We start from the raw sequence: 144,179 nt of genomic DNA, 5'->3' as shown, positions 1-144,179 counted from the left end.
CTTCTTTGCCAATTATGGGTATTTTCCACATCAATATCATCGAAGCAAAAATCTGAAGAATTATGTCGTTATGAAGCCTCCCAAGGGAATCCTTCACTCTGCTGTTGAGGTTTGGCCCCGGGTTGCTCAGTGTTGGAAGTCCTTTTCTTCATTTGCAGGTCTTTGTGCATCCAAGCTGAATTTCCCCTAGGAAGACATAGAAGCCCTGGCTCAAAGCAATGCAAAGTTCTTTGTAGAAAGACCCCTTCGCCCCCCCAAAAAAAAAACAATGGCACCATCTACTTCTTCAGAGTGTCAACCTGCCACACCCTCACCCTGGAGCAAGCATTTCAAACCATTGCTTTATTCCTAGGTTGACCACGATCATTCATCCTCAGATTATTAATACATCTGATTGTCACGGAGCTGGAATGTCCTTCCAGGAATTTATCAGCCAAGCAAGCATCCTTCCAGTAGGGAGAAGTATTTGGTTCTAGAAAGAAAACAAACCCCATTTCCTGGTGAGGAAGCAAAAGGGTGCAGAACTGAGCCATCCACCAAGACCTCAAGTTGTCTTAATGCAAGGCACCACCCAGGCTTGTTGTAGCCTACCCAATAGCTCTCCCTAGCACCCCCACACTTTAGCTGCCCAAGCTGATCTGCAATATCTAACCAAGTGAGTAACCCCCTTCTTAAAGAGGTAAGTTCTCCCCATATGTTTCCCAGTCTATCCTTGAACTCTTCACTCAAACATCTTCTCTTGTCTTAGTCTCCCGAGTAGCTAGGACTACATCCAAGAACCATGACACCACGCTGAAATAAGCTCATTCCTGTAACCCCACACTTGGGAGACTGAGGCAGGGGGATGACCATGTACTTGAGGTCAGCCTGGGCTGCATAGTAAGATCCTGCCTCAAAAAATTAAAAAATAAAATAAAATGCATGCTCTAAGTTGATAACTTCCCTGGCAGTTTCTTGTTAGGGGACTGAGACACAAGGATTCACATGGTCATCTGTCATAGGCCTAGAGTCAGTTATCTGATTATGTGACCTGTTCCCAGCTACGAGCAGTCCAACATCTCTTCAGCCTAAGACTCGAGATGCTCACACAATAGAGATGTATATTATGTCAAATATAATGAAAAAGGGTCAGCAAGATGCCTCAGTGGGTAAAGGTACTTCCTGCTAAGTCTCATGACTTGGGTTTGATTCCCAGGACCTACATGACAGAAGGGGAGAATTGATTCCCCAAAGTTGTCCTCTGAATTTCACTCGTGCAACGTGGTACCCACACATATACAAATAAATAAATACAATGTAATGTGATAATAGGTTTCTCTGACAACACAGTAAGCCAGATCAAGCCAAAATAAAAAAAGTAAAAGAACAGGTTTATTTTGAGCAAAGCAACTCCCAGGTGAGTTCTCCAGCCCCCAGAGATCTAAGCAGGAGAAGTCACATAGCAGAACTAAAGCAGGCAACTTAAATACCCTGTAAGCGAGGATTAACGATGGGTCCTCCATAAGCTGGGTTTGTGCCCAAGTATGGTATGCTTTTAGGCAGGCTCTTGACAGCTGGCAACTTCAGAAGAGGAGCCTTGGCACCCGTTAAGAATTCGGAACATGGCTTTTGGTGCCTTTTTTTGACAGGGTGGGGTTGGAAGGGGGAGAGAGAGTGGGAGAGGGAGAGAGGCAGGGGAGAGAGAGAGAGAGAGAGAGAGAGAGAGAGAGAGAGAGAGAGAGAGAGAACATTCTGGATCAAGCAGGAGGCAAAAGATGAATTAGTGAATTCGTTTCTACAAGAAATGATGTGTGTAGGGGCTGAGGACTTCAAAGTTAAGTAGAGCTGTGGCCGTAACCAGTGAAAATCATTAAGCTTTAGTTTTAGGGCATACGAAGCTGACTAAGAAATGGTGATATGCAATCAGTAAATTAGCTATGAGAGCAAGCACCTAGGTAGAGGAATAGAGACATCTTGCTTTTTATTTTTAAAAGATGGGTGATTCGAAGATGGAATATTAAATAAACAATGCGGGGGTGATTTATTAATCACTTGGAAAATCATAAATTAGAGCCTCCTGATGCCTGTAAGGGGCCAAGATCAGTTCTGTAAAAAAAGTCTGTGATAAATATAAAAGTAAATCAGAAAAAAAAAAAAAAAACAGCTGAGAAAAGTCAATGATGGGGGTCGTCTCAAAATGGAGAAGCTTAAAAGTGAGAAGACCTGCGAGATGGCTCCGTGGGTAAAGGGGTTGCCACCAAGCCTGGCAACTCAAGTTTAATCCCCAGGGCCCGGGTTTGGGAAGGGATGAATGGGGAAGAAAGGTGGAAAGGAAGAAAAGAAACTTTGCTAAATAAATAAAACGTTCCAGCTTATCATGCACGATCAAAGGCAAATATCAAACCAGGAAAACAAAGTGAGTGATACAGCACTGATACTGACCCGAGGGGCAGCAAGAGAACGAGGTATCAGATGCTAGCCATGGGAGGATGGAGCATAGCATCATTACACCCACTGAAGAACGCCCCGCTCCGTGTGCCTGAGATAAACTCCCAGCAGTCAGAGCCATCACCCCTGATCCAGTGTCCGACTGTAGGAAAGAATCAGAGATCTGCCGAAAGCTGCGCGCACACCAGAATACTGCAAACTTCTGAAACTGAAAAATATCCCAAACTGAAAACGTGAGCAATAAATATGAAGCCATTCAGACAAGTACCTTAAAGGACCGTACCAAAAAGGAAAATGGTCATGGGCTCTAACTGTGAGAGCGGGTGATGTGGCTCTAGCTTGTGAGAAAGTGACTGCAGTTTATAAAGCAGAGAACACATTTGCAAACACTGCCTACACTTGGATAGAGAAGTACGTTTTTATGAGTTTGTGTTTAAATTTTATTTTATTTCATGTGTATGCATGTATGGTTGAGTGTGTGCATGTGTCCTGAATTTATCTGTGAGTCCAATGGCATCAAAAGAAGGTGTCAGGTCCCCTGGAACTGGAATTAGAGGTGGTTGCTGGCTGCCATGTGGGTGCTAGGAACCCAACTCAGGTCTTCTGCAGGATGTTCAATGTTCTTAACCACTAAACCATCACGCCAGCCCCCTTAATTACTGGTTTTGAGATAAAGTCTCCATATGTAACCCAGGCCAGCATCTACCATCATGCCCATTTTATGAAAGTTTGTAAATTTACTTCCCAAACTTTCTAAATATATGTTCTCTCTCGTTCTCTATATATATCTCTTTTTCTCTCTCTCCCTCTTCTCCTTCTCTCTCACACACACATGAAAATTAAAACTATGCACATATATACTCTCTATATGGGTATACATATGTACCCATAAATGTAGATTTGCAAAATGTAAAGCCCAATAAAGAGCATTCTAGGTATCTTCCCATCACACACACACACACACAAGCATACACACATATATGTATGTTAAAAACATCTTCTTGGAACCCAAAAAGGACTATAAAAATGGGGTCTGCACAGGTGGGGTACTAGCTAAGGTCTCTTAATGAGAAATTGGGAAGAAGTGAATAACAAGTTTGATGAAATAATTTCTTCATAAATATCACAGAAGACAGAGGGGTACATAAACGGCTGTGAGGTCGAAGGCTCTGTGGGACAAGCTCACCAGGAGGGAAGAGAAAATTTATGGACCGAATTCTTTCTCTAAAGCCAGTTTCCTTCAAGTGTCCAGTTTAACGACTGTTTAAATTATATCTGCAATTTTCCGAATGGTTCGCCTACTTTTCAAGTTTGTAAACCTACACATCAACAATTCTCAGTCAATGGGAGAACATCTCTCCTGAGAACTATTAATAGATCTTGCATCTTAAAGGTAATAAAAAGCATGGCTACACATGCCTCTGCTTTTCATAACACAGAAGTACCACATCTGGTCATTAAAAAACTGCACTACACAGAGTTGTATAGATGCCAGATACTTATTACAGAGAGCTGTTTTATCCATTTAGCCCAATTTCCCAGATGTTTTATTACTTGGAGACAGGAGAATTGTTGAAACTGGTGATTGAAGCCCACTTACTTTAAGGGGGCTCGTCTGTGAGCCATAGGAAGCTTTTGGGAGATGAGTAACTCACAACAGGCCACAAGGCAATGCTTGAGGATAGCTGTCATCTCACTGGGTCACAAATAATCCCAACAAAGAACAAAGCATCCTATATACTGACTCCCAGCTACACTTGCAGAAATTGCCTCTTAGATGAGCACTTAGTTGTCATTTCACATGCAAATGTGTATACATATAATTGGAGCAATTTTCATAATGGAAGGTCAAGTTGGCAGTGACATTGAAAATGGCCGGCAGCTAGGACTAGAGGCTGGGTTCTCATTGTCTGCAAACTGGTGAAATTCTCCTGTGCAGAAGTCCTGGCCTCATAAAGACAACAGGATCAGGTGCCTCTTCCCAGGCCTGGCCCATGGAGGTACCCCTCCCCTCCCACTCTTAGCACTAATGGGCCTCCCTGATCTGCAGAGTGGCAGCCCCAGGGGCATTAGCAGAGCCGGCCCTGGCAGCACAGCCAGCCAGGGTTGCGGCTAATTAGAAGGCACCTCACTGAGGTCAATTCTCCGTACCTGTCAATCAGCCTGCTCCAAGCAGGAGTGAGGGATTTGAGGGCAGAATGGAACCTGCCCCCTTAACTTCTCTGTAGTTAGCTGCACCGCCTCTGCTTCACACATGGGTAGGGAAAGCTCCTGGACCTAGGGCAATGTGCTCTTAGGCTAAAGGGCTACGTGCTGCCACCACCTCCAAGCCAGCAAGTGTGGGCTTAGTAATGCATTTTGTGTTTTCCTGGTTTTGCTGTTGTGACTGCTGTTGGCCTCAGGCATAAGATCCAGTGGTGTCTACACACTCTCTCCCCCACAGCCTTGTTACCAGGTCTCAGAAGGGAGTCCAAGACCACATTCTGCCAAATGTGCCACAGTTTACTAATAAAAAGTTTTAAACACAGTCCAGTCCAGTCTTGAATTCAGGGAAGGACCCATCTCTCAGGCATTCCGACAGTCTGAGGGGCACTCCCCGATGGGCAGTGTTCTGACTCAGGGTCAGGACACTGATAGCTCAGGGAAATGGGCAAAGACGGGTCAAGTGGATGTTTAGACGCCATGTACATGACCAAAGGCTGAACTGGCTGCTCCCACAGGCTCCCACAGGCTTTCCGGTTGGCCAGGCTTCAGCCTCCACTTCCCCTCCCCTCCCCAGTCATCCCTTGTGTAGTTAATGAATCAGTTGCTAGATTTCAAAAGCAGTATTCAAATTTCATTTCTGGAGTGTGTTCTTGATTAGGACACTTCAGAGGCTCAGTAATCACCCCAAAGACTGGATTCCTGATTAGGGTGCTGAACCAAGACCTCCCCCACCTCATCACACTTTAAAATGGATTATATTATCATAAATTATCACTGGGTTTTGACAACAGTCACCAGCCATAAGGGGCAAGATTGGGAGGGACAAAGGATCCCCAGGGGACAGGCAGCCTAGCTCTGTGCCATGAAGGGACAGAGCCTGGGATGCTCACATGCATTATGCATAGGTACTGGTCCATTTGGAGGCTGGATTACCTGATGGGGTTCTGGACAGCCGTGTAGGAAGCGCCTGAGGAAAAGCATAGCCACACACCTCTTTCCAGGGCCAGGGTTTGTTTCCTTGCCCAGAACTCTGTCTTTTGAGTCGGTTCTGTTCTCCTCCTGGGCCTCACTGTTTCTTGTAGCTCATTACACACATTTCTTCAAAATGGGGGTCCTTTGGGGTTCAGGCTGCAGAGGCAAAACCTTCCTGCTGTGTGTGCTGGGGAAGGGGTAGAGAGAAGAGTGTCTGTCTGTCTGTCTCTGTGTGTCTATTTGTGTGTGTCTTAGTGTGTCTATGTGTTTGTGTATGTGTGTGTATGTGTATGTTTCTGTATATATATATATATATATATATGCGTGTGTGTGTGTGCGCGCGTGCGCGCGCGTGTCTGTCTGTCTGTCTGGCTGGCTGGCTGGCTGGCTGGCTGGCTGTGTGTATATGTATGTGTGTCTGTCTTTGTGTGTGTGTGTGTGTGTGTGTGTGTGTCTCTCTGTGTGTGTGTGTGAGCACACACGCACGTGTCTGGCTGTCTGGCTGTCTGGCTGTCTGGCTGTGTGTATATGTATGTGTGTCTATCTCTGCATGCCTGTCTGACTATGTGTATCTGTCTATCTGTGTGAGTCTATGTTGGTGTGTGTGTCTGTATGTTTGTCTGTGTGTGTGTGCACATGTGTGCGTGCACCTGCGTACATGTGTTAGCACACAGGTGCATGTGAAAGCAAAGATGAATCTCACACATTGTCCCTCTGCAGCCATCCACCTTGATTTTTGCAACAGGCTTCCCAGTAACACTGGAGCTCGGGAAGCAGGCCCTGCTGGCTGCCCATCAATGCCCAGCGATCCCCAGGGATCCCTGTCTCTTCCTCCCCAGCACTGAATTTATAGGAGTTTGCCACCACACCTGCCTTTTTAGTGGGTTCAGGTGCTCACACTAATAACACAAGCGCTTTACCAACCCAGTTATGGCCTCAGCCCCAAGCTGCCTGTTTGTTTGCCAAGGAAGCACTTGGAGGGACAGCCTGGCTGGGTGGGAAGTAGATGGCCTAATGTAGGCAAATCCTGACTTCCATGCTGTCTGACACCTCTGTGAGCCTCAGCTTCCTAAGACTGGCCTTACCTACCTTACAGGCTGTCTGGGGATGTGAGATGCTCATATTAATAATAAAACATCACAGGGCTGTTAAACCTCTGGCTTCTCATAGCCCCAGGGCCCCCTCCTGTGGCCACAGCATGAGGAAACACCATGCCTTTACTGACCATATTCAACACTTCTTTTTTGCAACTCAGAGATTTCTTTTTTATTTGAGTTTCTTTTTTTTAACATGCAGAAGTTGAACCGATTATTTTAAGCTATTGATTTTTCCCCCCATTATGAACATCATGAAAATCCAGGCTAAGGAAACAGCCCTCTCTCTCCCACTGACTTGATAAATATTCCCTAGTCATTCCCCCTAGGTCTTTTTTTAAACTTACCTCATCAATAAACCTGGAATTAATTTGGAAGAGGCTGAGATAATTATCTAAATTGATTTTTTTCCAAGGAGCTCATCAATTGTTCCTATGCCATTTATTGGCAAGCCTTCTCTTCCCCGGGCTGTGATGCCTCCTCTGGCATACATTAACTTCTTACATCTGGCAGGGCTGCATTAAGACTGTCAATTCTGTGTTGTCAATCTCTTCGTCTCCTCTCAAATCTGCCCCATGATGACTATCATGCTGATGAGCAGAGCTGGGGATGAGGCTGCCAAGAAGCCTGAGAGAAGAGATGGGGACCAGGCAGGTAGTGTGTCTGAGCATAAGCAGGACAAAGAGGAAGTTCCAGGCCTCGTGCTAGCATGAATAGTGAGCATCTCAGTTTGGCTAAACACTGGGGACATGGAATCAAAGGGAGTGGGGGAAAGAATGAGAAGGAGCTGGAGGATGAGGAACATGGCAGACCAGGAGACTAACAGGAACCCAAGCATGCAGTACCAGGAGAAATGGGAAGATGTAAGGCACAATTCCACTGACTATATAGCTGTATAGCTGTATAGCACTGACTCAAGGGCTGAGCTGTATAGCAGACACCCACGTAGCCACAATTTCAGTCCCTGTGGTTTCTGTTTCTTACGATCAACTGGTGCCTGAAAATGCTGAATAGAATATTCCAGAAATAAACACCTTATGTGCTTTAGATAACTTTTACTATAATGTATTATTCTGGTTATTCTAGTTTATCCTTTTGCTATATTTAATTTACAGATCAAAATTTCTCATGTATTAGTATATTACACATATGTATATATTCATAGCTAAAATTCACATTAAAAAAACAGTACATAAGGGTTCAGTGCCCTACGTATCAGCAGTTTCTGGCACCCACTGCAGTCTTGAACTGCTTCCTCTGTGGATAAGGAAGGGCCACTCTATACAGAGACACTGATAGTAAAATAGTAACTGTAATTGGGCACCTCGCTGACAAAACATCAGCACCCACAAAATGATCCTCAGCATCTTACCCAGACGTCACCCCCATCTGCCAAACGCTGGAATACCAGCATCATTGGAAATGCTGCTGATTCATCAGTCTGAATACTGAAATGCTACCTAGCAGTAAACCAGAGTACACTACCGAAACAAGGTACAGTGTAGATAGAGCCCAAGTATGCCCAGTGGAAGAGCCACACATTATTTGATTACATTTCTATAAAATGCTAGGAAATGCTGAGGGGACAGTGAGCAGGGTAAGAAGTTGTCTGGATGTGAGGAGAGGTAGGAGAGGAAGCAAAGATCACACAGAATGATGGAGAAGAGCCTGGCTGCAGAGATGCAGGTCTCAGGGGTACTGCACATGAACAAGCATCTGTGTTCCATCCGAGTACCCTGTAAAAGGGCAGGTGTGACATCTTACAAAACCAGCACTGGGGAGGGAGAAACAGAAGCATCATGAGCTACCAATTAGCCAGTCAAGCCAACAGATGAACTCCATGGGAGTGGGTCTCTGTCTCAAAAGCAAAGGGGTGAGCCAGCCTGCAATCCACAACAACCGCAGAGAAGCTAGAACCCTCTTCCAGAAACAGATGGAAGCAGATGCAGAAATCCACAGCTAACCAATGGGCCAAGATCCTGGAGTACAATGGAAGTGAGGGAGGAGCAATAATATGAAAAAAGGAGTCAAGACCATGATGGAGAAACCCACAGAATCAGCTGACCCGAGCTAGAAAGAGATCGCTGACTCAGGTCTGGCAAATGGGGAACTTGCATAAAACAGAATTCGACTCCCTTAAAATAGGTGATGATGGTGTGACTGGGACAATGAGGCCACTGGCAGTGGGTCTAAGATCTGACTCTAATGCACAAACTGACTTAGTGGAGCCCATTCTATATGGAGAGACACCTTGCCCAGCCTAGACATGGGGGGTGTGGGAGTGAACAGGTGCTTGGTCCTGCCTCAACTAGATGATAGGACAGACTTAATAGACTTCCTAGGGGAGGACTTACCCTCTCCATGGAGCAGATGAGAGGAGGGGGAACTGGGGTCGTAATGTAAAAAATAAATTAGGGAAAAAAACACCAAAGGGTTGGGGGAACAAGTGTGATGTTTCACTGTAATCCTAAAACCCAGGAAGTAGAGGCCAGATGATCAGGAGTCAAAGGTCATCTTCAGACACCTAGAGACTTTGAGACCACCCAGTCAGAAACAAACAAAAAATAAGATGGAGAGCAATTGAAGAAGACAACCAACATTGACCTCTGGCCTCTACATGTATGCACAAACACATGCATGAACTCCCATGCACACACATGCACACACAATTTTTTTTTTTTTTTAAAGAAAAGAATCTGAAGAGAAATTTGGGTGTGAATTTGTCCATTATCCCGACTACGGTGATAGCTCCAAACTTCCCCACACTGTACTTTATGTGTAGTTTATTGTGTGTTAGTTACACTCAATAAAGCTATTTAAGACAAAGGCACAACATAAACCCCCAAGATGTCTCTACCTCACCCTCGCTGGTTCTTTTGTTAGACCTGTGCCAGATTCAAACATGGTATTGTTTTCACAGTTGCCAACATGATCTTGGTACCGTGTGGCTGAAGTCAACTGAGCTTCCACAACGGACAGCCTTCCTGGCCCCGCTCTGTCTCCCTTCCAAAAAGGGTTCCTTGATCGATGCTAGGGATGTAGTTTCTTGCTCTCGCAGAGGCATCATGGTAAAAACAGAAGTGGAGACTTTACTGTGGGTGCCGCTTGCTTCATGACTCACTCTGGGACTTTAGCTGGTGGAGTCTGGTTTGTTCGCCTAAGAGGTTGCTGCCCGAACTAGGCTCCTCCATCCTTATGCACATAACACTTGCTCTCAGGCCTCCAGCTCCAGCCTCCTCTAGCCTCATTATACAGTGAACCATCGCGGACACTCAAGATGTGCCTGTTCGTTGCCCAGTGGCATTTGGCACAAGCCCTTTGGTCTGTCTGTCTATCTGTCTGTCTTTCCCGCCACTGTGATAAATACCTTGACAAAAAGCAGGTAGGGAGAGGTTTGTCTCACAATTGGACAGTACAGTTCATCATGGCAGGGGAACTGCTAGGTCTCAAAATAACCGGAGACAAGTCTCACTGAGTACCTCTGGCTACACCCAACCCTTCTCTCCCTGCCCCCTATCCTGAACCTCTGCAGCTCAGGGCTGGCAGCTTCTGATCCCTGTACAACTCAGTCATTCTCTGCTCCGTGTTCTCTTGGTCCTGTGGCTCCTGGTTGGTTCTACTCCTGGGCCTGTCTTGGTATGGTTGCCCGGGTCTCCTTTCATTTCTTCTCTAGATGCCCCACCACCACCATCACATCCTCTCAAGGCAGGGTTTAGTTTGTACCCCTCCAGATGCCTCTGGCTGTTTTCTCCATCATAGCAACTACAATAAAACTTCCTCAGGAGAGAGGGAGTGTCAGCGGCTGACTGAGCAGCCTGGAAAGCTGGCAGAGAGAGAGAGAGAGAGAGAGAGAGAGAGAGAGAGAGACAGAGACAGAGACAGAGACAGAGACAGAGACAGAGACAGACAGAGAGAGACAGAGAGAGAGAGAGAGAGAGAGAGAGAGAGAGAGAGAGAGAGAGAGAGAGAGAGAGAGAGAGAGAGAACTCAGGCATTATGCTGGCCTGCCCCCTGTCGCCTGGCAGAATGCACTCAGGCAGTGTCCTGGTCAGCCCAGGGAATCTGCCAAGGTCCCCCATGCACTTTATTCCTAATAAAGGGAGTATCAGTGGCCAAGTGAGAGGCCTGGAAGCAGGGAGAGAGAGGGAGAGAGAGCGCGCGCGCACAAGTCTGATGGGGGGGGGGCGGCTCATGTATATATGTCAGAAGATAGGCGGGCCTAGGAGATAATGAGAATTCTGGGAAAAGTAGGCAGAGTGATCCTGCCTATATAGAATCGTGATGCTGCAAGAGTAGTAACACCATGCTAGGCATTACCGGGTAAGCCACAGCCTCATGGCAATACATAGATCGATAGAAATGGGTTAATAATTAAGACAGAGCTAGCCAATAACAAGCCCTAGTCACTGGCCAACAGTTTAATAATTAATATAGCATTTGTGTGTTTATTTGGGGTTGACAGGACCAAGCTGGCAGAGCAGGAACTTTCATCAACCAGTGTCAGCAGCCAAATGAAGCACCCACAGCAGCGGCTTCCAGAAACTCTCCTCTGTGCCTCTGGGCACTCAGGGAAACTGCATCCGTGCCTCTGTCTGAGACAGTCAGAAACCTGGCAGGCCGCAGCAACAACAGCGACTATCTGAGTTTCAGCCTCAGCCTCGGCTTGGAGAGACCATCTGAGCCTTGGGACCGACTATACCTGGAGGAGTGATCACCAGAGGCTCAGCCCTGCCTGTACTTGAAGGAACATTCAACAGAGCCACAGCCCCCAACTGCACCAAGTGGAGGGAGGGGGACCTCCCGAAGCACAGGCTCCACCTGCACCGACTGGAGGAAGAGATGAGTAGACAACAAGGTAAGAACACACTCCACAACACAGAAAGCAATACAGCACCACCGGAAGCTAGGGGTCCTACAGCAACAAGACCTGAACATCCTGAAGCAGAACAATTGGACATTAAGAATAGCTTTGTGAAAATGAATGAGGCCCTTAACGAGGATATGAAAAATTTCCTTAAAGAAATGGAGGAAAAGACGACAAAATGGAAGACTTCAACAAATTTCTTAAAGAAAACCAAGAACAAAGCAATCAAACGGGTGAAGGAAATGGTCCAAGACCTGAAAACTGAAATAGAGGCAATAAAGAAAACACAAACCAAGGGAATTCTGGAAATGGAAAATCTGGGTAAACTATCAGGAACTACAGATGCAAGCATAGACAACAGAATACAAGAGATGGAAGAGAGAATCTCAGGCGTTGAAGATACGATAGAGGAAATAGATTCATCAGTCAAAGGAGATGTTAAATCCAAAAAAATTCTTAACACAAAATATCCAGGAAATCTGGGTCACTAAGAAAAGACAGAACCTAAGAATAATAAGGATAGAAGGAGAAGTCCAACTCAAAGGCACAGGAAATATATTCAACAAAATCATAGAAGAAAATGTTCCCAACCTGAGGAAAGACATGCAAAATACAAGCTTATAAAACACCAAATAGTCTGTACAAAAAAGTTCCCTAGCTACATATTAATCAAAACACTAAACATAACATATATATACATACATACATACATACATACATATATTACTAAGAGCTGCAAAGGAAAAAGGCCACATAGCATATAAAGGCAGACCTAACAGAATTACACCTGACTTCTTATAGAAACAAGGAAAGACAAAAAGTCCTGGTCAGATGTAATGCAGACATTAAGAAACCACGGATGCCAGCCCAGATTACTAAATCCAGAAAAGCTTTCAGTCACCATAGATGGAGAAAACAAGATACTCCATGACAAAACCAGATTTACACTATACTTGTCCACAAATCTAGCCCTACAGAAAGTATTAGAAAGAGAATTCCAACCAAAGAAAGTCAGTTACATCCACAAAAACACAGGTAATAGATAATCCCACATCAGCAAATCGAAAAGAAGGGAAACAAACACACAATACAACCACCGCCAACAACAAAAGAAATTGAAAATAACAGGAACTAGCAATTACTGGACATTTATATTCCTTAGTATCTATGGACTCAATTCACCTATAAAAAGACACAGGTTAACAGATTGGATATGAAAACAGAATCCATCCTTCTGCAGCATACTAGAAATATACCTCAACTACAAAGACAGACATGACCTCACAGTAAAGGGTTGGGAAAGATATTCCAATCAAATGGACCTAAGAAACAAAATAGACTTCAAACTAAAATTAGTCAAAAGAGATGAAGAGGGTCATTTTATATTCACCACAGGAAAATCCACCAAGATGAAGTCTCAATTCTGAATATCTATACCCCAAATGCAAAAGCACCCTCTTGTATTTATGACTTAAATGGATCTAACAGAAATCTATAGAACATTCCACTCAAACACAAAAGAATATACCTTCTTCTCAGCACCCCATGGAACCTTCTCTATAATTGACCTCATACTTGGTAACAAAGCAAACCTCAACAGATTAAAAAAAAAAAGAAAAAGAAAAAAGAAAAAAAAAACAAAGAAGAAAAGAAAAAAGAAAAAGGAAAGAAAAGAGTAATTACCCCCCTGTATCTTATTGTGTCACTATGGATTAAAGTTAGGATTCAACAACAACACTAATTGCAGAAAGCCCATGAACTCATGGAAATTGAACAATGATCAACTGAGTCACCACTGGGTCAAAGAAGAAATACAGAAAGAAATTAAAGTCTTCCTAAAATTCAGTGAAAATGACCACATACCCAAAGTGATGGGACACAATGAAAGCATTGCTAAGAGGAAAGTTCATAGCACTGAATGCCTACATGAAGAAGCTAGAAAAATCCCACACTAGTAAATTAACAGAACATCTAAAGACTCCAGAACAAAAAAGCAAACTCACCCAGGAGAAAGAGGTGGCTGGAAATAATCGAATTGAGGACTGAAATTAATAAAGTAGAAACAAAGAAAACAATACAAAGAATCAATGAGATAAAGGATTGGTTCTTTGAGAAAATCAACAAGATAGACAAACCTTTATCCAAACTAATCAAAAGGCAGAAAGAAAATATCTCAACAAAATCAGAAATGAAAAGGGAGACATAACAACAGACACTGAGGAAATCCAGAGAATCAACAGGTCATACTTCAAAAACTTGGTACTTAACAAAATAAAAAAAAAATAAATGGACAATTTTCTGGATAAGTACCACATACCAAAATTAAATCAAGACCAGATAAACAAATTAAATAGACCTATAAACCCTATGGAAATAGAAATAGTCACCAAAAGTCTTCCAACCAAAAATAGCCCTTGGCCAGATGGTTTCAGTGCAGAATTCAACCAGACATTCAAAGAAGAGCTAATACCAATACTCCTCAAATTGTTGCACACAATTAAAACAGAAGAACATTGCCAAACTCTTTTTACAAGGCTATAGTTACCCCAATACCCAAACCACACAAAGACACAAATAAGACAGAGAATTATAGACCAATCTCCCTCATGAATATTGATGCAAAAACCTTCAATATAAAATACTGTCAAACCTAATCCAAAATTACATCAGAAAAATCATCCACCATAACCATGTAGGCTTCATCCCAGAGATGCAGGGATGGTTCAACATATAAAAATCTGTCAGTGTAATTCACCATATAAACAAACTGAAAGAAAAAAAATATGATCATCTCATTAGATGCTGGAAAAGCTTCTGACAAATTTCAATACCCTTTCATGATAAAGGTCTTGGAGAGAATATAGATACAAAGATCATACCTTAACATAATAAAGGCAATATACAGCAAGCCGACTGCCAACATCAAACTAAATGGAGAGAAAGTCCAAGTAATCCCATTGAAATCAGAAACAAGATAAGGCTGTTCACTCTCTTCATATCTATTCAATATAGTACTAGACATTCTAGCTAGAGCAATAACACAACAAAAGGAGATCAATGGGATACAAATTGCAAAGGAAGAAGTCAAACTGTCTCTATTTGCTGATGATATGATAGCTTACATAAGCAACCCGAAAAACTCTACCAGGGAGCTCCTACAACTGATAAACACCTTCAGTAATAAAGCAAGATACAAGGTTAACTCAAAAAAATCAGTAGCCCTACTATATACAGATTACAAATGGGCTGAAAAAGAAATCAGAGAAACAGCATCCTTTAGAATAGCCACAAATAACATAAAATATCTTGGGATAACTCTAACTAAACAAGTGAAAAACCTGTATGAAAAGAACTTTGTCTTTGAAGAAAGAAATTGAAGGAGACATCAGAAAATGGAAAGGCCTTTCATGCTCTTGGATAGGTAGGATTAGCATAGTAAAAATGGCAATCTTACCAAAAGCAATCTACAGATTCAATGAAATACCCAGCAAAATTCTTTACAGACCTCAAAAGGAAAATACTCAACTTCATATGGAAAAACAAAAAACCCAGGATAGCCAAAACAATCCTGACCAATAAAGGAATTTCTGGAGGCATTACCATACCTGACTTGAAACTCTACTATACAGCTACAGTAATGGAAACAGCTTGGTACTGGCATAAAAACAGACAGGTAGATCAATGGAATTGAACTGAAAACCCTGATATTAACCCAAACACCTATGAACAACTGATATTTGACAAAGAAGCTAAAATTATAAAATGAAAAAAGAAAGCATCTCTAACAAATGGTGCTGGCATAACAGGATGTCAACATGTAGAAGGATGCAAATAGATCCATATCTATCACCATGCACAAAATTCAAGTCCAAGTGGATCAAAGACATCAACATAAAACTAACCACACTGAACCTTATAGAACAGAAAGTGGGAAGTAGCCTTGAATGTATTAGCACAGGAGACCACTTCCTAAATATAATACCAGAAGCACAGACACTGAGAGCAACAATAAATAAATAGGACCTCCTGAAACTGAGAAACTTCTGTAAAGCCAAGGACATGTCAACAAGACAAAACGGCAGCCTACAGAATGGGAAAAGAACTTTACCAACCACATCTGAAAAGGACTTTTCTAGTTTTTGAGTTGGTGGAAGCCAATAATCTACTACGTTAGTAGAGTCCCAAAGGTTTTTGCCTATTTGTCACAGGATGTTAGTTCTGACACAGAGGCTGGCAACAAATGGCCATTCTGGAAAACTAGAGCTGGTTCAAGATGAGGTAACTAGCCTTTGGACCTGCAACATTCCAATCTCTCTGCAGTTCTGAAATGCTATTTTTTTGTTTGCTTTTCACGACAAGGTTTCTCTGTGTAGCTCTGGCTGTTCTGGAACTCCGTAGATCAGGCTGGCTTCAAACTCATAGAGATCAGCCCACCTCTGCCTCCTGAGTGCTGGGATGAAAGGTGTGTACCACCACTGTCCAGCCATTTTGAAGTTCGAATCTGTCAATCTAATCCCTCAGAAGTGTGGCTGGAAGGCTGTCCTACAAGATTCCAGATCCTGTCAAGTTAATGGTATTAATGAACATAGTGTCATTTTTCTGTTTGCTTTCTGTTGCTGTGATAACATCTGACCAAAACCAACTTGAAGGGGGAAGGGTTTAATATCAGTTTATACTTCTGTGTTCTTCATTGAGGGAGGTCAGGGCAGGAACTGAACCCAAATCATAGAGGAACACTGCTTACTGATCCCTGCTTTGCTTCTGTCTCCCTCCCTCCCTCTCTCCTCCCTCCCTCCTTCCCTCCCTCTCTCTTTCCTTCTTTGTCTCTCTGCTAACTTTTTATTCAGCCCAAGTTCACTGGCCTAGGAATGGTACCAGCCACAAGCGGTCTTGGATCTCCCACATCAATCTACTTGAGACAATTCCTTACCTGGGGGACTACAGGTCAGCCTCATTGAGGCAATTCTTCAGCTGAGGTCCCCTCTTTGAAGGTGACTCTAGGGGTGACCACTTGCCAATAAAAACTAACCAGGCCAGAGCTTGCCAGATCAGAGCAGTTCTGCAGGTCCCCTGGCTAACTAGCACAATGTCAACAAAAGAGAAGCTGTTTCTCTTCCAAGTTCTTCTGGAGGCTTCCAGTTTCTTGTTCTCTCTCTCTCTCTCTCTCTCTCTCTCTCTCTCTCTCTCTCTCTCTATCTATCTATCTATCTATCTATCTATCTATCTATCTATCTCTATCTCTATCTCTCTGCCTCCCTCCTTCCCTCTCTCCCTCCCTCCCCCTGCACTGTCCAGTGTACCTCAACCTTCAAGCCTGGGCCTCCCCAGCCTAATGAGATGTGAACCTTCAGTCTCTGCACCAGATCCAGGCTCATGCTTTGGGGATTCTCATGCAGCTGCACAACCTCTGCTACAGTAGACCATGCTGAATGCCTCTGGCAAGGGACAGAATTGAAGATTCCTAACCCTAAGACCGTCACTCTGGCAAAGAATACAGACTTGAACCTCTTTCTAGACCCCTCGTGTAGGGAGGTGGGCAGGTGGGAGTATAGGAGTGACAGCTACCCTCTACTTCTATGTTCATTCCCTTAACGATGTTATACCACATCCCTTGCCTGTTGACACCTGCAGTCAAGACCATTTGCAGTTCCATGGCCGTGAACCTCCCAGTTCGGCTTCCTCCATGTACTCATATTTAGATTGTGAGGGTGATGAAGGGGTGAAGGAGGAACATTTTCAGGAGAGGTAGGAGCCATGCAGTCACCAGCTTGACCTCTGTCCCCAATCACGAGGCTTTTGTTTTAGAAGCCTTAAAAGTTCAATGTCTATTTGGGGGCTTGTTCTCGTTGTTGCTTTTTCTTACTTTGGGGACGGGGCTGCATTTTTCAGCATTTCGATATTTGCATTAATCAAATAAACATCCAAGTTACATAAATGTGCCTTAGCAATAGATAAAGTGGAGTGCTGGCGCACATGAATGCGAGTTTCCACCAGGAGGCGCTGCCGAGAAGATACGGAAGTGGAAATGGTTTCTGTGTCTAATTTAAGGAAATGGGGAAATCTTGCCAATCGTCAGGGTAGTTTTAACTCCAAACCCTTTCTTTGCTCTTTAGCACCCCTCCACTCCTAGTTCTTCGCAGTCCACCTATCTCAGTCAATTGGTTCACTCAATCGCCACACACCTCGCTTTCTTACCGGAACTACAATTCCCAGACTTCCTTGCTGCTGGGGCGCTAAACTCACCCCTGTGAGTCTGTGCAGCTTGAATTCAGAAGACAGACAGGCTACTTTTGTGGGTTCAGATTGGAACGTCTGTGATGAAATCCCAGAGTTAGCAGCCGCGGGTTCTCTCCCTCCACCAAGGGCTTCCCAGTGTGGCAGGAGCATTAGGCATTTCATCCAAAAATCAAATATTTTCAGCTATGGCGAGGATTCCATGAACCACTTGATTCCCTGCAGTGAATTTGTATCTAAAATAGCTATAGTGAATTCTGTTTTCCGTAAATAAGCCTTGGATACTGATAAAGTACGTAGGTCTGAGTTAGACATTTGACAAAGTTCCTGAATTCTACTGTCTTTCCCTTCTTGAAGCCAACAGATCCCAAATATTGCCTCAGTATTGGATTAATGGAAAGCGATTATTTTGACATTGGCTAAAATAATAGGAAAACTGTATTCGGGACTATTCAAAGACGTGTCACGGTTACTGCATTGGAAGACAAGGAATGGCCTGGGCTTTACCATTAAAACAGCTACAGCCAACCAGACACAATAAGGGGGCCGGAGATGGAAAATGGTCGAGAGAGACATCAGTGTTGAGGGACTCTGGAGAACCCAACTCAATAGAAATCTGGCTGAAGGCAGACCAAGGTGATCAGAAGCCAAAGGTGGGGGATAAGGACCCGATCGGATAGGATGAGAGGTCTCTGCTCAGTGACTAGCTGGGATTCTTGGTATCTGACAGAATTTCTCTGCAGGTCCAGGCAGAATAGGGGTCACAGCTGAGGTCAAGGCCAGAAGAGATAGTGAAGAACCCTGATGGACCACACATCAAGAAGAAAGACGCTTTCCGCAAACACACCTGTCAACGAGCCACACAGAGCGGCAATAGACTCAGTTATTCTTGACTTTCCCGCTTTAACTAATGCCATCGGTCAGGCTGTGAGGGAGGAAAAAAGCCCTGCAGCTGCAGATAACAAGCTAGGACACCAAGGGCCGAGCACTAGAGAAGGGGAGAAGGGATGTGGTAGAGACACCGGCAGACAGCAAGTTCCACCACTGTGGAGAGGGTTAAGGAGTCTGTGAACAGCGGTAACATCACTGAAGTATGCTAAATGTGGGGCTGAAAGAGGGCCTTGTTTGTCTTTTACACAGACTGGCTGAGCGCTGTAACTCTGGCGGACAAGGAGGCTTAGCAACCTTAGCAACGTCGGGGAAGCCGCAACAATCTTGCCTGGTGAATACCCAAAGCCTCACTGCATTCATCTGTGTTTCTAGGCAGGAACTCTAGGGATGGTGGCTTGAATGAGCAACATCCCCTGTAAGTGTATGTATTTGAACACTTGGTCCCAAGTTGGTGGTATACTGAGGAGATTTAGGTGCTGCAGCCTTGCTGGAGAAAGTGTGTCACCGGAGGTGTGCTTCAAGGCTTCATAGTCCCGTCCTACTTCCATTCACGCTCTCTGTTTTCTGCTTTGTTTGTCACTGGGCATGTGACCTTTCAGCTTCCTGTCTTCCTTGTCCCTATAGACTCTTCCTCTGAACTGTAAGCCAAAAGAAATTCTTCTGTAAGTTTCCCTGGTCATGGTATTGTATCGTTGTTGTAGAATATTATTTTAAGGCATGTGACTTTTGCTTATGCTGCATTTGCTTAACTCTGTGAAGCTGTGAATCGTTTGCCTGTCCAAAACACCTGATGGTCCTAGTTAATGCTGAATGGCCAATATCGAGGGGCAGAAGCAAGGATAGGCAGAGCTGGCAGGCAGAGAGAATAAATAGAAGGAGAAAAACAAACAAACAAACAAACAAACAAAAAGGAAGAGGAGGACATGAGGGACCAGTCACCCAGCCATCCAGCTACACAGCAAGCCAAGGAATAAGATTTACAGAAGAGAACAGGAAAAGCCCAGAGGGAAAAGGTAGATGGGTTAATTTTAAGTGAAGAAAAGCTGGCTAGCAACAAGCTAAGGCAGAGCACTCATAACTAAGAAAAAACCTCCATGTGTAATTTATTTGGGTAGTGTGTGGTGCCCGCCCCCAAAATGCCCAAAGGAACAAAAACATCATACAACAATATATCACAGCAACAGAAAGTAACCAGCACACTGGGGAATGAAAGAACACCACTTAGTAACAGCAGCTAGAAAAGCAACGCCAGTCTTACTGATGTTTAGTGACCATGAGAAAGACTCATGTGAAATAGACTGGAAGGCTTAGGTGTCAGGGTTTTGCAACAGGCTTATCATCAGAATACTATCGCTAACTCAAAGCCAAAATGGAGAAGGAAAAGATACAGCTCAACATCATTATCACTGATATAAGGATTCAGGCAAGTCACTGCAACTGGCCATCTGATCTGGAAATATGGTAGAAACCACAAAAGGACCACTGAGAATTTTGAGGAGGCTGAGTTGGGGAAGGTTCCCTCAAGTATGGCTGGGTCTTTGCTGTAAGCGTGGTGTCACTGGTGGCATCTCCCCGAGAAACTTGAGAGTCACTAATACTGCGTGATTATCACTGATGCCCCAGGAAATAGAGACTTTACTAAAATCACAAGCACAGGCACATCTAGGGCTCACCATGCTGTCCTGAACCTGGTACCTCCAACAATGGCAGACCTGGGGACATGCAGGGTATGAAATGGTTAAATGTTGACATTAACAACTACCTTACAGCCAGAAAGAGATGTAAATAAGCATTTACATTTCAAACAAACAACCAAACAAAAACTGGTCACAACTCTGATGTAATAGTATTTGTGCCAATTTCTGTTGGGAATGGTGACAATATGTTAGAACCGATGTGCTAATATACCTTGGGTCAAGGGAACAGAAGTCATCTGTGAAGATGCCAAAGGAGCTACATCCCTGCCATCTACTTGTCCAACTGACATAAGCATTTATATGTAGATGTGTGTGTGTGTATGTATTGTCTATATATTGGGTGTCTGTAAATTCCTGGTATTGGAAATGTCCCTGTGGGCTGACGTTTTTCTCAAACACATCATGTTCATCACTTTTGCTGCAGTCCATGTCACAATCAAGTGTGTTAAAATGCCCCATGAGGCTCTGAGTGAAGTACCTCCTGGGGACAAAGTGGGCTTCAATGGCAAGAATATGTTTGTCAAAGATGTTTATCTTGGCAGCATTGCTGGTGATGGTGAAAGTAATCCCTGAATGGAAGTACACTACTCAGGTGATCAACCCCAAACCATCCAGGCCAAATTAGTGCTCACTCCACTTCTGCACTGGGTTGTCACTTGGCTCACAGCAAGTTCAGTGAACGGAAAGAAAGGATTAATGGCCACTCTGGTAAGATGCTGGAAGGTGGCCCTAAATTATGGGAATCTGAAGACACTGCCATCCTCAGCATGGTGCCAAGCTACCCCCACACAGGCTGAGAGCATCTCTGACTATACTGTTCTGGATTGTTTTGCTGTTTGTGATTTGAGACACAAGGCTGCTGTCAGTATCATCACAGCCATGGACAAGAAAGTTGTGGCCTTAAGTCTAATTAGACAGCTGTTGTACTTCCAGTACTATGAGAGCTAGTCCCCTGGGAGGAGGCTTGTGGGTCAAACCCAGCTCTATTCCTTCATAAAGTTTTTAAAGGTGCTGTATCAGTGTGAAGACTATCAGCATTGGTGGAAAGGTACAGACACACAATCTAATAATCTAATGGGTCCTCGGATGCCTCAAAGTTCAGCTAGTAGAAAGAAGACGGGAAACACAGGCTGATACAGGCATGTCTGTCTTTAAAACGGAACAGTCGATAGGCAGAACTGCCCAGAGGTGAGAGTTACAGGAAAGTTTGCCCAGAATTTGAATCCTAACCAAGGATCCTCCAACTTTTGCCTGGCTTGGCTTGGGAATTGCTACAGACAACTTGGTGCTTCCTGTTTCCTTCTTGTAGTAGAATGAACATTCTACTGGTTAGTCTGTGCCCATTCCTCCATTGTGGGAATGGGCCAAATAACTTGTCTATAGATCATAGACCTTTAGTTGAGGAAGAAATTGGCTTTGTATTTACTTATACACACATACACACACTTGTGTATTTGCTAACTTTTTTTTTTTTTTTTGAGATGGGTCTCACTAGCTGGTCTAGACCTCCATATGTAGAGCAGCCTGGCTTCAAAGTGAGAGATCTCCCTACCTCTGCCTCCCAAGTCTAGGACTAAAGGCATGTATCAAGCACACTCAGTTTTGTATGCATATGGTTTTGGGAAGGAGGACACAGCATCAGGTGACTGTGAGCTCAGTCGTGATAGGTTAGAAGCCAGAGTCACTAAACTGCATTTTTTGAGTTCCTGACTAACAAAGACTGTGTGATAGGTATGTGTCACCTCTTTATGACCTTGTTTTAGAGTGACAGCGCAATAGATAACTACCATATAATGTGATGTCATTGTGCATATGGGGATTTCAACAACACAAATAGACATTGCAAATTTAATATCTGTTCCTTACAAGAAAAGGAGAGAGTAATGTGACTCTGAGGTTTGCTTTCATGGAAGAACTCCTCTTCCAGCATATACCATGACAGCTTTTGGAAGTCTTTTCTCACAACTCTTTTCAGACTTCTTGCTGTGGATACGTGTGGCTGGGGTTTGCCTGGCATCTCATTCTCCTTGAGTTAACAAAACCCTGCTCACCTCTCCATCCATGCTGCTAATGGGGAACATCACTAGCTCTCTCCTAGACAGGTTGTGGAATCACGCCTCTTCACTGGGACCCTGATTTTATGTCTTTGAGTTGAACATGTGTTTTCTTGTGAGGAGTTGGCCCTGATCCCTGTAGCTGCCAGGACAACATAACTGGAGAAAGAGAGGGTAAGAAGTAATAAGAAGATGGGGGAGGAGACACAGGGTCTTGTAACCTTGTTTGTATGTAGATGTGTTTTTTTCCAAATATTACATAGAGGCCTGTCACAAATTAATGTGTAAGTTACTCTGAGGAATTTATTATAAGTGGATTATTCCCTCTTGTTTTTTTTTTTAGGGATGAGGGTATTGAGAACTCAGGTTTAATAGTGCTGTTGTGGGACACAACACAATTCTGAACTACTTAACCATCTTCCTTTTAAATTTTTTTCTAGTTTATCCTGTGTTTACACGTGTTTTGTCTGTATGTAATCGATGTACAACATGTATGCCTGGCGCCCGCTGGGCCCAGAAGAGGGATGTTGAGTCCCTGGGACTGGAGTTCCTGGCAGTTGTGAGTACTGAAAATTGATTCTCTGGAAGAGCACCGAGAGCTCTTAATTCTGTGCCATCGTCTAACATCTGTTTATTAAGTTATCTTCCCATCAGTCGTACTGTGATTAGACTTATTGTAATCTCTGGTGCATTTTCGTTCTATCTAATCGTTTTAAATGTCTTGGGAAAATGATACGTTGACATTAATCTCCACTACAGAAATATTCTCCTTGTATTCCTTTAATATAAGCGTGGCCCATCATGTCCTTCTGAAGTTTTCAATGCTCTCTCCCTGTCCGGTTTTTGTTTTTTGTTTTTGTTTTTGTTTTGTTTTGTTTTTTTTTTTGTTTTTTTTTTTTTTTTTTCCATGCATAAATTGTAACCTACCATCAGTTCCAAAGAATTCTGACCCGGGTTTTTTGGGTTTTTTTTGTTTGTTTGTTTTTGTTTTTTTATCAATCAGAGCCCACAAACCATCTAGACTTTGTGGCAAAAACACCGCCGGGGTTGGGAGAGTAGAGGAAGAAACAGGTGATGCCCGAGTGCCTGTTTTGAGGTCTAGTGCAGAGAGGTCCCGGGGCATGACAGGCACCAGCGGGATGTCCCGGCTGGGTGCGCAGCTGCCTGGTACCCGCCCAGACCAATTTCCGGGCTGCTCCGGGCTCAGAGGCGGAGCCCCGGCAGGGCGGGATCTTGGTCATCTGACTGGTGACCGGGGCACGGACGCTTCTTTCCCTGTAGCCCCGGTAAGGAGGCAGGTCCGAGGACTGCTCGGACACACCGCCGAGCAGTCATGCGGCCGTCCCCGCACCGCGCTCCCGGGCTGCTGCTGGTGCTGCTGGCGCTGGCGGCTCAGGCCCCGGCCGAGAAGACACCAGCGCTGTGGCCCTGGCCGAGCTCCGTGAAGGTGTCCCCGAAGCTGCTGAACATCGCAGCGGAAAACTTCCTCATCGTCCACGGCCCCAATTCCACGGCGGGCCCCTCCTGCCCGCTGCTGCAGGAAGCGTTTCGGAGGTAAACAGCCCCACCCGGCGCGGAGGGGACCTGGGCCAGAGAGTCGGACCACCAGGCAACCTGGTCTCACATGTCTGGAGGATGGCATGGCAGGTCTAAACTATGCAGACCGAAGCCCAATGCTTGACCTGTCCTTGATGCTTCCTGCGCACCCTGGGTGCTCAGGGTCCCTGGTCTGGGTGCAGGATGCTTGAGCCAGTTTGTTAGCCTCAGAAGGTCGGTTGAGATGGCTTCAGAGACCAGGAGGGGAAGGTGGCTCAACCTTCAAAAGTGAGCCGCCAATGAGAGAGAGCATCTGGCCTAAGGACCCTTTGAGGGCCTAAGGTATTCCCCAGTGTTGACTGTCGCTTTCTGTTCCCTTCTCCCCATATGTGGCAACAATTCAGATATCTTTTATCTCTTCAATTTTTTTTTTCTTCCAAGTGTATCTGAGCCTTCACGAATTTATGTGTACCTTGAGCCTGGAGGTAGCCGTAGATGCGGAGGACATGGAATCTTGGTGTGAGCCTCCAGTGCGTGTACTGGAACCAACCCCAGGTCCTTTGTGAGAGCAGTTAGGGCTCTCAACTTCTGAGCTATTTAACCAAGTCTGAAGAAAGACCTTAAGTTGGAGCGTTGTGGGAAATCTCATCCTTCCAAACACATCCGTCCCTAATGTTAGGCATTCAAATGGCCTTTTAAAGGGCTCTTAGATAAATATCTGCTTTTCTTCTTGTTCCTCAACACTTGGCTCCCACCCCCACGCTCCCAACCCCCCCTTCCCTAAAACCCTTTGCCTTATTTAGCTCTTCATCTTTTACAGCCCTTCGGAGCTGAGCCGCTCTCTGGAGTGCGCTGCGCCCCCAGGCAGGGGCTCTGCTCATGTGTTGCCAACTGTATCAAGTACAGGCTAGGTTGCATTTGCAGTGATGGTTGAATGTGCCACCTTCTGTCCCCTCGATGCCAGCCAGACCTCTGTGGGTGGGACTGCCCCCCAGGGAACTGTAATTTGGTGCCACCTGTGCGCAGCTTGCTTTCCCTGCCAGATCTTGTGTGTGACTGGTGAGTTCAACCAGAACCCACTTTTGCCTGTAGGACACCAAACAGCTGCAAGACAAAGTCAAGGGTGGGTCTTTAAGCTGTGGTATCTAGGCTTCTGCTGAAGAGGCACTGAGGCTAGTGTTTTTCCTTATCATTTGTGTAACTTAGGGGATACTATCATCCTATTTTGGAAACCTGCTCTAATAAGCTTTTTAGGAGTTGAATTGCTAACAGGTTGGAATGCTTGTGGTCCAGGTGGCATGGAAATGTAACACAAGCCGGGCTGTGGTGGCATAGGCCTCTAATTCCAGCACTTGGGAGGCAGAGGCAGGCGGATCTCTGAGTTGGAGGCTAGCCTGGTCTATAGGGCTAGTTCCGGGATATCCCAAAGGGGCTGGCTGGTAGTATTGAGATGTGGTGGCATAGGCCTCTAATTCCAGCACTTGGGAGGCAGAGGCAGGCGGATCTCTGAGTTGGAAGCTAGCCTGGTCTATAGGGCTAGTTCCGGGATATCCCAAAGGGGCTGGCTGGTAGTATTGAGATGTCTGGGATTGTAAGTTGCCGGACTGGATAGCTTTTTAAAACGTGCTTGCTTGCTTTAGGGCTTACTGTAGAGCTGGAGTTTTTTTTTTTTTTTTTTTTTTTTTTTTTTTTTTTTTTTTTCCCACTTCTGCCCTGATAAAAGCTTGAGCAGGCATTACTTACTAAATAATGGATACAACATTACAAGGACTTGAACAAGCTGTGAGGTGGTTTGAAAACAGGCTTGGCATCCAAAACAAGTGCTGGCAATTATTCCCTGAAGGGTTTGCCCAACTAATTTGTGCCCTGTATGAGAAGCGGCTGGTAATTGCACCTGACATTGTTTGGAAGCTGCTTATGAAACATGACTAAACCTTGGGATCGTGCAGCTGTGGCCCAGTAACTTCAGCAAGCATGATGGTAGGTAGAAAGGGTTGGAAGTCTCTGGATATGCAGGGGTATTCAGGGAACTCTGCATAGTGAACATTCATACAAGCTGTTCAGAATTCTGTGGCTGTAGTTAGAGCTTTTCCAGGCTAGATCGCCTGCTCTCAAATAGCTGGCAGCAGCTTCCTAAAGAACTGACTCAGAGACCTAATATAAATGCTTGGCTAATAGCTCAGGCTTATTACTAGCTAACCTTTTAACCCATATTTCTTATCTATGCTTTGCCACGTGGCTCATGGCTTGTTACCTCATTTTCTACACATCCTACTTCCTTGGCTGTTGTCTGCTCTGACTCCACCCTTCCTCACCCCATCATTCTCAGATTGGCTTTCCGCCTAACCTGATCCTGTCCAGGTATTGGCCAGTCAGTTTGTTTATTGAACCAATCATAGAGACACATTTACAGTGTGCAGAAGGATTATTCCACAGCAAGTGGCTTCTGTCATGAAGAGCCCAAGCCCCATCACAAACAACGCTCTCTTGTAGGGATAGTTTGGCTGCTCACTGTGGCTGCTTCTTCAGCTCAGAAAACCTACTAAGTAGTAGGCACCATTTTTAGTTTTGTTTTTGTCTGAAAGAGGGTCTCACTATGCAGCCCTGGCTGGCTTCAAGCTCACAACAGCTTCTGTCTCCCTCATGGTGGAGATTAAATGTACGGACCACCACACCTGACCCAGAACACCCGTTTTAAAGAATAGCTTCAATCCTTCAGTTAACTGGAAGGCTAACTAGCCCCTAACTCAGACTTCAGATCTTAAAGCTGGTTAGTGGTCCCTCCCTCCCTCTCCCCCACCCCACCGCACCCCATACTGGGAGGGCCTTGTACCCACTAGGCAAAGCTGTACCACTTGAGCTATACCCTAGCTCCTTTTAATATAACTTTAAAAAAAGATGGTCTCAACTTGGCTATAAAAAGACTATCAGAAAACAAATTATTTCCAATGGTCTTAGGAACCCCCAACCGTAAGTTTATTTTTGTTGATTTTGCTACTGAGCAGTGTTTCAGTTCCCAAGACCATCGGAAATGTGTGTTTTCCAATGGTTCCATCCCACAGCTTAAGAACCCCTGTCCTAACAGTCCTTAAAACACCCCAAGGAAGTCTTTGGGTAGACATGAGCTGGCACAAGAGACTCGAGAGCTGACCTCTGTGTCCCCTAGCACATACATATGATTTGGTTTCATTATTGAAATGAATTTCTTCCACAGATATTACAACTATATTTTTGGTTTCCACAAGAGGCTTCATGGCCCTGCTAATTTTCAAGACGGAGCTCAGTTAGATCAACTTCAGGTCTCAATTACCCTGCAGTCACAATGTGACTTCTTCCCTACTCTGTCTTCAGATGAGTCTTGTAAGTACCTATCATAAAATGTAGCCTTTGTAGAATGTTTGGAAGTTCGGGAGGAGGCACAGAAGGAAGGAGATCGCACCTGTCCATCATGGCCATTTCAGGCGTCCAGCATGTATGTTGTTTGCAGCAAATGTTTTGCATGGATGCAAACATTAATATGAAAATGGGAATAAGCTGAGTATGGCACTGGGGAGGCTGAGGCAGGAGGATTGTAATGAATTGAGGCTAGCCAGGGCTAGAGTCAGACCTCATCTCAAAGGAAAAAAAGGACAGAAAATGGAAGTTTTTGTATATGTGGATTTTGACTTATTTTTACATAAGTATGAACTTCATTAACTATTCTTTTATGGTATAATTTCTGATGCCTCGGTATTCTACCACTGTATGGTAGAATTAAACTAATCTTAATTTTTGAGGCAATGGAATTTCTTTTGTCTGTTTAAAAGATTGTGTGTGTGTGTGTGTGTGTGTGTGTGTGTGTGTGTGTGTGTACACATGCACATACATGCCCGTAGGCACCCACAGAGGGCATAGGATCCCATGACTTGGAGACAGGTGGTTGTGAGCCCCCAGCCTTGAGTGTTAGGGACTGAACTGCAGTGCTCTGGAAGAGCACCGAGCACTTTAACTGCTGAGCCATCTCTCCCGCCTCCAACATCGGTCTTTGAAGGCATACTAGTCCAGCTAACCCACAGGACTGTATCCCCAGCCTGGGCATACTTTCTCTGTAGGTTGTGTTGCCTGGCAATGTGTGGAGTGGGCCAAGGACTCAGAGACACATGTACTGTAAGACAAGTGCCAGGAAGAGGGAATTGGGTGTAGAAACAGGAAGAACAACACGTCACATAGTAAGAGGAAAGAGTGGCCCCTTTGTCCTTAGACTGTTCCTCTACACGTGGATAAACACCCGTACCTCTAACAGATGAACTTTAAAAACAAAACATGTTTATTATTAGCATTCCACTTATTTATTTACCTTTGTTTTTGAGCCAGTCTTTTTTATTTTTATTGTGTGATCGTTGGTGTTTTGCCTGCATGTGTGTCTGTGTGAGGGCATCAGGTCCCCTGGAACTGGAGTTACAGACAGGTGTGGGTACTGAGAATTGAACCCAGGTCCTCTGGAAGAGCAGCCAGTGCTCCTAACCACTGAGCCACCTCTCCAACTCCCAGATGAGCTTTCTTATTGCACCCTTTAGAAAAATAGTTTCATTTCTTTTCAGTTCTGTAGCTGTCCTTGGGAGAGGAATAGGTAATTTACCAGTGCTAGCCACATGATTTCAGCGGATAATGGGCATGCAGATGCTATAAGAAGTAGGTTTTGCAATCTGAATTGAGCTAGAAATGGCCACCGTGTTGCCAAGGGAACTTTGCTGCTCATTACCATCAGCAATACAACCTATCATAGATTCTAGAAATAGGATGCACCAAGATTGGAGGGTCCAAGCTTTTATTTAAGTCAGCTCCTCTCAAAAGGAAGCTTCCTGCGGTTGGTGTTTAGGAAATTTGCCAGCACTGCAAGTACAGACTCCCAACCCCCTATATTAAAAATAAAGACAGGCATACCCTGAGCACTAGACATGAAACAGTTCCTCCTTTAGAGAGGGAGCCACATACACCAAAGACACTTACCTGTAATGGAGAGTTGTAAACAAAACGAACTTGCTGTCAGCTGGTAGAGGGCTGACTGACAGATAAACGTTAATTCACATGACAGACAGAGAGACAAAACAAACTGCTGAGTTGGACAAAGGAAGTTGTGCAGGATAGAGAGGAGTATACTATTAATACAGCAATACACAGGGATTTGCAGATAAAGAATATTATATTTTTTTCATTACACAATTGCCCAGGAAAAGACCTGTAGATATGTCATTTGGGGGAGGTACAGAGAACTGGGTGGGCACCTCAAGTAGTGTTTGAGTAATATTTTAATTATTGATGTCTGTATAGATACCCTCTAAAACAAAGGTGTTCACAGTTCAGAAGGGGATAGTTAAAAAGTCAAGATATCACCTTTTACCCACCTCCCAACAAATACAAAGGGGAGTCACTATCTGACTTAATAATTTGGTTTTGAAATTAAAATTCTATAGTTATGTATCTGCATACTTAGCAGGCAATTCTTCTAATTGCTATATATGATTCGATGAGTTGAGTCAGGGTCCTTTTAAATATAAGCCAGACCTCAGCTATTGTAGGGAAAAGGGGGCCTGTTTTAGTTGCACTCAAAGTAGCAAAACAGTTCTGAGTCTGGCGTTTCATTTACTCAGCACTGTGGTCTTTTGCCTAGGAAAGCTATTCTGGTAGAAGACTGTCAGCTGAACCTGTCACATGACTGACACACATCTTTTCCTTGCCTGCCAGGACCTGCCTCCTGACAGTCAGGAGGTAGAAGGTGCTGACCCAGTCTAGGTGATATGATGCTAAATCATCATGCTCCAATTGCCAGTGCCCCTTCTCTGTCTGTCCCTGACATACCTTTAGCTTTCAGGGTCTGTACCCCCTGTGCCCAACTTGCCCCAGGCCCCACTGATACTAAAATCACTGCTGGTCATTAGGCAGAGTATGATTCCAATGGTTGAAGGATAAGGCCCCCTTGGTCCAGCCCAGCCAACTGGAACTCTATACTCGTGGGTGCTTTTGTGTTGAGACAGGGTTCCTATTTAGCCCAGGATGGCTTTGAACCTATGATCCTCATGCCTCAATCCTGAGTGGTGGAATTTCAGGCCTGTTCCTTCCCTCCCTGTAAGCCTGGAGAATGCAGACTTATTTATTGAGATGAAACTGGACTAAGGTGAAGGGAGCTAGAAAGCAAGTCTTAAGCCAATTTCAGATGACATCCAGAGGAAGGGAGGTAGGACGAACGAAAATAAGAAAAGTGGAGTGAACTCACCTTGGGGGAAACAGGAAGCATGAATAAAGACCGTGAGTACTGAAGGTGGTTTGTATTTCTGACCTGGCAGTTCAGACGTTAGAAGATGAGGCGTGCCGAGGGACAGATGCCCAAGGGCCTGGCCTGAACAGCTCAGCTGCCTGGCCTATGGCATTGGGATTCACTGAAGTGAGACACAAGGTCTCTGGGCCGGGCAGGCTGGGACATCTTGAGTCGAAGGAATCTAAGTTGAGGCATACTGGAGGGAAGAGGAAAGAAGGTGGGAAAATACCAAGGATTAACCAAAGTTCACCAATCCTACCCTATAGATTCTCTACTTGTGCAAGAACCGGTGGCTTTCCTCAAGGCCAACAGAGTCTGGGGAGCATTACGAGGTAAGTTCTGCACAAGTGCATTGTCTCTAGTAGAGGGATGTTATCATATGTAAAATCAAGCACAGCAAAATGATGCCCCAACCCTGGGTCTGTCTTCATTTGCCATGAGAAACTAGCCAAGCACTTAGATGCCTTCAACCCTGAACCTCAGAGACCTTGTGTCTCACTTCAGAGATTCCCAGTGCCACAGGCCAGGCAGCTGAGGTGTTGAAGCCAGGCCCTTGGGCGTCCATCCGTCCAGCATGCCTCATCTTCTCAGGTCTGAACTGCCAGCTCAGAAATGCAAACCGTCTTCAGTACTCAGTGTTCCTACTTCGTCATTTAACCTTTCAATCATATTTAACCTTTTCAGTCAAGGGTGTGTGTTTAATTCAGAGCATCAGACATTTCACTCATATGACAACCATCAGAGTGTAAAAGAGGCGGGCAGCCCTGGCTCATGTGGCAGGTAAGCCGCCAATAGCAGAAACGTGTTTTTCCATAGAGGCAGGCAAACAAATAACACTAGTCAGTCATAATGAAAAATCTGAAGTAAACACATTCCTATCACTGCACAAAGGCATAATCCAAGATCAGTTCTGTGTTTTTGAAGAAACGGAGGCCTCAAGACTCTTGTTTTCTTAGAAGCACTCAGAAATCTCACATTATTCCATTCATGGGCCAAGCTCCAACACTGGGCTGTAACATTCCATGGCTGCCAGTGGCCCAGCTTTGGTCTGGGCCCAGCAATTCCTTCTTGCCACCTTCAGGAACAAGTATCTGTCTCCCCCAGTTTCCATGCCTATGGCTTTTGAAGCATCAGCAGGTTTATAGGAGCACGTGAAAGGATGCTGTAGGGCGGTGGGAGGAGAGTGGATGCGGTACTGCTCCAACCATTCACCCTGCGGTCATGAGCCTGTTCGGGTATTACTTTGAATTCATTTTTTTCTTTTAATCTTATAAATAACACAATATCTTTTGCTTCCCCCAGGCTTAGAGACATTTAGCCAGTTAGTTTACCAAGACTCGTATGGAGCCGTAAGTATTCCTGTTGTCTTACTGAACCTGGACAGACATTGCTGTTTGGATGTAGCCTCCCCAGCTGTCCTGCTGAAGCTTTCTTTTCTCAATATATTTAGCTTACAAATTTCATGCATTTTTTGGTCCTAACTTTTATTTATATATATATATATATTTAGTGTTCTGCCTACATGTATCCCTGCAGGCCAGAAGAGGGTGCCAGATCTTAATACAGATGGTTGGGAGCCACCTTGTGGGTGCTGGGAATTGAACTCAGGACCTCTGGAAGAGCAACCAGTGCCCTTAATTTCTGAGCCTTCTTTCTAGTCCCTGGTCCTAAAATTTTATCCAGTACTTGTATATAGTTGTAGTCTTTGTTGAACTTGAGAAAAACATTCTAAAACTCATCAAAATTTATTTCTTCTCCTAGTTCACTATCAACGAATCCAGTATTACTGACTTACCAAGGTTTGCTCACAGAGGAATTTTAATTGATACATCTAGACACTACCTGCCCATGAAGACAATTTTTAAAACTCTGGTAGGTGATTTCTTTATCACATCCCTTGCTGATCCTGAGGATCTGCCCCTCGGGTTCCTTCTTCAGGTTTCTTGTTCTGTCAAGTAGGCTGGAATGAGAGGACTTGGTTTTCTTGTCCTAAGACTAAGCACCGGGCTTCCAGATTTCTCCCTGGGGAAGAATGTTTCCCCATGTGGAATGGCAGCATCCCTGGGTGGATCTCCCTTGTGTTTTCACAGACAATGTGAATTTGGCCAAGACTTATAGAACTTTTTGTTTTATTTTAAGCCTGGCTGCCCTCACGCTCCCAATCCTCCTGCCTCAGCCATGGGATTATCAGTATGTATGACTATGTTTAGTGAGAAAGGCAGTTTGGCTTTGTTTGTTTGGTTTGTTTTTGGTGGTTTTTCAAGACAGGGTTTCTCTGTGTAGTCCTGGCTATCCTGGAACTCATTTTTAGACCAAGCCTGTCTCAAACTCATAGAGATCCGCTGCCTCTCAAGTGTTGGGATTAGAAATGTATGCCACCATAACCAGCAATAAATGAGAAAGACAATGTTAATACTGCCATTGGCCCAAATACATGCTCCCATTTGTCAATCAGGGGTCTAGACATAACCTGGAAACATGGCCAGATTACTCTAGCTATTGTCTTTTAAAGCGACATAGAAAAGGGTCAGGGAGTGGCTTTTTCCCTTTGGAAATGTTCCGGAAGAATATGGAACCTTGGGGTATCGGGTAGGAAAGAGTTGATTATAACTCTCTTCCTGGGGGCTTTTCTTTTTATTGATTGATTGATTGGTTGGTTGATTATGTATACTGTGTTCTATCTGCACATCAGAAGAGGGCATCAGATCTCATTATAGACAGTTGGTAACCTACCATGGAGTGGCTGGGAATTGAACTCAGGACCTCTGGAAGAGCAGTCAGTGCTCTTAACCTCTGAGCCATCTCTCCAGGCCTCCTGGGGGCTTTTCATTGCTTTGTCCCCACTACCATCTGCCAGTTGCCTCTCTAAGCCGCTTAAACTTTTTTAGAAGACTACAAAGAACTTCCCTATATTCTTTCATCAAGATTATATGACTTTAAAGTTTATGATTTAAAAATTTTAAATATTTGTTAAACATACTTAAAACTCATATTTGCTTGATTGTCCCAATTAATAATGCCTGATGGGTCCATGCTATGGGAGACTCAAAACACCTTAATATTAGTTTGCATCTCCTATTAAAAGAACGAACACATCTCAAAATAGCTTTAGTGCAAGAGTCAGGGGCAGGAAGCTGTGAGCATGTGCCCTCCAGTGTACCCGCAATGCAGATTCCGTGGCTGGTAGTACAGTACCCAGCAGCAGGATCTGTGTTGTATTTCCCTGTTCCGTCTCCTCAGTGACCTTCAGCCTGGAGCTGTTATCTTTCCTCGTTTTGGAAGAGTGTGGTATTTTAGAAAATTACTTTTAGAACACAGCTTAGGTCATCTGTTTCTCACAGGAGATTCAGTTCCTGGAGCAAAAATCAAGCAGAAGCAGGGCTGTGTCCCCAGACAGTGTCAGGTGGCACTCCGTCTCACTACGGGTGATGTCACTCAAGTTGACTGAGGTGGCATCTGCCATGCCTCTCCGATGTAAAATTAACTTTAGGCTATTTTGTGCTTATTAAGTACCCTATGGAAGAAATTGGGGGACTCCTCTGTGCTCGCCCACAGCTGGTCCTCACCTAAGTCAGGAGGTTATTGCTTTGACCAATCACTGAGTGGCGATTTCCCTAGTTCCATCATCTCTACATTTACTAGTAGTAAATGACCTTCTACATTCCACAGTAAGGCAGAGAATTCCTTTTTCATTTGAGCACTCATTATTTTGTCAGTCTGGGTTATAGATTGTAATCTGTTAACACCCCTATATAAGCCTACACTGGCCATTAGATGCCCTTCCAAAATGATTTGTTTATTCTTGTAAGATGTCTCCCTCGATCTCTCCATACTTTTGGCAGCGTGATAGCCCAGGCTTATGCAGCCTAGTCTCAGTCTAGATTCAGGCCTTTTGTTCAGTACTCAGTATTTCAAAACCCAGATTTGGGCAGAGGTAGGCATATCTCCCGATTCTACAGACAGCTGGGAAGCTGTGTTTCTGCATCTATATCAGTAGTTAGTTAAGTACAACCCAAGAGTCAAATCCAGTGCTGTGTGGCTCAGGAGACCGTGTTGATCCTTCGTTCTCACTCCACGGTTAATCTGGAAGACTTCTGTGATTTGAAAAGATGTAAAGTTTTTGTTTTTTCCTCTCACCAGCAAGCCAGCAGCTCTTCAGCAGGACATAAGCAGGGTGTCCTCAAATCAAGTTCAGTTCTAATGCTGTCTACCTGGAGATAGTGTCATATCCCAGAAGCTGAAGTCCCCAAGGCTTCCTGTCAGCCTTCTGACTTTAGATGCCAGACCCAAGCCCCAAGGGTTTTAATTATGCTTATGATATACCACTACAAATCAGGGTTCCCATAATTCCTCCGTCAAGTTCAAATACTTTCCTTGAATGGCTGTCAGAACTTAAACACGCCTGGCACTTTATTATAAAGGACATTGCAAGGGCTGCAGGTGAAGAAATGCATAGGGTTGGGGTTTGGAAGTGGGGCTCCCACACCGTCTCTGGGCATGCCATCTCTCAGGAACTCTTTGGTCCAGAAATGTAGAAGCCCCTGAAATCTGTCCTTTGGGTTATATGGGGTCTTCATTGCACAGGCAAGGCTAAAACACAAGTGCCACCTGGAATGTGCTTAGACAGAAAGGGTCTAAGCGAAGCGCAGAAGGCTTGCAGCTTCAGCAGGCCTTCCTTTCTCTTCTGAGCAGAATCCTTCCCTGCAGGCCACATGGCAGGCCCTCCGGAAGAAGGAGGGTCTTGGGACCTATTGTGAGACCAGATAGGTCATAGAATTTCATGAAGCCACTTTCTATGACCAGCCAGGGGGAAGAGAAGCCCTAATTTCTACAAACTGCATTGGGAGGTAGTTAGGAACCAGGAGCCATGCAAAAACCAAAACCAAAACAAAACAGCCGGCATCAGTGTGCACGCCTTTAATCCCAGCACTTGGGAGGCAGAGGAAGGTGGATCTCTGTGAGCTCGAGGCCAGCCTGGTTTACAAAGCTAGTTCCAGGACATCTAGTGCTACACAGAGAAACCTTGTCTCAAAAAGCAAACAAACAAATAACAGCAACAAAAAATACCTGGAAATATTTATCTCAACATCACAGCCATCTATCTTTGCAGTAAGTTTCACTGGAATATGCACATGCATTGTTGCAATCTGCTTTATAGCTATCAGCTGAAGTGGTTGCAACAGAAATCTGGCTGGAGTGGTTGCAACAGAAATCTGGCCTGCAAGTTGAAATATTTATTATCTGACCCCTTATGTAAAGCTTATAAACCCTTGGTCTGTATTAAAAATGAATGAGTTTATATTACTACTAATTTGTAACCCTTTTCTCTGACAATAAAAACCCTGTCATCCCAAATGTCTCCCAGATGCATCAGACAATACCCTTTAGTCCCGATACAGAGAAGAGAAGCTATACATTTGTATTATCTGGTGGCACAAATCTACCCCATATTATCTTATCCTTATAAGAATTAATTTTAAGGAATAAACTAGCTTTATTCCTTAAACTACTGTATTCCTTCATTGCATATATTACATTCAATATATCAAGGCATTCTCTAGGCATTTGCTTGGCATTATACTGAGTCTATAATGGATTTTACTTGCTAGGGCTATCATGTTTCATATATGTTAGGCCATATATGCCTATACATATTAATATATGCCAGGGTTTTGCATATATAGGAATTGTAAGTTTTGGTATTTAAATAAATGCTTTCTTTCTCCTGTACTCTGCTCCCTAATACAGCCTTAGCCTCTTCATCCCCTATTCCTGGCAGACCTTGAAGTAATGATAACACCCATAAGCTTGCTCTCTTATACAACAATATCACAGCTTCCTATATACAATGTTTATGCTCTTGTTGGGTCTGGGGTCGCACAATGATGGGAGACAGACCACCAAAGTCTATTAAACCAGAAGCAAGCTTTATTCCAGAAAATGAAAGGAAAAAAATCACCATGGGGAAAAAAACAAACAAAACAAAGCTTATCAGCTATAGCTAAGACCACAGCCAGAGTCGGGCTTCTGACACTGGCAATGGGGGCCTCACTGGTTTGGGGCCTCCTCTTACAGTAAAACCAAGCCCCAGTGTGGATCAAAGCGCTTTTACAACCTAGAGGTCAGGCTTATAGTCACATTACATTTTAAGTTTTACAACTTTTGGTTATAGGATGTTAGGATGTTAACTTAGGATGTTTGCAAAAGCCTGTGGCTGACCAGCTGCTTTTCCGCTGTCCCTGAAAGATTGCAAAGTAGAGCACAGAGTCATGTAGGAGGACTGTTAAAAATTAAGGGAATACAACACAGAGGGTCCCATAGAGGCAATAGTGAAAAGCCAACCTTTGTCCGCTGTTCCTGCCTGGCTGGGAAGCTGGGAGACGGAAGACAATTGTTAAAAGTTTCACTCTGTACACAGTAGGTGCCAGGATGTCTGCTCTTAAGGCAGAAAGAGGTTGTTGAAGGTTAACAGTGGCTGCCAGCTTTATTATTTTTGTTATTCTTTTTCAAAATGTGTTTGGGCTTACAATTTTATATTTCTATATTCCTGGACCCTTCATTTCTATATTTCTATTTCTGGACCCTTCACTCTGTGTGGGGCTTCAATAAAGGTCTGCCAGTTTGAGTACACAGGGTAAGTTTATACTTTCTTGTCATTCTTTCTTCACTACAAAGAAACTATGAAGAGAAGTACTAATTGGAAGCAATCCTAATGTGGACAGATACGATGCAGACTGTATTCCTCTATGGTGTATAATTCTCCCCATGTTTGCTTTCAGGATGCCATGGCTTTTAACAAGTTCAATGTCCTTCACTGGCACGTAGTGGATGACCAGTCTTTCCCCTATCAGAGCACCGCTTTTCCTGAGCTAAGCAATAAAGTGAGTAACTCACGTCTCTGTGTACAAAAATCCTTGGCATAGCTTCATTAGAATATCGTAGCTTCAGTGGTTTTCTTAGAAATGGAACCGATGTGTAAAAGTTAGACATTTGTGGTTTAAAATCTTCTTTAGGTTCCTGCTTAGCATTCTATCTCCACAAATCTTTTTGTACTGTTACAAATACTAAGCAGTAAGACTATTACTATAAACATTATTCTAAACACAATCTCTGGGAGCAGCAAACATATTTTAAAAGATTAATGTAGAAGACCTGAGCAATTCATGAATAATGGTTAAGATATTCACTTGCCTAACAGTACATTTACTTTACATGGGTTTGGAAGCATGCACACGACCTACTTCCCCAGCCCCCGAGACAAAGACAGTAAGGTATTTTAGAGGTGAGCTGGTTTTGTTGTAAGAGGGGGGTCTCGGGCTGCCATGGTGGCGCATACCTTTAGGGAGGCGGGACAGGGGGGCCTCAGTAAGCCAGAGGGAGGTCTGGTCTACAGTGAGTTCCAGGACAGCCAAGACTAGTCAGAGACCACTCAACAAACAAAACACAAGCCAGGGTCTCTTCTACCTCAGGCTAGCTGAGGATGGCCTTGAAAGTGGACCCCTGCTTCCTCCCAAGTACTAGGGTCACAGACACGTACCACCACTTGGGTGGTGTCTGTTGTGAGTGTTCAAATGGACTCTGGAGAACAGTGGATCTGGGGAGGTCACGGTTGGTCTCATCATTTAATGTCCCTATACTAGAGAATACCAGCTGACATCCAGCCGCGTGCCTTGTCAGGGCTCCTGTCTTCTGGCCACAGTTCCAACTCTGCTATGTATCTGGGCTCAAGTATGTGGTGGCTGCTTCTGCTTTACTTTCATGTGCCATTTCCAATGCACAGAGGGACAGAACAGTTCATTCAGTCCCCAGCTTCCCCATCAATCTGTAACCAGTTCTGCTGTCACTAGTAGACTCTTCCCCCACCCCCCACTATTTTAAATCAAACTCCAGACTTATCTCACTTGTGAAGTAGCTTGGTTTTTATCTAATCAGCCATCGATGCTCATTTTTGCCTATATGTTTTTCCTCTTATTGTCCATGCATTATGGATGTTAATGGGTCTGCTAATTCTTTTCTTCTTGTAAATTACTATTGAAGAACCAATGGAATTTGCTGTCCTGTCTCTCTCTCTCTGCTATCTTGGTTTTGCTAGTTACATTCCACGGTATCAATGGACATGTCCCCCATATTTTATTTAATATGGGGCTTAGAGGTCAAGGTGCTACAATGTGAGCATAGTATAGCTTATATTTTGAGACAGGTGCCAACCCTTATCTTCCATTGGATCTTCACCATTCGAACAAGTGCTCATTCTTAAGTGACACCAAGAGGCCGAGTAAATATTTAAATACAATTAAGTTACTTATTGTCTGGGGGTGAATTTTTAGGTGACATTACCTAAAGAGATTGGAAGACAAGAAATCTGTTTTGTAATAATGGGTGAGTCTGGATTCCACACTTGAGAAGAGCAGTGTCTTCCAAGGTTTCACTCTGGAGGCAAACATTTTGCTTCTTTTGCTGTTTCCACAAAGTTGAAGTAACTAAGGACATTCTTTTTTCCCCCCAAACAATCTTATTTTACATTCCAATCCCAGTTCCCTCTCCCTCCCAATCCTTCCACCATCTTTCCATCCATCATTCCTCAGAGAGAGTGAGGCCTCCTGTGGGGAATCATCAAAGTCTGTGGACATTCTTGAAGCAGAAGGCACTGATGGTCTCATCAGTGAATCTTGAATTCAATGGGCAGAAATTCACCATTTATAGATTCCTGCTCTGAAACCGGGAATCATCCAGTGTTAGGCGGGACCGTTTATTACCCTAGGATAATAGAAAAACTGGCCAGCAAAGTGCAAACGGAGTTGTTTATGGTTTCCAGGACCAAACCCATCTTGCACATCTTAACTTGAATATTACAGGGGAGCTATTCTTTGTCTCATGTCTATACACCAAGCGATGTCCACATGGTGCTTGAATATGCCCGGTTGAGAGGAATTCGAGTTATACCAGAATTTGATACCCCTGGACATACACAGTCTTGGGGAAAAGGTAAGGAGTTTGTTTTACAGGTTGAAAAAGGGGCACTTGAGATGTTCTGCCTCTTAATAGTTTGGTAGTTTTGCTCTTAAGTATTGGTTTATGCAATGGTAGCACAGATACTACAGATTTTGTGTTCCTTGTAAGTCACTGTCTAGGTACCACCTCATGTATCAAAGTTGGGGAAGTAAAAAACTTGACTATAGGTAGAACATGATAACTTAGTTCCATTTTATTGATAGGCATGTTTTTGGGAGAACACAAGATATATTCATGTTTCTGGCGGAGGGAGTAGCATGCGGGAAGGCATTCAAAGAGAGTATGTATTGGGAACAGAGTGGAAAATTTTAGGAGATGCTACAGGTGGCGACTAAGAATGTGGGGTCTGGTGCCAGCCTGTCTGCTTTCGCACGCTGCTTTTGTCATTTGCAGTAAACCTTGGGCAAGTTTCCCCATCTGTAAAATGGGGCTAACATTTCTAAGCACCAAATAAATAATAGAAGGTCCACAACATGGGGCCCAGCATTTACGATTGTTTAATACACAGGAGTATCACGGTAGACATGGAAAGCAATGGGAACTGAATCTGGGAAGGGCATCATCGAGGCTCTTGATGACAGTAGCAGACTTTGTCAGCACACCCTGGAAACCAGTGCACACTTCTGAGTAGAGCAGTAGCATGATTGGGGCCACTTTCGGGGAAACCCTTTGTGAAAGGGACAGACTGTAAAGAGAAAGGCCCTGGAGGTTCCACACTGGAAGGGTCAACACAGACTTGAAAAGTAATGAGCAGAACCAACAACATTCTGGAAACACATCACAGAACTCAGTAACCCAACCCAGAAAGAGGGGCCACAGTGTTTGGGGAGGCCCACAAGCAGACCTGGCAGAAACCAGAGAAGGAGATTTGGGTTTTTTGTTAGATTGTATTGAAAGGCAGCTAGGGTTTCTAATTGTATTGAGCAGGGAATCTGAGCTATGTATTGAAGCTCAAAGAAAAAGTGTGAGTCACTGAAGTGGATAAAAGACCTCAAAGGCTGTGTAAAAGCAGAAACGGGGAATGGAGGAAGCAGCTCTCTTCCTGGGACGAAACTGCCAAGTGAATCTGGTTGGCTTTTCTATATAAAATTTCTATGACTTCAACAACATGAAGTCCAGATGGTCAGGTATATAGTGGTTTGCTATGATGGTATCAGAGGAATTCATCCCCAATAGAAACATGCTCTGAATCCTGGTCTTTTCTCGGGCTCGGGCTATTACTGAGTAGACAGGGTTGAGGACTCCAGGCCCCAGCAGACACACAAATACAGATGCTGCAGTGTGTTGTATGCTGAGCTACCTACCCTGGGTGGGTTAGTGTGTCAAATGAGTATTTCCCAGTCATGGAGTTTATTGGGATTCAACACCATTGTAAGAGGACCATCTATAGCATAACTGCAAATTCAGGTCTTTGTGATTAATATGCTTATAAAAATAAATCTCTGTATTTTCTTCTAGGTCAGAAAAACCTTCTAACTCCATGTTACAGTGAAAGAAAGCAAATAGAAAAGGTTGGACCTATAAATCCAACTCTAAATACAACTTATACATTCTTTAAAACATTTTTCAAAGAAATCAGCAGTGTGTTTCCAGATGAGTACATTCATTTGGGAGGAGATGAAGTGGATTTTGAGTGTTGGTATGCTAACTCTGAACCTTTTCTTTATTTTTTCGGTTTTTGTTCTTAAGGTGTAGACATACAGAATCCACACTGAGAAAGGAAAGATTGGAGGTAACATCTCTCCTTGTAAGGGTTTCAGCGATTCTTGAGATGGTTATTGAAGAATGTATATTTGAGAGGAGCAACAAGGTAAAGGCTTAGGAAGAAGAGTCAAGGGCACAGAAGCTGGATGACCGCTTATGCCTATAACTAAGGTCAAGGACAAGTCTGGGCTATAGAGTGATTCAAGAAAAAAGAGTAACAAAATCTCTAACTAGTTTTGGTGGCACATATCTAATTCCCATACTCAGGACAATGAATGTGGAGTATTGGGAGTTGGAGGTCAACCTGACTATAGTGAGACTGTCAAAAAACCTAAGACTGTAAGGACAAGAGAGCTTTAGTGAAAAGGGGAAAGACTAGATAGGGAGGGACGTCCAAGTCAGAGTCCCTAGCTTGTAAAGCGGCTGAGATGGAGGGTAGGTATGGAAACCCCCCCCCCTTTTTTTTTAAAATGTGAGTCATTTTTGGAAAAGCATTTTTTGGGGGAAAATACTTTGCACTAGAAAACTAAGGGAACTCATAACCAAGAAGTTGGGTCCCTTTAATATAATATGTCTCTTTAATATGTTAAAGCCTCTATAACTGACATTTTGGATATACACTGCGTCAGATAATAAAGTGGGCACATCACAATGTCTGTAACATTTCATTCACTGTTTTATTTAAGGTCATCAAATCCAAAAATCCAAAATTTCATGAAGAAAAAAGGGTTTGGCAATGACTTTACAAAACTGGAATCTTTTTATATTAAAAAGTAAGTCACTGGAAAGTCTAATTATCAATGCTTTTGTACAAAGTTTAAGCTGTAAATAACTTAGTTCTCTGCTTTTTCATTTTCTTCACTCCTTACAAAAGTGGGGACATGAAACCCCACTAAAAGAAGTGCTATACACTGTTTTCTTTAAAATGAGGAGCATTTTGCAATAACTATTGAGAGAGAGAGAGAGAGAGAGAGAGAGAGAGAGAGAGAGAGATATTTGCAGATTCAAAACCATTCCTAGCTGGTCAGCAGGTCAGCATAGAAAAGAAGGCTGCAGGCTTTCCAGGCTCTGCTCTGCTCTATTTGGGAGGCTCAGAGTTCACTCTGTTCCTATTTAGCTTTTTGTGTGAAGTCTCTTTCTTGCCCTTTCAAGTGTTTGTTATTGCCTAACTAGGTATCTGTGCCAGCTAATAGCTAAATGTTTACTGACTCGACATATCAGGCTAGGTGTTAGTTTCCTTTCTTCCAACCTTTGGATCATGACCCATTTAAGACCATTGGAAATATCAGATATTTGCATTATGATTTATAACAGCAGCAATATTACAGTTCTGAAATAGCAACAATAATAGTTTTATGGTTGGGGGCCACAACATGAGGAACTGTACCAAAGTGGCAGGAGGAAGGTTGAGAAGGACTGTTCTATAAAGATGTGTCAAAAGCATAGGGAACCAAGCTCAGTGTTGAAATCGTCTGCCTTGAGGCGTCCCCTGGGGGTCACAGTGAAATACTTGAGTTCAATTACAAGGAAGGGCAGATGCATCCAGGAAGAGTTAGGTCAGGGGTCAGTATCTAAGTGGTTCAGTAAAGGCTATGCAAGTGTTTGGAGGACTTTGGAATTACGTTGTTTAAAGAGGTGATCTATAAGATATAAGGGGAAGTTTATATATGAGGAAGACAAAAATAGGGAACAATATTTAAAAATTAAGTTTTCTATAAGAGGCTAAGGAATGTTTTTATACTGAGCATGGCACTAATCTTAATAATCTTACCTGTGGTATTTTAAGGGAGCATATTTTCTGTAGGTTCTTTGGAGGCAGACTCTAGTCAGCAAGACATATCTCAGGTTATCTTATGCCCAAAGGATTCTTTCCATTTCCCACACCCCTTAACCTTGTCCTATCTTTCTACCTTGTGTCCTACCCAACTTTAGCTGGTTCTGTATAGCTGTTATACTGAGATACAATACTTCTCATCATTGCAAACATGCCTGTTTAAGAGTGTTAACTTTGTGATCCTAAATAACTGTCAATCTTTTCAATGTTAGGATTTTGGATATTATTAAATCCTTGAAGAAAGGATCCATTGTTTGGCAAGAGGTTTTTGATGACAAGGTTGAGGTAAGAACTGTGAAAACTGTTTCCTTCTCATTTCTTCCCCCCAACTCCTGCTGTCTCATGAGTTGAAGTATTTTGAGAAGTTCCTTTTTGGTTTTAGGAGCAAAGCAGACAACAAATGAGCTTTTTCTTTTTTCTTTTTTTTGAGACAGGGTTTCTCTGTATTGTTTTGGAGCCTGTCCTGGAACTTGCTCTGTAGACCAGGCTGGCCTCAAACTCACAGAGATCTGCCTGCCTCTGCCTCCCAAGTGCTGTGATTAAAGGCGTGTGCTACCACTGCCCGGCTACAAATGAGCTTTTTCAAAACACAGGGTTAAAGTGGTTTTAAAATAGGTAAAATCAATATACACTTTGAAGAAAGTTTTTTTCTGACATAATTACTTACTATTTATTTGTAGTGTATCTCACAAGCCCAGCTAACACTGTTACCTCTCGGGGGAAGGGGGTGCTGTGATAATATCACAGTTCCAAGTTACATAGAACATTAGTGTGGTGGGAATAGGATCAAGGTGCACATCTTGCCCTGAGTTCTTTACATCTCTGAGGTGTTAGCTCTAGACAAAACTTAAATATCCAGTTTTAAGGATTGATGAAAAATTGAATAGCAATGAAAATGGCGAGTGAATAGCATATGGCACTGACTGTTAGGAAAAGGAAAATAGGATGTATGATTTTTTTTTCTAAGATCTTAGAAAGTTATGTTTACTACTCCTGATTCTGAGGCCTTAAAGTTTGTATTTGCTAGACCTAATACTGTGGTTGCAATCTACACCTGTAGCTTCAGCCGGACACAGTGGTTGAAGTGTGGAAGGGTGAAAACTACTTAGAGGAGCTAAGAGAAGTCACGTCATCTGGCTACAAGGCAATCCTTTCTGCTCCTTGGTACTTAGACATCATTAGCTATGGCCAAGACTGGAGACAATACTACATAGTAGATCCTCTTAATTTTCAAGGTAAGTAAAGCAACCATCATTACTGCTAGTTTCTTCCATAACTTGCATTCTCTTTTCCCAAATCTAACCTGGAAGCCTATTATCCCTTTTATGTCCGGTCTTTGATTTTATTTGATTTATTTGATTTTATTAAAAATAAAGCTTTGGTATCATTTTAACTTCTGAAAGGAACCATGTGCTAGTCTAAATAAAATGAATACATAAGTAGACCACCCCCACTTAAATTTGCCTCCATTTTCATGGAGTTGTTTTCTGTATCTGAGAGATGTTTGAGTGTGTTAACACTGTAAGATATCTAAGTAAGGTTACCATTTGCTTTTGTGGATTTTAGGCTCTGTAGTCCTGGGTCTTCAGTCACTTTATAGTAGCAGTTCTAATTTATACAGTTTTTGTATGTTAGTCTTTAGCTTAGAAAATGTTAGGATTTTAAAAATCAAAAATATTGATCCACCGAAAATTATGACTTTCTCTACAAAGCATTTTGAGGATCAAACATAATTATCAAAAATAGTTCTTAGACACTGGGCAATGGTGGTGTACACCTTTAATCCCAGTACTTGGGAGGTAGAGGCAGGCAGATCTCAGTGAGTTCAGGGGCAGCCTGGTCTACTGAACCAGTTCCAAGACAGGCTCCAAAGCTACAGAGAAACCATGTCTAGAAAACAAAACAAAAAGTTCTTACTCCCTATTTTTTTTTTTGTTTTGTTATTAAATGCCAAGGAATATAAACCAAAAATAAGTGGACATAGTCTATTAAAATGAAGCTAATATTCCACCTAATATTCCTATTAATAGGAAGTGAGGGGAGGTGTCCAAAGGAGTTTGTGCAGGACCGTATGAAAAATACCTCCTCCTGGCTCAGCACAGGCCTCTGTCTGTTGAATAGCATCAAGTCAGGAGGCAGTAAAGATTCTGTTGCCTACAGGGTGTAGGGTGTGGAAAGGTAGCATTGGATGACTACAGAGAGAAAGCAAGCCAGTGTTGTGCAGCTTAACTTCTTTCCCTTCAACCATTCTAATGCAGGGTCTGAGAAGAAGAAACAACAACTTGTCATTGGTGGAGAAGCTTGCCTATGGGGAGAATTTGTGGATGCAACTAACCTTATTCCAAGATTATGGTAAGGAATTAAAGGGATCCAACTGACTTAAAAGATGCCTTGGCTCTTATTCTCCATGTAAGTAGGAAAGCTCTGAAGGATTTCCTTAAATAGATGGCTTAAATTGCCTTGGGAGACACATATTTTAAATTTCAGGCCTCGGGCAAGTGCTGTTGGTGAGAGACTTTGGAGTCCTGCAACTGTCACTGACCTAGACAATGCCTACAGCAGACTGGTGACACACCGTTGCAGAATGGTCAGGTGAGAGGTGCTCCCTTCCAGTCCAGCACTCAGTCTAACTAGTGTCTTCAGCTTTTTGCTCTGCAGTAAATAAAAATGTCACCTAGGAAGTAGTGGCTTACCTGGTAGAAGTTGGACATTCCTTGTTTCAGGGGAGAAAGTAACGCCTGTAAGAAATGTTTTAGTATAATGGCCATCTTAAAGGGGTTAGGAGCTTAAATCCGAATCAGTGAGTCATGGGGTGGGGGTGTTGCTGAAGTGATAAGAGGGGAGTGCCACCAATCTGAAGCATCTTTTTGTTATCTGTCAACAGCCGTGGAATAGCTGCACAACCTCTTTTTACTGGACATTGTGACCGTGAGCATAAGATGGAAGAGTGAACAGAAAAGTCTATAGCAGTTTGAACTATAATCATGTTGATTTTGAAATCATGTAAAACTAATATTTGCTACTTTTTAAATAAACCATCTTTTTATTGATTTACTACCTGTATCACACACTGAATACTGGCATCTTTTATGTGAGCAGCTTAAAAAAATAAAAGGAAAACCTTTGTGGTACCACTCAAACACTTGGAAGGGCTGCACAAATGCCTTCATTGTTGTGATGTTGAGAAATGTTGAGCTAGTTAGAAGGCCAGCATTTACGAGCACTTGCCACTCTTACAGAGGCCGGATTCAGTTCCTGGATCTACATGGTGGTTCATAACTATCCATAACTCCAGTTCCAAGGTATATAAAATCCACTTCTGACCTCCATAGGTACCAGGCACACAGACATGTATGTAGGCTAAACACTCAATGGGAAAAAAAAACGTAAAACGGAAATTTTAAATGAGCAATTATGTTCCTCACAGGCTGAGCCTTTGGGCGCATGGCTCCCAGTGGGTGGTGCTATTTGGGGATGTCTAGGAAGTTCAGCCTTGCTTGAGGAAGCTCATCACCGGGGGACTTGGAGAGCTCACTGCCTGGCTCCAGTCTAGTCTGCACTCAACCTGCTCTGTGCTTGAGATTAAAGATGGGCTTTCTCAGCCTCGTTGTGCCTTACTATCCCTGCGATTATGTACTCTTCCTCAGGACCTTAAGCCAAAACAAACTCTTTTTAGGCTGCCTTGGTCAGGTTACTTTATTACAGAAACAGAAGTAAGGGATCCAACAGGGCACATAGTTGAGGGGCATTTATAGCACAGCACATTCCACACAGAATGAGAATGGCAGCTCCAATGCCATTATCTACATCAAGTTCTTTCCATCTACCGAAGCAGTGATTAGCAGCCAATGAATAAAACAGTGCTCTTACTGAGGATGAAGCGGTCCACTCTTTTCCAGGCATTTTCCCATGTTTCCCAGGACCTAAAGCACTTGGATCAAACCACCTCTCTGGCTGAGCAGATTACTTTGGTCTTGAGGACTCATGGCTTGATAAGTAGAAAATTCTAAAGCAAAAGTAGCCGAGCCTGATGTCAGCGTTCGAAGCACAGTTGAATATCCCTAATGAAAAGAATATCAGTTTGTTACTGCATTTAATTAGGCCTTAAGCTTCTCTTCCTGCTGATTGTCTGTACACCAGAGCAGAGAAGGTATTGGTAAGGCAGAGTCATACAAACAGGAAAATTTAGCACTGGGTAAGTCAGCTATGCATCCATCTATCCATCCATCCATCCATCCATCCATCCATCCATCCATCCATCCATCCATCCAGAGGCCCAGGAATTTGGTGCTATCCCTCTACCGTCCCTGGTGCCTATCCCAGAAGCAGAAGTGCCTGGTTGGAGAAGAGAATGACGTTGGCTTCAAAACAAAGGTAGAAAGGGGAAAATGGTCATTCAGAGTGACCACATTTGGGACAGTATGCCACAATCTTTGTGATTCTAAGGTGGAAATAACCTGTCTGAAGTGCTATATTCCCTAGCTCTCACCCACCACTGAAGGCCACAGTCCTATCATTCTTGGTGGTTGAAACTTGGCACACATTCCCTAAAGTCAAGCCCCAAAGTTGCAGGTGTTAGTGACCACCTAGTTTTACTGAGATTAGATCTTTTATATTAAACAATATGTACAGTTCAAATGCTAAGAACTTACCATCATCTCTGCTAAAGGAACAAATCCTATAACAACTTTGTTGTCCTGGCGAGTCTGAATTTCCTGAATGTTTCCTCTTCTTTGTGCCAAATCAGCCAGGACGGGGCTGATGTAGTCTCCAGTCACTGTAACCTCAAGACTCATCAGCGGCTCTAGGAGCTGCTTGTCAGCTTTCTTCAGGGCCTGAAGGGATTTCATAAGTTGTACAAATTTCTATTCTAGTAAAAGGAAGTTATATTAAAACTGAACGATTTCCTATATTCTTGAGCCTACAGCTCTGGTAACCCCACTGGCTTCAACACCCCACAGAGAACATTTTGTAAGAAACCTAGAGCTTTAATACTTGATTATACATCCTAGTGCTCACGGGCTGGAGAGGGCAACAACAAAACAGTCCAGACAATAGCAACGTTCTTTATAAACAAACCCTTTCTCTATAACAGTTTACAGCTTAGACTTCAAAGGCCACAAAAGGAAGCTGAAAATGTTTTCAAGGTAATTGTATGGCAAAGGTAAAAGGGGCCTGGCCTCTGCGACTCAAGAGCAGTGCTCCCAGAACTGTCCTCCGCCCTTTCCAGTCTTCTCAACATTACCCAACTGCAGAGCTTCAGAATCAACGGCGTCCCTGCCCACTCTGAGGGCTCCACTCTTGTCCTCCAGTTTCAACACATGGCATTAGTGGTTTTCAGTCACTTGTATATACTCCTCTGATCCCCTTCTTCATCAAACACCATTGTCTCATGCCCGTTGCTGGTACCCTGATTCAGACCTAGTCTGCTTTCTAAAAGTCTGTCCTAGACTGTCTTTCCCATTCCAGTCACTTCGGTGCTCTGGCCATCCTTCAATCTTCAAAAACTTTATCCTCCATTGTTTCCAGAACAAAGTTCCCACTCCTTATAGGGTTGAAGGTTTCCCCTCTGACCTCACTTTACTGCTCCCACACTGGGAAACAAGCATGGGAGTTGCTAGCTCTGGTGGGTGACTGAAGTGAGAAGCAAACAGCCATGTCACTCACTCCTAGGTGACCACATCTTGATACTTTGAGAGGGAAGGTACCCTGGCCCAAACCTGTTTCTCAATGGGACTGATCTGGTTTTTATATGAAAGCAATCTAATTTGAACAAACTCAAAAATTGGAATTAATATTAGGTTTTCATTGTTGTTTATGTTAAAGCCCAGTGTCAAGCTAACCCCACATCTGTCCATTTAAACCCACCATGCCTTCAGCTAATGGCTGTGTGTTTGGAAAGGGGAAAACATACATCTTTTGCTAAAACCAGGCAGGTTTTAATAGCAGTCTGTGCAACCAGTAACTTCTAAAATATTTCTAATGAAAACTTGGTTTAAGGTCAAAGATTCTCCATGCAAGAAGCAGTTTAAAATTTTATTTGTGTGTGTAGCATGTACTCATGAGCTCCACAGTATGTAGGTGGCAGCCAGAGGACAACTTTCAGGAGTCAGGTCTCCTTTCTACCATATGGACCCTGGGGATTAAAAAAGAATCAGGCTTGGCAGCAAGTCTTTTACCCAATGAGCCATCCTGACCACCCCATGGCAGCTAGGGCAGAAGGTCAAGCTCTGTCAGCACAGCTGCCTGTGGAATCTATGCTGCTCGCTTCGTGCATTCTCTTAAAGCAGCAGCAGCAGGAGGACTGCTCTACACCCCGTGTTCCCCGAGATCAGAAGCAGGACTGCTCTATAGACACCCCATGTTCCCCGAGATCAGAAGCAGGAGGACTGCTCTATAGACGCCTCGCGTTCCCTGAGATCAGAAGCAGGAGGACTGCTCTACAGACACCCCGTGTTCCCCGAGATCAGAAGCAGGAGGACTGCTCTATAGACACCCCATGTCCCCCGAGATCAGAAGCAGGAGGACTGCTCTATAGACACCCCGTGTTCCCCGAGATCAGAAGCAGGAGGACTGCTCTATAGACACCCTGTGTCCCCCGAGATCAGAAGCAGGAGGACTGCTCTATAGACACCCCGTGTTCCCCGAGATCAGAAGCAGGACTGCTCTATAGACACCCCATGTTCCCCGAGATCAGAAGCAGGAGGACTGCTCTATAGACGCCTCGCGTTCCCCGAGATCAGAAGCAGGAGGACTGCTCTATAGACACCCCATGTCCCCCGAGATCAGAAGCAGGAGGACTGCTCTATAGACACCCCGTGTTCCCCGAGATCAGAAGCAGGAGGACTGCTCTATAGACACCCCGTGTTCCCCGAGATCAGAAGCAGGAGGACTGCTCTATAGACACCCCATGTTCCCCGAGATCAGAAGCAGGAGGACTGCTCTATAGACACCCCGTGTCCCCCGAGATCAGAAGCAGGAGGACTGCTCTATAGACACCCTGTGTCCCCCGAGATCAGAAGCAGGACTGCTCTATAGACACCCCGTTTTCCCCGAGATCAGAAGCAGGAGGACTGCTCTATAGACACCCCGTGTCCCCCGAGATCAGAAGCAGGAGAACTGCTCTATACCTTCTGGACACATCTTGAGATACAGGCGTTAAGCATAGTTGGGGAGGTACCAGGGTGAATCGTCAATGAGTGTAACGTTACTGCCACATCTTGAACTGGGAATCCAAGTAAAGGTCCTGAGTAAGGAGGAAAATAAAGCAGAATAATATAAGTGCACAGAACTACAGAGAGAACAGCTGAAGCATCTGTACAGCACGGAATAACCAGGAATCTAGTAGTGTAATGCTGAGGCACAGTATATGCTGGTTTGTACAAGAAACGGGCTCAACCTACAGGAAGAAGAAAGCAGTCGGGGAGACGGCTCTCATTTGCTCCCCTTACCCTGGAGGCATGCACTGTGCACTGCACTCTCAACGGCCTCGCGGGAGGCCTGCACTAGGTCTTCACTGACGCAGTCAGCATACTCAACCACGGCCATGCCAGATGACGCTCCCACTGGCCCGGCTTCCAGTTCTGCCCTCACGAAATGCCGTTTGTCTCCTAGAGTCCTGTCTAAGGTGTCTGAAAACAAACACATTGAAATGCATGAAAATAAGGAGGTGGCTGCAGACAATGCTCTACTTTTGGTCAAGAAATGAAGGAAGCCAAAGAAAGATACCAGGAACAGACAGCCAAGGGAAACAGGCTACCCTGGCTGGAGTGGTTACACAGAGAAACCCTGACCCATGCATACGCACATGCACAGGCGCGCATGCACACAAAGTAAATGGAATAAATGACCAGAGCTTACGCACACACACAGGCACACACAGGCACACACAGGCACACACACACGCACGCACGCACGCACGCTCGCACGCACGCACATGCATGTGCACACCCACACCCACAGTAAATGGAATAAATGACCAGAGCTGGAAAAGAAGGTAACACTAGGATTATAACATATCTAGAGAGTATAAAAAGTGGCTAATGAAAACTGTAAAACTTGTTCCTCTGTCAATTTCCAAATTGTTAAATTTCATATATTCTTTCAGCAACATTTAATGCCCCCACCCCTAAAAAAACTTTCTCAGAATATAGGTAAACAGTTTTTTGCTTGTTTGGTTTTTCACTCATTTTATAAAATCAATATAATTCATTGCCTTCAAATTCTTACACTCTTTTCAGTGGTGAGTACAGAGGGGAACAAGCCATCCACTTCCCTGGCTTATCCTGTCCCATAGCCATTGGAAACACATTTGTCTGATGAGTGGGTGGTAATAGTTCTAGGCCTTCTGTGTTTATCACAATTTTTTCTTTAAATTGACACAGTAAAACTGTGGGAGACACTAGAAACTGTGACCCCTATATATACAACTAAACACTCAACAACCCAGAATGTCCAAAATGTTTTATTGTTTTACCTGTGGCACGAACTGAGTTTAAGATGGTTTCCCGGTATGCCACCTGCAGAGGTCCTAAATAGGTCTCTAGGCCATATTCCCTCTTGATTCGGTCATGAATAATCTCAATATGTAACTCCCCCATACCACACAGGACTGTCTGTTGATAAAATGGAAAAAAAAAGAAAATATTACATAGGGACATTTAAAAAATATTATAAAAAGTCATATTTAAGGGATTTTTCATTAATTTCAACTGAATTTTTTCTGATAATTTTCTGAGGGCTCCTATATGAAAACTGACTTTTCTGGCTAGGATAATAAATCCATTGTAGTCTCCTTCTGTGACAGTTTAATTATCAGCTGGGTAAGTAAGTAACATCAAGTTACCTAACACTTTATCGGATTCTGGTCAATACAACAAGAGTCCAATCAATGTTCTGGATTATGCCTTTATCTTCTTCCTCATATGCAGTTTCTTATTCATTGTTGTATGTGTGGTGTGTCTGTGTATAGAGGAGAGGGATGTGCAGAAATCAGAGAAGAACATATTTGGAGTCCAGGACTGAATCCAGGTCATCAGGCCTGGGCAGCCAGAGCCTTTACTCACTGAGACATCGCCTCTGTCCTGGTTTTTTTTTTTGTTTGTTTGTTTATTAATTTACTCTTTACATTTCAATCCCAGTTCCCCCTCCTTTCTCTCCTCCCACTGCCCCCTCCTCTCATCTTCTGCCTTAGGTTAATAATTTATGTGTATGCATATTTTGCCTACATGTATGTCTGTGTCCCATTGGCATGCCTAGTGCCTGACAAGCCAGAACAGACCATTGGATCCCCAGAACTGGGGCTACAGATAGCTGCAAATCATCATGTGGTGCTGGAAATTGAACTCAGGTCCTCTAGAAGAGCAGCCAAGTGGTGTTAACAGCTGAGCTATTTCTCCAGCCCCTGGTCTGCTTTGTGAGAGGTTTTGTTTTGTTTTTTGTTTTTTGTTTTTTTTTTAACTCTCTGTGCAGTCCAGGTTCACCTTTTCTTCCTTTCTTGTGTGGGCTGGAGGGGTGGGGGGTTTTGAGGTAGGGTCTCATCATTATACAGCTCTGACTGTCCTAGAACTCATTTTGGAGACCAGGATGTCCTAGAACTCAGAGATCCACTTGCTTCTGCCTCTCAAGGGCTAGGATTAAGAGCATGCACCACTACACCCAGCTAAAACACTTTTCTTAGTGAAAAAACAGACAACTGTTTGAAACTGTGTTGAAGACAATGCCTTGAGAATGGGGTAGATAACTTCCCCCTAAAATCTCCCAACTACATAGACGTTCCCTAAATGCTGGAGGCAGTGACAACCCCTAGGCTAGTTTGAACATGCAAATAACAGAGAAACTGGCTTCTGTGGCTTCTGACCTCCTTTAGTATGCTGCTTCTATAAGCATCAGTGTAAAAGACAAGAGTTGAACCTTATTTTAAAACTTCATAAAAGCCTATATTATAGAAAGTCAAAGCTGGTGGGGAGTGATCTGTATATGTGAAATGTAACTGTTTTAGGGAATTGAAGAGAATGTTTATTTAGCATGATAACATACATAAAGAGAAACTTAAATGGTTAATCAGAGCTTCTCTTTCAGCAATGCAGACTAGTCAATGTTATATGCATGTCCTCCTTCCTCCCTCCCTCCCCACCTTTCTACCTCCTCTCTCTCCTAGGGCTGGGTAATAATAATATACGCACTTGTCCAGAGTCAGGATCAAGCCTCACTTTCAAACTGGGATCTTCACGCTGAAGGCGTTCCAAGGCATGATCCAAATCTGAGTGATTAAACAATACCTATTGTTATCCTCACTTCGTTTCTAAGTAAATTAACAATGAGTCTACAGTGGGAAGCATAGATTAACAAGCAGGTACACTAAAAGCCATAAATGCAGAGACTAAAACAAGGTAAGACAATCCCAATGAGAGGTGCTTAAGAGTGAGTGAGTGATGTGCACATATCTCCACGGTGATTTGGGCAAAGTAGCAAGCAGGCTGGAAGGTAGACATCAGCCAGTGAAGAGTACCATTAGATGACAAGGACCATGCATGTCTTACAGGCCATGCTGAGAAGTTTGGCTTTACAGTGGGAAGCCACAGAAGGACTTTTAAAGGGCCAGTAACCTCACCTGGTTTTATTTTGTAAAAACAAATCTAGGAACCAACCCCCACCAAAAAAAAAAGCCTTCAAAAACACTGGCTATAATGATGAGCCAGCAAAGGGAAGATAAAATTACATCTGATCACTCTATGGTGAATTTTTAACTACAGGAGATATGAAGATGAATCATTGTGTGAAATGTATGTGCTATGTGGAGTAAGGCAATAATAACCTTAGCTGATATATATGCTTGCCTTCTTTAGAAAAGTTCCAGACTGAAAAGTGTAGCCAAAGAAAAGAGCTGAACCACAGATTAAAAAGATAAGCTTTTTTCTTTTCTTTTCTTTTTTTTTTTGGTTTTTCGAGACAGGGTTTCTCTGTGGCTTTGGAGGCTCTCCTGGAACTAGCTCTTGTAGACCAGGCTGGCCTCAAAATCAGAGATCCGCCTGTCTCTGCCTCTGCCTCTCGAGTGCTGGGATTAAAGGTGTGCACAACCAATGCTTTATCAACTACATTCAAACTGTTCTTAGGTATATAACCAGGCCTTCTAGAGCTGGGCTGTCTAGTCCTAGCCATTGGCCATTTTAAGATTAAGAGGTACTATAAATGTAAAATGCACACCAGATTTCAGAGACTTAATATGAGAATAGTACTTTAAAAAGATTTATGAATACTTTGACTTCTTGTATGCCTGAGCACCACTGGCACGCTGATGTCCTCAGAGGCCAGAAGAAGGTGTCAGGTTCTCTGGAAATTGTGTTATGGATGGTTGTAAGCCACCATCCAGCACTGGATGCTGGATACCAAAACTATTCCTCTGCAAGAGCAATGGATGCCATTAACCACTGAGCCATCTCTCTTAATCTAATGTCAATAATACTTTTTATATTACTTATATTGAAATGATAATAAAGGATGCACATCTCTTATCTGAAATGCTTGGGATGAAAAAATGTTCAAATTACAGTCATTTCAGATTTGGATTTTGCTACATCTTTTTTGATGTGTTATGGATGAGTGCCTGCATGCATGTATGCACCAATAACTGGCTGGTACTGAGGAACCCAGAAGAGAGCACTGGATCCTCGGAACTTGAGTTACTGCCCGTTGTGAGCAGTCATGTGTGTGCTGGGGGCTAAACTCAGATCCACGGAGTCACTGCTCTAGTCCCCGCTCTATCTGCCTTGTATTAAATACTGTTCCTTCAGCAACTGGACAAGAAAAGACCCAGTTTCTTTCATTACTCAGGGCCTCACATCTGCACTCCCATTTCCTTCATGTGTACTCCAGCTGGGTAGATGAAGAACTGTAACCACGCCTGGCTAGAGATTTTCCCATTGCATCTTAGGAGAGGGGAGAGGATAAAGATTGCTCTTTTTCTCCCATAATCTGTGAGTCCAACTTGTTTTTAAGAAAACTATAAAGTTTGTCTTTAAGTGTTCTTCATAATTGAGAAGCCATTGAGAACCTCATAAAGTGCTGATGTTTGAGCTGAGACCTAAGTGTTTTAAAGACAGACAAGTTCATGGAAATGGGATTAACTATAATCACATTATAATGTAAGTAAGACTAGGTGAAAGAAGAAAAACCACAGTGCAAAATGGCAAACCATCTTCAGGAAATCAGAACTGATTCATATTTCAGATGCAAAAAAGTGAATTCATGTCCTAATTAATCTAATACATTTCGAGGGCATGGCAAGGGAGGGTCAATTACTTGGAATCCTATAAAAAGTATTAAAGGCTGGGTGGTGGTGGTGCACAACTTTAATCCTAAAACTCTGGAGGCAGAGGCAGGCGGATCTCTTTGAGTTCAAGGCCAGTCTGGTCTACAGATCCAGTTCAAAGACAGCCAGGGCTACACAGAGAAACTCTGTCTAAAAAAACAAAAACAAACAAACAAAAAAAAAACCCAAAACAAGAACAAACAAACAAACAAAAACAACCCAACACAACAACAAATAAAAGTATTACAAGGCTAAGAATGAGAACAATATGAAAGTAGAAAGATGCCCAAGATATATATGGGGTCTGTAAAGGAGAGATGGCTCAGTGGTTAGGAGCACTGGCTGCTCTTCCAGAGGTCCTGAGTTCAATTCCCAGCACCCACATGGTGGCTCACAACCATCTGTAATGAGATCTGGTGTCCTCTTCTGGCCTGGAGGCAGAACACTGCATACATAATTTAACTCTATCAGCAGGAAACTGCCTGAGGACTCCCTGTGACATTATTCCCCACAGGTGACACTGCTTTCCAAAGGCTACAGATACCCATACTGTCTGTACCTGGCTGCTTAGCCATTGATGGGGGTTCTATAGTGCAAAAGAAAACAGGATCTGGAATCTCCACCCCAGCCAACAGCAGACTCTCTGCTTCACCATTTTTCCCGGGTTTCTTTTCTCCTCTTCCTGCTCGACGGGCTGCAGCTAAGGCGCTGGACTTGGAAGAGACAATGGTGTCTCCAGTGGCAGTCTGCAAGCAAATGGGACAACTTCCTGATTAGCAGTCATCTTCCACCCAAAACCACAAGACAAAACATTAGTGGAGCACATTCTTCTCATTCAACTTAAGAGAAATAAATTCACAAATTTTACAACTTTATATAAACAATGAACTCTATCTAAAATGACACTGTAATAAATTCTAACAAATAACGAAACAAATAACAAATAACAAATTCTAACAAACATGCCACACCAAAATTTAATGGCAAAAAAAAAAAAAAAAAAAAAAAAAAAAAGAAAAGAAAAGAAAAGAAAAAAGAAGAAAAAAGTATCCATCTGCCTGAATTTCCCATCATAGCAAGGCAGGTCAGTAAGATCTATTTCACAGGAAATTCTCTATTAACTCGAATATCCAATTAATCACAACAGACAGAGAAGGGCACTAAGTAAAAGCTCCATGGGAATAAAGCAGTATTTTAAATTAACTTGAGATACTCTCATAAGTAGTATGGACTGTATGTAAACTTTGAAACTGCAATTTCACTCCTGCCCTGCTCATATCAAGGCTGTGCTGATTTCTCTCTGTAGACAACTCTCCAAATGTTTGCAGTGCTCCTTCAAATGTGCAAAAGGAGCAGGCCCAGCCTTTAGGAAGACAGAGAAGATAACAGTAATAAAGACAGGTTCAGCCAGACATGGAGACTCACACCTTTAATCCCAGCATTCAGGAGGCAGAGGCAGGCAGATCTATGAGTTTGAGGCCAGCCTGGTCTACAGAGAAAGTTCCAGGATAGCCATGGCTGCACAGAGAAACCCTTTTTCCAAAAAACCTCAGGTACAAAATTCAGACCATGTTAAGTTTTCTCCTAAACATTTCTGAAATCTGCAGTTAATTATAAAGAGTTAAAAAGATTAAAGTAACAATTTCATCCCAATAGGAGATATGCCAAAATTTAATGGAAAACTACATTTGACTAATCTCAACTGAAAGAGAGTCTTGAGTTTTAACCCACCCAAACCAGATGTGGCTCCAACTATTTCCTTCCATTCACTCTATAAATTTCTAAGCTGTGCCTATTGTGTGCAAGTACTGACAAGTTATAGACTGAGAACCTACTGGGAACAAAAGAAACCCACACCCTGGCTCTTAAAAGAGCCTCCACTAGCAAAATGTCTTTCATCATTACCTGATCAGTTGTAAGGTTAGATCAAACTTTCTGCCATGATCAAAATAGGTAAACACTTACCAAGCATGGCAGTAGAGAGTTTGAGACCAGCCAGGGCTAGTCAGCAAGTTCAAGGCAAGCCTGGGCAGCTTAATGACAGAGAGAGACAACCCTCACCCTCCATACCCCGGCTGCCACCCATGCTCAAAGATACCCCCCATACACAAACAGGCAAAGATTCCACGAGAATAAAATAGTATTTTAAATAAGCTTAGCACATACATGTCAATAAGTAATAAGCTTTACTTGAAGTTGAACTTCATTTGACTACAATCCATCCTTTCTGTGGGTTTCTCTTAATCTATTTTTCTTTTTAGCAAATGTATGACATTCAACCATATTGATGAATATGCCATCATATTCATATAATGACATTCAGATGATTTGTGAATTTTTTGCTATTATAAATATTTATAGATCATATTTATAAATCACATGTACATGATTTGCTATGGAACCCATGTGGTCACTCACTTGTTTAAGACCAACTGTCAAAGCGATGTTACCAGCAGTCAAGGAAGGGATTTCTACGTGTTGGTCAGCAAATGGCAAAAGCAGACGACTCATTCTCTCCCTATAAGAACCATGACTTCTATCAGTAAAGTACTTTTAAGTAAGTGAGTGCAGTTTTAGAAAATAACCAAAGCTTCCCCTTACGTGCAGTTTCTATTAATGTTATGGATGGCCAACTGGGGCGTCAGTGTGCCCGAGTAAATACGCAGAAAAACCAGGGGTCCTCGTTGCTTGTCGTGCAGCACTTTAAATGCCAATGCACACAAGTCACCCTTATACCACTGCCTGCAAGACAAAGGAGGGATTAGAGAAGAACCAGCTGTCTGCACAAATCACCAGGGTCCTCCCAAAGATCTCATGCATCTTTAGTAGAGTTATTCAGGCTCAGTAAGTGATGCCACTACAACCCTCTCTGCCATCACTGACTAAAATACTTAATGGAGGTCTTACCAATAAATCTGCAAAACTAAAACTAATGGGTTCTCTTTCAAGTTCTGCCATATTTGCAAACATCTTCATTGCATGAACTCTCTGCTTAAAAAAGCATTCCTTCAAAGGTCAAAAGTCATAAAACCAAGGAATCTATAGGATGAATGAATATTCTTTCCAATTGTTGTTGTCAGGCTCTCAATTCATTTCCTGTCTAGCTGAATAATGCCATCAATCTACAGTAGAAACTATAACTTGTTTACAGAAATGGTATTCTTTTCTTTCTTTCTTTCTTTTTCTTTCTTTGTTTTTTAGAAGAGGGAACCAGATCTCATTATGGACGGTTGTGAGCCACCATTAGGTTGCTGGGAATTGAACTCAGGATCTCTGGAAGAGCAGCCACTGCTATTAACCACTGAGCCATCTCTCCAGCTCCAGAGCTTGTATTCTTAAAGAGACATAGAAGTTTGAATTTTCCAGAAACCAACAGACTTTATGCATAGGTGCATTTTTCTGAGCTAAGATGAGTGGCATTTTCATCAGTCTCAAGGAAGTTCATGACTCAGAGTAAGTTAAGCACTTCTAACAATAGCCTTTCCCCAATGACATTCCTAGTCCTCCTGCCTTTAACCTTACTGATACAAACATGGAAACTTTCTATATCCCAGCATCAGTCCTTATGCTTAATGAATATTAACTTACTGGATTTTTATAAGTTGTAGTGGGAAATGAGTACCATCGCCTACACTTCATTGATGTAGAGGTTAAGTAACTTGGATTAGCTGGGACAAGGCTACACAGCATGAAGCCATGCCCATTCTTACTTCACACGATACCTTTCCAATTTAGAGCTGTCATCATTAACACAAAACCCATTTTTCTTCTGCTTAACGCTACTTATGTTAGCGTTAGATGTTAGATGTTAGAGATCTACTATGCAAGTACACACCTGGACAGCAGGGAGAAAACAATGGTCTTTTTCTACAGCCACAGAATACTTTACCACAGGAAAACCCTGAAATCCAGGTGAATATAAACATATCTACTAAATGAGTAACAACCTCCCTCAAAAACAAAAACGAAACACCCAACTGAGGTGGCCCAACAACACTCATGGGAAGAGGCGCCTCCATTCACAGCTCCACCCATAACTACCACAGGGTTTAAAAGAGGGGAAAAAAATCTTTCTCAAGTGAAAATTACTATGGCTATATATCATTTACAGAGATACTCTCCATCACTGTCTTTTTCTTAACGGCCATTTAAATGACTACTTTTATGAAGCAAGGCCTATTCATTTTTTTCAAGCATATGAATTTAATGTATCCGGTCACATACTTACAGAAACCCATACTCGCGTTCTTCGGGTGATGGCAAGTACTTAGTAATGGCATCCAGCAAGGGCTGAACACCCTTGTTTTTCAAGGCACTCCCACACAGCACAGGCACTGCAGCCCGAGCCACTGTTACTCTGTGTATTGCAGTCTGTAGCTAAAGGCAGACACAGAAAATGAACAGAGATTTGTGCACAGTACACCAGTCTCCGTCAGAATCCCTCAGTCAGAGGCTTGCCCCAAATGTAGAACAGCACTCTTCCACACACCTCCACCCTTCTGATGGCTATATTTTTTTATAGCATTAATCACTACTCAGCATGGTGGGTGTCTGGTGTCTCCTGTTCACTGGAATAAGTCTTTATGAGCACTACAGTGAGGCCTCTGAAAATACAGCAAAGCTTTAGAAGATAGAAAAGTTTAAGATACAATGGATGTTTAAAAATACTGACAAAAGGTTGTATTCCCTGGGGCAGGTCTCTGCACTGACCAGCTGTGGTTGTCTGTAGCCGTCTGTCTGCTGCAGAGAAGCTTCTGTGAAGCATGGTGAGCACTATACTCACTGTGGGTGTAAGGACGAGGGTTAGACTGCAGCTAGCAATTCTGCTGACCCAGGGAAGTGGCAGTCGTAGGTTCCCCTCCTCTAAGAATCACGACCTCACTAGCTCCAGGTAGTTGTCTAGGTTTCCAGTACCAGGGAGAATTCCCCCTGCGCAGTGGGCCTCAGGCCCAATTACAGAGCTACTGATATGAGAAAACCAAAGACCCCGACTTCATGCATGTAAAGGGAAAATGAGCCCACTGCTAACGCTGTAGAGTGTGTCTGGGAACAGCATGCCGCTGGCATTAGGTCTTATATGAGCAGTGACTTTCATTTTTAAGCCACCATTTTTTAATTGATTTATTTATTTATTTTGGTTTCTCAAGGCAGGGTTTCTCTGTGTAGCCTTGGCTGTCCTGGAACTCACTCTGTAGACCTGGCTGGCCTCGAACTCACAGAGATCCATGTGCCTCTGCTTCCTGAGTGCTGGGATTAAGGGTATACACCAACACTCCTCAGCATAAGCCATCATTTTTTAATAGTGTAAAAAGTTAACACACACACACACACACACATATATATACATACATATATATATATATATATATATATATATATATATATATACACACACACACTCCTAAGACAGAAAAAACCAAACCATATTCATTTAGTAAAATTTTGTCGAAATGAATGAATAACACATTACCTTTTCAGCTGGTACCAAATCAAAATTTTCACTAAATTCTCCTAAAACCAGGTCAGCAAATTCATCATCCAAATCTGCAACCTGTATAAAAAAAAAAAAAAAAAAACTTGCACAATTTGCATTTTAGTTTCACCCTTAGCAACCAACTTGACATGTATGCACCGGGGAGATCTTTCAAGGCAGTTGCACAACCTGCCATGTGCACGCCAAACAATTGTTTGTAACTTTTGAAAACATACTTTGGTTTTTGTTTTGTTTTGCAAAGAAAAAGAAACTGGAAATTGAAAATGCTATACTGCTTAATGAATTTGTGTACATAAGACAAAAGGTATGCAAGGCCTCACAGGCCCAGTTTTTATTTATCTTCTCTCTGTGTCACACACCCCATCAGGACCCTATCACGGAAGAAAAGCCTGCTGGTCCAGGTCACTTTCCTCAGTCCAGGACTGTACTGAGGATCAATAGCCAATTCTAAACTCACTTTCAGAACAGACAGTAAATGTCCATAATGGTCAGCTATTATCATCATCATTACATTTCACCTCTAAAGACACAGAAAACTGACTCTGGTTCACATTTAGGGTATCAATTGAAGATAAACTTCTGTGGTTCAAGTTTCACCATTGTAGCCTAAAAGTAGTCTGTTATCATCATCATTTTTAAGTATAGATCAATAGAGTTAAGCTCATTTGTATTATTATTATTATGTAAGCTCCTAAATGTTTCAATTTGCAAACAGACAGCCTAAACAACTCTCCATCTTCCTATTCTTGAGCCTCTGTCTCTGCTGAGTTTCCTCACAACAAAGGGCCAGCTAGCATTTGTAGTTGGTGTATTTCACGAGCACAATGGCCTTGGGTTTACTAATGTTGCCCCTTATATCAGAATTCCCTTCCCGTATAAGGGAGAGTAACAGTCTACATTTTATTGATCTACTCATCTGTTAATGACCACTTGAGTTGCTTCTGCTATGGTCTACTGTGAATAATGCTACTAGGAATGGAGGTGGTTTTAAGACACTTTTTAATTCTTTGGGGTACATACCTCAAATGGAACGCTTGTAGGAGCCTCCATTTGGTACTTCCCATATGCCTTTCTCCTTCTCTCCCTCATTCCTTCCTTTCTTTTCTCTCTCTCTCTCTCTTTTAGATGTACTATGTTCATCTTTTGCATGAGTGTTTTGTCTGAATGTAAGCGTGTGTGTCACATGTGTGCCTGGTGCTTGCACAGGGTAGAACAAAGTGTCAGATACTCTGGAACTAGAGTTACAGACAGTTGTTGGCTGCTGTGTAGGTGCTGGGAATTGAACCTAGGTCCTCTGTAAGAACAAATGCTCTTAACTATTGCCTCTTTTCTTTCTTTTTTGGTTTTTTGAGATAGGGTTTTTCTGTATTGCTTTGGAGCCTGTCCTGGAACTAGATTTTGTAGACCAGACTGGCCTCAAAATCACAGAGATCTGTGTTAATTGGGGCTGGTGTAGCAGTGGGACCAGACCGGCAGGAAAACCTACTAGTAACAGAGATCCACCTGCCTCTGCCTCTGCCTCCCAAGTGCTAGGGTTAAACACTGGTGCCACCAACACCCGGCTTCTCCATGGTTTTCTATTGTAACTGTCACTTTATTCCCACTGCAGTAACTAAGGATTACATTTGTTCAACACTCACCAACATACTTGTGGGGTTTGGTTTGTTTGTTTGCTTTTTAGCTAATGTACCTGAAGTAGTCTTGTTTAATGGGAGATGTCATTCTGTATATGTTTCTCATACTGGTTAATAATAAAGCACTGTTGGCCAATAGGAAAGGAAGATAGGAGGGACTAGGAGACAAGGAGGAAATAGGAAGTAGTAAGAAGGAGAGTCAAGATGGAGAGTCAAGATGGAGAGTCAGGAGAGAGCTGGACGCCAGCCGCCTCCCCGGTAAGAGAAGGCCATGTGAAAATACATAGATCAGCAGAAATGGGTTAATAATTAAAGGCAGAGCTAGCCGATAAGAAACAAGTAACCGGGCCAACAGTATTGTATCAAATACAGAGTCTCTGTGTATTATTTGGGGCTGGCGCGGTGGAGGACAATACCAGGCGGCGGGCGGAAAAACCGTACTCCTTACACTTGTTGTCTAAATTTTATCCACATACATACACACACACACACACACACACACACACACACACACACACACAATCAGCACCTGTTATTAGGTACTAATATCACATTTTCTTTATGCACAACATACATTATCATGTTCTAGTAAAAGCAGTATGTGCAATTGTGTTTTGACTATCCATCTGGATGATAAGATCATTCTTTATGTGTGTAACTGTCCAGTATTAAAATTACACACACGCACACACATACACACACTCAAAAGGAGCCAATTATGTGTCTAATTCATGATCATTGTCAATTCTACTCCTGCTCTTCTTATGCTTTACTAATGTAGAGAAGCAGGCTAGCAGGGAGCCATGGCGGCATGCCTTTGATCCTGGGATTTGGGAGGCTCAAGCAGGCAGATCTGTGAGTTCAAGGCTGCCTGGTATACAAGGCAAGTTCTAGGCCAGACAGGACTACATAGAGACAGACAGACAGAGAGACAGAGACAGACAGACAGAGACAGAGACAGAGAGAGAGAGAGAGAGAAGAGCAATGTAGCAAAGTGGGTAGCAGTCTGACCTCTGATCTGATACTGACCCGAGTTCAGATCCCAGCTCTCCCTTTATTAGCTGTAAACTTTTAAACAGTCTAAGTTCCTGACTCTGTATCTGTAAAGTGGGAATGATACATGGTTGTGAGAACAAGAGTGCATGTATAGCACTGAACCAGCAGACACCAGACCTCAGAGCCTCAACAACTACAACCCAATAACTGCCATTATTATGTTCATTTTGAAGTCAATGAATACTATAAGTTATAAACAGCAAATAATTTCTCTAAAAATATCTACCTATACAACACAGGTGTTAGAAAATGCTGCCAGAATCTGTTTGGACTGAACAGGCATGGTAGCCCACACTTGTAATATAGTACTCAAGAGTCTAAGGCAGTAGGATGGTGTGTCCCAGGCAAGTCTGGGCAAAACAGTCAAGACTGTCCTAAATTTTTTTTTTTTTTTTAACGTGGACCAATTCAATTTTGAAGTGAAAAATCAAAGGTTCAAATGCTTTACTGGAAGATTCAAGAAGCCTAAGATATGTTTTATTTATTGCCACAAATACTGGTAGAGTGTAAATAATACAGCATTAACAATCTTGCTATTTTCTATTAAAGTTTTGGGAGCCAAGGCAGACCCTATCTATACACTAACTGTAATAAATTGATGGCTTTAGTTTCTTCTAAGCAATCTGACATCTGGTAAAGTAGAACATAGGCAGGTTCCCTGATGCAGAGATTCTGTTGCTGAGATTTCAGGAAAATTTTTGCACATCACACAGGAGGAAGACTATGGTTTCTCTGTTTGCCTATAGTTCCAGGTTGGCCTAGAACTCACTATGGAGCCTGGGCTGGCCTTAAAACTCACATAAACCCTCCTGCCTCAATCTCGAAAGCACTGGACTACAGAGGAATGCCACAACAAACTCAGCAATGTTATTTCTAACAGAAAGAGAAAAGCAAGTTCAAGTCAATCCATGAGAGAACAATAAACTGTACTATAATAATATATTAGAACACCATACAACACTGAAAATAACTGTCACTACACATACCTACAGTTACTAAGAAAACACAAACTATACTGTTCCTTTTATAAGGACAGAATATGCAAACTAATGCTAAGACTAACATGTGTTGGGGTGTGTGGAGCATAGCTCAGTGATAAAGCACACACTTAGCATCTATCTACCAAGTCCTAGGTTCAACCCTGAGCACATACACAATAAAATGAAACTTGGGCTATCGAGATGACTCAGCCGTTAGAGTACTGGTTGCTCTTGCAGAGAACCTGAGTTCATATATCAGCACCTACATGGCAGCCCTCAGCCATCTGATACTCCAGTTCCACAGGATCCCAATGCCTTCTTTTGACCACTCTGGGTGCTAGGCAGATGGGAAATACAAGCATATGCAGGAAAAACTCTCATTCACGTAAAAATAAATAAATACATCTTAAAAGAAAAAAAGACAACTAAGTGTGCCTGTGTGGGAGATTTTACCCCCAACATTGTTGCACCTTCCCCCCTCTGATCAAAATCAGTAACAAGTTTACAGAAAATTGGACAGTCTGCAATGCCAAAAGGGTTAGAGTCTATATTTCAAGTTGTATAGAATAAATTTTTAGTAAAATGCAAAAGAAAAAAGAAAAAGAAAAAAAAAAGACAACTAAAAATGATGTATAAATAGAAACCAGGATGTATAGATAAACAGAAAGCAGGCAGTTACTATTTTACTTGTTTGAGTGGTAGACACATTCATTCACTATCATATTACATACGTAATTTTATATAAAGGTTCAGAATAAATCTGTCAAAAAATTACTGAACACTTACAGAATTTTAAAATTAAGTATTTACTTGTTCAATTAAGGAGTTCCTTGCTTCAATAGCCTCCTTCAGCAATCCCGGATCACTTGTTTCCAAGAGGGGTTTTCTCTCAAAGTCTTTTCCATCACCAGAGTTAGGATTCCAAACAAGTTTTTCTTTGTTTACTACATCTACCACTCCTTTGAAAGTTTTGGCTTCACCAATTGGCAGCTGTAAGTCAGAGCATGGTGACAAAACTTACCATTATACCACTTTCCTCAAATCTTAACTATTTTAATCAAAATCTTTAGCTGTACTTACTTACAGTTTGAGTTTATTTCAAAAGTATGTATGCCACAATAAATTGATGAGGAAATACTAGAATGTATTATCAGTTAACCAATTACCTGTAGAAGCAGAGGTTTTGCTTTTAACTTCTCCCTGATGCTTTCAACTGCATAGTTAAAACTGTAAAAAGCAAGACCATCCTTTAGAAACACAGTAAAACCTCTCAAAACAGGCTTAAGAATGTTCTCTAACACAGCCCTTTATGTTCTCCATAATGCTCAGTATGTCATTTTCCCACAGGGTAGGCAGTATCTTAAATAAAGCTGGTAGCAGCAATAGAGTATTTACTATTATCTCATCATGGGGAAGTTTAAGGAATTGTTATCGCAAATGTCACATTGTAGTTCTTGCCATTTCATCTTGTTACCTCACTGGCAATAGGTCTTAAGTGTGTATGTTCTGACTTTTCCTTTTCCTAGAGCATACTTGGTATTTACTGTCTTTGTATATAGTTTTATATCAAGCCTAAATCTTTCCTTTAGACTAAAAGGGGAATTGTAGTGAGATGTTGCCCTGACCATGCCCACTGGGGCATGGGGACAGGTATGGACATGACCTATGGGGTCTAGGTCTGGGGTCCCAGACCCCAGCTCTCTCTTTTACTTCCTGGTTGGAGACAGAGCTTCCGGGGCATCCTTGGAGTGGGAACCCGCAGTGGTCATCTGTTTCTGGTGTAAGTGATTTCTCCCCGAATAAACATCAATCAGCCTATATTGTATCCCAGAATCTTACTTCCCATATAACCCAATTGTGATGCTAAGATTAGAGTCACAAATGCAAGATTCCATTTAAATTAAGCAGTCTTTCATCCATAGCTATATATGCTGTTGGTTCTCTTCTGAGAGTCAGACTGACTAACGTTCTGTGATTTAATCTTAGGTATTAACATCGTATGCTATGATGCTTGTTTCTATGCTAGCACTGAGGTGGTCTACCTACAGTACATATGCTGCAGTTGGCATGTATGTATGTATGTATGTTATGTATGTATGTATGTATACATCACTCTGGCCCCAACATCTTTGAGAACTAGCCTAGAATCCAGGCATTGCCCTCCTCCTTACTACAGACACTTAAAGTCAATCAGTTAGTACTTCTATGAACTACTAGAGGCTCCAGATGGGAAACTCCAAAGGCTCAGTCTAGCAAATGCTCCAGGTCACTGTGCCTTTAGTAATCAAGGGTACTTTAAACAGAGTTGCCAAAGAAGTCACATAACTGCAAAGCACATGACTGATGTCTTGGGAAAGGGCAGTTCTTGTTTAACTTTTACTACCTTCTCACCACTGCCCAAGATGTCTTCCTACATTTCCTCCACAATCCTTAGCATTCTTGATCCTGTTTACATTTTACCAACTCCTCCATATATTTTTGATTCTCTGTTACTGGAACAATAAACCATTTTGGCTTGCCACTCTAAATAAACCTTGATACTTAGTTGATGCATCTCAGCATTAAATCATCCGCTGCTTTACACTCAGGACCTTCTCCTTGCCAGTTCCCTTTTGTTGCGCCTAATACCCACTAACTAAAGAACATCAGAAGACACAGAAAGACATCATTCTCCGAGTTATCCATAGGGAACAACCCTACCCTCTACCTCCAGCCATCAAGAGATCACAGCAGCCTTCAGGAGCAAAGGTGGGGTGCTGTTGAGCTCCAAAGAGAATCAGTAGAAACAGCAAGACTGCACTCCGTCAGGATTCTACAAAATGTGCTCAGAGATCCAGATGGCTCACCACTTAGCAGCTCTCAACGACAATTGAGCTGCGTTGAAATTTATTTTAAATTGTGTTTTTAAGATTCCACATTTATAATTACATATCTTTATTAAATATACTTATCTATATGTCTAAAGCATGTCATTATACTTAGAATTGCTTTTCTAAACTGAAGCTATGAGCCATGATTGCTCTGTAACCTTAATAGCCTAGGAAGCATTCTTCACACACCTTGCTCCAGTTTTGTCCATCTTGTTTAAAAAGCAGATCCGGGGTATCTTGTGTTTGTCAGCTTGCTTCCACACAGTGAGAGTCTGGGCCTAAAACAAAAATTAGAGAAAATGCATGTGGCTGTTGTGAGACACAGGGTGAACACATCCATGAATCTGTGGTGATGTGGAATTGGGCCTCATGCTGGCAAGAATCAGGACCCCTACACTCCATCTCCAGGGACCCTCTGTTGGCTCCCTGGAGAACACAACAGGAAATACAATGAAGTGACTGGAAGACACTTCATGCTGCTTTAGGTGGACTTGGTTCCCACACAAAGTGACATGAAATCTGGGGGATACGCAGAGTTCTCAAAAGGGAACTTACGTTACAACCAGGAGACTTACTTTTTGTTTCATGTCATTTTTCCCAGTATGTAATAATAAACTTATTTATTTTAATTATTATTATTTTTTAAAGCAGGTCTCACAAAGCCTAGGCTGACCTGAAACTTGCTACATAGCAAGGCTGACCCTGAACTCTTCATCCTCCTGCATCTACATCCCAAGTGCTGGAGTTCCATGCAGATACCACCACATCTCCTAACGTCAGTTTTTGATATGTAAAAAGGGATTTTGCCTTGAGGAACAAGTAATAATAAAAGCACTATTATGATAAAAATCACATATTTCAATGAAGTATTTGAATGTTCACATAAACCAGTACAGTAAAGTGTAAGGGACAGACTACTACCTATATTGATAAGTAATTCACATATCCTTTTTGTCTAATTGATTTCATTCCTGTACACATTCAATTTATGAATATAGTCTGATTCTATTAACATACCTGTACCTCATATCATAGAGTTCTAAGGCCTGAGAAGCATGAAAAGTCCAATGTTTAGCTTTCTATTTGTTTAGCTAAAATTTATACACAACAAAATCCACAGACTAAGCATATAGATAGAGTTTTGATAATAGACCTTATGTAACTACTACCCAAATCAATACTTAGAATATGCTGTCTGTCACTCCAGGAAATTTTCTCATACCTCTCCAGCTGTCTGTAAGAAACCAGTTCTGATATGTTGCCACAGGTACATACTCTGCCTACTCATGAGTTTCATATAACTAGTATGGCTCCTGATTTGCCCACCTTGCCCTTTATGCAGACAGATCGGCTTCTCTATCATGGATTTCTCTATCATGGATATGCACTTAGATAGCTGCTAGCTTGAGGCTAGCAGCTATCTAAGTCTAGCCACTATAAATATTCTGAACAAATCTTGGGTGAAGAAACTCTTCCATCCCCTTGGAAAAAGATATGGAATTATTGGTTTTTTGTTTTGTTTTGTTTTGTTTTGTTTGAAACAGGGTTTCTCTGTGTAGCCCTAGCTGTCCTGGAACTCACTTGGTAGACTAGGCTGGCCTCAAACTCAGAGATCCGCCTGCCTCTGCCTCCCAAGTGCTGGGATTAAAGGAGTACACCACCACCACTGGGCTGAATTATTGAGTTTTAGTGAAGGTATATATAACTTTATAAGGAACTGTCAAACAGCCTTTTAGTGTCATTATATTGTTTCACTGTCCTATCAACAACTGAGAGCTCCAGCTGAACCAACCTCAGCAATATTTGCTATTGCTCTTTTGAAGTTTAGTCACTCTGCAGGGTACAAAATGGTACCTTTTGTTTGTTTGGTTTGGTTTTGCAAGGCAGGGTTTCTCTGTGTAACAGTCCTGGCTGTCCTGAAACACTCCTTATAGATTAGGCTGGCCTTGAACTCACTGAGATCTGCCTGCCTTGGCCTCCCAAGTGTTGGTATTAAAAGGATGTGCCATCACTACCTGGCTCACAAAATGGTATCTTATGTTGATAGCTCCTTCTCAAAAGCCCTGAATATGGACCAATTATATAAGTGGATATGTTGATACATGTATTTATTTCCAAATAAGAATTTTCTCCTAAATAACCAATTATAATGGTCACATTCAGAAAATTTTAAGCTTAACATATATTTTCACATAGTATATAATTCAAATTTCTGTTTTCCTCAATGATGTCTTCTTCTAATACATTTTAAATTTCAGATCCAACCAAGGATTTAAAAATACATTCAATTTTCATGAGTCTTTAAATTTTTTTATTTAGAATAGTTCTTCAGGATTCCCCTTAATCATTTATAATGCTTACATTAAAAGTTTTTGTTGTTTTTCAAATTTCTGAAAAGTTGTAAGTAGTTCTCCCTGCCACATCTTTTCATTTAGATTTTACTAGTCACTGTCACATGATTAGACATGGGCCAAACATTTTGGGCAGCAGTGTAACACATATTTATTGTACCTTTCTTAGAGTATCACACTGTGTCAATCTGACCCATTTTTAAGATATTGACTTTTATAACTTAATTAACATAATTTAAGGGCAGAAGAATTTAAATACATTATATATTCAACAAAGCCAATTATGAAGGGCACACTCACTAAAGACAATAACTTACCCTAAAGGTAATAACTTACCCTATAGACACAGCACAAACCAGGTGGTGGCACACACTTTTAATCCCAGTCCTGGGGAGGCAGAGGCAAGTGGGTCTCTGTGAGTTTGAGCCCAGCTCCATCTACATAGCAAGTTCCAGATCAGCCATAATACATGAGACCCTTTCTGAAACAAAGCAAAACAAAACAAAACTAAAAACAGCATATTTTATCCTACTAGCAATAAGCCCTATTAAAAAAGCCATTTCCAGAACTTACTGGAGTACTTTAATGCATACCTATGTGTATAGGCAAGAAGGTAACAATGCTGCACTTGAACCTAGGTACTCACACAAGCCAGGCAAATACTCTAGAAATGAGCTACAGCTCCCTCCTAAGAATCTTATATTAACTGAGAGGAGGTAACTATTCATGGGTCTGCACTGCCTGAGGTGCTCATTCCCCCCTCCCTCCTTCTCTTTTAAGGATGCTTCATAGCAAACAGTCATTGAGGTACTGTCTCCCTTGGTGGGAAAAGTAGGTTTGCTGACTGCCCTAGAAAATAGATAGACAGTGTCCGTCCTGCAGAGCAACATGGAGGGATGCTAATTACACACTGAAAATATTTCCACTCGTCTTACCCGTCACATGCCTAGCTGGCCCTGCCTCCTTTCCTGCCACTCTCTAGACTTGGGGGGTGTTGACTCGAGGGTGGTTACTACATGGAGTCTAATAAAGTCCCCTGGCTCTCACCTAGTGACTCTGTGACTTCTGACAGAGCCCATGAAACTAATGCAGGGGAACTTGTTTGAAATCAACAGAATCCCAGCCGCCTCAATTCCCAACATCAACCTTCATATTTTCTAGAAATAACAAACTTTCCTGCCATTGTAAAAACTCTGAGATCACATTTTATTATAAATTCCAACTTCCTGTTACCACAACCTGATTTATATGGATTTACCAAATAAAGGGTTATAATGAACTAATTCTGATCAGTCTACAGTTTTAAAAACACACTGTTGTTCTGTCTTCACTTTGGCAAAGGCTCACCTCTACACCAGCGGAGGCATCAAACACCGCCACTGCTCCATCCAACACTCTCAAGCAGCGCTCAACCTCCAGGGTAAAGTCCACGTGACCTAAGAAAAGAATAAGAAATACTTAAAATCTTCAAAAACAAAACAACCACTCACATGGATCAGCAATGGCCTCGTTGAGTGAACACACAAAAGAAAGTGAACCCCGAAAGAATGCTTCAAGAAGCGATCTGTCCACCCACATCCATAGTGAACAAACTAAACACACAGTCGCCTTCCACACCCACAGGCTCTGAATCTGGGGATGCAGTTATGGGCTGAGAAGATCCAGGAAAAAAATGTGTCTGTTGTAAATGGGGACAGACTGTTTTCATACCACTATTCTCTAAGCAATATAAAATAATGACTATTTACATAGAAATCAAATACAGTGATTCCACTACCAGGAGGTGTGGAGAACAGTCATGTGACCAGATGTAGAAAGCAGAACGGCAGGGAGAAGAGCAAGGAAAGCAGTTGCCTACCTAGTAGAGTTTCAGTTCTAGAAAACGAAACGCTCTAAAGATCTGTTTCACAGTGTACACTTAAAACGGCTAAGAAGGCCCATCAGGAAAGAGACCTGCAGAATTCTGGCACAAAGTCACCGCAGTGAAGGCAGATGGTCCTGGCTACGTAGGTGAGGGTACAGGCCCCAAAACTTGGAGCCCCAGCAAGATGCGGTATCTACTAAGACTACTCCAGGCTTGGCAGGGCCAGCCGGAGCCAGACGCCATGGAGCTGGCCAAGGAGCTGCAGAGCCGCAGTGGGGCTGAGATCTGCTGATTTATCCAGCCGCACAAAGGTCCTGTGGATGGTGAGGTTATTTGTAAGGTGCACCCAGGTGTCCCAGAACGTCTAAGACGGCAAGAAGCACAGCTCCCATTCCCCATAGAGGTATGGATGGATCTTGTGGAGAAACTACCAGGCCCACTGGAGGATGCCCTGACTGCAGATTTCTCCCATGTGCCCACCATTGCTGTGCAGAGCCCATCAGACTCCTGCACGTCACGCTGGGCAAGACCACGAAGGCCTATGGAAGCCACTGCTGTTCTTGGGTACCCGAGGAGGGCAGAGCAATCCTGGCCTTGAAGTTCTGAGCCTGCCCCTATGACTGCTGCTGACTCCACTCCTGAAACCTCTGACCCAACCCTGACACCTCTGGCCTCGCCTCTGAGGTCACCAAATAAGTCCCTGGCTGGCTCCTCCACAGAGAGAGACTTCACAGTGGACTTCACAAAGATCTACAAATATCTGTCCTCTTCCTCCAGAAGTGGCCATGGCCCTGAGCTCTCAGCAGCTGAGGCAGCTGTGGTCCTTGACCTGCTCATGTGCCACCTGCCTTGCACAGCCTGGTGGAACAGAACATACGACAAAAACATATGCTCAGCTGAGGCCCCCAGTCTTCTCTCCCTTGTGGGAAGAGCCCCAGGCCTGGGAGTAAGACAGAGGGACTGACTCCAAGGGGTCACAGGAGCCTGACCAAGCCAGTCCTCAAGCCTCTGAGCCCATAGAACAGAGGTCGGCCTGGCAAGCAGTTGGGATCTGCCCATTGAACCCATTCCTGGCACCCCAAGAGCTACTGGGCCAGGTGCCCACCCCGTGAGTTGAGGAATACAGAAGACCAGATACGCTGACTTCTGCCTGGAACCTCAGTCCAACACCACGGTACTGGGTGGCCAGGAGGATGATTGTGGACGTTCCTGACATGGTGTCCAGCCAGAGCCTAAGTCTTCAGATGCTGTATACACCAGAAGCCTCAGAAAGGGAAGTATGGTTGTAATGAGTGGAGATATAGAACTCTGCACACACAGGCAAAATTCCTGGACAGACAGATGAGGCCGGCTTCCCTAGCCCAGCTGTGCCTTGTTCTCTGCTGTGGGTACCAAAACAGCATCATCTGTTTCACGTATATGCCCTCCTCAGTTCTGGGCTTGCATTTAGATTCCCCCACCTAACTGACCACTATACATTTTTCTCCACCCTTTTCTGAGGAGTCCTGTAACTCTAGATAAAGCTATCATTTAAGTTAAGAAATGGCTAAGAGGAAATTAAATGTTTCTGACCATGACTGAAAAACAACTCTCCCCCCACCCCCGAAACAGCCTCAGTGACAGAGTTTCTGCCTGGTGAAGCTACATCATACCTGGTGTGTCAATCAAATTGACTCTATACCCTTTCCAGTCAAATGTCACAGCTGCTGACTGGATGGTAATGCCCCTCTCTCGCTCTTGTGCCATGAAATCTGTCACTGTGTCTCCATCATCGACATCTAATCGGGAAAAACAGGCCACAGATTAACGCAAAACAAGTGCATCCTACTGGTTCTCAACACCTTACCTCCCAGGGTAATCTGCTCTGAGAAAAAGCTCCCCCAAATACTCAGTCTAATACCGAGAGTCCTTTATGTTCTCAACATAAACCCCTCAGAAGAGAAAAAGCTTTTTCAGTGGGATTAGTAGCTCAGTCATGGAAACCACACACTTCCGCTTTCGTCCTGGCTTGATGTTTCTTATCCCCTCTGTGTCACACATCCCTTGCTGGGGTAGAACAGCTCAGTGAAACCCACTGGTTAAACTCCCTCCTAACTCTATTCCTATCCTACCATCTTGAGTATCTGGACTGCGCGGTAAAGCTAACATAAAAGAAAGAATTACCCTTACCAAGCTGTTAAAGGGACAAAATGAGGCAGGGTATAAGATCTAGTCCAGTTCAATAATACCAAGGAGTGGCCGCACTGCATGAGGAACAGGAAGCATTCTTCCCAAGTTAAGTCACCCTTTACAAGGACTCTTACTGCTAAATTTCCAGAGCAAGGATTTGCCTGCAAATAAGTCCTGAGGTGAAGTCTTCAGAATAAACCCAGGTATAAACTTAATCCTGAAAGCTCACTCAAATGGTTCTTGAGTTACACCTTTTTTTTTATTACATTTATATGCAATAAGCACATGAAAGTTACTTCTATCATTCAAAATTCATGAATATAAGATATCACACCATCATACTTCCACTTAGATAAACAGAAGACCCCTAAAATGGCATCCTGTTTCCCTTTACACACACACACACACACACACACACACACACACACACACTCTATCTCTCTCAACACTAATATCAGAGAAAATAAAGAAATGTATTTGAAACAACCTTAGCTATGTTGTATAGCTCTGACTGGCCTGGAATTCACTAGATAGTGCAGGCTAGTCCTGAACTCCCAGAGATCTGCCTGCCTCTGCCTCCCTAGTGTAGAGATTAAAAGTGTGTACCAATACGTCTAGCTTATGTTATTATTATTATTCTAATCAACAAAACAAACTCTGGGTCAGCAAGCTGTACAATTTAGTTTCTAGGCCTGCAGAAATTTAAAATCAGTTCTTGATGCTTTAGATTTTGAAGTAATTCCAATTTCTAGTTCTAGATTTTCCAGAATAGGAATGCCCAATCAGTGAAGTCAATTGTAAATATTCCTAAACTTAAAAATAGAAACATCTGAAACATTTCTGATATCTCAATCACAATAGAAAAAGAATACTTAAACTGTATTGACTATAAATTGATTACAGCTTTTCATAGTTAAAAAAAAAATGAAACTTAGAAATTACACACTCATTTCAGGTATCCAAACTCAGGATGTGAGGGAAGGATGATCATCAGATGTACAAAACAATAGAATCCTGATAATGCCCCACATCTTGCTGTCAGACATACTCATTAATACAGAATAATGAAAAATCCAGGTGACCATATGTTTAAGAATCTACCATCATAAAGACTCTAATCCTAATGTTCTTTTCCTCTACTAAGCATGAAGTCAGTTATGTTTCCAAGAGTCTAGGAAAATGGCTCCCAATAGGAACATGTCAAAACTAGACCTCTGAACCCACCAAGGGCTCAGCCAGATTTACTTAAAAACAGAAACCCCTGATCTATGCTCACGCAAATACACTTTTAAATTCGTTGACTCACACACACACTGACACACACACACACACACACACACTGACATACACACTCTCACAGACACTTTCACTCTCTCACACACATGTTCAGACACACTCACAGTCACACTCATACAGATCTATTCATACATAGACATGAACATGAAAAATGGACCAGTTGGGAAGGGGGTCAGGAAGAGGGTGTGGGGAACAAAAGAAGTTAATGATGGATGAAATACATTATATGTCCATATGAAATTGTTAAAAAATAAACAAGGAATACACAGAAAAATTGATGCAAATAAAACTAAAAAGCTGCTGTGGGGAACCATAAGTGCAAGCCTACTAAGAATTAACTACAATTTTCAAAAGCTACAATTGAGCAGAAAACTGCAGACTTCGGAAAATACAACACTAAGATAAGGATTAACAGAACTGTCTCCTTTTCCATAGAGATTTTGACCTTAACTTTCCAGTTTTTTTTCCTTCTAAAAATCAGACGATATAAGCATGTCAATTATATGGCTCTCTCTCTCTCTCTCTCTCTCACACACACACACACACAATCCAAAATAAAACCTATGTTCTTACTGGCAAATTCTACTGACTTGGGAAGAAATACAGTTTGGAGTTACATACCTTGGGCTTCCCTGAGTGAGGTATGAAATGTCCCCTGGAAACTGTAACTGAGTCTTCTCACTAGGATGCTCTTGTAGAAAGAAACATCTAATGCTACGTGTGGTTCCAGTGTCACATGAGGCCCTTGACGGCCTAGGGGGACTCAGTGTTCACTTAAATCTCAGAAGACCCTCTGGTGGTTTTGCCAGCTACCTTATCTTAATGTTGTCGTTTAGACATCAGACTCCATGCCACATTCTAGTTGACTTCTTTTGCTAGTGGGGATTGGGGAGAGGAGGAATCCATTCTAACCTCCCAATGATCTTGTGTATCCGGAATAGTATAAAATTCGCTCTGTGGTGGTAGTTTTCCCTGCATCAATATGAGCCATAATTCCAATGTTGCGAATTCTGTTTAAAGGGGGAAAAGAGGCATGCATCATGAGGTACATATTATAACCAAAATATCTACACTGTACAAATTCTAAAGGTGATTAGTTAGTATTCCTATAATATGTGTAATTATGTACAAAGAAAAAAGCAAAACATATTTTGGTTTTAATATCAGCATATGTTAAGTATACGCAATAATGAATTGTACTATGGTATTTTCATACACATATGTAACATATTAAGGTCATATTCACCCATAACTCTCTTGTTCCTTACCCACTCCCACTGATGCATCCAACCTATCACATTATCAGACAGAACAGCTAAGTCACAAAAAGGCTAATAACAACCTTAAGAATATCTTATATTTATTTGTTACTTTAAAAAATTTAACTGAGGAAAAATGTCTTTTGAGATGCACACTAGCATTTACAGAGAATTAAATAAGCCACTGATAAAGCCTGTCGAAGACTTGTAAACTTCCTCAGCAGCCTATGGACACCAGTACAATGATAGTACTTACTTAGCCACGGGAGGGCTAATGATGGAATAAAGGGACTTCACATCATTTCCTACCACACCTATACGGAGAGAATTGAAATTAAACTGTTAAATTAATGAAAAATTCTCTTTAATTTATAAATGAAAACATACAAAATAATTTAAAACAAATAAAACATTCCAAATCAAGCAAAATAAAATGCAATTATTTAAGAATTACTTTCTACTAATACATAAGAAAGTTATGGTTGATGGTAGAAGCTCTGGGTACCATTTTTTTTTTTTTAAGGCCACACCCATGAATACCAATTTAACAAATGAAACCCTTAAACAATACAGATTTATTTCAGTCTGTTACTTATTATACCTCTATTCACAGAATTGTTGGATTAGCGTTTATAACAATATGATAGAAGGTAACAGTAGGTCCTAAATAAAATGGAAAATCTAAATGTGCATCCACGTAAACCTGCATTTTCAGGCCTTGAAGCACTCAGAGTGATCACTAACTAATCGTGAGCTGCCATACACGTTAGACCGTTCCTCCTCTCAGCTATGCCAGGCCCAGCACCTTTAGAGACAGACGCCCGAGTGGGATCAGTCAGCAGAAGCTGGAAGACCCTGAGTCTTCTAAATAGCTAAGTAGTCTTTCTTTTTTAATTTCATTTCTTTAAAGTTTTCTTTGATTGGTTTGGTTTGGCTTACTTTTTTTGAGACAGTGTCTCAGTATGAGGAAGCCTTGGTTGGCCTGGGACTTGATATGTAGACCAGGTTGACCTCGAGCTCACAGAGATCCTCCTCCCTCTGACTTCTGGGTTAAAGGTGTGCACCACTGCCTCCAGCTTTTACTTAAGGTTTTGAGGCAGAGTGTTATATGTAGTCCTGCCGAGAGTTAGACTCTCAAGTCTCTGTCTCAGCCTTGTTAGTACCATAATTTTAATGTGAGCCACCACACATCCTTATGGTATTTTTACAAGAAATATGTCCATAATGATCACTCCGTGCCAGCTTAAGTTTCAGTAATTATATTGAAACAATAATAGTTTTACTTGTGAATTTAATTTCTACTTTCATGCTATTTAAACCAAGTTTTATAAATTTCTAAAGTAAAAAACCATTTTAGATTTTTAAAACCTCCTTGGGGGATCTGAAGACCAAAAGACAAAGTACATGCATGCCACAGTTAAATTAGCGGGGGCAGAATGCAAAAGCCTGCATACAGACTAACAGTGCAGCCCATGACATTCACAGTCCTTGTAAATCAACAGCCAATCTGTATTATTTCACTTCATTATTTGTACATGATAAATATGTTAATAAGAGCAGCAGCAAAAAAAAAAAAAAAAAAAAAAAAGCCATTTTCATCCAGTACTGTATGTTTGCTCACATCAAACACAGGAAGGCCATGAGCAATGGAGTGTTCAGTTACTAGGTATTCCAAATCTGGAAGGAAGCCATGCTTCTAATTTATACTACTCCAGATAAACATGTAACCAAACTTCTTCCAATACTCTTCAAAATAGACTATTCTGTTATTGACAGAAATGGGGAGCCCACTTAAGCCCATCACTCTCCCATGGCTCAGCTCATCAAAGGCCCAGCAGAGAATCAGCACAACTCCACCAGGAGCAGCCCCCCTTCACATCTACCAAAATACTCTCCCCTAATAATTTCAAGGAAACAGCCAACAAGTTAAAATAGGTTGGAAACCCCTAAAGAGCAAGGTTCTTTAAGAAAAAGTGAAAGACTACGTGAGAGAGGAGAAAGCAATCATGTCAGGTAAAACTAGAGGAATCTAACATCTGTACCTGGTAGGGAGCCGTAGTTTCTTCTAAGAGGCACCCGAGTCTTCGATCTTTTTAAAATGGCTTTTATTTTACAGTAACACATAGTCTAGCAGAGAGAAAAAGGAATTGACATTACTTTTATTTTAGTGTTATACATCAGAAGTGGAACATAAAAATATACTTGATGGGTGCCGTGACATATGCCTGTAACCCCAGAAATCAGGAGGCTGAGGCAGGCAGATCTTGAGCTTGAGGACAGCATGCACTATATAACAGTTTCTCTATATCCTGTTTCAAGATATCTATGTATCTATCTATCTATCTATCTATCTATCTATCTATCTATCTATCTATCTATCTACCTACCTACCTATCTATCTATCTCAGAACTGGAGTAATTTTAAGCTAGCAAAATGAACTGACAGCCTAACGACAAGTCACGCGTCATCTGGGTTACAGGTTCCCCAAAGCTCCCTGCTGGGTCACTGCTGGAGAAACAGCCCAGAGAAGCTCAGTCTCAGTAGGTGAGTGACAGAGGGCATGGTTCCACTTGAAGATTCATATTTGCAATACATGATGAAATTGTGAGTTTACAAAATAGTATATAGAGCGCAAATGTTAGAACAAAGCTCACAGGGAGGGCGCTGTCATGAAACATAAGGCAAATGTCAAACTGCTTCAGAAACCGGCTTCCAACAGAGAGCTTTACCTTTATTAATTAACAATAATACTGTACCCTGACATAATGTCACAGACACTCACTCCACAGATGTTTCAACTTACTGATACTTAAAATAGATAATACTGCCCACCCTTAGTTAGCAGTCTAAGAGAGACAGAAAACACCAGCCACCTCCAAAACAACTGACATTTTATTACATCATGAGACAGGGTTTCAGGATATCTGCTTCTCTTTTTATTGCTAAGTGAATTTTTAAAATTGTGTTTCCAATGAAATTAAGGTAGTCTGACCAAACAGTTTGGGATGATAAACTAAACTACAACTCTGGGGAAAAAACAGGCTAACAAAGTCCAGTCATTTTTGTAAGAAACACTTACATTAATGTGCACACTGAATATTCTCTGATGATTCATTGCAAACATCCTCCAGCTGATAAACATTGTGGCCTTCTAAAATGTTATCCCTGAAAAAAATTATAAAATTAAACTTTTGCATTGCAAGTCAGTAAGGCATATGAGAAACAGGACAGTATGTTTTAGAAAGCAGAAGTAATTTCAGCTACCAAAAACTCAATGCATCATTCGAAAAGTAAAACTTTGCTTGAAATGAAATGCACAGTTCTTAAGCTTATAATTTAAAAATTTAAATTAAAAAAAAAAGGCAGACACTTTAATTCCCAAACAAAGACACAGAAGGCTGAGAGTCTGTTAAGACACCTGTAAACCCAGCACTTGGAAGTAGAGAGGAGGGCTGCAAAATCTGAGGCCGCCTGGGCTGCACAGTAAGACCATATCTCAAAGAAAAAATAAAACCATAAAAGACAAATGAAATGTCAAGATAGAATTGAAGTATAATTATTAAATTTTTAAAAATAAAAAATAACACACAAATATCTATGTATATATATACATATATGTACATATATATATATATACATATACATATATATATTTGGTTTTCTGACACGGGGTTTCTCTGTGTAGCTTTGGAGCCTGTCATGAGATAGGGCCTCTCTGTAGACCTAGCTGTCCTCGAACTCACTATGTAGACCAGCTAGCCTTGAACTCCCAGAGATCCAGCTACTTCTGGGATTAAAGGTGTGCACCACCACTTCTGGCCAACTGCTAATATATTTGCTGCCAGTGCCTGGATACATGCCAAGGTGACCCCTTTTGCCTACCACACAACCAGTGCAAATGGTTGAAAAGGATGATTAATGCCTTAATATTATTATGAAAGTAATTTTGACCCTCAAGAGGTCTTAACAACTATAAAGAACTATAGATTTGAGAATCAATGAGTTGCAATGTGTTTCTTGACCTACTGACATTTTGTTCTTTGACACAGGTGATTGTGCTGTGAATTTTAGAATATAGAGCAGTATCGATCTATGGTCGGACACCAATTGTGCCTCTCTGACAATCATTGTTTGTGGCTCTTGAGCAAGGATAGTATGTAAACTTTTCTCTGTTGACAGCACTGGGTTAGAGTGACTGAAGATGGTGTCTGTTACATTAGTCACTAGAGAGAAGGTGAGGCCTGAACTCTGACATTTGTAATAGATTCAAGATATACTTAGGAAATAAAGTGAAAGGGCTTGGTGACTTCTCAGATTATGTGCAGGGTCAGCAGGAAGACAGTTGCAGCATGACCTCCTGCATAACTGGTTTCTCATTGTCTCCCCATGTCCTAGGATGTTAGATACTCTGTCTTCTTGTCACACCTTTGATGTTGTACTTTAAGCCCAGTGAAGACTTGGTAAATGTGGGTTTGGGGGCCTTACTGCAGTGCTGAAGTCAAACCCAGGACCTTGGGCATACTAAGCAAACGCTGTACCTGGGAGTGACTCCTCAGGGTTAGAGAGCATAGAGCAAAGGCACCTCTGCTTCTGTACCCACTTTGCTATTTCTTTATGGGTTTTATCTGCACATATTTATGACTAAAAATCAGAATATGTAGATAGGTTTTTGTTGTCAATGAGAAACTACCAAGTTACATGAGGATACTTATCATATTTAATTATCTGTGTTTAAAAAAACAAAAGAATATGATTATTAGGGTGAAAGATGGATCTGGGAGGAGTTGAGAGCATGATCAAGTTACATTGTATCGTCAGGTGGCCCACATCTTTGATCCCAGCACTAGGAAGGCAGAGCCAGGATCTCTGTGAGCTCAAGGCCAGCCTAGTCTAAAGAATGATAGCCAGACACAGAGAAACCCTGTTCAGTCAAATCAAAAACAGACATGTTAAATATTTTTTTTAAAGATTTATTATTATATATACAGTGTTCTGCCTGCATGTATGTCTGTAGGCCATAAGAGGGCACCAGCTCTCATTACAGATGGTTGTGAGCCACCATGTGGATGCCAGAAATTGAATTCAGAACTTCTGGAAGAGCAGCCAGTGTTCTTAACCTCCGGCCCCTCTTCATTAAATCTCAACCCATAATTACACACTTATTCTTTACAGTGAGATCAAAGAATATTGACTGATTATGTTAAAAGCTAATCTGCCACTATTTTTCTTTTCTTTTTTCCTTCTTTTTTTTTTTTTTTTTAATTGGACACTGTTTACTTGGAGGATTGCTTAGACAAACTAGGATAGTCAGACTTAGGTACTTCGAAACTTTTAACAACCAACTGACATAATAATTCATTTAAAGAAAGCAACTAAGATTTATATATTGCCATAAGTTCAAGCTTCTAAATGACAACTAGAATTCTGGGAAAATTAGCACCTACTAATTTGGGCTTGACAGTCTATCAAGACTTAAGACTTTCTATGAGAAGAACAATGGTGATATTAATGTTTTTGATATCACATGATTTGAGTTACCAAGATGGCTCAACAGGTAAAGGCACTTGCCATTAAGCTTGACAACCTGAGTTTGATTCCTGGGACACACAGGGTAGAAAGAACCAACTGTCACAAGTTATCCCCTGACCTCTATACACAAATGCATATTTTCAGACTGGCACTGGGAATTAACAAATAAATGTAATGCATTTATTTAATCATGCCAATAAAGTTTAATACATTAAAAAATCATGGGACACCTAACAACAATCATAAAATGTACTTCTACAAAAGCAGAATTTTAAGATGTTGCTGAGACATAATATAAGAACAGAGATCTGACAGCACCAAGTTAAAATGACCTTAAATTTAGGTCTTAGACTAAGTATGTGAGAACATGCTTCCTATCTTCCCTCCCTGAAGAAAGGAGGTTTCCAGAATGTATTCCATATGTATTATCTGTATACAATATGTATTGTTATGTGTTGATGTCTCATAAATAATACACTTCATTTCAAATTTGTGTCATATCTAACATTTCTTAGGAAACTATAGCCTCCAAAACCACAGAGAAATTCTGTCTCAAACCCCCCCCCCCCCAAAAAAAACTAATGTACAAATTAGGCCAAAGTGTTCCTTATTAACATCAGCCCTTAATATTAACTTTTGCTTTTCCTCTCTATGTTGAATACAGCATCTCAAGCCATCAATCTTATTTTCACTACAAAACTTATTTTGGGCACAATTAATTTTAAAAGACCTAAAACTCATTTTTATTTATATGTGTCCCTGTGAATGTATGCCATATGTGTGAAGGTGCCTGCATTGACAGCTAGAAAAAAAGAATAGCAATTCCTGGATTCAGATTAAAGTAATTTCTTGATCTGGTAGCTGATTAAATAGTGTCTGAAAACCCACTGAGACATAATTCTATAGTATATCCATTTTCTGTGTGAATGCTCTACTTCAATAAATTATTTAAAAACAACAACAAAAACCTATGTTTTAGAATGAGAAGACTTGCTGGGGTCCCAGGTCTTCTGAAATCTTAGACACATCACTAGAAGTCTCCAAACTTCAGTCTTTCTCCTATGACATCACAGAAATGGCATGAGAATTAAATCCACGCACTCACCTTCTAGGTACTGGAGTTAATGCAGTGGACAGAGACAAGTTTTGCACTCACACGGACTCTAGCTAACTCAAGGGCTACAAAGGAATAAATAAAACACACAGCATCCTAATGTCATAGATGCTGTGGAAAAGATTTAAGCAACAAAGGGAAATGGGCAGTCATGGTGAGGAGGTCAAGGGAGGCTTCGCTAAAACCGTGAAATTAAAGCAAACACATAAGGAGGCAAGGGAGGCAATGGGAAGGGGGACCACACTCCAGTGCTATAAATCACATGATGTACCGCACCTGAAATCACGCGAATGCTAATTAGCATTAGTTCTAGATTTTTAAAAATCACATTTTACTATGGACACAAGCCTGGCCTGCTGGCACACGCCTTTGACTCCAGCACTCAGGAGGCAGAGGCAGGCAGATCTCTGTGTGTTCAAGTTCAGCCTGGCTTACAGAGCCAGTTCCAAAAACAGCCAGGGCTACACAGAGAAACCCTGTCTTGAAACATCAAACAAACAAAACAAATACTATATAGAGAAAAACCTGAATCCAAGCACTAAGTCTACTTGAGGTGAATACCTTCTAATACTGGTAGTTCCAAACTTTAGGCATTAGTTAGGAATTTCCTGTGACTACAGTAAAAGGTAAAACTAGTGGCTGGAGACATGGTTCAGCAGTTAAGCTGTCCTTTCAGAGGACCCAGGTTCAATTCCTAACTCACACTAGCACTCCAAACTATATTTTGTGTGATCCAACACTTTCTTCTGGCTTCCGAGGGCACCAGGCACGCACCTCGTGCACAGATATACATGTAGACAAAACACCCATACACATTTAAAAAAAATAATAAAGTAACAAAAGCTAAAACTGACCCCAATTATATGTGCTTTCTTGGAAATTCCTTCCCGGCACTAGAGGGCCAGTTCATCCAAGTCCGTGCAGCCCTAGCTCCCAGATTGTTAAGAAGAGGCTCACGAACTTAAGGGAATTAAAGTCTGGATCCTCCATAAAAAACAAAATTGCTTTCCTGACAGTTGGCCCAGCAGCTCTACTTTTTACATAATAATTTTCAACTATTTGTGCACACATTATGACAGGAGAGAAGCAAAAGCATCAGTCGCCCTTGATAAAGGGTGAAGAAAAACGTGCCTAATTCAGCAGGGGTCAAGGGCTGGGGCTTCTGTGACTGTCAAGAAGTCGCAGTCAAAAGGTCAGCAGTGCTCACAGTACAAGACCCGGTCGCCGCTGCTCAGCGTGGAGCCCACAGGGCACTTTGTGCACCGACGGCTGACTTCTCTCCGCCAGGCTGCGGGGAGCAAGCCTGCGGGGAGTCCGTCACCCCAAAACTGGCAAGGGTCTCGTATTACAACGCCCCACCGCCTAAACCACCCTCATTCCTGCAGAAGGAAGGAAGGAACCTACAAACCTCCCGGCTGCAGGCGCCACAGGCAGCCAGCCCACTTCGCACTTCCGGCGGTCCATCATCTAAATCTCGCCTGTCAGCAACTTCCGCTCTTCTGCCTAGGAGCGGAGAGCCGACGCGGAACGGTTGTGTGGCGCGTTTGCGCTTCACTCGGCCAACTTAACGGGTTGCCCTTTCCTGTTTCGCCTTCCGCGAAGTGGGCTCGTGGACCAGTGAGACCCAGAAGAGGCTTGTAGCGCCCGGGAGCTCGCGGACGGCTGTTCCGCGGCTGTCATCATGGTGAGAAGCCTGCGTCGGGCGCTGGCGACTGGGGACGTGGGGATTAGCGTGGTTGGACTGTCGGGCGGGAGGACGGTGGGAGGCGGAACTGAGACGCTGTGCAGCTTGATGCAGACTCCGGGAACGAGTGCTTAGCAAGAATACATAATAGCTTTGGGACGGGGAACGCACGTGAGACAGAGTTCACTAATCCTGCTAGCGTGTCGTCAGTGCCAGCCTAAAAGAATAGAGTTGAGGCTTGTGATAATAATCCTGTATAATAAGCATTGATGGCATCACAGCATTTCACTGCTCAGTAGTCCTGTAGTCTTTGCAAAAAGCCAAACGTCTAATAAAATGCGGAACCAAACCTATCCACTCAGACTACCCGCCTTTTCTCTTTCTACTGGATGTTTCTCTACAAAATGGAACGTCTTATATCTTTCTTGTAGTTGCTGAAAAGTTTAGGTGATGGCAGTTGAAAGAAAATACCACCCTTAATGGTTTTGTTACTTAGCATTATTCTCTGAGCTGGACTTGGCCTTCTATTATTGTTATTTTGTGTGTGTTCAAAATTGAAGCTCTGTAAGATGCAAAGGTATCCCATACAGTACTGACAACGACCAAAATAATACACTCGACAGTAGACAATTTCTATACAGATACCTGAATTCAACTATATTTGTTGCAACTTTATTTCTAATCACCAAAGTGTGTGTGTGGGGGGGGGATCCAAATATCCATCATTTGGTCAGTGAACAGATTAGTTTATGTTCACACACTGGGACACTATCCATCATTATAAAATATACACCCAAGAAGGATACATTCCCGTTGAAAGAAGCCAGATGCAAAAGGCGGTATGTTCTGTAGATTTGATTTACTGGGAAAAACATAAACCATAGAAATTTAAGGTTAGGCTGGGCTTTGGTGGTACACGCCTATAATCCCAGCCCTTGGGAGGCAGAGGCAGGCAGATCTCTGTGAGTTCGAGGCCAGCCTGGTCTACAAGAGCTAGTTCCAGGACAGACTCCAAAGCTACAGAGAAACCCTGTCTCCAAAAACAAAACAAACAAACAAAACTGAAAATGTACCTTATTGTCCAAAGAAAAAAGAATGAAATCCTATAGTTATCTCATCTTTTTAGTACATTTGAACAGTAGCTTTTCCTGGGATTCATGCAGGTGTAAACAAATGATGTCCAAGGTTAAAATATATTTAATTTATATCATATGAATGGGTAATAGTGCTAGAGTCATTAAAGCTTTGTATAGTATGGGAGTCTTATCTATTTATATACTTTGTAAAATCTCAAAATAATCCTGTCAGGACGTACAAAAATAAAGCAACATTTCTTGAATCATTACAGCCACAAAATGAATATATTGAATTACACCGCAAACGCTATGGGTATCGTTTGGATTACCATGAGAAAAAGAGAAAGAAAGAAAGCCGGGAAGCCCATGAACGTTCAAAGAAGGCCAAAAAAATGATTGGCCTGAAGGCTAAGCTCTACCATAAACAGCGCCATGCTGAGAAAATACAAATGAAAAAGACGTAAGTAGTCCTGCTAACTCTCACAGTCAAGTAACACCTATTGGGTAATAGTTACCAAACATGTTCTGATTCTCTTTCCTTTCTGATAGTATTAAGATGCATGAAAAGAGAAACACCAAACAAAAGGATGATGAGAAGACCCCACAAGGAGCAGTACCCGCCTATCTGCTGGACAGAGAGGGACAGTCTAGAGCAAAAGTACTCTCCAACATGATTAAGCAGAAACGAAAAGAGAAGGCGGTAAGTAATAAACCTTTTTCTGCTTGAGAGAAATATTTGAGGTTCTAGATTTATCTCCAGTTTAATTTGAAACATTCAGGGCAACTATTAATTCTATTATTTGGATATTGCTTATTTTTGACACCACTTGGTGCCAACAGAAGCCAGAAGAGGATGTCAGATCCCTTGGAACTGGAATTATTGACTGTTATGAGCTGCTGTGTGGGTGCTGGGAACTAAACCCAGGTTCTCTGAAAAGCAGCAAGGGCTTTTAACTGCTAAGCATTCTCTCATCCACGTTTTGTAAATTTAGTTTGATAGAAACTTGCTGTCTTATAACCAAGGTTGGTATATCCCAGTTGAAAAGATTTTAGAATTTAAGTTATAACAAAAAGTTATCAGAGGGAGCTGTGGATATAGCTCAGTTGATAGTGTTTGGCTAGCATGTCTGTAATCCCAGCAGAGACAGGAGGTTCAGAAGTTCAAGGTCATCCTTGGCTAACTAGCGCATTTGAAACCAATTTCATCTACATTAGAATATCATGCATCTTTCATTTAAAATTTAATTAATAGCAAAGTGAGCAAACAGTGAACCTTAAAAATTCAGTAATTAATGAGTTCCTACATTTTTGAAAATCTCTGATGCTGTACTACTATGGAGAAAAACACAACTTTCTTGTTTTTCCTTGCCTTGTAGTGCCAAAATTGGTTCTAGTGGATTTAACTTAAAGTTCAACAGTTCTTTCAGCATTTTTTTTACTATTTACTATTTTTTAAGTACCTATGAATAGGTTGATTTAAGAAATCCAGTAGAAAAATACACAGTATTAAAATCTTTTCTTCAATTTGTAAATATCCCGAATTGGTATGGCTAGTACTGATGATACCAGTGGTTATCTACTCAAAGAATATATTGAATTAGCTCAGCTGCAGATAACAGACTGCAGTTTAAGGGACTGTAAATCATTTTTGGCTGTCAGGTCATTCGGAAATGCTGAAGTTGCTCCCTGAACCCATGTCTATTCTAATTGTTCTTTATAATAAAAACTCAGAGTCAGATATTGGGGTTAATGCTGAAGATCAGAGAAGCAAAGCAGCTGGCCACTAGAGAGTTCTTACATCTCTGCCAATGCCCAGACCACAGGGGCAGTCTTGTCCTCAGACTGCTTAGACTACACTGTTCCTCAGATTGCATCTCTCTCGTTTCCTCCTGCCTTGTATTCTTCTCTCTGTCTCCACCTCCCTAATGCTGGGATTAAAAGCGTGGGATCCCAGGTCTAAGATCACCTTTGTGTGAGCTCTCTCTTTTAGACAAGATTCAATCTCATGTAGCTCAGAGTGGACTTGAACTAAGAGTCCTCTGCCTCTGTCTCCCAAATTCTGGAATTAAGGGTATGTACCATCACAGCCTGGCCTCTATGACTAACTAGTGTGGCTAGCTTTGCACTCTGATCTTTAGGCAAGCTTTATTTGTTAGATCATAAACAATCACCACACTCTTTGCATTGCCTTAGAGGTTTTGTGTTTCTGTATTCTGGAGCAGTACAAAACATCTGATGATTTTACTAGCAGTCTCAAAGTCCATTTTAGGGAAAAATACAAAGAAATTAAGTGAATGGACTGTGTCCTCTAACATTGTGCTTGTAACTAGTAACAAGGATATACAGTGTGTATAAGTCATTGCCTTAAAGGATGTATTTTGGGTCCATGACAAGGTTATGAAGAGATTTTAGCTTAACAAAACCATTTATTTAATGTACCTAGGATATATGAACTTCACTGGTTTTGCTTAATTATGGCTTGTGAAGAGACAGCAGAGACTTCACCAAAACAATTAAACAACTGAAGCCTTTTGAATGATTAAGAAGTGAATCCTCTACTCTAACAGAAAACACCTGACTTATTCTTACTATCATTTTCTTACATTATAAACCTTCACTTTAAGGGAAAATGGGAAGTCCCTCTACCCAAAGTCCGTGCCCAAGGAGAAACAGAAGTATTGAAAGTTATTCGAACAGGAAAAAGAAAAAAGAAGGCATGGAAGAGGATGGTTACTAAAGTCTGCTTTGTTGGTGATGGCTTTACAAGAAAACCACCTAAATATGAAAGGTTCATTAGGCCAATGGTAAGAAAAGAGTGTGATGACTTATTGTTAGCCTCTTGTTAAATATTCTTGGATGAAGCATAGTACACTTTCCTAAAATTGCTAAAATTAATGTGAAAACAGCTTGGACAGCATTTTGTGCTACTTTTGTTAAGTCATTAGTGGAAATTACTTAGCATTTTTCCATGAACTGAGGCTGAATCTTAGCTTCAGATTCTTAATTGATTTGAAATGAATTTTCTTAACACCTTGGCAGTGAATTCTTGTACTTAAACATAATACATTAGGCTCTTCATTTTTTAGTCATATTTTTCTAATTCAACAAGTAAGAAGATGCTAAATACCTGTCGTGCTAGACCTCAAGCATGGGCCTTTGATAGCAACCCAAACCCAGTAGACAATTTGAGTGTGTTTGCTTACATTTGGTCTTAGTCAAAAGACCAAATCAAGCATTGGATTTAGCTGAGGTTTAGTGAAGCAAGTGTCTTTTTTTTTACTTTTGTACATTCTATTTGTTTTTATTAGGAACTATAAAAGTAGCTTGTTTCTATTGATAACAATATGATAATATCTCTACAGACTAAGCCCTTGCCCAGAATTTCCCCTCCTGCTTTGAAAGATATGGAACTGAGTTTGTTTTTTTGAGAACCCTTTCAGAGATTTAATATACCACCGTTAAGTCTAGCTTGCTTAGAAACAGAAGTGGTGGTGTTGACTCTAATGCTCAATCTGAATAATTTGTAATGTATGCTCTTTCACTCCACTGGTGTACCAAATTCACTTACTGCACCAGAGGCTACCTGCCTGGCCTGCAAAGCCCAGAACATTTGTTCACCCTTGGATTATATCACAATTCCTGAGTTTGATTTTGTATTCATAATCTTTGGACTGCATTTTGTGGCAATCTTTATTCCCCAGGGAGGTAAAGTTCTCATAATTAGTCCACTACTAAGAACTTATTTAACAATATTTTCTCCCATCCATCCCCACACAGGTGAAAATAAAGCAACAACATGTGTTCTGACATTTAGAGTACTTTACTGATGGGATCCTATTTGGATGACTTTGTGACATCTAACAAGGACCTCTCAGAATATTCTCTTGTCTTTGAATCGTATCTCCATCTACATAAAGACAGTGAACACCCTCCAGTCCCATTTTCTTCCCCATCTTTAAAGGTGGCTAAATATTTGAATCATACTTCCATCTACATAAAGAAGTATTTGGACTTGTAGATTTGATTCCATTTACCACATGTGATTTAATTTAGAAACAAGACTCAAACCTGCAGACTGCAGACCCTTGGTTTTTTTCATTCATTGTGGAGATGGAAGGCTCATATAAGGTTGTCATGTATAAATGAGCCACTTGTGAGCTCTAGCATATAGTAAACCTTCAGTAAGTGTAATGAATAGAAAAAGAAAATACAAGTATTGACAGGATGTTTTTACATGGAAAACCCTTTTGGATTGAGTGTATTTCTTCCTACCACTTCCTATCCATTGTGAAATTTTTAGTCTGTAGAAACATTATTTTATCTGATGTTTTACCTTATTCATCCCCTAGTTTAGATGGTTAGAAAAGATGATTTTAGACTCTGCTCACCGTTTGGACTCATTCTTGTGTTTGACTTACTAGGGCCTACGCTTCAAAAAAGCCCATGTCACACATCCTGAGCTGAAAGCTACTTTTTGCCTGCCAATACTTGGTGTGAAAAAGAACCCATCATCCCCATTATATACAACTCTGGGTGTAATCACCAAAGGCACAGTTATTGAAGTGAATGTGAGTGAATTGGGCCTGGTGACACAAGGAGGCAAGGTTATCTGGGGTAAGTACAAGTTCAGGTGTGGTGCTTTCCCTTTCCTGTAGTCCTGCCACAAACACCTTTCTAAGGCTTAAGTGTACAGCTTCCTTTCCAATGTAGAAGAGCCAAGTATGTCAGGGGGTTGGAGATGAGGTCTTTCCTCATTGATTTAGTTTCTGCTTTTATTGTCCAGATTGTACTTAAACTTGGGTGTTGTTTGATAATGAAGATATTGTTTAAAATAGGTTGTTAAAAGAAATTAAAGCAAAATAAGTTATCGTGGGAAAACAGACACTTCAATGTATTAATAAAATGGAGCTGGCTGCTTTTTTGTGAACACTGATAAATTTATCAGATTACAATTTGATCTTGAATTAGCTTGTTTTGCACTCATTTCTTATTAAATTTGATAGAAATATTTTAGACAAAAGTTTTATTCTTTAAAATTATTTTTATTAACACTCTCTCCTTTGGATTTTGTTTTTCTTAGGAAAGTATGCCCAAGTTACTAACAATCCTGAAAATGATGGGTGCATAAATGCTGTCTTGCTGGTTTGATAGTGACTTCCACTGAAGACTACACATCCTTTGGAAAACATCACTGTGATCTTTCTGAATACTACCAAGCTGCCTTACCCATAATTGTAAAGAAAAAGAAAAATAAAAACTGCTCAGTTTTACAGTTAGTCTTTAGTTTGGGGCCTAAGACTTATGTATTGATGTAACTGAGTAGCAAGCATACAAATAGATGTCTGTGAACTAGGAAGTGTATGCAGCAATGGAAAAGCCACCAGTATAGTTTTAAGTACCCGTAAGGTTACTGACCACTTATTTATTGGGTGGGCTAGGAATTTTAGATCTGTTCAAATACTTTTCCATCTCATTGCCATTAATCCTAAACAGTGGAGCATTTTAAGCACAGGTTTAAATTTATAAAATATTACATTAAAAGAATTATACTGAAAATTCACAACTTGTAGTTTCTACATTTGTAATTAATACTTTATATAGTACTGCAGTGAATTCAAGTGTACTTCTACCATTTCATATATTCTAAAAATAGGGTAATGCATTCACATTGCTACCATGATGTTAAAAATTGGTTTAGATAATTCTAGACTATGTACCAGTGCCCTGAGATGCCACAATTAAAAGTCATGATTTGGAATTATAACTTAATCTAAGCATTTTGTGATATAAGAATCATGATTGTGTCTTTGAGCTTCAGAAAGAGTGTATATCACCATACTATTTTAAAATTGTTTATTTTTTTTAATCTGTCTTCATCATATAGCCAATATGATTAGTTGGGCCTTTGGCAGAATCATTGAATGTCTAATACACTATCTAAGAATATCTTCATGAATGAAATTCAGAGGAAAGAGAAAAAACTGAAAGCACAGACCAGAAAGCAATCACAAAATATAGGTTTAATTACTAGTTTAAACATTGTGGGGTGGGGAACTAGCAAGGAAACAAACGATAAATTCTCTGGTAAGACTTGTTACTGTGAATAATATATCTCCCCCTCCCCAAGCTTTAGAACATACCAAGATGATGATAAGGGGAATCACTACACACAGAATCACCTTGGGACCTTTCTTAACAATTAGATTTCAACATTTTCCACCAATAAGAACAGGTAATGTATGATTTATTCACTTAAGTTACAGATGGTGAAAGGAAATTTGACTTCAGGTAATCAGTGGGTATTGTTGAAATAGGTTTGCTTGTTTTTTTTTTTTTTTGTTTGTTTGTTTTTTGTTTTGTTTTTTTTTAAGAACTAGAAACAGCAAACTATCTTGTACCAAAAAGCATGGTAGAAAGTATGAAAACAAGCATGATGTATGTTAACAGACCACACCAAAAACACCAGATTTCTAGTGGACATAAAAAGCAGAGTTGCTCTCTAAAATACACTTATGAGTCGTGTTAGTATAAATTCTTTATTTACATTGAAATCTGTTTCAATTGCTGGTGTGACTACACCTTAGAAGGTAATCCCCAAGGAAAGAACCTTAGACCAGATGTTTAGTTGGTAGAAAGGGCTTAAAGGAAGATTACTCTAAAGTCACAAACCATCTCAGATAACATTGTGGTCATCTGTTAAGTAAACCATTAATAACTAGATAGCCTGATTCTGCAAACCAATGGAAATATGAAAGAAGACACATTAAAGGTTGTGAACATATGTAGAAGACTGGCATTGTAAGTCATGCTATTGGATTGCATTAAAAAATCATAATAGACTCTCCATCTCTAAAAGTTGTAAAGGAGCTTTACAATAAAATTCTTAAATAAATTTTTGTGTGGTCTAACAGTAGTTTAAGCTTGAAAGTAGAACTAAATTTTTGCTAATACTCATCTGCTTTATATTATATAAGGAAATATATATGTATATACACTAGAAGGGAACATCCTTCTCAAACATGACTTCTAAACAAAAGTACCAGTCACAACAGCTGACAGAATGTGACCAAACACTCAACAAATAGTTCCTTGAAACCACAGCAGAATCCCTCATGCCTTGTAAAAACTTCAGTTATCATTCCCTACTGAACATACTTTTGTTATAAATTTTATATAATCAGTATGTAAACTGAATATAAAAGATTGTTCCTGTGTGATCCAGCTGTTTCCTCTGTGATCTCTAAACTTTAACTTCTATCACAGACAATAACAAGTTGTCTTCTGTGCTAAAAAAAAGTTTTGAAATTGCTTTAAATTCCAATTATACTAAACAAGCTTCATAAGTGTAAGTTTATACTGCTAGTCCCCAATGTGATATCCATCTTTCTTTAATTCAATAGACTATTCATGTATCGAGCTGCCAGTGAGTATAATCTCCTAAAAACACTCATTTTTAAAGAATGTGATATAAAGGGAACAATAGCCAAAAATAAAATACCTAGAATAATTCTTTAGTGTGCATTAAAAAAGAAAACTAGAATTTAAGTTTCTGAATCTCAACAGACTCTTTAGTTACTATCCCTAATTGAGATATTAACTAAAGTTTCCCTAAATGTGTAAAGCAGCATCAGCATTTGGCAAATTTGCCAGAGTTAATCATAACTATTCTTTAAGTTAGCATTTATTGAGAAAAAGATTGTAATTTTCACTTAGAATGAAACCACCTAGCTTACAACCAAAAATCAAAACAACAGGTAAATGCAAGTGTTCTAACATCATAGAAGAGTTTGCTATTTGGTCTGCTTAAAGATTTTAACTAAGTTCTAAAACAATAGCATCCCTAAAAAAAGAAATGTAAGACATGACATCACCAGATCACCTGACTGAAGACAAAAACAGCACCTCAGATAAGGACACCAAGTCCAGGCATTTCTCCCTCAATGTTCAAACTTTCAAAAACAAATCTAAATGGTTTCAAAGTGGTCTCAAACTTGAGTATAAATCAGAGCATTGTCTATGGATTCTAAGAAAAATCATTTTATTCATTTTAAAACCAACTGTCATAAAGAAATGAACAGGTTTTCCCCCCATTAAAAAGAAAAAGAAAAAATCAAATGATTTTGCCACCGCAATAAGGTACACATATAGGATGGCCTACAGCCAGCACTCACAATCCATCTAAAGTATACAAAACCCAAAGAGACAGCAGAGTAAGATAGAAGTTAAACATTTGTTCATCTCTTAGGGTAGCTGGTCTAAACACAGTGGTCCTAACCCTATCCCAAAAAGGACACAAGGCTGTAACTCACAAGCTAGACTGAGTCTTTTTAACAGAAGAATCACAGGGACTTAGAAAACAATATAGAGGGATTAAGCAGGCTTAGAAAGGGGCCTATACTTATGCAGTACTCTCATTAATTAGGGAGGAACTGTGATCAGGACTACAGTTTATTCTAAATTCAATTACTTGAGGTGTTTACCAGATTAAAGATTAAGAGTGTACTCAAGCCATCTGCAAATATACAGAAAATTTTAAAAGTTACAACAAACTAATATTTTAGGTGGAATTTTAAATTGCCCACATGCCACAGTCAAATTTCTAACAGTACTGTTAACACCAGATGATATGAATGCTAGTCTGAACTTCTCCACAGATGTTAAAGAAATTCCATCTACAATAAATAAAACCCCAAAAGAAAGCCTAGCAGTGGTGGCACACGTCTTTAGTCCCAGCACTCAGGAGCAGAGGCAGGCGGATCTCTGGGAGTCCGAGGCCAGCCTGGTCTGTAAGAACTAGTTCTAGGACAGGCTCCAAAGCTACACAGAGAAACCCTGACTTGACAAAACACACACACACACACACACACACACACACACACACACACACACACACACACCTACCTCAAAAAAAAAAAATCTTCACTGACTATAAACTTCTATTTTTTTGTCCTCTCATTTGAGATTATAATTTATCAACACATTTTTTTTTGTTTAGGTATGTCTACACTTAAAAAATGATGATTGATTTTGATACCAAGATAAAACCTCAAGAATCCTTGCCAAGTTTTACCATTAAAACCCTTAGTACAAAAGATGTCTGTATTATTTGTGTTAGAAAATCTACTAGTTTTAAATTTGTATTTTTAAAATATGGTTAGATGTTCCACCTGCTAAAGAAAAATATATTACCTGGATTCCCAAAATTGACACATGGTTCATAAAAATAAAAGTTACTTCAGAAAATAGCCTGAGAAAATGAAAATGAAAAAAAAAAAAAAAAAAGGTGAATCCTAGTTCCTAAAGTGAAGAGGAAAACCTGCATTTGTAAATAAATTCAAATTGAAATTTTGGAATTTGTCCTGTGCCCCACACTGTTTATTAATTAGCATGATTTAAAAACAACCACTACATTACAAAGAAGAAGACTTATCCACACATTTCTTCACGATAGTTTGGCTTTCTTCTTGGCAGGTCCTTTATGCCCTTTGGCCTTTCTTCTCAAATTCCGCCTGTCTACTACGGGAACCTCCACTTCTATGTCCTCAGAGCTGCTATCCACAGCTTTCTCAGCTGACTGTGTAAACTGGTCCAGCTGCTCAGAAGATGCTTCAGACTGCTCCTCTGACTGGTTCTTCGGTCCTGCATTCTGTGGAAATGGCACATCTTCAAGTTCTACCTCTATCAGAGAGCTCTGAGCAGTCGCCGTTTCCTGGGCCTCCGGGACACCTTCTTCCCCCTGATCCTCCAGTGAGGAAGTAGTGTTGGGTGACAAATTCTCAGAGACTGGCTCTTCAGGAAAGTCTGCTCCTGCAGAATTCGGAAAACTGCTCTCAGACTTCTCTTCCTTTGACAGAGTGGCAACATTGTCTGAGCTCCCCAAATGTATCTTCTTTTTTGAAACTAGGGACAGCTTCTCTTCGGTATTCCCTTTATCATTAGATGGGTCTTGATCTGTCAATGTTTCTGAGTCAGAAACAGGTAAAATCTGAAAGAAAAAATACAAAAACAAAGCTCAATAAAGTTTACAATACTGTTCTAAAACGAATCATTCTCAGACAATGTCACTAAATTTCTGTGTTAAGAACTCAGGACTACTGATTATTTTTCTTACAAATGAGTTCATATTCTAAATTCAACTCAATTTCTTTAAAATTGTCTCATGGCAAGTTTAATTCAATAAACCCTTACAAGAAATCATTTTGCCTCAAAAGCATAACCAAGACACTTTAAACTTCAAGATTCTACTACACCATCAAATGCCTCTAAGTTTTGGTTTACTTTAAACCCTCATATGCCTCTAAGTTTCGGTTTACTGGAGCCAGAAAGAAGACTCTCTTGGGCCAACACTGTGCTACCTTGCACCTTGCTCATTCTAACTGGTTTCATTAGACAACAGCAGTAAGGTCGATGGGAGTTTTATTCACCAACCTCAGTAAGACACTTAGAAAGCATCACTGTACATGTCTTTTAGCCATAAATTGAAATACTCAAAACCAAATTAATTTTTAAATAGCCCATCAAGCCTTTCTTTAGCTTGTCTATTGAATTTAAAACAATCAAAATTACTGTAGTGGTCATAGCCACTGCACACAATGAATACTCAAATATTTGGTAATCCATGGTTTTTTGTTTGTTTTTATAGTTCTTCTAATCATTTCCCCAAGTCTGTAAAAGAACGCTCATTTTGTCACCATAAAGTAGATATGATGTGGAGTGGGCACAGAATTGAACCTTGAAAGAAAAATATAAAAATCCATGTCTGAGATAAAAATTTCCCTAAAGGATTACATGCTAGGGTGCAGGAAGACTCTGACTCCTCCACCTCTGCCCTAATGGCACCGACACTGGCCACAGTCAGCTATGGGGAAATGAGAGGTCTGCCTTACCTTGTCTGCGGCAGCCTCGGGAGCTTTTGGAGAGTCGGCCGCTGGTGGACCAGCATTCACCGTCTCTTCACTGGAATTAAAAGACGGGACTTTTAACTCTTCTTCTAGACCTTCACTGGTGGAGCCCTCCTCTTCAGGTACAAGTGAGGCCTTAAGGGCATCACCCACTACTTCACCATTCACAGGCTCTAATGCAGAGTCCTACACCAAGAGGAAAGCCAGGGTTTGATTACACTGAATGACTCAAAGATCCACTCTCAGTCCCCACGTGTCATCTCCCAGGACTCACAATAAATTAAGACAATATAAAGTATGAGGTAAAGAATGGATTTCCTGAAGAGGGACTTAGAAGACATTGTCAGCCAAGTAAAGAATCTCCAAGGACCACACATTCTTCCTATTCTCTGCTGACAGGGCAGTGCCCGGGGGCCCAGGTGGGCTACACAATGGGAGTCTGAGATTCAATGAAAAGATCCTGCTTCTCTCCATCTATTCCTTTTATCATCACCATCATCATCATTATTTTCCTTTCTGGCTTTTGTTTGGTTGGTTTGATTTTTTGAGATAGGGTTGGTTTCTGTGTGTAGCCTTGGCTGTTCTGGAATTTACTCTGTAGACGGAGATGTCCTCGACCTCAGAGATCTGCCTGCCTCTGCCTCCCAAGTGCCAGGATTAAGGCACGTGGCAATATCACCTGGCCCTTCTATTCTTTCTTAAAGGGAAACCCGAAGAACTTCTCAGAGAAGCGGCAACAGAGCAAGCAGACACTTGCTATCAGCTCAATGAATGCACTTGCCAGCTGCTCAGCACCTGGGAAGTCAGGGGCTCTGCTTAGATAGCTCACCATGCCAGAGGGGTGAGCAAACTCAGCCCTGTGGAGATATCAAGTCTAGCTGCATGTTGATGGGAGGACAAAGGCCCAGTATCAGTTGGCTCAGTCAGGCAACCCTGAGTGATTTCTGGACCACCAGCTCTTTGTTTCATATCATTAAACTACAGAAAGGTAACCTGATGGAACAAACCTTCCAAGTTTTGAGATTTTTTTTCTTCCAATATTTATCAACTTACATCTGTTTAATGTTAATTTTTTCTTGTTTAGATTTTGAAGGTTTCTCTGTAACTACCAGCATAGGAGCAAGAAGAAAGGGATTCTAGGCTCACTGGTCAACCATCCTAACCAGCCTGTCTAGATAAAAGGCAAGCTTCATTTCAGTGAGAGACCCCGTCTCAAAACACTAAGGCAGACGGCAATAGAGGAAGATACCCAATATCCTTCTCAGGCTTCTGCATGTGAACCCCACCCCCACCCCACAAAAGATAAGCCATGACCCAAAGATCCCAGAATGACATTAAGGAGAAAAAACGCATAACTGAAACATGAATGCAGACATATGAACACATATACACACACAAGAACAAAAAAGAAAACCCTCAAAGATTAAAATGCTACAAAGCCAAGGAAACAAGAGGACCTTAAAGAAGGTAAGAGAAGTCACTGGATTTCCAATGGAGCTGTCACTGGAAAGTTGTAAAAACATATGCCCGGTATCTTGCCAGATGACACACTGTATACCATAGTTTCATGAAGACTGATAAGAGTGCTGGCTGCTTTCCAGACATCCAGATTCAGTCAGTAGCACCCACACAGCAACTTAAACTGTTTGTAACCCCATGCCCTCTTTCTGTTTGTTTGGTTTGTTGTTGTTGTGTTGGTTTTTCGAGACAGGGTTTCTCTGTGGAGCTTTGGAGCCTGTCCTGGAACTCAGTCTGTAGACCAGTCTGGCCTCAAACTCAGATCTGCCTGACTCTGCTGGGACTACGGGTGTGTGCCACTACCGCCCAGCCTGTTTTTTATTTTTTGATGCAACTTTTCTATATAATCCTGCCTGTCCTAGAACTCACTGTGTGGATCAGACTGGGTTAAAACTCAAAAGATCCACCTGTTTCTTCCTCCCCATTACTGGGATTAACATGCCTGGCCCCTCTTTGACCTTCAAAAGCAGTAGGCATTAGACAGACATACATGGAGGTAACACACCCATACACATTTAAAAAACAATAACAATAAAGAAAACCAGTAGTACTTCTATTCTTATACTGTATACACTAGGGAAACGAGTGAGACTTTTCATGAAAGTCAGGTGCATAGGAAACCACGAACAAGGAATGTGTGAAGTAGAAAGGACTGGAGATATCAAAAGGGAAGGATAAGGAGGGGAAAGGAGGACGGGAGTAATAAAGAGCTCAAGTATCAAGCCAGATTAATAGTTTCCTTAGCTACAGAGAATTTAATCTGTTTGTTTTGAGGTGTGGTTTTGTTTTGTAACTACTTTACCTATTTTTCTCCCAGGGATTTATAAAATCATTGAAATTTAAATAACTTACAATTCTTATAACAAGTTAGGGGTGCAACCGAGGACTGCTGGGCCCTAACTGTCTACAGGCTTCATTGCTTATGTTCTTACGTACATGTATTCCAAATGCCCTGAGGGGTCTTCCTATCGGCCTTCCTATCCCAGCCATTGTGTACTTTTTCTTAATCACCAACCACATTTCTACACTATGGGCTTTGCTCTCTAGCAGTATATGGTTAAGGACGTTTTCTTCTGGTTGACTTCCATTGTTTTATTTAACGAGTAAGCGACTTCATACTTTGTCACCATCGTGTTTCTCCAGGGATGGCTGAGTTTCCTGTGCAGGCTGCCCATCCTTCTCACTGTTTTCATCTTCAAACTCAACCACTCTCTGCTCGGGGTCTTCTTCCAGGATTTCTTCTGAGCTCTCTGAGGTTCGTGCAGTACACTCTAGTCTAGAAAACAAACCAACACCATTCATTCTTTTGTGTTTTTACAGACAAATTTCAAGGATCTCATTTTTGAGATAATATAGGTGATGAAGTCAGGACCTCTAGTATGGTTAAGCAAAGCATTGTATAGTCCTGGTCTTGTGAATATTGTTTAGCTTGGGGCTCACTCACAAGCTTCCTGCCTCAGCAACCTAGAATCCCTTCTTAACACAAGTAATACTTTAGATCACTAAGTGCTATTCCATTAGCTTGAGATTCTGTAAGTCAAAAACTAATCTTTTTCATCCTGATAAACTTGTTCCTTTTCTTGCCTGTTTAGTTCTATTAAAAACATTACTGCTTTCTCTATGTAAACTAGACTTTTCATCTATTCTACTACAATGAACACATACCCCAGTTGACTTCTAATATTTTTAGTGCACAATATTTTTAGTGTCCATAATCATAGGTACTGACTACCTAACATGCTTAAAGGACCTGACATCATATTCTATAAACTTGCTCAGCCATGTGCATAGCCACTCTATTCACAATGTCTAGGAAATGGAAACAACTTAAATGTCCTGTAACTCATGAATGGATAGTGAAAATGTAGTAAATATGTAAAACGGATTTCCTTTCAACTGGAAAGAAAAATGAAATCATAAAATTTGTAAGTGAATGGATAGAGGTAGAAAATATATACTGTGGTTTCAAAGATCATGGCTTCCACAGGACCCTACGTTTAAATTCTTCGTGCCTAGCTGCTGGGACTGTTTGGGAAGGACTGGGAGGTGCGGCCTTGTTTGGAGGAGGTGTGTCACTGGGGATGGGCTTAAAGTTTTGAAAGACTCCCAGTGTGCTCCCTGTGTCCTGTTTGTGGACAAGATGTAAGCTCTCAGAGGCTGCTCTAGAGCCATGCCCGCCCATTCCCTGCCATACTTTCTACTATGATGATGACGGGCTCCTAGCCCTCTGGAACTTTAACCTCTAAATGAACCCTTCCTAGGTTGACTTTGTCATGGTCTTTACAAAAAAATCACACCAATAGAAAAAGGAACTAAGACGTTGGTACAGGTGGTTCTATTGCTGTGACAGACATGACCATCTGGACTTTGGAATAGGAAAGTGGTTCAGTGCTAGAAGCAGAGGTTAACAGGCCATCCTAGCAGGAGCTTGGAAGACAGTAGTACTGAAGAGTTTTTAAAGGAATGATTTCAGCAGACTGGCCACATATCATTCGTATGCTACATGGGCAAAGAACGTGGCTGCCTACTGTCCCTGCCCTCAGAATTTGCCTGAAACTACAAGGAAAAGCAATGGAACAATTCCTATGGCACAGGAGATTTAAAGAGTCTGGAAATTATAACAACCACACCACAATGTAGTTATTAATATCCACAATCACTTTTTTAAAAATTTCCTTGTTTATCATGTATACAGTGGTATTACGCACTTAAAGCCCAGAACTCAGAGGCAGGTGGATCTCTGAGTTCACGGCCAGCCTGGTCTTCAGAGTGAGTACCAGGACAGGCTCCAAAGCTGCAGAGAAACCCTGCCTCCAAGGCGGGGGGGGGGGGGGGGGGGATTACAAATAAAAAGTCATTACATTAAGTAACTGCCCACAAGACTAAACATATTATTCATTTCACATGATTTAGATTTAAATATTTACATATATCATCTTTAGTGTGAATTTTATTGAAATCAACCATTTAAATACCCAATCTAAAATTATTTACATAATCAAATTAACAGTTTTTTTTGTTTGAGTAATTTAACACCTATGAATTACCTAAATGATTGAATTGAATGGTTAGGTCAGACTAAAGTCTAATTTTATTATACAATATAAGATCTTGGTTTCTATGAGATACCAGTAAGGGGCTGCAAAGATGGCTCAATATAGTTTAGTTCATAGAAAGCCCTAGCTTTGATCCCTGGGCAGCACATAAACAAGATATTGTGATACACGCCTGTAACCCCAGCTCTGGAAGGTAGAAACAAAGAAATAAAAGAAATAACCACATAGCAAGTTTCAGTCCATGTGAAACCCTCCTCCAAAAGCTGGAAAACTTTTTTTTTTTTTTTGCTATTTTCACTTTTCTTAGAAAGAGACTTGCCATACAACACAAGTCCCCTCCAACTCACAGTAACCCTCTATCTCAGCCTCCCAAGGAATGATGTTACAGGCAGGAGTCACCACATCTGATCGGAAGATAAAATTTTTACCAAGGTTCTGCTGTTTCTATGGACTACCAAGTCTCTGGGAAAACTGACTGTACTATTTAAGGTTATTACTAACTTCTAAATTATATTCAGTAGCCCAGGTAAAATGGATTAATTATAAAGTAACTGAATTTTTTAAAAAACAGATGTCAAGTCTACCTATCAAATTCAAAGTTGCCGATAGTGAGTCTTTTAGGATAATGCATAGACTAGAACACTCTGCATTTGCACACAGAGAAGGTTCCACCGTGAGTTTATTCCAGCCTCTAACTGGCTATGCCCCTATCACACTGTTCAGATGCTAGCCCTCCTGGGAAGCAGAACCTAATACAACCCTCCAGGAGGACACCTGCTACACCACAACAAAGCAGCTCCACCTTCAGGACTAGACAGCAAGCAACAGTGTGGCAGTGAAAAGCCCTCCCTCCCTTACTTGCTTATTGAAGCCATAGGTGAAGTCTGAGCAGGATTTTCATCTTCACCCTGAGATCCACTAAATTCAGAATCCTGAAACCGCTTGCCAATCTTTGGTCGCTTTAGATGACTACTTCGAGTTCGAGTAGAAACAGGAGTCTTTTCTGGACCTGAGGGAAAACAGTAAAACTGCACCTGACTATGTATGCATGGGAAGGATTACCTATTAAAACACACAAAAATGCGACAACCAGGCCACATCAGCCCAGCACTGCCCCATCATACAGTTTTACTCCTTCCTTCAGATCAGGCTAAGAAAGCAATGTCAGCATTTGTTTTCATTACAAAATAACAGCCAATGTTCACTCCTCATATTTCTACATTATCCTGACGTTTACTGTGTTTCCTTCCACACTTTCATGCCTGTTCTCTTACTGACTTTGGGGAGTGATACATTATGATCCCCATGTCACAAGAAAGGGGGGAGGGGCTCTACAGCACCCTCAGGGTTCACACACAGTAAAATTAGGGGTCATCGTGGCATCAGAGTTCTGAGCTAGAACACTTACTAAGAGAACAGCTCATTTTCTTACCTTCAGAAGTACTAGCAAAGGCATCTTTTAAGGAATGGATCTAAAATAGAGAAAAGATCAAAATGTAATGTTTTAACTATCCTTTCTTACTATGAACATATTTCGTTCACAGTTTCAAAGAAAAATATTTAATTCTTCAAATAGTCGTTTTTCTTGAGAAATCTACCTTTGAAATAAAAATATTATGTTATAACCCTTGGTTCACCATAACCCTAAGAATTCATCCTAGGATCCGAAATGTTACAGGTTTACCTAGGAGTGTCTTGGCATTCTGCCCACAGCTAACTGCTCTCTTGGCATTTTTTGCATATTATCTTTAATTTAGATAACTATTGCTAATGAATCAAAACATACAAATAAAGTACCCCAATTTCCACCTTGATTTCCAAAGCAAGTATTCCCAACATTACTCCTCATCTACATCAATGGCAATAGCCATTACTGTCATTCCAGCAATGACCTGTGAAATAGCAGTGAGCCCTTCCCATCCCTCAAACCATCACAAAGCTGATTTTAAATGAAGGCTCTCTCAGAACTACCCTTTTCTATCACCATTGCTTTTGCCCAGGCCTTCCTTATCTTAAATCTGAACATTTCAAATGTCTTTGTCCCTGGTCAAGTCCCACACTTTAACTACAGCCTATCTATACTTTACACCTAATAAAGAATGCTTCCCAATCAAACTGTGCAATTCCTTTGCTTAAAACTTAAACCAACACCTTACCACTGTACAGAATACAAAGTAAAAAAATAAAACTTTCTGATAATTTATTACTTCCATAGTAAGCATGCCATTTCTGAATTATCTCTTGTGTTTCTTCTACAATGTCTAACAACCCTTCTCAAAGAACTCCATCCGCCCATTAAATTATCCCATGCTATTTAGTTTCAGTTATTTGCTATAGTAACTAAGGCAGTTATTACCCCTCAATTTATTATGTTTCAACAATGGATCATTTAGTTTTGTCATGTATTCAAAGAACCATACCATTACCTTCGGACATTCACTTCTTGCTCTGATATCTAACCCCATTACACAGTATCACACTCATTCACCCATTACACATTTACTGAACTACAACATGGTAGATACACATATCAAAGATCTAGTTATAGAGTTGAAAAAATTCATCCTGTATTTCAGAACAGCTAGTAGAGCTATGTGAACCTGGAAGCTGCCAATAAAATAAATGGCAAATGTTTTGAGGTAATGAATATGCAAATGAGCCTGATCCAACCATTACATAACGCACATAATAAAATGTCACATTGTACTACATTAGCATATTATATGTTAACTGAAACTCCTATCTATAAGTCTATACTTAGATAGGAGTCAACTGTGGCAAATACATAAAAATCTTGCCCTCAAGAAGTATGTAGTTCAACTAGAACAGAAAAATGAGATTAATATATGTAATGTTTCATATACACAAATATGTAAAATCAAGCAAAGTAAAACCATCACCTAAAGAATGAACCACATAGCTGCGTGTTAGATGGCACATGCCTTTAATTAACCCCAGCACTTGGGAAGCAGAGGCAGAGGCAGGCGAATCTCTGTGAGTTCGAGCCCAGCCTGGTCTACAGAGCTAGTTCCAGGACATGCCCTGAAGCAATACAGAGAAACCCTGTATCAAAAAACAAAACAAAGAATGAACCATATAGTCAAACTAAAATTACTTTAAGTGGTTACATATTTTTTCTTTGAACTAAAACATTAAAGTAATATGAAGAGTGGCTGGAGAGATGGCTCAGTGGTTAAGAGCACAGACTGCTTTTCCAGAGGCCCTGAGTTCATTTCCCAGCAACCAAAGATGGCTCACCATCATCTGTAATGAGATCTAGTTCCCTCTTCTGGTATTCAGACATACAAGCAGGCAGAACGCTGTATATAGGTTAATTAAATAAATACATCTTTTTAAAAAAGTAGTATATAGAATATGAACTTCAAAAATGACAGAAAATAAGTTTATGCTATTAACCTTATGACATATTGCCACTACAATATATTCTCATTCAAATGACATTTAAAATTATTAGGCATTATATTAAAATAAACTATAGCATTTATTACATGTGTGGGAAGTGCAAAATTTTTTTTGATCTTATGATAAATGAGAATAATATGTGTCTGTCTATCTGAGGAATATGAGCTGTAACATAAAAAGAACAGAGGCTTGTCAGGCATGGTGACAGACATCTTTAGTCCCAGAACTCAGGAGGAAGAGGCAAAAGAGTCTGTGAGTTCCAGGTCAGCCAGAGCAACTCTTTCTCAAAAACAAACTAAAGGAAAGGAAGGGCTGGCCAGTGGTGACGTACACCTTTAATACCAGCAGAGGAAGAGGCAGAGACAGGAGAATCTCTTGAGTTTGAGGCCAGCCTGATGTATACAGCAAGTTCTAGGACAGGCTCCAAAGCTACAGAAAAACCTGTCTTTAAAAAAAATAAAAAGGAAGAAAAAGAACAGACAGACACTATGATTTTTCTAAACATAGAAATAATATATAAAAACTGACTTTTCGGTGTTTTATTTTATTTATTATGTTATCCTTAGATAGTCAACTCATGTCAACTAAGACATGAAATATAAATTGGATTAAGTATACTACAAAAAATTAGTATTTTTCCTTTTATATGCTTATATAGCTTTAATGTGTAATACTGTAAACATTATTTATTTTATATTTTTCTAAAAACTATTTTTTCAAAAAGTATTACATCTTAAATAGTTAGTTGACAGAGGTCACCAAGAAAACAAACAATTGTAATTACCTAAATCTGTTGAATAAACTGTAATATTTGAAACTTAAACTAGGCCTTGAAGTGCAAACCTACAGCTATTCATGAGGCTGAGGACATTTTCAAGTTCAAGGCCAGGCTAGACTGTAAGCCAACCTAAGCAACATGGTGAAACCTACCTCTGTAGGGAAAAAAACACACCCTGGTCAGAAAACTAGAGCCAAAAGGCTAAAAAGGACCAGTGAAAGAAACGCACTTTGGCCCTGAAACCAGAGCCAAATCCGACCCTAAACCTGTGCAGAAAACCAACCAATCTAAAACCAGCCATCCTAAGCTCAGGGACTGAAATCTGACCAATCTTCTCCCTGGAAAACTCCACCCCTAAGAAGCCCTCTATAAATCCTGTGCCTGTTTTGCGGCTGGCTGGTCTGCTGTCCTCTGGCCCCCTGGCAAAGGACAGCCACTCTCCTGGATTCTTCCCTCCTAATAAATCTCTTGAATGAGGTTTAGGTGAAGGCCTTCTTTCTCCAAGAGCAGACAACCCTGGGTGGATCAGGGCTGTAATTTTTTACGCCAGGGAAACCTTCCCTTGGCTCAGCTAAGTTTTTACACTCTGCTCTCCAGGGGACCAGAGTAGAATTGTAACAACTTCATGACAGGGGAATCCCTTCCTACCAGGGCAGAGCTGATACACTGGGAAGCCTTCCCAGTTGGAGAAAACCTCTCCCATTGGAGCAGGGCTATAAGCTGCTATGCTTATTGTGACCCCTGGTATTCCTTGACTCCCAAGTGGCAGAACCCTTCCCCACCCCATCCAAGCTGCCAAAGGCTTATAACCTCAATAGAAAAAGTAAAAGGAAGACTGGGCTGGGGATGTAACTCAGTGGTAAAACACTTGCCACTAGGTCCCAATTTCAATGTTCATGATCACAAAACAATAAACAACTAAACATAAGACATAAAAACATTACTATTTCCTACGATGGTCAAAGGGTATACCTGCATCTCACTAGACTGATCATCTCCCATTCCAGGCTCATATTCTGGTACTGTAGCAAGAGCATATTCTTCAGATACAGGCCTTTTAGCTTCATATTGAGAAATCTCTGTAAACAGAAAAAAATTAAACTTATCAACCAATCTTGGTTTTTCAATTTAATAGTATAGTATCTAATGATTGTTATTAACTTCCAAGAGCAGCATAAACAAAAAGGAATCAATAATCTAGTGTGCTATGTCTCCTTTACAGTACCTTATACCCAACCCTTTGATTCACAAAGCCTAGTTCAGGCGGCTTCATGAATACACTGATTTTCTACTCCCAATTCCTACTGGGGTAGTTCATTACTTGGGCTAGTCAAAGTCTGTCTTTATCTTTTAATTTTACTTTTTAGACTTATTTAATGTGCATGAATATTTTGACACTATGTATGCATGTATGTATGTCATATGTGTACCTGGCCCCCAATGTCAAAAGAGAGTGCCAAATGCCATGGAGCTTGAGTTATCCAGATGGTTGTGAGCCACCATGTGGATGCTGGAAATTGAATCCAGTTCTTTACAAGAACAAGTATTTCCTAATCCCCCCACCCAGCATCTACTTTTTATTAGTGACTCAAAAGTAAGAGCACAATAAAAAACGTGGGTCTGCAACCAGAAAGGTCACAACATTGCTGAGATATAACACCAGCACTATCAGCTGCTGCTTTTAAAGTGTCCCACAGTCTACTAGTCTTACCTGTAACTTTAATTGCTTCTCTCTGTAATGCTCTGGAGACTGGTATCCGCTGATGCCAATGACCCACCCCTTCAACTTCCCAAAGAAGTTCATGATCTCCTGGATACTTTTCAAAGTATTGCTTGGAAGCTGAAAAACACAAATTAATAATTTCCTAGAAATCTCTAGAACATTTAGCCTTTCAGATATTTTAAAATATCTCTTAAAATAGCAAAAAAGGAGAGACGAAAGGGAGGTGCCCAGATCATTCAGTGAGGTGGCATAACCACACATGAAAAACACCATGACCAAGGGAACTCACCAAGAGTATGCAGAGGCTCAAGTACAAGTTACTCTTGAGGCTGGAGGTAGGGCTTTGCGGTTAAGAACATTAGCTGCTCTTCCAGAGGAACTGAGCTTGGTTCCTAGTACCCATGATGGGTCACAACCATTTTTCATTCCAATTTTAGGCGTTCCAATGTCCTCCTCTGGCCTCCACAGGTACTAAGTGGCATCCACATGGTGCATGGATACACATGCCAGCCAAACATTCATACACATAAAATAATGTATCTTTAAAAAAGTAAAACATCTTACAAAATTTCAAGTAAGAATTTTAAGAGATAAATCTAAAGAATGTGAGTATAATACATGTATAAAACGATGTCATTGTGTGAAGTTTAAATTATACTCCACAAAATGGTAGAGAAAAACATTTGGTAGTTTGTCAAAATAAGTCACAAACAAGAGGATAATGATGACTTGATTCCACTTAGCTGACCCAGCTAGGTACCAATAGATACTTCACAAGGAACACAAGGCAGAAGACGTTACCAAAAGGCAATCCATGTTAGCACAAGAAAAAGTTTTGCATATAGGGATAATAAAAATACAGCACTGAATACCACAGAAGTGTGTAGTTATAAGGGAAAAGTACCACAATTGTAAAGGTCAGTTAAAATAAAAACAATTAGAAAGCACACTATGCTTTTTAAAGTTATGGACATGCAAATATGACATCATGAGAAAGTGTGTACTGACCTCAGGAAAGCAAAGGAAAGGGGGGAGGGGCCACAAACAGCTCCAAAGGGAAGATCAAAACTCCCCGAAGAATAGCAAATGCTCTTAAGCACAAAGCCAGTATCTCCAGCATCAAGTTTACCTGTACCCGGCGTTGGTGGCACATGCCTTTAATGCCAGCACTCGGAAGGCAGAGGCAGATGGATCTCTGAGAGTCTGAACCAGGCTGGTCTACAGAGCTAGTTCTAGGACAGGCTCCAAAGCAATAAAAAAAGTTTACTTGTACCTGAGACTGACACACACTCTTGGTGAGCTCCCTCACTGAATGACCCGGGCACCTCCCTTTCCTCCTTTTTGCTATTTTAAGAGATATTTTAAAATGTAGCATAGGCTATACTATTGAGCATACTTAATCTGAAAATTTTAAATGCATACATGAAACTTTTTGAATTACATGCTTAATAACTTAGACTTGGAGCACTTTGCATTTTGGTGAGGCACACTCAGCCTATATGCAATTTTCATTAAAAAAATTTTTTTTTTTTTTTTCTGGGGCTGGAGAGATGGATCAGTAGTTAAGAGCACTGGCTGCTCTGCCAGCAGAGGACCCGAGTTCAATTCCCAGCACCCACATGACAGGTCACAGCTGTCTGTAACACTAGTTCCGGGGGACCTGACGTCTTCACACCAAAGCACACAAAATAAAGTGGAATAAATTACTTTAAAAAAAAAAATTCTGTCAAACTTGTCTAATCTGTATATTAGCAATAGGATACTATTCTATCATATGAACAAATTATAAATACCCAGTGTGAATCCATAGACTGACTTGTAACTGAGCATTTTCCAGTCCTTGCCTCAAACCATAAGGCTATGCCACTGGGCTGGAATAAGGATCTTGGAGCAAGAGGAATTCTAACCCAAGGTCACCTTTATGCACCAAGACTGTCCTTATTCCACTAAGTAGGTATCTCTTATTCCAAATGAGACAGTTTACTGGGTTTTTTTTTTCCCAAGATGTTTCAATATTTGCCAACCTTAAATACAAAGACATTTAAAATACATACGGCCTGAAGAGAACTATACACAATAGTTCAGTGTGTCTATTCTGTCCCTTTCTGTCTGTGCTTGGGATGCTGACTACAAATCCCAAGCACACTCTCCCGATGGCCTGGGCTCTCTCACCGCTTTCTCTGCAAACCCTTCTCTTGCTGTAGCTGCCGGCACATCTCCACCGCTGACCCTAACTCAAAAGGCTTGACTGTCACTCTCCCTCCTACATCTGTCTCCTCCAGCAGCTGCTTGGCAATCCTGTGACTCCTGTGGTTTTTCTCTCAAGTTTGATTCTTAAGCTTCCTTCAGAGTCTGTTTCTAATTTTTTGTTTTGTTTTGTTTTTTAATCAAGGACTGAAAACCTATAAAAGAAAATTCTAATTCCTCAGTAAACACGTTTTGTTCAGTTCTATGTTAGAAGAGGAGGAACAGAGGTGAGAGAGATCAGGACCTTATGAAAAGCCTCTCTACAACACACCCTACACTCAGATGATTACATAGAATAGTGCTCACTTATATTTAAGAGTGCAAATAAGCCCAGGAGTTGTTAAATTCCATTTTAACAAGAGAAAATGAGTTAGTGTAAATAAGTGCACACGTGGAATGACCTGTCTCTGATAACTGGGTGTAGGGGCACAGAGACCCTTGCACTCACAGGCAAGCACCAGGGTTACCAGGAATGTTGAATGCACAGGATTATCTACCCAAAGGAAGAGATGTATAACTTGTTTTCTGACCAGACAGCTGGGAACTACGGTGGTTAACAGCCTAGGTAACCTCTGCACTAACTATATGACTGTTAAAAGCGCTTGCCACCCCAGACCTTCCCCTAGGCCCTTAAGATAAAACATCTATGTAGCCTACCCTCCCTATATGATCTATCTTCATACAAAAAGTGACAGAAGTAAAAAAGAATTTTGATGCAATTATGCCTCAAGCTTCACTGTGGACATGAGCTTGTGTTACACCAGGAAACTTTTTTCCAAACTGCACTGTACTTAAATATGCTTAAAATTAACTGCCCAATATCAGACTCCAGATGTTTGAACCAACACTGGCCACTGAGTCATACTGAACTGGATTTCTTTCTTGCCTCAGGTGGATCATTACTCTGCTGGCCATGGAGATTGCAGAGCCCTCCAAACAGGCTTTATTTGTAATCAACTCTGAAAGGGAGAGATCACTAGGAGCTTTGGTTATCAGTATGGATAAGGGTATGGTGGCAGCCTACCTAAGTGAGACATCTCTGCAGAGTCACCCTAAGAAACATGAAAACTATAGGAGGGCTTTAGAAAAAAAAAAGCCCGGGGATGGTAGTGCGCACCTTTAATTCCATCACTCGCCAGGCAGAGGCAGGCAGATCACAGTGAGTTCGAGGACAGCCAGGGCGGTCACACAGAGAAACCTTGCTTCAAAAAACAAAACAAACAACAACCCCCCCCCCCTCAAAAAACCCACAAACGAAAGTTAAGCCCTAGAAAGCAAAAACTTCTAATTACATTTGAAACAGCTATTTATACATTTACAGTATTTCGGAGAAACAAATTTCAGGTGTCAAGTTTAACCTCATTTTTCAGCTCAGTCCACTTACCTGTGTACATGAGAGAAGACAGCGGATACCGCAAGCCAAGCGCTTCCTCTGTAAAGGAATCCACGAAGTCCTCTAGCATATGAAGTCCCAAATCTTTTCCTCTGTATTTCTTTCTTATAAACATTGTATCAAGAACTGGTAGTTGGTAACTCTGAGTAAGAAATGAGGCACATAAGCTTCCTGTAGTAGCAAGAGAAACCAAAGAATGTATATATTAAACTACATGTACATTTAGTAAATATAGTTACTGTTTCTGAGTAGTTTTTTCCCTTATGTAAAGAAGCACATCAAAGAAATGCATGCATTCTATAATAAAGTATATTATAACTTTAATATATACTCTTATGTACACTTGTGATAATAAGAATAGATGTTACTTTATGTTTGCCAATAGTTAAGTAATAAAGGACAAACAGCTCATTCCATGTCATGACCTACATACTTGTCAATAACTATACGTATACAACATTTTTACTATCTTTAGACATAAGCTTAACCTTCTCCCTGTCTCTACCATGTACTGAAACTGCTAAAACCATGATTCAAAAATAAATCTTCCTTAGTTGCTTTTGCTCAAGTATGTGGTCACAGCAGCAGTAAGCCTGGCAGAGCATTATACCAGGAAATGTTACTTGGTCATATGAAATAAGTGTTGGAGCTGGAGAGACGGCTCAGCAAAGAACCTGGGTTTGGTTCCCAGCACCCACATGACAGCTAACAACCATCCATAACTCTAGTTCTGGAGTTCCAATGCTCTCTTCCTCTGAGAGCACAAGACATGCACAGGATGCACATACATACATGCAAACAAAACAATACAAATATAATGAATAAAGTCCTGATACATACTACAATATATATGAGACTTGGAAAAAGAATGTTAAGCCCCCAAAATGCTAGATACAAGCCACATGATGCATGTTCTAGATTAATTAATGGTTAGCAAAAGCTGGAAATGGGCGTGGTTCCTATTGTATATAGTTCTGTCTTTTGCAGTAATAAAAATCATCTAAAATTGGTGAGACATGATACATTTAAATGGGTATTTTATTTGGTATTCAAATATACAAAAAAATGTTATTTAAAATATAAATAGGAGTTTACACATTTGATGTATACCATTTATAACCAAACCCTGTAGAGTCTGAAAATACATTTCCTCAAGTTTACCTACTTTCTCAGTGAGTCTCACCACCCATGTGTCCAGTGAGTCACCCTGGTTCTTTCTAAGCAGTGCACAACAAAAATCCTGAAGCAGTAATAGTAACAAAATCTGGGGCCTTGTTTTTTTTGCCCAAGACACAAACCCTGCTCAACCCGCCTTCCAAAGTAGTCTCTTCACTGAACTGTGAACCTTACTAACATGCATTGTATTGGTAAGCTGTCAGGAGCAGTTTCTGCTCACTGAGAAGCTGGCCCTGGGTAGAGCTGACCCCAGTCCCACCTCATTTCAGACCTAAACATGTCTGTCTCAAAGGATCCTCTAAGGCCCTTGTCTGGAGATGTGTCCCCCCACTCCCCCCCCCACCCCCCAAAACGCAACTCTGTGACAAGGAGGGAAGAGAACAAAAAAAGCCCAAGGGTAAACACATCATGTTTTTAAATACAGCTATATTTCCAACAGACGTCCCCATTGGGTTTCTGATAGATGTAATGACTTCACACTTAGCTGTTATTTCTTCTTTTACTTGGAACCCTCAAAAAGGGGGGGGGGGACAGACAGTCAAGATACACTCTAACTACCTGCCTTAATGGGGCTTTCTCAATTGATTTCTACTGAATATTTTAGGTACCTTATTTAATGATGTTTTGTTATCTTACTGTGGCTTGCTATGTATTTAATAAACTCATTAAAAACCAAAAGTATGGGGCTGTAGCTCTGGATTGGTGGTTAAGAGTGTCTGTTCTTGTAAAGGATCTGGGCTCAGTTCCACTGGACCTGACTCCCTCTTCTCACCTGTGCGGGTACCAGGCACATACGTGGTGCACATACATACATGCAGGTAAAACATTCACACACATAAAAGATACACTAATGTAGGCCAGTCTCCAGACTAAACAGAATGCCTGCCCACTCTAGGCACCCTGTACCTGGGTTTCCACAAAGATGTCTAGTGCCTTTTAAGATAGCAAGGATGGTTACCTCCATCCTGAAATCCCTTCACTACTTCCGTCACCATACAGCAGAATTTACCTTAGGCCTAGAGACCTTTCAAGATACAACCTTTACCCTCTCCAAATTCTATCACTCATTCTTTATTAACAAGGCTTGGTGGCCTTCTGCAATTTCTGAAGCATTCAAACCTGTCAGTTTCTGCCAGAGAGCCTCTTCAGACACTTCCCACTTCCTGTTACTCCATCAGTTAGTTCATTCAGAAAAGCTCCCTAACCCTTCTATTTAAAAGAGCAATTCTCACTTCCTGTTACTCATCAGTTCATTCAGAAAGCTCCCCTAGCCCTTCTATTTAAAGCAGCACCTCCCCTGCACTCTCTTGGCTGCTCTTCACCCTCTCTTCCTCTAAAATCGAAGTTCCTTGAGGATGGAGCTTACGAAATTTTTACTATTCTCAACTTGTCCCTCTTACTCTTTTCCCCAGCTCTTCCCTCCCCATTTTCTCATCTCTACTGCACCTAAAAATAACATAAATAAATGCTATTCAAGATCTAAGCGAAGGCATCACAAATCTATTCTGCCACCCCGAGCAGCTGCCTTTTCTCATGGAACCCCTTCTTTGCCCCGCAGGAAGGTATTCCTTTGCCATCCTAAAAACCACAGTTAGCATCTCATAAAAGGATCTGCATGAGTTTGTCTTCCCTACACTGTATGATGTGAATGCCAAACTGATTAGGTGATGTTCATTCTTTTAAGTCAGTTAAGCATTGGCTATTCTAAAGAAACCAACCCAGGAAAACTTAATAAGGGTCCAGTTTAGGCTTGACTGATACCATCCAGAAGGTATCTCAAATTACCTGACATTGCCTGACTAAATTTTATTGGCTTAACACAAAAACTTACTACTCATCTTTAGAGAATGGAAAATTAGACTCCATCCTGGGCAGCGTGGGTTCACTGCACTCTGCACTGGAAATCTCCACTGTTTTCTCCTTGGTTTCTACTACTACAGCTCTCACTTGGGCCCTTCCCTCATCTGAACTACAACAGAAGACCTACTAAGGACTCCTTTGACTCAAAAGATAATTTCCCTACATGCCAGTCAAGTGTTACAAAAACCATGTCCCTAATGCATCCTTCGATAGCTTCATGGACAATAAAACGTCACCTGTCTTAACATGGCCTTTACAACCCTTCCCAATGGGACCTTCATCTGCACCCTCCAGTTTTTTGGTGCTTTGTTCTGTCGTAAGATTCTTCTCATTCTTTCCTAAGTTTTAGTCCCACAAACTTACTTCAAGATGCCCTGCACATTTGCAACTCTCCTTTACAAACTTAGATCCCATGTGTGTGAGTACTAGCGTGGCTCCTTTATAAACTTAGATCCCATGTGTGTGATTACTAGCATGGCCCTTTCCCTTCCCAGCATGTCTAACTTCTGATAACTTACTGATCCTCCAGGGACAATTCTCAATCTTTCTTAGTGACACCCTCCTCTTGCAGAATTAAGTACTTTAGTCTTCACTAACTACTCTTGCCAATACACGACTCATCAACATGGATGATTAAGTATCTACTGACCGTAGTTTTTTGGGGGGTTATTTGTCTCATTCTCTACATTTGGGGTGTTCTGAGGTATGAAACCATGTTTGTCTGCACTGAGTCATCCCTATCTCCCCAGTTAACAGAGCCCTTACTGGGAGCATTTGTCTTTTCAGATGGCTAGACATGCCCCAAAGAACATATCTCATTTTCAAAGTTCCCAAGCAACAGAGTGCCAGAAAAATCAGAAATTCAAAGTCATCATGAGCAAGCTACACAGTAAATGTGAGGCCTGCCTGGAATATAATGGAGCTTTGTGTGACAGAAAGCCCAAGAGGAATTCGGCGGGAGAAAGCACATGCTCCATGGTAGACAAAGTTGCTCTCATTAAATTTACCACTGCCTTCTGTTCAATCTACAACCACCCTGTGTTTCTTCTAGGTCTCTGGGTTAGTACATTTATTTTGCTACAAAAGAATCCCCAAGACTGGGTGGTATTCTGTGGGGTTTTTGTTTTGTTTGGGGGGGGGCCTTTTTTTTTTTTTTTTTTTTTTTTTCTGTATAGCCCTGAGTGTTCTGGAACTCAGTATGTAGACCAGGCTGGCCTCAAATTCAGGGATTCACCTGCCCGTCTCCCAAATGCTGGGATTAAAAGTGTGTGGCACCATACCTGGTTAAGACTAGGAAATTAACAAAGAAAAAACTTGCATTTCTCAGTAAAGGGGCTGCGTCTGGTGAAGGTGTGGTGAAGGCCGCAGCTGCAGAAGCAACTGCTGTGTGTCTGTGTGCATGGTGGGCCTTCTGACAGGGCCACAGTCATTTTTCATCTCCCACCTAGTCAAATCCAGGATTATTTTTTCTCATTAACCATTAAAATAAACTCAAAATAGCATATATTCACATAACTTCATGGTATCTAAAATTTTCTTCTTTAGCTTTATAAATGACATAATTTTTTATATACTAAATGTTTTATATGATTTAAAAAGCCATTTTAGACATAACAGTTGCATAAACAGGGCTGGTGAGATAGCTCTGTAGATAAAGTGCTTATGGTAAAGCCTAATAACCTGAGTTCGACCCTGGAACCCATGCAAAGTGGAAGGAAAGAGCTGAGCGCTGGTAAGTTGTCTCTGACCTGCACTTGACGGTGGCCTACAACCCCCCCCATAATAGAAACAAATAAAATTCAATTAAAGGAGTTCAAAACCATTATAAAGAGCTCCGATGTACCCTTTCCCAAGCTTTGCCCAATACAAACATCTTATATTGCCAGATCATTGTCAAAACTAGAAACTTAACATGTTTAATAAACAGAATGCTAAACTGACTTTGTAAATTGAGTTGTCTCCTCAAGACCACATTAGCATCTCAGAATCTAAAAAGGCATGAGAGAGCTGCACAAGGAGGCGGCAGTGGTGGGAGCATGGTCTATCTCTAAAATCCATGCTCAAGTTACTCCCCATTAGAAGACATTAAGAATGAGTACCAGCCTGGGTGTGCTGAAGCAAGCTTTAACCGCTTTAAGCCCAGCACTCGCGGGAAAGAGGCAGGAGGACGAACGCTGGGAGCTTGAGGCCTCCTGGGTCGATATAGTGAGTTTCAGGACAACCGGAGCTAAACAGACTCTGTCTTTGTCTGAAGAGTTAGAACCAGGTGGGATTAAACTTTCTGAGCAGGGTGGTGGTGGCACACGCCTTTCATCCCAGCACTGGGAGTTGAGGCCAGCCTGGTCTACAGAGATAGTTCCGGGACAGGTTCCAAAGCTACACAGAACAACCCTGAGTTGAAAAACAAAACAAAACAAAAAAAATTGAACCTTCTGAATGAAGTAAACATGGAAATGGCTGATAGTCTCAGAGTAATATTATTCTTATTTTTAAGTATTTCTTATTGTCTCTACTTATTTCTAAACTAAATTCCTAGTTTGGAAATGCAAATTTACAAAGACAATTACTTGCAGATATAATTTGAATTATACTTAAGTTGACTAAATAACAGATTATGACCAAAATATTAATTCATGAACAAAAGTGAAATATGCTATGAAAAAAATCTTAGTGATTCAGTATGCTAGACCATTTACCATACTGATGACATATATCCCTTGAGACATTTATTATTTTTATTATTGCTCAAATCACTTACTAATAAATACAAGGCTTGAGTATACAGGCTGCTATTACTGGGAGACAAGTCTTCTAAGAATAAAAACTAGAGAACAATTTTAGTTTTAATGCAGATCAGAAATATATATACTTCAATAACATGGTTAAAATAAAAACCCTCCTTCAACAACAAAATAAATGAGAAAAAACTTTTGAATTTACTTACTTGAAAAACTAATTTGAAACATTTGATGTTTCTTAATTTTGTCTTAAAAGTATAAAACAGTCACAGGGGGAGCTCATGGACTCCAGTCCATGAAACCAGCATAGGACCCACCCAGACCCCCGGAATGTGGGTGTTAATTGGGAGGACTAGGCAGTCTATTTATCCCTAGTATATGAATGGACTTTGGGAGCCCATCCCACATAGAGGGATACTCCCTCAGCCTAGACACATGGGGGAGGGCCTGGGCCCTGCTCCAAATGATATGAAGACTTTGAAGATTCCCATGGAGGGCCTCACCTTCCCCTGGGGAGCAGAAAGGAGATGAAATGGAGGCTGGTTGGGTGAACAGAGGAGGAAGGGAGGGAGAGGAAACTGGGATTGACATGTAAAACAAGCTTGTTTCAAATTTAAATTTAAAAATATATCAAAAAAAATTATAAGAGCTGAGGATATAGGTCTATTTTAATTTTTTAAATTTTATTTTATGTTTATGAGTGTTCTGCACGCATGAATATGTGTCAGATCCCCAGAGCTGGACTTACAGACAGCTGTGAGCTGCCATATGGGCGTGGGAACCGAACCCAGATCCCAGATCCTTTGGAAGAACAACTGGTGTTCATAATCAAAGCCAACTCTCCAGTCCCCACCACAAAACCAAACAAACCTTAAAGGAATAAATTAATACAATCATGACATTAAAATAGCAAAGCCTGGAGACAACGGTGGCTCACACCTTTAATCCCAGCACTCTGAAGGCAGAGGTCAATGATCTCTGTGACTTCCAGGCCAGCCTGGTCTACAGAGCAAGTTCCAGGACAGCCAGAGCTACACAGAGAAACCCAGCCTCCAAAGCCACAGAGAAACACTACCTCAAAAAAATAAACAAACAAACAAAACCCCACAGATACCCTTATAACAAAACTACTCAACCTGGAAAACAAAATATAAATCGCTCACTGTACTTCAAGCAAAAAAAAAAAAAAAAAAAAAAAAGTTTCTGTTTCTGGTTTCTTGGGTGTCAGTCACTATGTTGGAAGACTCTGACCTTCTCAGAATAAGATCTTTTGTCTTCCACCAAAGCCGCTAATAAAAATCAAGTAATAAATTACTACAAAAAGACTTCATTTAACTATGCATTTACTTAATAAAGACATTAGGGTCCAGTGAGATGGCTCAAAAGTTAAAGGTGCTTGCTGCCAAGCCCGACTTGAGTGCTGTCCCTAAGACCCACAAACTGAAAGGCAAGAACTGACTCCCCCAAATTGTCCTCCAACCCCCACCCACGCACTGTGGCATGTGGGGCACACACTTTATCTTATAGCTACAGATGTATCTTTATTACTTGGGGAGGGAAAGAAAAAGAGAAAGAAGGTGTTTTAGTTTTTCTTTGAGACAATATCTCAAAACAACTTTAGTTACATTTCAGTTTCTTTTAGAGAAAAAGCACTCCCTTGAAATAAAGTTACTTATCTAAGGCTGTCATAAACACTCTTAATTCAACTACTGCCCAGCAGAGGGAGATGGAGCTTAAGAGGCAAGGAAAACAATGAAGAGGGCTATTAGAAAGAATGGGGAGTGAGTGTGGAAATCAGTAGAAGTTGCAGTAGCACCTGGAAGTTCTAGGGTATAAAATGGAGCCAATTCCAGAAAGCAAGAGCAGAGCCCAGGTCCCAGAAGAGGAGCGAGCCCCCAACATATCAAATATAGTACCACATACTCAAGTAGAAACGGCAATGCCCATAGGCCATTGGGGTTTAATAAGTAACAGCAACAGCAGCAGAGACCAAAGCAGCAGCCTTCAAATGGAAGGAGATGCAAAAGGCCACAAAGACTAAGATGAAGACAATCTTCTCTCATAGACACAGAGCCGTCATCTGCTGTGTCTAAGGTTTAGTCTCTACTATTCAAAAGACTTCCCTAACAATCCTCTCTCTCGGATGGTAGAACTGTGACACTCCCAAGAAATCTTAAGTGCAAGCATCTCAATTTATAGAAATGGAGATTTCTGTAACACAGTTTAAGGAACTTGTAAAACTCACCTGTAGGCTTAACTGAGTAAAACCCAACAGCCTCTCCTTTCTTCCACAGAATCTTAGCATAGTCAGTACTGCTATGGCACAGGAATGGGATCTCATTTCTCTCCATTTCCCGTTTTCTATAAATAACTCGGTTGAGAACATACAGAACCACTCTTTCTCCGAGAGTGCTCACCTACAAAGAGAATCACACAGCAGGCACAGCAGTTACAATATGCAGCTTTTAGGGACACCAATCACCCTGTCCCCAGCTCCCACCGCCCTACTGTCATCCAGAGCAATTCCAACATCCTATTATCATAGAATCAAGGCCAATCACTCCTAACAAGAACAGCACGTTCGCACAGACACATTTTACGCATGGGAAGCTGTCTTGTAGCAAATTCTAAACTGGGCAAAACACAATGTCCTGCTTCTCACTCTGCGCAGTGCCTTCATGATACCAGCTGCCCAGATCCAAGGGATCTCTGTGGCCCACTACATACTCTGCTTGAATCCTCTTTCACCCCATTCCCAGCCCCCATATTAAAAATATATATTATTAAAAACTAGTACTATGCCCAGGAGACTTGCAGAACAATTACCTCATTTCATGAAGGCAGCCATAACGATCTTTTTCTCCTTTTTCAGGTAAAACGTTCCTTTGACAGCCCTACTCTTGCTATAAAGATACGCAGCCCCCTCACCCACACAACCCTTTGCTAGAGTAGTTGAGCAAATATGGTAACAGCAGGGAAGTCTAGTCAAACACACTCGACACAGAATGAAAACAGAGGCCAGTGCTCACTCATGGAGCCACACCATGGCAGGCACTGCATGATTACCCCCTGCCTTCTGTTAGTAAAGTCAGCTTTCCCCACAGACATCTCTAATGCCAGAACAAGACTTCTGTTTATAAAGTCTATTTTCTTTCAAGTCCTCTTAAAGCAGTGGGTCTCAACCTCTCTAATGCTGTAACCCTTTAATACACAGTTTGCTGAGAATGACCTGGAATTCCTAATGCTCCCGTGTTCCACCTCCTAGATGCTGGGGCTCAAACCCAGGGCCTCATGCATACTAGGCAAGCACTCTACCAACTGAGAAAGAGATACACCCTCAGTGTGGTGCTTTGAAGGAGAAACGTCCCCCACAGCCTCAGGGTTTGAACACTTGGGTCCCAGTCGTTGGAGCTCTTCAGGTTTAACCACAGCGTCAGTTGATGGGCTCTGAGGTAATATAGCCTCGCCTACTTCCAGTCCCTCTCTCTTTTGGAGTTTGTAGTTCAGGATGGCCACCATGGATGCTTGCCACCATGCATCCCTGTCTTGATATACTCTTCCTTCCATAAACTACCTCGGGCATGGTATTTTGTCACAGAAAAATGGCAAATGCACCCAAGTCCCATCTTTGTTTCTGGATTCTGCTTTTCAGAGATCAGTTCCTTCATTCAGCACAGGGACACAGAAAATTGGTTAGCATGCCATCCATGTCCAAGGACCTGGTAGTGTGAAGACCAGGACAGAAATGGGGGAAGAGTCTTGTAGCCTGGAGACCTCTACCCATATATGACTAAACATACGTTTGAGACATGGGGTTAGAATCTTTATCATCTCAATTTAATTTTTCCACAACAAATAAAACAGAGGAAAGACCTAAAATGATGTCACTTGCTCTAGTTCATATATTTATGAACAAGCAAACTAACCCTCCTGTGACTTTACCAATTTTTCTGATAGACCAGTCAGTCCTCCTGCCCCGCCCTGCCCCTCACTGACTTCCCACTTCTCAGAGGTGACACTATCAGATGGATGCTGAGCTGAAGGCATCTTTTGTCTTGTCACCCCCCTTTCCTAATCCACACCTGGAGGCTTTAGTCTCTCCCTCTGACGTCATTTGTCCTCCTCTACCTTCATCTAGATGTCCTCTATGAGATGCCATGACTCAGTCATATTTCAGTTCTAAGGGGTATTTCCTTTCTTTGTGTACTGTCAGAGCTGACAAGTCACACTCTTTGCTATCTAGACCTACTTTACAGCTTTATACATGCTTAAGATTCTTCCTCTATAGTAGCCCAAGACTAGGCTGCATTACAGAGATGGGCAGATATCCAGATGTGTATTCTCCCAGCTTCTATGAGATGGCCGCTTACTCTAGACTCTAAAGGCAATTCAAGAATAAACACAATATCCAGAAGGGATAAAGTTTGGTATATTACTCTAAGACTTCTTTTATGAAAAAATACATTATCCAGAAGGAAGAACACTCATATCACTTCCCTAAAATCCCCTCCCTTTGAGTCAGATGTCTCTCAGAGAGTTCCAAACTCAAAAAGAGGAGCTGCAACACAGCCTATCTGAGCTGTTAAAATCTGAAATGCCTCTTGTTCCTTCCAATTGGTGTGCTGCAACTGCAACCACACCGAAACACTAGCTTCAGGGAGGGAGGCAGCCTCAGTCAGCTAACCCACCCAGGGAAGCCACTCTTCTCTCCCACTTCCCAGAAAAGGAAGGACCACATAAACAGAGCTCCCACTTTCACCACAAGAAACCCCAGGAGTTCAGTCTAACTTGGTTACATGAAAATGGGGGAAAGTTCGACAACTTCAAAAACTATCACTTTACAGAAATCCTGAAGGGCATGATCTGATTACCTGCTTTAGCCCCTCTCTGGAAGGTTCAGATGTTTTCACAATATCATCAATGGCCCACCACTGGTCAACAAGGTAAAGTGCCACAGCTAAAATAGAAAAATGGCCATTAACACTTAAGTCTGAAGGGTTAAAACAGATAATGCTGCTGCTTGCTGAGGACTACATGCACACTATAAAATGCACCTATCATTGCTTGCTTCCCTTTTCTGTCTTGTTGAGAATCAAATCTAATACCCCTCACATCCAGGTAAGATCTCCACCATTCAGCTACAGCCCTGTCCTCCCTGGATCCTAGACTCACAGTTTATACCTTTATTTTACTTCACTCATTACATGTTTAATTGTAAGCAACTGAAAATTACATATTTCTAAAACTAAAATTTGAGAAAAGTTTCTACAACAAATTATTGCACGTCGTTTCTCCTAAGTTCCTAACAGTTTGAATTCAAGCTCCTCAATTTACAAAGACAAAGCGGGGAAGAGACCTGTGAGCGAATCCTCAGGTGCAAAGAGAGCAAGAACTTTCTGGGTCTGGGTGCCACCATAGAGAGGCACAAAGCCCACATTTGACAGGCTGATAGGGATCTGTAAGAAAAGATGACTCAAGATTAGTGGAAAATTTCATAAAAAATACATAACAAAAATACCAAAGGATTTGCCAGAACTTAAGCTTTTCTCGAGTGTATTCTAATACACTGCTTCATTTTATACATGATAATATCCCTAGTATCCCCCCACCAAAAAAAAAAGAAAACCAGCAACAATGGAATAAAAGCTTCTTTTCTCCAAGAATTTTCTTGTGGAAAAAGAAAATTTGTTTCTATAATCATTCCTAGATGGCAACCAAGCTACTGAGTAAAAGCAAATGTCACTGCAAAACCAGCTGTAGTTATTATCATTATTCTTCACTACAAAGACATATTTCATTTTCTAGTAAAGAAAGCAGTTAAGTAAACAGATGTTTCAGCAAGATACATGCAATACTTGCACACTGCTCTGTCTTTGTTGGCCCAGCATAACTTTCCACTTAGAGTCAATCTGTGGAATTAAAATACTAGTGCAGGGAAGCTGTTAAAACCCTTCACACCAGGGCGGTGAGATGGCTCAGTGGGTAAAGGGACTTGATCCTGAGGTTAATCACCAAGTCCCACATGGTTGGAGGAGAGAACTGAGTAAACGCTGGCCTCTGACTTCCTTCCATGCCCCCCAACTCAAGGAAAACTTTAGTTCTTTAGTCACTCCCAGAAGCAAGCTTTAAGACCTAGAAACACTGAGAAATCTGGCTGCTTCAGTTCATAGTAGAATTTAAACGACCCCATGTCTCAAAGTAACACAACTTACTAATCAAAATTTTTATTTTTCAAAATCATAAAACTATCAAAGAAAGAAAAGATTCATGAAAAAAAATGTAATTTTGGGCTTTTTAACTGAAAGAAGTTTCTAAATTCAAAATTCCAAATCTAAAGTAAATTTAAGTGACACTACTTTGGCATGGTGTCTTGTCCTAACAGAACTGGTAAACTTCTTACCCTACAAAATTAAAGGCAAAGGACAACCCCAAGTAACTAAGGCCCCGCCTGCCTGTCTTCACAGAGAGGCTGGGAGCCGGCTCAGAGGGGAAAGTGCTTGCAACCTGAGCATGAGAGTCTGAGTTCAAGAACCCAGCACCTACATAAAAGCCAAGTGCAGCCATGCCCTCATGCCTGTACCCCAGCATGGGGATGGGTGGGGCACAGAAGGACCCTAAAAGCTCACTGGCTAGCAAGCCTAACTGAAATGGTAAGCTTCAGGTTTGGTCAAAGACCCTGTCTCAAGGGAATAAAGTATAAAGCAATAGAAGAAGACCTCTAATACCCTCCTCTGGCCTCCGTATGCACATGCAAACACACACATGCGCTCGTGCGGGTATGTGCACACATACACACACACACACACACACACACACACACACACACTCTTTACACACAGCAAAAACCTTGATCTGCCACTCAATTTGTTAACAATAATTAACCAACATTAACATATCCTACTGGTAGATTTCTGGTAAATATTTCAAAGTTGAATGATTTCTTTAAGTTGATATATTTTTTAAAAGATACTGATTTCATATGTAACCTGGACTGGAAGGTTGGTTTAAAAAAAAAAAAAAACACTGCAGATTGCCTTACCGTAATATTGAGAATAGAAAAACACTCTGGATTTTCAGGGTCCCCACACCTTAAGTTGGAAAGGTAATCCTCAGCAGAATTTTCCAATTCCTCATGTGTGCAGTTATCCAGCAAATCCACAGGGAAGGCCATCCTCTAACAAACATGGAACAACACAGAATGATTACCATCAGTTCTTATTCCAAAAAAAAAAAATCTACTGTAACACACCCTATTTTACTGTAAGGAGACTTCTATACTTTTATTTCACTACATCAAGATAGATAGTTTGAGTCTGTTGTTAAGCACATGTTGAAAAGTTCCTAGTATTATTCATTTATGTTAAAAACAGGCAATAAAGCCAGGCATAGTGGCTCACACCTGTAATCAAGCACTCTGGAGACTAAGGAGAAAAAATTGGTCACAGTTTGAGGATACCTTGGACTACACAGAGTTCCAGGCCAGCCCAGGCTATCGTGTAAGACCACTTGAAATAACAAAAATAAGCAATGAAATGGGAATTCATGGATAGGTCTGTAAATGTTTTATAAAGACATGACATATGTTCATATACTTAACATATGTATGTTTACATATGTTACATACCCCTCAACATAAGTCACTACAAAGTGACATGGGGTTGGGGCTGGAGAGCTGACTCAGCAGTTAAAAATACTTGTTGCTCTTGCAGAGGACCTGGGTTCAGTTTTCCAGCACCCACATGGTAGCGCACAACCATCCCTACACCAGTCCCAGAGAATCCAATACCCTCTCTGACCACCACTGGCACCAGGTACACATATAGTATAAATACATACATGATGTTAAAACACCTACACTCATGAAATAAATACATCTCCTTGTTTTTAATACATGGGAATTTTCTGGAATGATACAAATGTTCCACCAACTAAATGCTAGGTCCATAGTTTGATACATATTTTTAAATCAAGTTAATCATAAAAATCAAATCCAAGAAATAAAAATAAAAATTTAGTTCAGCTAATAAGCAACCCTACAAATCTGTTTTTTAGAAACAATTACTAGATAGCACACACCTTTAATCCCAACACCCAGGAGGCAGAGGCAGGTAGATATCTATGAGTTCAAGGCCAGCCTGATCTATAGAGCAAGTTCCAGGACAGCCACAGCTGTTACACAGAGAAACCCTCTTGAGAAACCAAAAATAAATAAATAAATAAATAAATAAATAAATAAATAAATAAATAAATGCTCTAAAAAGCACCATCTATGCGCACACACAAAGAAACGCAAAAACCACTATATTACATACACTTACAATGGGTGAATGTTGTGGTAAGATATACTTCATATAAACATCTGTTGAAGAAAATGAAAAACATACAAAAAAACATGCTATTCATTTTGTTTCTTTAATGTGTTTACTTTTGGGCCAGCATGATGGGACATACCTTTAATTCCAGCACTTAGGAGGCAGAAGCAGGCAGATTTCTTTGAGTTACAGACAAGCCTGATCTACACAATGAGTTCCAGGCATAAAAAAAAGAAAAAGAAAATAGACCCCAAACACAACAACTATATAAAAAAATTGTTTTGAATTAACTAGAAAAGGCAATCTTATTTACAATTGCAAAACTAAGCTTAAATTTATCAACAATATGATAAAGGTTCTCCCCCAAATGGCTTAATATAATGCAATACTAATAAAAATATATTTGTCTTCTTTTCCCTTGATGATACTTAAGTTGATTAAAGTTAATATGAAAGAGAAAACAAGCTAAATAGGTGGGAAAACCCTTAAAGTCAGAAATAAAAACAACCCTTCCGTAACTGTGACAACATAGTCCCATAAGTGGATGGCAGAACAAGGTACAAGAGCCTTGAAGACTGAGTAGGTAACATACTGTCATCTGTGGGGAAGGGTTTGTCCAATGTGATTGGCTTCACAGTCTTAGTATTAAGTAAAACATTAGTTTTGCTGACTTTTTAACTTAGAACTGAAATGGTTTAGGATATTCTCTACTAACTCTATTCAACATGGCTTCTGTGGGAAACAAAAACGCTGCTCTATCTGACAGTTAAAATGTTTGGGGTTTTGCTTTGCTATGTGGTATTTTACAAAATGTCATCTATTTGCCCACTCTACTGCTGAAGGATAGCTGGGCTATTTTCAGTATTGAGCAATGCTGAATAAACCCACTGAGGAGGCCTATGGAATCTTGGGTTGGACCCATGGCCTCCTTTTTTAGGTCTACACAAGTAAGCTAACTAATCTCAGTAAAACCCTCTGTAACTCCCAGTTCCAGGGGACCCAACACCTTCTTCTGTCTGGCCTTTATAGCCACCAGACAGGCAGTACACAGCTACACACGCACACAAAGCATGCACATACACACACATACACATGTTTTTAAATTAAGTAAAACGATGACCTGTGACAACTAGTGAGCTATCAGATCTTAAAGAGTTAAGAACAAAGCTAGGCTATACTGTCCTGCTCTAAGAGTCCCCCATTCTTATGCTTTAGTTTGTAATGCCATGTGCCCCTGCCATGGCTCGTGAGTAGAGAGGACAACCTGTAGGGAGTCAGTTTTTCTTTCCTCCGTGTGGACTGGGGACTGAGCTCAGGCATTCAGCATAGCCTCACATTCCTTTGCTATTGAGCCACCTGGGCTCCACCCTGACCCCATTTTTATTTACCTAAAATAAAAACCGGAAAGCCTAATTGTAAGACTATTAACAATCTCTTCAACTTTGACTTATGGATTAATTGACTGGTTTTGTGTTGATGAGGGAGGGGGCATTTAGCATGTGTCTTGTCTGTGAAGGTCAGAGAACAACTTCAGGAATTGGGTTTTCTCTTTCTACCACGTAGGCTCCATCCTTCAAGTCCTCAGGTTTGACGGCAAGTGCCTTCACCTGCTGACCCATCTTGCCAGCCCCTGAAATTCACCTTTTATAAAAAGTATAAAGGGATTAAAAAAAAAAAAAAAAACCAACAGAACGTTCTTGTCCTATCATCACCAAAAAAGAAGGGAAGGGCAAAGGGAGGAAAGGAGTTAAGAGAGCGGATCACCAGAACTGAAGGAAATCAACTGCGTGGAGAATGCGCCTCCTAAAATGACCTTCACGCGTGCACAGCTAGGAGAGGCGTCCAGGAACAGGGATACAGAGTTGAATACTTTTTTGTGAATTCTGAAGACTTTTTTTTAGTACTCCTGTAATCTGATTGTAAGGACTTTACCACTGTGTGCATTAAATTGAAAATCTAATTTTATATATCTGTATTTTCTAATCAAATTGATTTTTTAAAGTCAAAATCTATTAATAGAATACTTAAATTCAATTCTGCAGTTAGTAAATATAAATGTCTAAAATATCCATTTTAAGGAAAGAAAGAAAAATGTGTAACTATTTGAAAGTACTAGCACAGGATTTCGTTTAAAGAGAAAATAAGCCCTATGATTCTCAAAGATATCAACCAGAATCTTGGGTAGATAAAGTGCAAGCCGACAGCCAACACTAAACTAAATGGAGAGAAACTCACTCAAATCAGGAACAAGACAAGGCTGTCCACTCTCTCCATGTCTATTCAATATACATAGTTCTTGAAGTTCTTGCTAGAGCAATAAAACAACAAAAGGAGATCAAGTGGATACAAATTGGAAAGGAAGGAGTCAAACTTTTGCTATTTGCTGATACGATGGTATACATAAGTGACCCCAAAAATTTTACCAGAGAACTCCTATAGCTGGTGAACACTGTCAGTAATATAGAAGGACACAAGGTTAACTCAAAACCAACCAACCAATAAACAAACAGTAGCCCTTCTATATAGAGATAATAAAAGGGCTGGGAAAACACAATGATTAGCTCAAAGGTAACACAGCTTTATTGTCAGTTTAGGCAATCTTTTTTGGGGGGGTCATAAATTCAAAATGTAAAAAAGAACCTAGGAAAGTACCATATGCTCCACACTGAAAGCAAGTAAGAAGCCCTGGGCTGGGTGGGCAGGAGGAAGATTCCAGCAGAGGCAAGCAGAAGAAAGGGGTGGGGAGAGAAAGAGGAAACACCCAATGCCCTAGTTTGCGGGCTGCTCACTGTGACCCCTACAGGCCAAAGGCAATGGAAGAGGACTAAAGTATGACAACAACGTGTTCTCCTTCATGCTTAGGTCTTTTCAGAATGAGGTTTGGGCGTGTTTTGATTGTCAGGTATTATTTCTTTACTTGTATACACAATTTAAGTAGAAAACAGTCCGGTTTCTTGAGTTTTGGCAATTCAGATGTTCTCAAACTCACAAGCACAAAAGCACCAGGAAAAAACACTTAAAAACTACAATTTATGACAGTTTTACAACTAAATCCATCACAGGCTTTAATATGAAAAAAAAAAACAAAACAAAACAATTCTACCTCTAAAGACCTAATAATAACTAAATCCACCACTGGTTTTAACATGAAAAAACAAAACAAAACTTCGTTAACTCTTGAGGCTAATCAACACAGACACCGAGCCTTCTACAACCTGCCTGTGTTTCCAAGTCTGCCCCACACTCACCTCTCTCAATGCTAAACTTCATTAAGTTTGAAAGTCAGTAGGACACACTGAGAAGCATCATATTCAGGGTTAAAGAAAGTCTTACATTTAACATATTTATAGCAGCCAAAGTTTGAATGTTGTCCTAAGCATCATTTAAAAGCATCTCCTTAATCTCTAAGGTACAGATTCAAGCCACTACAATTTAAGAAACTTAACCAGGAAAAATATGGCCCCAGGCAACAAAAGATACTTTCCACTATACTTACTTTAATATGCAAAATCACACATCAGTATTTTTTAATCAAGTTGCATAAAATTTTTTTTTGTTAAACTGTTGTAACTATTTCATAATTTAATATTCTACATACATCCTAATTTCGAAAGAATGCTAGAACTGGAATTCTGTGACTCTGGGTCAGCTCTGCCACTAACTTTACAATCATAGACAAGTTACTTACCGTCTTTAGGCTTCTACAATCTCATTAGTGATGTGATACAACTGGGCAGGCAAATCCTAAAGAGCTTCTAAACATCTAAATTCTTTTTTTTTTCCCCCTAAATTCTTATAACTAGAAAAAAATCTTAATGGCTGACTTGGAACTACATAAACTACTAGCTCCACCCTGGTCTACAAAAGCAGGGAAGATGCGGATAAATCCCTCAATTCTGCCTCTTGTTTTTAAGCTTCTGTTCAACGTTACATAACTGTAAAGCTGTCAGGTCAAATTCTGTCAAGTAGTTTAGGCTCTGCCCATGAGATAAACCAAAAGGCCTAAACAGATTCTACATGACCGAGAAAGCTTAATGCAGCCATAAGCCAACTAGCTCATCAAGACTGACATACAATGGACAATGAAGTGTAAAAATTGTCCAAGTTAATTATGAATTAAACAAATGGTATGCTCGGAAATCCTGGCTGTACAAAAACATAAGCAGACCTCTTGCAGAAGAGCTCCAAGATGCCATCAGCCCAGACACTCTGCCTCTACTTCCCATAATTCTGCCCTTTTCCCTAGATTTATAAAACTATGTGAAAGAATGAATGTTCTTAATATAAAAAAGCAGAGTAGGGCCAGGCGGTGGTGGTGCACGCCTTTAGTCCCAACACTCAGAAGGCAAAGGCAGGCAGATTTTCGTGAGTTCATGGCCAGCCTGGGCTACAGAGTGAGGGCCAGGATAGGCTCCAAAGCTTCAGAGAGAAGCCCTGTCTCGAAACAAAAAAAGCAGAGTAGGAACAAGGAAGAACCTGTCACTGTCATTTTCCCTCTACTTACCGCTGCTGATTACTGCTACCTTAAAAACAGAAGGGGACATATTCCTTTATTTGTTCTGTAATTATTGCATGATTGCCAAGGTTTCTGTTGCTGTTTGGGGGCTTCTGAAAGGTACAAATCAAGGTACAAACATTTTTGAGGTGAAAAAATCTGAGAAAACAATTACTCAACCAATCCAAGTCATGAGCCTGTCCTGAATCACAAAGGTGTCTTCAAGACACCATTCAGCAACGCTCTCATCTTCACACAAAAAGCCAGTTTCTTACCTTATGATTCTTTACTCTTCCCTTTCGTCTGTGACTCCATTCCCTAGCCAACACAAGTCCTGTACTACATCATCTCAGCTGATGCCTTTGCCTTACCTCCTTTTCTTCTAGGCCCCATGCCCTCCACAGGCCCTAAATCCTAGATGCCCTGGATGCATCCAAACACCCACCTCTACCCTGAGAGCTGAGAAGCTGGGTGTGCCAATAGTGGAAACTAAAAACCTACCACCCAAATCCAAGTGGTTCTTGGCAGTGCTCAGCAAGTCCTTTTCACTCCCCTAAGAGATTTGCATACATTTGGTTAATGACTGCCACTAAGTTTGTAGGTGGGGGTGGATAGGATCTTAAATAATTTTGTCTGTAAATAAGGCTTATACTGCTGTCTCCAATAGTAGTACTGCAAATCCCTTGAATTCAGTTGACAGATAAAGAAACTAAAAACACAATTTCTCCTTCAAGGGCATACATGTCAATATCTGTTCTTTCAATGACAATGTTGCACCATCTCTCATCAGGAACCTTAGGAACATCCATCAACAAAGTTTTAAATGTACACTTTTCAAAAATATTTTAAGAAATATTCTAACTAAAGTTTTAATCTAAGATATTTAGCACTAAGGAATCATTTAAACATGACAGTATTGGCATTTTGTGTGTATTGGGTTTACAATGGCTAATGTCATGTGCCCTAGAGCCAAGCTGACACAATTTAGTTGTGTGACCTTGGACAAATACTGAAGATATGAACATGTAGAGGGAAAGGACCTCTGTTGGGGCAGAAATAAACTGTGGTTAGCTGCTGAGCGTGTATTCACAGGCTTGCATCTGCCATCTCACCTACTAGGTATGCTGAAGCCCGAGAGTCCCTTGATCTTAGGAGTTTGAGGCCAGCCTCGGCAACACTAAGACTCCAACTTAAAAAAGTATTTTTAAAACTAAAATTCATAAACACTGGCAAAGAACATGAACAGAATTTTTAAGACAGGAAAAATAAAAACCAAAAACTGCCAAATTCCCTTTTTACAAAGTCTAACTTCATATATACTGTTAAAATTATGAACAGTATCAGCATAGTCTGAAAAGAGTACACACTATAGACAGTACTGAACCCTGATGAAGGACTGTAAGGACAAGCCTCCTCGCTCTATGGGCTCATTCTCTGTAGCCCAGCCTCTCCTGAATGTATGTGGCAACAGGCTGGGTCTACATCCTACCTCTAAAGAAGGCAGAATGTGAATTTGGGGGTTCTGTGATGGAAGCAAAGCAGAATTCATGTGACTGAAATGAAAGTTGATGAATGGTTAGAACACAAACACTAGTCATGGGCAATGGTGGTGCATGCCTTTAATCCCAACACTCAGGAAGCAGCCTGGTTTACAACGTGAGTTGCAGGACAGCCAAGGCTACCCTGAGACACCCTGTCTCAAAAAAAAAAAAAAAAAAAAAAAAAAAAAAAAAGACTATTCCCAGGAGTGGCTGGTAAATCCTCCTTACTAAGTCCATAATATGAGCAAGACCCAGAGACCACCTTACACACTTCTGACACATTGCCAAGTCTAACAATTAAAATAATCTTAACTACAGAAAGCCATGACAGCAACTGCAGCTTCCACTGAGACACTCGCTTACTACATAAGTACCGTATTTGCTCTAGGATATCAGCAATGCCAGAGCTCCATGACAATTACCAAACAACCTCAAAGCAGCAATTTACAAAGCCCAGAGAAAGTACTTAATTGAATGTCATAAAGCAGTGTCCATTTCAATATTAAACTGTTTTCTGCTTGGTTTCTCTACCACATAAGCATATCTGACTTTACTAGGATGTATTAAAGTTGCTGGGGGATCAGCACACCCAGCCTCAAGACTAGCTCTGTAAAACGGAGTACAAACAATAATACACTTAGTGTTGTCATTATCTTTAACATAGAACACTACAGGCATGTGTCTCATTTGTAACCACAAAGATTGTTTTAAACATAAAAAAAAAAACTATATCTAGTTCACAAGAGAAACAGAAATAAAACGCAGTACTTAATTTTGGCCTATTTGTGAAATATAACAATTACCACCATCCCCAATCTACTTCCTAATGTCTGTCTAAAAGGCTATGGTAAGGCAAGTTTCTCCAAAGGCCCAATTGGTAAAGGCTTGGTAACCAGCTGGTGGCACTCTTGGGAACTGGTGGAACCTTTAAGAGGCAATGCCTAGGAGGAGGCAGTTAAGTCACCAGAAGCATGCATGCCCTGGAAGGACATAGCCGGACTTCGTCTCCCCTTTCTGTTTGCCCTGACTGCCATAGGTAAGCAGCTTTGCTCTCCCAAGACAAACTGCCTCAAACAGCTACAGAATGAAACATCCACAGACTGAAACCTCTAAGACATAAGCCTCCTTTTTAGCTATCATCTCACTCTGCTACATGATATAAAGCTAACACAACACTAAGGAACACAACCAAGGTTCCCATTCTGTACAGACACTTGACACACAGCGTTGTCTGAAATGCGGCCTGGGCATTTATTTCCCTTTCCTGCCCAGGCCTCTGCACTCTTCATTTTAGAGTCATAGGCCTATGCACACCTTGCTCTTGGTGCCCTCTTGCAAAGACACTTGGACTTGCTTACCTAAATAAGAAAAATAATATCCCCTATTTCTCACTAACATCAGGCTCTTAGTAGCACATTTCCTGAATAACTTCAAAACATATCTGAGCAAATGAATGACTACATGAAAATTTGTAATGCACTGCAGAAACGATCCCTGAAAATGCAGTCTTTGAATGAAAGCCTCAAGAAGGAGGGGGAGAGAGCTGCAAAGCAACCCAGAAAGCAGAGAAAAAGGCAAGTGACTGGATTTCCCAAGCCAGGTAGGGTACATAAAGGCAACTAAGAGTAGAAATGCAGGAAAATAAACTGAGGTCAGACAACAGCAGACTAAGAATACTGTTTTAGAATTCTATTGCTGTGAAAAAGACACATGACCACAGCAACCCTTATAAAAAAGAGAGCATTTAACTGGAGCTTGCTTGCAGTTCCAGAGGTTTGGTCCGTTATCCTCATGGAAGGGAGCACAGCAGCACACAGAAGACAAGGTAGCTTACAGCTCTACATCTGGATCTGAAGGCAGCAGGAACAGAGAGCCACTGGGCCTGGCTTGGGCTTTAGAAAACCAAAGCCCATCTCCAGTGACATACTTCCTCCAACAACTAATCCCTCTCAAAGAGCACCATTCCCCACAGCTATGTGCAAGGTGGATTCACCGGGATGTTTATCAGCATCCTGTGCATAGACAGTTATCCTTCAAGGTCTGTGGTAGACTGGTTCCAGGACTAATTCCCAGCCTAAAATCCAGCTATTCAACTTCAGTGTATGAAATGCCATAGCATTTGATTATCTATTAATATCTTACTGCAGACTTTAAACCATCTCTAGTTTACTTATAATACTGAAAATGAAAGTGCTGTATAAATGGTTGTTAAACTGTGTTGTTTAGAAAATAGTAAGAGGTCTGGGCATGAACAATGCAGAAGTAATTCAGTTTTTCAAACTGCTGACCCGAGAAAGGTTGGATATGCACATACGGCTCTTGTAATATGTAACATACACGATGGGATTCCTTTTTCCTCATTTGCCTAGCCTACCAAGCTCAAAACTCTAGAAAAGCAGAACCCATTTCTTCATACACAATAAAAACTAAAAACACACCAAATGATTCCTGATGTCCTTTCTAATTGTAACTTGTCCATATTTACTTCCCTTCAAAACACTAGAGCTTACTTTGAAATAGAAGCTAGGAAGAAAGAAAAATCTGGATTTACAAGGGGTGGTATCCTCAAATTTTCATTTATAATTATTTTTTAAGCTCAGAATGCATTGCTATTTACCATGTACCAGGCATTGTGCTAAATATTCTTTATATATTATCTCATTTGTTTCTCAAATGTTAAGAAGCAACCATTTTATATACATTTTCCAAATAAATGTTAGGCCTGAATGATAAGCAAGCTAATCAAGTTCTCAAGGCTAAAGTAGTAGACCCAGGTTCTTAACCTAGGCAATCTTCTGTAGAAGCTTTTTACCTGCTGGCCAGATTCCCAGATCAAAACAAAAGGGCAGAATAGACCACAATGTACCTAAATGTGATACAATTGTTATAGACCATAATAACCATACTGCTCAATCATTTCTAAGAACTTAATTTTTAAATCCTGCAATGTACTTTCCTTAGACTTTTGATGATTCTTACACTGTATTCAGAATTTTTAAATGATTACTTCACAATTAAGAAAAGGGAGCACTTGAGAGGCAGAGGCAGGTGCGATCTATGAGTTCAAGGCCAGTCTGGTCTACAAAATTGAGTTCCAGGACAACCAAGGCTACACAGAGAAACCAAAATAAAGAAAGAAAAGAAAAACCTAAGCCAGAGGCTTAGGTCAGTTGGTAGGATATTTGATTAGCTCTGGGCACAATCTTCAGCATTGCATAAGTGCATCTGGTGATGTAACTGTAATCTCTGCACTTGCAAAGTACACACAGTTACACAGTTAAGTCTGAGGCGCCCCCAACCCTACCGGTAACTCAGCCCACCTGTAGGGAGTCCACTACAGACCAAAGTATGTATACTACCAAAGTCCAACTTAGCGAACCAGTGAGTTTTACTGAGTTACAGGAGCATAAATAACTCAAACACAGCTACATCACCAAGGTCCACCCCAGCACAGTGACAGCTCACAAAGCTGGCAACCTAGAACACACTACACAGGCTGCAGGCTGCTCACCAGATTGGAGAATTCCTTTCGAGGTGACCCTGCTGGTCTGCTTTTCTACTCAGTTGGTTGATCTGGGCTACTTTCGGGCTGCTTGGCTGGTCCCTGCTTCTCCAGGGCTGCTCCTGGAAGGCAGGCAGGAGTCTTCTTTGCAGCTTAGCTGGTCTGAGAGGGACAACAGTCTTTTCTGTTTGTATATAGTTGTGGAGAGGGGGCTGGTGAATCCCACAGGTTTCAGGAACTTCCTGAGGCTACTCTGAGCTATTTACTTCTTGTCTCAATGAGCTTCCCTGAAGGAGAGAATGTTTCAATCCTGGAGGAAAAGGTTACATAACATGTCTATGTAAGTCCACCCCATCCCCCAAATAAAGTAAAATAATAAAGCTTGTTTTTAAAGATGAGGTTAAAAACTAACAAAATAAAATGTCTACCAAATATTTCCTTAGTAAGTTATTCCAAGATAAAGCTAAGGGGGGGGGGGATCACATCTACTAAAATTGTATTATAATTTCTAAACTATCCACTGAGAAAAATAGAACTCTGAGAGCTATGCAGTACTATATTCAATACAAACCACTTACTAAGTTTGGTGTGCACTCTGGAGAGCACAAGATTGCCAGAGTGTATCTGTGTGTACCACATGCATGTCAGTGCTTGCAGAGATCAGAGGAGGGCACTGGATCCCCTGGAATTAGTTACAGATGATTGTGAGCCACCGTGTGTGTGGGTGCTGAGAACAGAAGCCAAGTCCTCCGCAAGAGCAACAGTACTGCCCAGGTGACTCTCTCTTAGAGTACCAATTCTCCTCTGGAGAACAGCTCGTGTGTGGGGACGCTGAGGAAACACTTCCCAGAAGACTTCACCTCAGTGACATGATGCTGATCTCTTCTTTTTATTATGTATGGTGTTCTGTCTGCACATCTGCCTGCAGGCCAGAAGAGGGCACCAGATCTCATTACAGATGCTTGTAAACAACCATGTGGGTGCTGGGAATTGAATTCAGGACCTCTGGAAGAGTAGCCAGTGCTCTTAACCTCTGAGCTCTCTCTCCAGCCCCACCCAAACCCCACTCCTCAGGTTGGTCTCAGCCCCAGCTGACAAACGTTTACTACTGTCACAGCAAAGCAAAGGTTTTACTTTACTGGTTCTGATCTCTCATTAATCAGAGCTGATTCTTCAGCTCCTGCTGACTAAACAGCACAGATCCTTCATACAAAGTGTCTAGTAAAGGCTTTTCTTCCCTCTGAAACTTCACAAGCCAGGCCTGCACTGCTCTCAATACTTTTATCATCCAAGCTCCCATACAACAGCTCATCAAGCTTTGAACACGCACTCAATGGCTTTTCTGGCCCAAAGTTCCAAAGCCCTTCTACAAGTCTCCCAAAAGCACATGGTCAGGCCTGTCAAGCCTGGTATCAATTTCTGTCCTAGTTAGAGTTACTATTGTCATAGTAAAACACCATTACCAAAAGCAACTCGAGAAGGAAAAGGTATTTTTGGCTTACAATTCCACATCCATAGCTCATCACTGAAGGAAGTCAGGACAGCATCTCAAACACAGAGAGGGAATCTGGAGGCAGGAGCTGATGCAGAGGCCATGGAGGAGTGCTGCTTACTGTCTTTATTCCTCTGGTTTGCTCAACCCAGGACCATCAGTCTAGGGATGCTACCACCCATGATGGGCTGGGCCCTCCCCAATAACCATTAAGAAAATGCCCTACAGGCTTGCACACAGCCCAATCTTATGGAAACATTTTCTTAGATTGTGTCAAGCTGACATAAAACTAACCAACACAAGACTATAAATGTGTATCAACTGTTTTATTAACTACACTATGCTTTTGTACCTTCACTCTTACAAGATGAGGATACACAAAAAGTTAATATTATTCAGGCAAAAATTTTAAAAATATTTCTTAAAGTGTATGTGTGTGTGTGTGTGTGTGTGTGTGTGAGAGAGAGAGAGAGAGAGAGAGAGAGAGAGAGAGAGAGAGAGAGAGAGAGAGGTGTAGGTACCTACAAAGCCATAGGCATTGGATCCCCTGAGCTGGTTATATGCAGTTGTGAGATCAAAGACCTCCAGGAACAGTACATGCTCTTAACCACTGAGATGTCTCCAGCCCCTCCAAACAAAACCTACAGACTAGCTCTAACTCTGCTTTCCTGATTTCAAATCAACAATACTTTTACATATTCAAACCCAAGAATCAGGACATCCAAATACCATTTTTTTTTTTTTTTCTAACATTAGCTATATTCCCTTTTCTTTTTGAGAAAGGCTCTCACCTCTGCAGCCCAACCTAACCTAGAATTCACAAGGCTGGCCTTAACCTCACAGGCATCCTGCCTCAGCTTCCTAAATGCTGGGATTACAGGTGGGAGCCAAGGTGCCCAGCATTTTAGCTGTGTTTTACACTTGGGAGTCTAAGTAATAGAAAAAGGTCAATAAATGAAATGCAAAGTAAAACTGAATTGAGATTTCAACCCACTCGAGTCAGAAAGGGCATCACCAAGAAAACAACAACGTCTGGTACAATGCAAAGGGTTTATCACTGATGGGAATACTCCTGAAGAAAACTAAAAGAGAACCATCATATGATCCTCCCATGCCAGTAACTCCTGGGTACACACCCAAAGGAACCTGTCAGCACACCACAGAGAGACCTATACACCCACATGAATGGCAGCCCTATTTAAATTAGTCTATTTACAGAATCAGCCTTGCTACCCAACAGATGAATGGGTAAAGAATACAAGGTCTATATGCACAATGAGGTATTACTCAGCCATAAAGAATGAACTCTCATTTGCAGGAAAATGGACAGAACTGGAAATGATGACTCCAGTAAAGTACGCCAGCCTCAAAAACACAAACACAGTGTTCCTGCTCATGCATGGAGTCTGTATTTTAAAGACATGAAGCGGGCATGGTGGCACTCCCCAGCACTTGGAAGGGAGAGGCAGCAGGATCTGTTTGAGTTTGAGGCCAGCTGGTCTACACATAGTGTTCCAAGCTAGCTACATAGTGAGACCCTGTCACAAAGACACAAAAGTGGAAGGGGGGGGCGCAGGGGAGGGCTGGGATGATAGGGGTGCAAGGAGGGAATGAGTCTGACCACAGTACACAGTATACATTTGAAAATGTCACACATGAAGCCTATTATTTTTTCAGTTAACTTTTATTTTTAAAAAAAATCAGAACTAATCTAAGTGCCTGTTTAGGCACTTCAGGATACCAAAGGGATAAAAATGTCCAACTTTAAAAAACTTGTATTTCCTCCACATAAATAATATACTAATGAAAATGGAAGGTTTTCATTTTTTAATCAGAATTCTACTAATATTGTGTTTATACTTTACCTCATAAAAATCTAAAGCTTTTGTTGACATAGGATAGACAAAATACAATGTTTAAAGTAAGAAAGTAAGAGGCTGGAGAGATGGCTCAGTGATTAAGAGTGCTACCTGCTCTTTCAGAGGTCCTGAGTTCAATTCCCAGCACCCACATGGCAGTTCACAACTATCTGTGACTCCAACTCTGGAGATCTGACACTCCCACACAGGCATACACACTGACATACACCAATGCAATAAAATAAAAATAATCAGTTTTTTTTCAAATAAATTATCGATTTAATGTACCTCAACAAAATGTTCTACAGGGGGCACATGCTGGGACAACAAAAGGGGGAAAAAAATAAGGTTAACTGAACTAGATAATAAGAATTATCCTAATTTCATTAATGATAATCATCTTAACTTTCCTCTAGGCCTGTCATCACATGTAATTCTGCCGGTGGCATTTTTAGCTAGGTGTGTTATTACTATTATGGACTTGGACCGTACAGGCTCATGTATTTAAAGTCTGGTCCCCAGATGGAAGGTCTGTGTATAGTCTCAATGTCTACTTCCCGATCTGCCAAGATAAGAGAAGCAATTACCAAAAAGTCCACCACAGCCAGGCCACTCCATTCCCTTCCATACAGTGATGGACTGCATCCTGTGACACTAGAAGCAAAATCAAACTTTTCCTTCAAGTTAGTTCTGGCAAGTCCTAACTAACAAAGTAACGTAACTAACCAATTACACTTTCACAGCTGGGGAAACAGGACTGGAGAGACTGAGTAGCTCAGCAAAAGTCAGACAGTCCAAATTCAAACTTCTGCCTCTTTGCCTTCACTGTGAAATCAGACTGAAAAATAAGCACCGTGTAGTATGAACATAAGCTCATCAGATATATCTGGAACCAATCTAAACTTCAAAACAGTGTGTGTGTGTGTGTGTGTGTGTGTGAGAGAGAGAGAGAGAGAGAGAGAGAGAGAGAGAGAGAGAGAGAGAGAGAGAGAGAGAGAGAGAGAGAGAGAGAGAGAAGTTTGGCCTCTAGAACTCCCTTTTAGTATAGGTCATTACTTTATCCAATAATTATATATAATATATATTTATATACAAGAAAAAGTCAAACTCATTGACTTTCCTTCCTTTCTGATTAATTCCTAAATTGGGCCATGTCCTTATCAATCTATTAAATATTTTGACCTCCCAGCTACCAAAAACATTGCAACCTCCCAACTTCAATCAATCATTTTCATTCTTACTCCTCTTGGCCATGTTACTGGTCAGACCCAACCTGCCATGTAAAACCTTTTTCCTTCTTGGATACCCAGAACAATACATTTTCCCAATTCTCATTTTTTTTTTCTCCCAGCAACGGAATGCTGGCCTCTGTACACTCCATCTTCAGGGGCCCTTCCACATGCTAGGAACATGTCTTACCATGCCCTATGCTTAAGTTCAACCATTATTTTGTAAAATACTCCTGGTCTCACTCATACCAAAAGTGTAACCTCTTTTGTACACTCCTCATCACCACGCTTAGTTTATTCACAGGACACTTGATGGCTGTCCCATCCATAAGACTAAACTTCTGAACAACAGAAAGCACATTTATGTTTCTGTCCTAGACAAATGTCTGGTTTTAAATACCGTGGTGAATTTTCCATATTAAACTATTTTTACACTTCCAAAATTACAAATAAAGGGAAGCATACGACTTGGCACTCTGTAAAAACATTCACTAAACTGATTTGTTTCTAATTCAAATTTTCAAAAGAATTATATATTTGTATTTTAAGGAACTTTTAAGGCTTAATTCAAAATGCTTCATTAAAATAGACTCCTCGATGAAATGGCCAGTTTCTTTGTATCCTACAACATAGAGGCAACTAATGGCTGATTAATAAATGGAAGCTATCTTTGGTGTAGTCTAAAACTAAGCCAAGTAGCATTTTAATCTAAGCAATCTTTCTAGCCCAAGGAAGTTAGGCATGCACTAATACTTCAACAATTTATTTCTAACGTTTTAGCAAATTCTCAACTTTTCCCTGACTGTCTTCAAATCATCACATCTTTCCCTTCATGAATTCTACCCAGTAATGTTGTTTGTGAAAGAACTGCCAACTACCTTTCTACAACTGAAGCACACCAAATTTAGAATTTAAAACTTCAGGGTTAAAGAAACAAAAATAGAGCCCAATGGTGTCTGAGAAGACCATCATCTTGCAACAAAACAATCACAACAATCACACCCTCCCCCCCCCCAAGTCTTAACAACAATCTTTTATTACACCATCCTTGATGGACATTGCAAATCTCCTCTTAAAGTCAACACTGCATTTTTTGGTAGTTGGTTTGACAGTACACACAGGCTTGAAAGAGTATGGAGAAGCATTCCATTTTGATTTCTCAGCCACTGACAACTTATCAATGAAAATCTTAAGCAATCTTCAAGAAGAACTGCACACCCAAGATCACTTCCAAACTCCCCAAGTAGACACACCTGTCCCAAGGTAGGGATACACATCAAGGTCAAAGTAAAAGAAGCTGTTGGATTTCAAGTTTAAGGTGCTAGGAGAGACAACCTCATCTCCCTTTTATAGGTCCAAACAAGTCACCTATGTCTCCTGGCTTCTGTTTACTCAAATTCCCTAACCCGAGACAGAGACTTAAATATCTTAGGGGCCTTTTCCCCTCTGTAATTTTGCCTGTAAAACAAGCATCATTAACAGGAAGCATGATTTTCTGCTGGAGACGGTCCTTAGTGTGGAACCAATTTAATTTTTTAACAAGGGTAACAGGAAATTTTTACTTTCTGAAGATCGGAGTCAAGTAATCCACTGGATTCAGTCTCCTAAAGGATGGAAACCACTTACAGCTATTCGAACTCGACTTCAAATATCAAAATAACTAGAAAGAAGTCTTTTGGAACCTACACAGATACCAGTTTGATGTATGATCACTGGGGACTCACATGGGTTGTGTGTGGGTTCACCAAACCGATCCTCTTCATAAATTTAAAGAGGAATCCACTATGACGGCCACTCCACGTTTATGCATGACAGACTAAGTTATGCATCATTTGTACTGAAGTTTTGTGACCAATGAACTCCTCTCAGGTATCTTTCTCCCCATTCTCTATTCTAAAGGAGCAACGGTTAAAAGTAAATAAATATGTGAGCCTAATCTAGTCCATATTAGCTCCATACAAATCTTCTTGTAAATACTTCATAGAACAAGATACGGTTTGAACATATTACCACCTATACATACTATGATGTGCTTTAAAAAAAAAAAAAATTAAAGCACACCAAACCCAGATCTATCAGAGTAATTCCCTCCAGGGCTCACATGTATGCATTATGCAACAACCAGCGATCCAGATGTTAATCCCTGTTGTGATGCAATGGCAAAATACCAAAGGCAAGGGTCTAACTCATTCAAAGAGCCCACTAACACATTTAAACAAGAATTATTATACGCTCGAGAATCTTGGAAAACGAGAAATTAATAATTCTTGAATACATTAAAACTTCCTTTGGGTGACCTTTTAGATGCGTCCCCCCCCCAATACCCTAGAAAATCCTCACAGCGTTTTAATCTAGGTTTTGAAAATGAAGGCCTGAAGGGGGGAAAGGGGACCTGCATCAGGTGGTTACCTTCGGGTCTACTCTTGGGAAAGACCCGCGTAAATTATTTCCAGAAGGGAGTAACGCCTTTCATCATTCTTTCCCAAGCACAATCCTCGTAGTAAAACGCGACCCAGACCCCCGGGCCAGACACCACCCGGGACTCGAGGCTCCGTCCTTGCATCTCCGGTGGCACAGGCCTCTCCGAGATCGGCTCGATGGACGGCAGGGAGCCCTGGGACAGAACCGCAGTGACCCGAATTCTAGAGGGGCGAGACCCCCTCCGTACAGTGCCTAGTGCAGACAGAGCAGCGGGCCGTGAGGGAGCCACCTGCGCGGCCACACGGCGCTCGCACCCCGCCCGCCCGGGTCCCGCTACCCCGAGCCGGCCCGGGAGGTGCAGCTGCGACCCCGGGGAAGGCGAGCGCGGCATTCCCGCACACAAAATGGAGGCCCGCGCACCTGGGGTCGCCGCCACCCGAGGTCCTCTCCCCCGCGGGTGCCCGGGGCAGCTCGGCCTCGTCCGCCGCGCCACGCCGCAGCGCGCCGCGCGCACTCACCTCAGCCGCGCCGCGGGGGCCCGAAGGCGGAGCGCGAATGAATGAGCCGCCGGCCGCCGTCGCCGCCCGGCCGCAGCCCACCGTCCCTCCGCCGGCGTGACGCACTGGCGCCGCGGCGCGCCCACCGCGGATCCCCCCGCCCGCCGGCCCTCCGGCCGCCGGCCTCGCGCGCCGCGCCGCGCCGCCCCGCCCCGGGCCCGCCGCCGCCGCCGCCGCCCGCAGGTGTGCGCCCGCCTCGCTCGGCCGGGATTAAAGGAAGAGTGACCTTGGCTTAGCCGGGAATAGCAGCCAGGAAGCCGCGGGGGCCGCGCGCTGGCCTCGCCGGCTCCTTTAAGGTCGACCTGCGCGGCATCCCGCGTGCGCCGCCCTCCCTGCGGGGCCTCGGGCCCGGCGCCCGGCTCTGGAAATTTCGCCCGGGTGGGCGCGGCTTCCCTGTGGGGAAGGAGATGCTCGGCCGAGCTGGGGACGCCGGCGTCTCCTCCCCCACCCACAGCCCCTCGCCACCTCCTGGCCACCCCTGGCCCCACAGCCCTGACTCTACTAGAGAGAAGGAGCCATCCTACGTGACAAGCTAACCTGACCCCAGAGAGCCTGCGCCATCCTCGCCCTTTCCCTCATCCCTTACCACCCAGGCCCTTTTGCTGATTACATCCTACTCGAGGAAAAAGAAGTTCACAGGCATGTTAGGGATGAAAATTCTCCTTTAAAGTAATAACAGGCTGTAGAAGAAATGTATTTAATAAAGATGCATAGCAATCGTGTTTGATTCCTCAGTTCTAAGGAATAAAATCATCCGGTTGTAATTGCATTGTGGTTAAGCTCATTCAGAAAAAAACTGTAAATCACTTCTTCTATTCCTGGGAAGTATTTATTAATTACTATACTAACATTTAAGCATTCACTACTTGATACTTCAAAGAATGCGTTTACATATAGATCTGCTTAACTCTCGCTTATTTTTATAAACGGACTTTTTCTACCTCCAGTTGCACATAAGAACCAACCTCACATCTGTTGTGTTTATTTGTAATAAATTATCACGAGAAATCTTGAATTATACACATTTCCTATTTTTAGCGGAATTTAACAATGAATTAATAACCAAGCAAGAATTCTGAATAGTTGGGCTCCAGCCACAGCTACTCCTGAATGAATGAAGTGATAGGACAGCTGGCTTTTCATTTCTAGATCCGTTTGCAAGTGGGAGTCCCCAGGGTAATCCCAGTTGTCACTTTTGGAAAGCTATTTGTCTTTCCTGCTCTGGCGCCCTCCCCCAGATGTTGAAGTAAATAGACTCTAGGGTCTTAACACTGTATACCTAGCCAGTGCATTTGCTTATGTTTCGGATACCTAAGTGCAACCAACTTTTGAATTACTTTACCAATCTGTAGGAACCTGTGTCTGGAACACTTCCCTCCCAAATGCCTAGCCGCTGAGATAGAAATGTGAAGAACTACTCCTCTAGCCCACTCACACACACAAATAAACCCTGCCCTCTTTCATGTGGCAAGCATTCTATCTGCCCTGACCTGAAGGGCTGTCTTCCCCAAGTCTGAATGAGTGAAGTTATCTTCATTTAGGAGAGCTTGCCACACAAAGGGCTTTGATGGTTGCTGATACTCGTGAACCTGAGTCTTAGAGCCCATCAGACAGACATGTGACCCAGAGTAGGACCCAGAGTAGGACCATCAGGTTCAGTGGAGAAGAATCCCTAATGGATAAAATGATGGCCTATGCTTCTGGCTGCTGCTAAGGGGCCTACACTCTGTTCTTTGTGGAAATTAATTTTCATAATCATCTTTCCAGGGCATACTAATGTGATGCCCAGTTTACATAAGAGGAAACTGAGGAATACAGAAAAGCTGAGCAATTCGTTCATGGTTACACTGCTAACGACCCTGGCCCTTGATTCAACAACACACTCCCTTGAGCAAAATTCTATACTATCTTCATTTGATTGAATTTTGTGACATGCCCCACACCTTCCTGTTTGAACAAATTTCTCGTTTTGGAATATAGAGGAAATGAAACCTTTGGTTAGAAAATGTGTAATATTCCCTGGGGGCTAGAGAGATGGCCCAGCAGTTATGAGTACTCACTGCTCTTGCAGGGAACATGGGTTCAATTCCCAACACCCACATGGCAGCTCACCAATAGTTCCAGGGATCCAACTTCTGACTATTGTGGGGTATCCACCAGAAAAAGAGTATTCAGACACCGGTTTAAGCCAATAGAACGTCTTTGTTAGCCCACTGGCAACAAACTGGGTGTTTGGGATCCCAGTGCAGCCCTAAGCCTTTCTCTGGATGAGCTTTTAAGCACAAAAACAATAGCCTGAGTTGACACACTTCATTTAACAAGAACAATTAACCAGAATCGGAACCACAAAAGCCAAAAAGCAAGGTTAGTATATTTAGAGACCTTCTCAGAAGTATGGACTTTGAAGGATTAGATCTTTGTTTTTGCTTTGACTCATCTATGTGATGAGTTT

The 144,179-nt window shown here is 41.5% G+C and overlaps 4 protein-coding genes across 6 annotated transcripts; 2 read left to right on the top strand and 2 right to left on the bottom strand.

Annotated features, from left to right (window-relative positions):
• The first annotated feature begins 23,720 nt into the window (after positions 1-23,720).
• Positions 23,721-45,882, top strand: Hexb (hexosaminidase subunit beta). The gene is made up of 14 exons (XM_051183024.1): positions 23,721-23,992; positions 27,189-27,334; positions 30,536-30,601; positions 31,572-31,618; positions 32,031-32,141; positions 37,049-37,150; positions 39,125-39,254; positions 40,740-40,920; positions 41,672-41,758; positions 43,032-43,104; positions 43,880-44,054; positions 45,078-45,171; positions 45,307-45,411; positions 45,704-45,882. Exons 1-14 carry the CDS (start codon positions 23,772-23,774, stop codon positions 45,768-45,770), a joined length of 1,605 nt encoding a protein of 534 aa, XP_051038981.1. The 5' UTR covers positions 23,721-23,771; the 3' UTR covers positions 45,771-45,882.
• A 630-nt stretch (positions 45,883-46,512) lies between these two features.
• On the bottom strand, positions 46,513-79,265 carry Gfm2 (GTP dependent ribosome recycling factor mitochondrial 2). Of its 3 annotated transcripts, XM_051183020.1 has the most exons (20): positions 79,183-79,265; positions 78,145-78,229; positions 76,359-76,416; positions 75,756-75,853; positions 73,031-73,156; positions 70,862-70,950; positions 67,353-67,441; positions 65,460-65,520; positions 65,104-65,283; positions 60,600-60,680; positions 59,358-59,506; positions 57,731-57,871; positions 57,548-57,647; positions 55,689-55,875; positions 53,004-53,080; positions 51,296-51,434; positions 50,271-50,450; positions 49,950-50,065; positions 47,472-47,654; positions 46,513-46,880 (listed from the first exon to the last, which is right to left on the bottom strand). In XM_051183020.1, exons 1-20 carry the CDS (start codon positions 79,243-79,245, stop codon positions 46,743-46,745), a joined length of 2,340 nt encoding a protein of 779 aa, XP_051038977.1. In that variant the 5' UTR covers positions 79,246-79,265; the 3' UTR covers positions 46,513-46,742. The 3 variants fall into 3 exon arrangements, with proteins under 3 accessions (XP_051038977.1, XP_051038979.1, XP_051038978.1); XM_051183022.1 differs by lacking the exons at positions 75,756-75,853; positions 79,183-79,265 and having other exon boundaries at positions 46,514-46,880; positions 78,145-78,164; XM_051183021.1 differs by lacking the exons at positions 76,359-76,416; positions 78,145-78,229; positions 79,183-79,265 and having other exon boundaries at positions 46,514-46,880; positions 75,657-75,805.
• Positions 79,266-84,314: 5,049 nt separating this feature from the next.
• Nsa2 (NSA2 ribosome biogenesis factor) lies at positions 84,315-92,398 on the top strand. Its single transcript, XM_051183026.1, has 6 exons — positions 84,315-84,430; positions 85,779-85,966; positions 86,056-86,206; positions 88,131-88,310; positions 89,928-90,120; positions 90,587-92,398. The coding sequence occupies exons 1-6, from the start codon at positions 84,428-84,430 to the stop codon at positions 90,652-90,654; spliced, it is 783 nt and encodes a 260-aa protein (XP_051038983.1). The 5' UTR covers positions 84,315-84,427; the 3' UTR covers positions 90,655-92,398.
• A 2,550-nt stretch (positions 92,399-94,948) lies between these two features.
• On the bottom strand, positions 94,949-142,070 carry Fam169a (family with sequence similarity 169 member A). The gene is made up of 13 exons (XM_051183027.1): positions 141,954-142,070; positions 123,359-123,493; positions 121,676-121,775; positions 121,191-121,276; positions 118,565-118,736; positions 110,537-110,716; positions 106,894-107,022; positions 106,155-106,261; positions 102,414-102,453; positions 101,840-101,990; positions 99,045-99,201; positions 96,393-96,593; positions 94,949-95,491 (listed from the first exon to the last, which is right to left on the bottom strand). Exons 2-13 carry the CDS (start codon positions 123,488-123,490, stop codon positions 94,949-94,951), a joined length of 1,998 nt encoding a protein of 665 aa, XP_051038984.1. The 5' UTR covers positions 123,491-123,493; positions 141,954-142,070.
• Between the last annotated feature and the right edge of the window lie 2,109 nt (positions 142,071-144,179).

The sequence above is a fragment of the Phodopus roborovskii genome, unplaced genomic scaffold, assembly GCF_943737965.1.
Source record: "Phodopus roborovskii unplaced genomic scaffold, PHOROB, whole genome shotgun sequence".
NCBI classification, from domain to species: Eukaryota; Metazoa; Chordata; class Mammalia; order Rodentia; family Cricetidae; genus Phodopus; species Phodopus roborovskii.
This window is presented reverse-complemented; position numbering and strand designations above follow the sequence as displayed.

Bases quoted from the DNA above. Each gene is read 5' to 3' on its own strand.
- Hexb (XM_051183024.1), top strand. From the start codon at position 23,772: ATGCGGCCGTCCCCGCACCGCGCTCCCGGGCTGCTGCTGGTGCTGCTG. The intron at 41,759-43,031 runs GTAAGTCACTGG...TTTCAATGTTAG, and splicing joins GAATCTTTTTATATTAAAAA to GATTTTGGATATTATTAAAT. The intron at 45,412-45,703 runs GTGAGAGGTGCT...ATCTGTCAACAG, and splicing joins CACCGTTGCAGAATGGTCAG to CCGTGGAATAGCTGCACAAC.
- Gfm2 (XM_051183020.1), bottom strand. From the start codon at position 79,245: ATGTTTATCAGCTGGAGGATGTTTGCAATGAATCATCAGAGAATATTC. The intron at 76,417-78,144 runs GTACAGATGTTA...CTCTCCGTATAG, and splicing joins AAACTACGGCTCCCTACCAG to GTGTGGTAGGAAATGATGTG. The intron at 75,854-76,358 runs GTAAGTACTATC...CCCTTTAAACAG, and splicing joins ATTAGCCCTCCCGTGGCTAA to AATTCGCAACATTGGAATTA.
- Nsa2 (XM_051183026.1), top strand. The intron at 85,967-86,055 runs GTAAGTAGTCCT...CCTTTCTGATAG, and splicing joins AAAATACAAATGAAAAAGAC to TATTAAGATGCATGAAAAGA. The intron at 90,121-90,586 runs GTAAGTACAAGT...TGTTTTTCTTAG, and splicing joins AGGAGGCAAGGTTATCTGGG to GAAAGTATGCCCAAGTTACT.
- Fam169a (XM_051183027.1), bottom strand. From the start codon at position 123,490: ATGGCCTTCCCTGTGGATTTGCTGGATAACTGCACACATGAGGAATTG. The intron at 118,737-121,190 runs GTAATCAGATCA...TTCTCTTTGTAG, and splicing joins CCAGAGAGGGGCTAAAGCAG to GTGAGCACTCTCGGAGAAAG. The intron at 95,492-96,392 runs GTAAGGCAGACC...TTTTTCTTTCAG, and splicing joins CCGAGGCTGCCGCAGACAAG to ATTTTACCTGTTTCTGACTC.